Here is a 144,179-nt window from a genome sequence, read left to right on the forward strand (position 1 = left end):
ATTTATCTGAGTCAGAATTATTTCCGCGCAAACGTTTTACGGGTTTATTTGTTTGTTTGTTTTTTTTTTTTTTTTATTTGATGCTGGTAATCAATTTTTTTTTTCTTCAACATTTAACACTATAATGTGTGGGGAAACTCTTGATTCAGAATATTTTTTTATCATCTATAGAACCAGAATTGTTTTCTTTATCCAATTGGGGTTTGGAATATTTCCATCCCCCCTATTCAGAGTCAAATGGTCGTTCCCTTACTGCTAGAAAAGTTGTCCGAAAACTTTTCATTCGATTCTACGTAATGGAACATTTAAATGACATAGAGTTTACAAGTGTGAACGAATCTTATGTACAGGTAATTAAACAAGGTGTATAGATGTGAACAAATTTAATGTGAAACCAATGGCCAGTACGTTAAACTAATTGTAAACAAGTTTACTGTACATGGAGTTTGGTGTGAACACGGCCTTAGATTGTATGTGTTGTTTGTGTGGATATTGTATTATCGTTGTGATTTGTGTTGATTTATATGACCTTTGATTAGGAATAAAGATATTTGAATTTGAATTTGAAATGAAAGCTAGGTTTTAATTTGCTGCATGATATTCCTGATCAACTTCATTTCAAATACTAGCCAAACAAACCATTGCCTCCTCGAAATAAACTTTCTTATCGTCCATGGAAAGTTTATAGGTAATGTTTTTTTTATTAAATGGTATGTGTTACCTACTAGTATGTTCAGACAACTAACACAAAGGTTCCTGGTTCTATCCACACTCCGGGGAGAAAATATCAGGGACTGAATGTTCGTCTCCGTTCAGTAACATATTGGCGGTAAGTAATGTCGAATCCACTATTAAACTTATAACTGATTGTACGGAAAAGACTATCTATCTAAATTCATGTAGAAAAAAATCCAGTGTAAATGCTGGGATCCGATCTCAAGACCTTTAGCCTACCAAGCCACGACACATACCACTACACCAGGACGACTGGATACGAACTATCAGTAATTTAACATACTTAAAGGAAGCAAGATATTTTTATAAGTGCGGCGAGTTGGAAGACCTTTATTCAGTGGGGTTTAAACCCTTTTCGTTAATAAGTGAGTTGTCAGACTGATTGTTAAATTTGATTTTACACTTTTTCAAAAGTTGGGCTAGTCGGTAAACAAGAGTGGGGCGATTTTTTTTAATAAAGTTGCGAAATAGTGTGGGCTGATTGGCCAGTGATCTTACACTGACATACCACGTCCTCATGGGATAACTATTAAATGCATGACACCCCTTAAATCTTTGCCTCAAGGAAAACATGACATTTTGAGTTGATATCTTGATACGGATAACCGACCCCGTTAATCTTGGCCTCCATTAAAACTGATACCCTTTAATCTTGGCCTCCATTAAAACATGACATTTTGAGTTGATATCTTGGTACGCATGACCGACCCCTTTAATTTTGGCCTCCATTAAAACATGACATTCGAAGTTGATATCTTGATATGGATGTCTCCCTTTAATCTTGGCCTCAATTAAAACATGACATTTCCAGTTAATATCTTGATATGGACGACACCCTTTAATCTTTGTCTCAATGAAAACATGACATTTAGAGTTGATATCGTGATATGGATGTCAGTCCTTAATCTTGGTTTCAATTAAAACATGACATTTAGAGTTGATATCTTGATATGGATGTCAGTCCTTAATCTTGGTTTCAATTAAAACTTGACATTTAGAGTTGATATCTTGATATGGATGTCTCCCTTTAATCTTGACCTCCATTAAAACTTGACATTTAGAGTTGATATCTTGATATGGATGTCTCCCTTTAATCTTGGCCTCCATTAAAACATGACATTTAGAGTTGATATCTTGATATGGATGTCACTCCTTAATCTTGGTCTCAATTAAAACATGACATTTTGAGATGATACCCTTTAATCTTGGCCACCGTTAAAACATGACATTTCGAGTTTACATCTTAATATGGGCGACATTCTTCAATATTTGCCTGAATTTAAATGTGACATTTTGAGATGATATATGTGCAAGTAATAAATCGAGTGTAGGTGGATGACTGCTTAATGTCAGATGAAAAATTAAATGCTTATTCAAGACAAGAACATGTCATCTCATTGGCATTGATACCACATCTTCTTATTAATAATGTTATATGCATATTAACCATGTCACTCTACCTTGCCACATTATTCTGACTCCATTCACAATTGTCTTTGCTCTTACTCGTTAATCATGTCACTCTACCTTGCCACATTATTCCGACTCCATTCACAATTGTCTTTGCTCTTACTCGTTAATCATGTCACTCTACCTTCGCCACATTATTCTGACTCCATTCACAATTGTCTTTGCTCTTACTCGTTAACCATGTCACTCTACCTTCGCCACATTATTCTGACTCCATTCACAATTGTCTTTGCTCTTACTCATTAATCATGTCACTCTACCTTCGCCACATTATTCTGACTCCATTCACAATTGTCTTTGCTCTTACTCATTAATCATGTTACTCTACCTTCGCCACATTATTCCGACTCCATTCACAATTGTCTTTGCTCTTACTCATTAATCATGTCACTCTACCTTCGCCACATTATTCTGACTCCATTCACAATTGTCTTTGCTCTTACTCATTAATCATGTTACTCTACCTTCGCCACATTATTCCGACTCCATTCACAATTGTCTTTGCTCTTACTCATTAATCATGTCACTCTACCTTCGCCACATTATTCTGACTCCATTCACAATTGTCTTTGCTCTTACTCATTAATCATGTTACTCTACCTTCGCCACATTATTCCGACTCCATTCACAATTGTCTTTGCTCTTACTCATTAATCATGTCACTCTACCTTCGCCACATTATTCTGACTCCATTCACAATTGTCTTTGCTCTTACTCGTTAATCATGTCACTCTACCTTCGCCACATTATTCTGACTCCATTCACAATTGTCTTTGCTCTTACTCATTAATCATGTCACTCTACCTTCGCCACATTATTCTGACTCCATTCACAATTGTCTTTGCTCTTACTCATTAATCATGTCACTCTACCTTCGCCACATTATTCCGACTCCATTCACAATTGTCTTTGCTCTTACTCGTTAATCATGTCACTCTACCTTCGCCACATTATTCTGACTCCATTCACAATTGTCTTTGCTCTTACTCATTAATCATGTCACTCTACCTTGCCACATTATTCCGACTCCATTCACAATTGTCTTTTCTCTTACTCGTTAATCATGTTACTCTACCTTCGCCACATTATTCTGACTCCATTCACAATTGTCTTTGCTCTTACTCATTAATCATGTTACTCTACCTTCGCCACATTATTCCGACTCCATTCACAATTGTCTTTGCTCTTACTCATTAATCATGTCACTCTACCTTCGCCACATTATTCTGACTCCATTCACAATTGTCTTTGCTCTTACTCATTAATCATGTCACTCTACCTTCGCCACATTATTCTGACTCCATTCACAATTGTCTTTGCTCTTACTCATTAACCTTGTCACTCTACCTTCGCCACATTATTCTGACTCCATTCACAATTGTCTTTGCTCTTACTCATTAATCATGTCACTCTACCTTCGCCACATTATTCCGACTCCATTCACAATTGTCTTTGCTCTTACTCGTTAATCATGTCACTCTACCTTCGCCACATTATTCCGACTCCATTCACAATTGTCTTTGCTCTTACTCGTTAATCATGTCACTCTACCTTGCCACATTATTCTGACTCCATTCACAATTGTCTTTGCTCTTACTCGTTAATCCTGTCACTCTACCTTCGCCACATTATTCCGACTCCATTCACAATTGTCTTTGCTCTTACTCATTAATCATGTTACTCTACCTTGCCACATTATTCCGACTCCATTCACAATTGTCTTTGCTCTTACTCGTTAATCCTGTCACTCTACCTTCGCCACATTATTCCGACTCCATTCACAATTGTCTTTGCTCTTACTCATTAATCATGTTACTCTACCTTCGCCACATTATTCTGACTCCATTCACAATTGTCTTTGCTCTTACTCGTTAATCATGTCACTCTACCTTCGCCACATTATTCCGACTCCATTCACAATTGTCTTTGCTCTTACTCATTAATCATGTTACTCTACCTTCGCCACATTATTCTGACTCCATTCACAATTGTCTTTGCTCTTACTCGTTAATCCTGTCACTCTACCTTCGCCACATTATTCCGACTCCATTCACAATTGTCTTTGCTCTTACTCGTTAATCATGTCACTCTACCTTGCCACATTATTCTGACTCCATTCACAATTGTCTTTGCTCTTACTCGTTAATCATGTCACTCTACCTTGCCACATTATTCCGACTCCATTCACAATTGTCTTTGCTCTTACTCGTTAACCATGTCACTCTACCTTGCCACATTATTCCGACTCCATTCACAATTGTCTTTGCTCTTACTCGTTAATCATGTCACTCTACCTTGCCACATTATTCTGACTCCATTCACAATTGTCTTTTCTCTTACTCGTTAATCATGTCACTCTACCTTGCCACATTATTCTGACTCCATTCACAATTGTCTTTGCTCTTACTCGTTAATCATGTCACTCTACCTTGCCACATTATTCCGACTCCATTCACAATTGTCTTTGCTCTTACTCGTTAATCATGTCACTCTACCTTGCCACATTATTCCGACTCCATTCACAATTGTCTTTGCTCTTACTCGTTAATCATGTCACTCTACCTTGCCACATTATTCCGACTCCATTCACAATTGTCTTTGCTCTTACTCGTTAATCATGTCACTCTACCTTGCCACATTATTCTGACTCCATTCACAATTGTCTTTGCTCTTACTCGTTAATCATGTCACTCTACCTTGCCACATTATTCCGACTCCATTCACAATTGTCTTTGCTCTTACTCGTTAATCATGTCACTCTACCTTGCCACATTATTCCGACTCCATTCACAATTGTCTTTGCTCTTACTCGTTAATCATGTCACTCTACCTTCGCCACATTATTCTGACTCCATTCACAATTGTCTTTGCTCTTACTCGTTAATCATGTCACTCTACCTTCGCCACATTATTCTGACTCCATTCACAATTGTCTTTGCTCTTACTCGTTAATCATGTCACTCTACCTTGCCACATTATTCTGACTCCATTCACAATTGTCTTTGCTCTTACTCGTTAATCATGTCACTCTACCTTCGCCACATTATTCTGACTCCATTCACAATTGTCTTTGCTCTTACTCGTTAATCATGTCACTCTACCTTGCCACATTATTCTGACTCCATTCACAATTGTCTTTGCTCTTACTCGTTAATCATGTTACTCTACCTTCGCCACATTATTCTGACTCCATTCACAATTGTCTTTGCTCTTACTCATTAATCATGTTACTCTACCTTGCCACATTATTCTGACTCCATTCACAATTGTCTTTGCTCTTACTCGTTAATCATGTCACTCTACCCTCGCCACATTATTCTGACTCCATTCACAATTGTCTTTGCTCTTACTCATTAATCATGTCACTCTACCTTCGCCACATTATTCCGACTCCATTCACAATTGTCTTTGCTCTTACTCGTTAATCATGTCACTCTACCTTGCCACATTATTCTGACTCCATTCACAATTGTCTTTGCTCTTACTCATTAATCATGTCACTCTACCTTCGCCACATTATTCTGACTCCATTCACAATTGTCTTTGCTCTTACTCATTAATCATGTTACTCTACCTTGCCACATTATTCCGACTCCATTCACAATTGTCTTTGCTCTTACTCGTTAATCATGTCACTCTACCTTGCCACATTATTCTGACTCCATTCACAATTGTCTTTGCTCTTACTCATTAATCATGTCACTCTACCTTCGCCACATTATTCTGACTCCATTCACAATTGTCTTTGCTCTTACTCATTAATCATGTTACTCTACCTTGCCACATTATTCCGACTCCATTCACAATTGTCTTTGCTCTTACTCGTTAATCATGTCACTCTACCTTGCCACATTATTCTGACTCCATTCACAATTGTCTTTGCTCTTACTCATTAATCATGTCACTCTACCTTCGCCACATTATTCTGACTCCATTCACAATTGTCTTTGCTCTTACTCATTAATCATGTTACTCTACCTTGCCACATTATTCCGACTCCATTCACAATTGTCTTTGCTCTTACTCGTTAATCATGTCACTCTACCTTCGCCACATTATTCTGACTCCATTCACAATTGTCTTTGCTCTTACTCATTAATCATGTTACTCTACCTTGCCACATTATTCTGACTCCATTCACAATTGTCTTTGCTCTTACTCATTAATCATGTTACTCTACCTTGCCACATTATTCCGACTCCATTCACAATTGTCTTTGCTCTTACTCGTTAATCCTGTCACTCTACCTTGCCACATTATTCCGACTCCATTCACAATTGTCTTTGCTCTTACTCGTTAATCATGTCACTCTACCTTGCCACATTATTCTGACTCCATTCACAATTGTCTTTGCTCTTACTCGTTAACCATGTCACTCTACCTTGCCACATTATTCTGACTCCATTCACAATTGTCTTTGCTCTTACTCGTTAATCATGTCACTCTACCTTGCCACATTATTCCGACTCCATTCACAATTGTCTTTGCTCTTACTCATTAATCATGTCACTCTACCGTCGCCACATTATTCTGACTCCATTCACAATTGTCTTTGCTCTTACTCGTTAACCTTGTCACTCTACCTTCGCCACATTATTCCGACTCCATTCACAATTGTCTTTGCTCTTACTCGTTAATCATGTTACTCTACCTTGCCACATTATTCTGACTCCATTCACAATTGTCTTTGCTCTTACTCGTTAATCATGTCACTCTACCTTCGCCACATTATTCCGACTCCATTCACAATTGTCTTTGCTCTTACTCGTTAATCCTGTCACTCTACCTTCGCCACATTATTCCAACTCCATTCACAATTGTCTTTGCTCTTACTCGTTAATCATGTCACTCTACCTTCGCCACATTATTCTGACTCCATTCACAATTGTCTTTGCTCTTACTCGTTAATCATGTCACTCTACCTTCGCCACATTATTCTGACTCCATTCACAATTGTCTTTGCTCTTACTCGTTAATCCTGTCACTCTACCTTCGCCCCATTATTCTGACTCCATCCACAATTGTCTTTGCTCTTACTCGTTAATCATGTCACTCTACCTTCGCCACATTATTCTGACTCCATTCACAATTGTCTTTGCTCTTACTCGTTAATCATGTCACTCCAACTTGCCACATTATTCCAACTCCATTCACAATTGTCTTTGCTCTTACTCATTAATCATGTTACTCTACCTTCGCCACATTATTCTGACTCCATTCACAATTGTCTTTGCTCTTACTCGTTAATCATGTCACTCTACCTTCGCCACATTATTCTGACTCCATTCACAATTGTCTTTGCTCTTACTCGTTAATCATGTCACTCTACCTTCGCCACATTATTCTGACTCCATTCACAATTGTCTTTGCTCTTACTCGTTAATCATGTCACTCTACCGTCGCCACATTATTCTGACTCCATTCACAATTGTCTTTGCTCTTACTCATTAATCATGTTACTCTACCTTGCCACATTATTCTGACTCCATTCACAATTGTCTTTGCTCTTACTCGTTAACCATGTCACTCTACCTTCGCCACATTATTCCGACTCCATTCACAATTGTCTTTGCTCTTACTCGTTAATCATGTCACTCTACCTTGCCACATTATTCCGACTCCATTCACAATTGTCTTTGCTCTTACTCGTTAATCATGTCACTCTACCGTCGCCACATTATTCTGACTCCATTCACAATTGTCTTTGCTCTTACTCATTAATCATGTTACTCTACCTTGCCACATTATTCTGACTCCATTCACAATTGTCTTTGCTCTTACTCGTTAATCATGTCACTCTACCTTGCCACATTATTCCGACTCCATTCACAATTGTCTTTGCTCTTACTCGTTAATCATGTCACTCTACCTTGCCACATTATTCCGACTCCATTCACAATTGTCTTTGCTCTTACTCGTTAATCCTGTCACTCTACCTTCGCCACATTATTCCGACTCCATTCACAATTGTCTTTGCTCTTACTCGTTAATCATGTCACTCTACCTTCGCCACATTATTCTGACTCCATTCACAATTGTCTTTGCTCTTACTCATTAATCATGTCACTCTACCTTGCCACATTATTCCAACTCCATTCACAATTGTCTTTGCTCTTACTCGTTAATACTGAGAGTTTAACAGTGAATCAGCAAATACAAATTTTAAAATCGTTTGCATGATGAAGACCAATTTAAAAATAGCATTGTTAAATGTTTTGATGAAGGCTATTGTGCAAATTTGTTGCAGTCAGTTTTCATTGGTGGCGGAAGTTGGAGTACCCAAAGAAAACCATGACTATTTAGAGTAGAGCACATCTGCCACATGACATTCCAAGTTAATATCTTGATATTGACGACACCCTTTAATCTTTGTCTCAATGAAAACATGTTTTTGGGTTTGTGCTGACATGTTAGTGAACCATTCTGCCACCTAGGCCCCTAAATCAAGTATCATATATTGTTGTGCTATCTCAATTATCTACTGTTAATTCAGAAATTATTGGAAGGTTATATAAGGTCCATTTTCCCAAAATTCACAATACCAAATCCATGAAATAATTTCTGAATTAACAGACCTTGAAACTAATAAATGAGAAAGAATATGTAATGGTATTTTCATTTTATTTTCGACTCTTGTCAGACAGAGCCACTCTAACAGAGCCACTCTAACAGAGCCACTCTAACATATATCAGTGTACAGTTATATAACATCTTAACCAACAAACAGTCACACAAACAGTCAACCTACAATATACTCCTATAACATCTTCACCAACAAACAGTCACACAAACAGTCAACCTACAATATACTCCTATAACATCTTCACCAACAAACAAACATTTATCTCTTTAACGTACAATCATAACAGTTATGCATTATTAAGGGGGTACCTGAGGGGGTACAAAAGAACATTTAACAATGGCGGGGATAGTATTTATTTAACTCCCCCTTGTTGTTATCTGAAGTATTTATGAAGCATAGGACTCCTCCTTGTAACCATTTTGAGGATCATATGAGAATACAAATGTAAAGTCATTCCACAGATCATATTTTTTTTCAAGATATTGTTAAAGAAAAATGAATAATTTTGTGAAAGTTAAAATATTTACATGCCAAAGTAATGTTGGGGTAGGGAACCCGTTTTCTACCCTCTTTAAAAACTATCCATACCTTCAAAATTCCTTTTTTTTTTAATGTAAAAATTCTTAAAATTTTCTTTTCCAAAAATATATGCAAAACAAAATAACTTTAAGTAACATGATTCTGTTTTAAATTAGTTAATCTGTGTTAAAACATGTAATGATTTTACACTACTATCAAAACATTATGTTGATCTACAGAGAGTTATTTCCCCTTCACCGTCAGGTACCCCTTAAATTTAAATCAAATCTTAACAAATATATTTTGAGGTAAAACTGTATATCTTTGCTGAAGTTTATGGTTTTTATAGTTTTGAATGATACAATGCTATAAATAGAACACACATGTACACACAACTTTCTCACACTCATTGTGTATTCCATATTTTAATGAGGTTCTATACAGGGTATTCATTACTACCATCTTAGATTGTTTAGGTCATTATTTTCTATTCTTTATATCTTATCACCCAATGTTTCTCTTTTCTCCATTTTTTTTGGCTTTATTATTGACAAATGTTATGATAAAAATAACTGATTCTGTAATTTGATTGGTTGATTTCCAAGTTGGTGTAAGAGTATCTTTAAAATGTCAAATAGAGCATCACGAACATACAAATTATAAAAATTAGCACTTTTAGAAATTTAACTGCATCAACTGTACCGTAGGATGATTTTACAAAATAGTGAATTCAAAATAAAAACATATTTTTAATATCTCTTCATCGCTATTTTAATTTTGTGGCTACCAAATTTTCTAAATGTTGATTTCATTAGTCTACAACACACACATAGTTGAAAGGAAGGATGCTTAATAAAACAAAATACAAAAATAATTTTTCACCAAAAATTCTAAATAGGATTTCAACCATTAGAAAAAAAGCCATTTTGATGCTTTAATGTAATTGAAGCAAACAAGATCCTAAAACAGTATTGTTATAATGTACCTATAGCATAATAGTGACTTAAATATGTGTAAGAACTTATTTTTCTGCATTGAAATATTAAATTGTGTATGTAAGATCAGACCATAATTATTTCAAACTTTCTATCTTCTTACAAACAACATCAAAATTATATATCTTAAATGAAATTCAATCTACTCATTCACAAATTATTAGGTATCAAATTTCTTGACTAATTATTTTTTTCCAAATAACTGTTATACATGTGTATCAAAACCATAGATTATTCCCCAGCCTAATTCTATTTTAATCATGGGAGTTATTTCCCTTTGACCATTATGTGTATCACAACCTCCTGAATCATCCAAAAATAATAAAAATATTACCCAGAATGCATTAAGATCTAGAACATCATATGAAGGCTGATGCTTTATATGTAAAAAAATGTCTCTTTAACCTGGGAAGTGTAAAAGTTAATTCTTAACAAGTCGTAGACATTAATATCTATGTTGATTAAAGGTTGCCTAATATCCAGTGACAAATATTACATGGCCTATTCAAACTGTCTAAATTCTGATACATTTATTAAATGACATATGTGTGTGTATTATTTACCACTTAGATATACTACATCTTAAATGAATGTTAATATGGTCAAAGGGAGGCGACCCCAAGAAGGAAAGTTTGATTCATTCACTTGTGTACACTCAAATTTAACCTGAAATTTCAAAAAATATTGAATGCATTAGGTCAATGTATATGATATATTATCAAGGTAGTGATGCGGAAATTGATTATACATGTATAAAAGGCTGAAATAACGAAAATCAATGAATGGATTTGCCTCCCTTAGACCATATTAACATCAATGACAAAAATCAACAAAAATGGCACAATATTAAGTATTCAATAGAAACCTGAGTTTACTTCAGTATACAATCTGTTAACACTATATCTTATCTAAAGAAGGCATTACAAAGGGGAATAACTCTGTAACGCTATATCTTATCTAAAGAAGACATTACAAAGGGGAGTAACTCTGCTTTGAAAGTATAAAAATCAACTGTAATATTGTAAAAAAAAAATTGACATTCAAAGTTTGAATACAGCCATACAACAAATAGTGTTTCTCAGTTACTAAAACAGTATAAGCCAGAAAAGTTTGAACTGAAATAAATCAATATAGCGTTGAAGTAAGTTAAATCAATGTAGCACAGAATTACTTCCCTTAGTCTTCAAAAAGAGGTAACTAAACATATTATAAATGCCCTAAGTTTACAAAGATTGTTCCAGAAAAAGTAAGTGTTGCCATGGTAAAATGCCCTTTACAAGTAAAATTATAGAAAACAAATGGTTTACCCAAGGTTAGAAATGAACCAAATGTTTTACTCACAGGATAAATGCAGGATAAACCAAACTTTCTAAATCTATAAAGACTTAGATTATGAAGAACAATAATTCCAAATGAAAGAAACTTAATCATTTTAAGTATTTCTTTACACAACATTTTCTTATTTCATATCAGTAATATAGTTTTACCTATAAACCCTGATTGAACCCCCTAAACAAAGGAAAAAACCCCTAGTGAACCCTCTTATTGAATAAAATAAAACAATCATGTGACAGTATACCCATTTCTATTTACATTTAGAAGGTTAAGTGTAAAGACTAGACAGACAGATAATTTCTCTGGAACTAACTATGTAATTGTCTTAAACCTGGAAGATTCTAAAAATAACTTACACTGTCTTATACAGGCTAAATTATATAACAAAGAATGCAAATCTTTTCTTTTTTAAAATCAACAACAAAAATATTAAGATTTAAATTTAGTAGTCTTTAAAACAAATAAAAAAAAACATAACAAGTAAAATTTAATCATTCAAAAACAACAAGAGTTCCTTCCCTTTGTCCAACATTTCAAATAATCCCAACTCAATAAGAAAGTGTAAGTTATTTTTTTACATTGAATGTTAAAAGTACATGTGACCTCTAGAACTATCACCTATCAATAGTCATTAAAACTTCCAGCCAAGCCGGACATGAAGTTATAAACTGTCTATGGTAGTTAGGACCCCAGCCTTTGGCAAAACTAATCCTGACAGACGCTGGGTCAAAAGGTCCGTCCAGGTATCGTTTGTCTGTTAACTGTTTTAACAGCCGCACACTATCATAGTCAAATATTTTGATTGAATATCCGGGCAATAGTTTTAAAACAGGCAACGTTCTTGAATGAATATTCTCTAGAGTAGGCGAGTTGACAAACACGGGGAATTGTGAGCGGTTATAAAGCCATACTCCATCATCCTCACGACTCAACACAACGCCTATACCTATCTTATCACGAGTTCGTTTTACTGAATCAGTTTCGGCCTCTTTCTGAAGTAATTCCAGGGACAGTCCATCCCCTTGAGGTAGTGATTGAAATATATTAACATTAGGGTCGTACACCATATACAAACGTCCTACACGCTGTCGTAATTCCCAGTACGCTACCGTACACCAATGTGGTCCTCGTACACAACCATTGTTAGACGACATTGAATCATCTGAAAAGATAAAGAAATTGTTACATGGTGTTATATGTTATAAAGAAAGAGTAAGGTTCATGTATATAGAATAATATCCAGGGGTTGAAGTCATAAAACTTCGCTCAGTGCTTGGAGCACAAAAATCATGCTCGAAACACCAAATTTTATATTTTGATTGGTTGATTCTCGAGTCTGAGTACAAAAATGTTGCTCGAAAGTTTTATTGAATTGAATTGAATTATGGCCTTTTCCTTTTTGATACTGACTTTATCAGTAATTAACTGTATGTTATGTATGTTTGTTTGGTGGAAGATATGAAGCCAAATGAAATAGTTAAGTCCACTTTGAAAATGTGGCTCTATATATCAGTTGGTAATTTCATATTCCTTCACTTGGGTTTTATTGGAGATGGGGAGTGGAGATGGGTTTTATTGGAAATGGGGACTGGAGATGGGGAGGGGAGATAATCTAGTTGTGGGACTCTCTACCAGAGGAACATTTCTAGTTAGCATATGATAAATTTTAATCCTATATTGTGATTTAATGAAACACCTCAGACACTGACCAGTAATAATAATAATAGGTCATCATCTACTCATTTTGTTTTTATCTCAACCTGTATCGCTCCAAATTTTTAATATTTCAGGTCTCTTTTTTTTCTGGTGCAATTTTTTATTTTTAATAATTGAAACAATAAAACTTGGCAACAAATATGTAAAGATTATCCCAAACCTCCATTGACCACTGCTCCAGAACAGAGGTGCTCCAGGACAGAGGTGCTACAGAACAGAGGTGCTCCAGAACAGAGGTGCTACACACCAGAGGTGATTCACAGTAATATCAGTTCATGCTATCTCAATCAGATAGAAAAGTAATCATATTTTTGGCTAAAACTAAAGAAATATGACATGGCTTCTTATAACACTGTATAGGTCTAGTGGTGTGCCTACATGCATCAGGTGCAACAGAGAAACATGTGAGGCTCAAGAGATATGAGGCTCAAACAAGTACAAATTATGAAACACTTTTCACATTGAATTTTGAATATATTTAAGAGACAGAGCATCTTTTATCCTATAAAGACAACTTACGAGCCTGTCTTACCAAATAAGTGAGCAATAGAATTATAAACTGAAGACAAATAATAGTTTAATTAAGGGGGAACTACTTATATAATTATAAAGCAAAGACTATTTTATTGCAGAATTAGTTTTAAACTTAAGCCTCATTGAGATATCAGGGGTTGATCCAGAGATTTTAAAAAGGGGGGTTCAAACTATATGTTCCCATTTAAAAGCATTGACTGTTCAAAACAGGGGGGAACCCCCCTTTTGTATCCAGAACAACTATTATATTTATATATATAAATAATAGTAAAGTGTGGAATGTAACTCACACATAGTAATTTCTTTATACATAGTCATTTATGTACACAAAGTCATTTCTTTAATGTTTTAACCATAACAGACTGATTAGTATAATTAATCCTAAACAATTTTTTGAGTCCAGCTAATTTACAAGAAGTCTCCACACAACCTGTAAGTAAACCCTATAAATTGTGTAGTGGGCGCCATACATTCCTTTACAAACAACACTATACTTCATAGCATAAAACTGGCTCCAATGGAACAGTCCATTTACTAATCCAAAAGGGGTGGTCAGGTTACTGACACAGATAATACTATAAATTTTTAAAAGGCAAAATGTGGGTATAAAAAATTGTGGTTGATTTTAAATGATGGCCATTTTTTCTACAATAATGTGAAGAATGTTTTGATTGTCAAAAATAACAGTAATATCACGAAATAATACATAATGCTGTTCTTTAAAACCACCAGATCTATCATCTGTATTTATTTTCTATAGGTATTCATGATATCTGTTTGTATGTTACTATCATTTCTATCATTAAAATCATGTCAGTAGCATGTTATAATATTCATTATCTCACCAGTTATAAAGTAATCATTGATTGATTGGTCATTGTGGGACCACAACAAAAAATCAACAAAGGATAAAAAACTTAATTCAAATAGTTTGGGGGTGGGGTCAAAATTGCTGCAAGTTTTGTTTAATTGACATTGATTTTAAATTTATCCTTATTGGTCAATCAATTTTTCCCAAATCAAGTTAAGAGGGGGGTAGGGGGGGTCAGTGAAAAAACTATCTGAATTATTTTTTTTTATCCTACATCGATGTCGTCAGTTACTATACACAGATTCTTAATCTTAAAATCTGAAGTTGTTTTAATATAAACTACAAACTACACACTTTTAAAGACATGGGAATAAAAATTGAAAAAAGTTGAACATGCTATTTTGATTTTGATTTTTTTGAATTATTAAACAGAAAGGGCTTAGAGTTTTAAAACTTATAAGTTTAGGTTTGAGCTAACTTTTTGCTGCTAATTTTCCTTCTTGTAACCTGTTATTTTGTGTGAGCAAGGTAAATGACTTATTCTGGCCATGCCTTGAGGTGACCTAATCAAGCTTAAAGGTGTGTTGTCTAGCTAACACTGGCTCCAGAGATATATAGTATACTGATTTTTTGCTTGTAAGTCGTGATACACATAGATGTTTGTACAAATGTTATTGAGAGACAGCCAGAATGGTAGGAGTGTGTTGTCTACCTGCGGTTTACTTGTCTGTACATTACAAGATATCAAAACATCAAATGTAAATTATAGTGGTCAATACAATTTCTGGACTAAAGGTTGGAGTGGTGTACAGGGTGCACATCAGAAATCTTGAAGGCTATAAATTTCTGGAATTAAATTTGGTGGAGTAGGGTATAGGGTGCACATCAGTAATCTTGAAGGCTATACAATTTCTGGAAGTAAAGGTTTGTGGAGTGGGGTACAGGGTGCACATCAGTAATCTTGAAGGCTATATAATTTCTGGAATTAAGGTTGGTGGAGTAGGGTACAGGGTGCACATCAGTAATCTTGAAGGCTATACAATTTCTGAAAGTAAAGGTTGGTGTAGTGGGGTACAGGGTGCACATCAGTAATCATGAAGGCTATACAGTTTATGGAAGTAAAGGTTGGTGGAGTGGGCTACAGGGTGCACATCAGTAATCTTGAAGGCTATACAATTTCTGAAAGTAAAGGTTGGTGGAGTGGGGTACAGAGTGCACATCAGTAATCTTGAAGGCTATGAAATTTCCGGAAGTAAAGGTTGTAGGAGTGGGATACAGAGTGCACATCAGTAATCTTGAAGGCTATAGAATTTCTGTACTAAAGGTTGTAGGAGTGGGGTACCAGGTGCATATCAGTAATCTTGAAGGCTATACAATTTCCGGAAGTAAAGGTTGCAGCAGTGGGATACAGAGTGCACATCAGTAATCTTGAAGGCTATACAATTTCTGGACTAAAGGTTGTGGGAGTGGGTTACCAGGTATACATCAGTAACACTGAGAGCAGAGCTGCTGATTTAAGAGGGGACACCCTTACAGTGATACATATATGATATATGCATATATACTTTTTACTAGCATCAGTTCAAACGTTGGGTAACTAGGCCCCCCTTTCAAAATCCTGAATCAACACCTGAGACATTACAATAACTTGTGGATTAAATCACATCTTTGGTCTTCGATGCATGGATAGCAATATGTAACTTTTGTAATCATACCACATCTTCTTATTTCTAAATCTAACAATGTCAAAGATTTCTATGCAGAAAGTTAAAACAATCATAAAATTGTTTGCACGATTTAAATTTACGATATTTTGACTACAAACAAAGACATCGTGTCAATAAAGACAATGATTTATAGGAGTTGACGATTGCACGGTAATCTATAAGAGTTGTAATTATATTTGATTTCTCTGTTGAGAGAAGATCATTACATTGAAATTTATGGATCTTTGTGAAATAAGAAGAATATTGTCAATTGTAAAGAAAGTCAGTGTAAATATCACAACTAACAATGCACTGGGATATCTAGACAAATAAAAGTATAGGAATTTAAACGAAGACTGCACCATTTTCACTGGGCTAAAAGTATAGGAATTTAGACAAAGATTTCACTGGGCTTGATATATAGACTTTTACACAAGTATAGGAATTTAGACCAAGACTTCATTGGGCTTGATATCTAGATTTTACCACAAGTATAGGAATTTAGACGAAGACTTCACTGGGCTTGATATCTAGACTTTAACACAAGTATAGGAATTTAGACAAAGATGTCACTGGGCTTGATATCTAGACTTTTACACAAGTATAGGAATTTAGACCAAGACTTCATTGGGCTTGATATCTAGATTTTACCACAAGTATTGGAATTTAGACAAAGACTTCACTGGGCATGATATCTAGACTTTAACACACTTATATGAATTTAGACCAAGACTTCATTGGGCTTGATATCTAGATTTTACCACAAGTATTGGAATTTAGACAAAGACTTCACTGGGCTTGATATCTAGACTTTAACACACGTATAGGAATTTAGACCAAGACTTCATTGGGCTTGATATCTAAGACTTTAACACAAATATAGGAATTTAGACATAGACTTCACTGGGCTTGATATCTTGACTTTAACACAAGTATAGGAATTTAGACAAATACTTCACTGGGCTTGATATCTAGACTTTAACATAAAGTATAGGAATTTAGACAAATACTCCAAACTAGCATACTGTTGGATTAGAAAATATTGCAAGATTTTTTATTTATGTGAAAAGATGAGTTTGTCAGTATCGCAATGCTAAAATGATTCACTGAGCACCACCCCTGAAGAGTTAAGGCAAATTTGGGCACCCTATGCAATCTTGATACTGTCTGAATTTGGAATTTGATCAAATTTTTGTCATAATATTAGGTTTCTGACACAAAATAAATGTAGTCAAAGATTTAAAAAATATATCTAGAAAATAAACAAATCCCCCCATTTAGAACATTTACCCCCAAACTCAATCCCAGCCTTCCCAATGAAGTATGAAACCAATGTGTCTTTAATGGACAATAATAATACAGAGGATGACAACATCATAAAATTACATGAACCCAATAAAAACTTGCATTAGGGAGCTACCATTTGATTTTTCTGGGGGCTAGGATGAAAAATTCTGTCCTGCTTTTTTTTTTAGTTGTAATCTCTGTCTTGCCTTTTTATTTTTTACTCTATTCGGTCCTGCCTTTTTTTTTTTACTAGTTTATCCTGACTTTTTTTACACAAATTGTCATCCTGCCTTTTTTTTTTTTTTTAACAAGTTTCTCATCCTGCCTCTTTTTTTACTCAAAACTCCTGTCCTGCCTATTTTTTTCAAATTTCATCCTAGCCCCCCCCATAAAAATCAAATGGTAGCTCCCTTATGATATTTGATACTTGTATTTTAATTAATGTAAACAAAAATTGACATATACAGTTACATGTATTTGAAAACTGCATAAAATAAACCAAATTAGGCCTGGTTAAAACAAAGAAGTGATAAAACAAAGAACAGTTCAAACATTTGACTGGTACCCCTGATAATTCATGGAATGATTCCAACACTCTTCCTTAAAACAAATCTATAATCCTGGAAGATCGGAGATTTAAAATGAGAAAAAATAACACTTGATGTATGTTACAGAATCGTTGATATAACAAGTCGTTTTATTTATAACTTAAAGTAGCTTGAAGAATGGGATCTTTTGTTAGGTTATTAGATTTAAAATACATTCAGTCAAATGAATAAATTAATATTTTCTTTCCAATCCCAAGTCAAGTAGCTTTTAATCCTATTAAATAGTCAAGTTCTGTTGTGAAAACAAATTTATTTTATCAAGAGACATAACTCCATTTAACAATTCCACACTAGTGTCCTCATATTTACAATTGAGTAAATTAAATTAAAAGCCTTCACATCAAATTATCATGCAATGTATGTTTTTTTCTTTCTAATTGGTGTAAATGTGATATATATAATAGAAATGCATATTTTAAGTTTAGTAAATGAATAACTTATTTGTACCTATATCTATTTCGGTATAGGGTGAATATTGAACAATATATATATAATATAATATATATAAGTTTTAGATGAGTACCAATTAATGGATGGCTGGTTAGATCAACGTTCTTACCTATCAGAATAACTCGATATACATCAAATATTTGTGACTGAACATTAAGCAATTATAACCCATTAGTAATGATTTCAGCTCTAATAGCTATAAAGTCTGTCTCAATTTTATGTCTATTTAACTTTTGGGTCATATCTTTAATTGGGGTACAAAAAATCATTTAAATGAAGGACATGTAACTCAAACCATATAAAAACTCCCTAACTCTGCCAAATAATGTTATAAGTACATTTCTGAACAATTAAATCATGTTTGCCAAACTGACTAGGCGAGACCAACATCGGTGTTGAAAGTCCTGAAACACCCCCAGTAGTAGTAGTTGTTTGACAAATCCAAAATTTTGTCGATGAAGTGTTTAATAGTTGTGCCTTAACAAAGCACAGTTAATTGTAATCTTTAGTACACCCAGTATTCTAGTATTGTTAAAATTCATTCCATTATAGTTCCCTTGCCAAATATAAGACTTTTTTAGAAGTACATACATTGTATATTAGATGTACTTTAATATTTTTAACCTAATTAGCATAGAAAGAATTAACTGGGACATAAGTTTAATGGTCATCCTAATTAACATAAAAAGAATTAACAGATTTATAATGGAGACATGTCTATGGATTACACCACAGAGATTATTAGTCAAGTAGAGATATCCTATAATGATAGATTTTATCTATATATAGGGAGGATATACTGGTTACATAGTTTACGTGCCAAAAATCATCATCCTCAAACAGAATACACAGTACACCGACATAGTGGCTCCTCGTCTAAAAATAGACCTTTTAACTTGAATTTAGGCTCCATGTGGAAGTGATTTTTCTTTTTATCTTTAAGTGGTGGTTTATCTTTTGTTTTAAGTACAGTTGGTGACGGAGTAGTGAAAATTAATGGAGGATCTCTGAGATAAGATAGTCACTTGTCCATTGTTGTCTTTAACAGTTATTATCCAACCTGTTATATTGATTGATTGTCAGTTGCTTAATGTCCAGTGGCAAATAGTCCAGGCATGTTCAGGACAACCAACCATTTTTGAATATAATAGCACCTTAAAATGAACATCATTTGTTCATTTTTTTTTACATTAATTAAGTCCTTAGTTTTATTGTTTGAATTGTTTTACATTTGTGATTTCAGGACCTTTTATAGCTAACTATGTGGTATGGGCTTTACTCATTGTTGAAGGCCATACAGTGACCTATAGTTGTTAGTTTCTGGGTCATTTGGTCTCTTGTGGAGAGCTGTCTCATTGGCAATCATACACCAACATCCAAGTTTAGAAAAGTACACACAGAAACTAATCTGTATATATATATAATATATAACTAAAATTTGCAAAAGCAAATTTACAGATCGAACATTGTTGGGTTTGTTTAAAGAGGCACTAGCTGTCAAATTCATTGTAACCGATTTGACTCAAATTCTCATATTTGGTTTATAACAATGTAAAACATTTATCCAAACTATCAAAAGTCTAAAATAAACAGTTTACAGAGCATGGGGTAGATAATATATAGGTTCGTTTCGTGTGTATTTTAGTCAAGACGCCATCTAATTAACTATCGATTTGACCTCAGATGACCATATAAGCGATGTAAACAAAAATAAAGATACGAATAGATTAAACCAACACGTGCAATTGCATTTTTATAGGTCTGTTTGATTTTATTTTATAGATTAAAAATAGATGTTTCTCATTGTTTTTAACCATATAAGAATGATTTTATGTGCATCGAATTAGTAATCAAATGATTTACTGTAGTTTCACTTTCATTGTTGACATTCTTTTTCTTTAAATAACCAGTACACGTACAATGCATGCGTTGTCAATCTCTAGCTAGGGGTTAACTTGAAGTTCACATGAATACCGTTGGATGTGATGACGTTTTCACTTGCAAGTGAATCAGTCAAAAATTATGTTTAATCGCTTATTTCAACAAAATTAAAGGAAATTGATTGCTAAAAGCAAATTATTATTTCATTATTCCAATTTGATTAATGATTGATTTAAAAAAAAATCATACTTTATTTTTTTATATATATCGAAGCTAGTGCCCCTTTAAGACGAGTTGTATATATATATATGTATAATTGCATCTTTAAATTGCGTAGCCTCAGGTAACACTGAACACTATGACCTTTCTCAAAACCCTAACCCTAAACTTAATCCCAGTCAAAAAGAACAGAGTACACTAGAAAAAAGTAAGGCCAAAATATCAAAATATCTCATACGGAATGTAACATACTCAAAACCATTTATAATTTCTGTGGGACTGCTTTCCTGGGAGAGAGTAATTAAAATATGCAAAGCAAAAGTTGAATCCCCCACATGAGGCCTCTGTTTAAATAAGCAAAGTAAAAGTTGATTCCCCCATGGAGAGCCCCTAAGGTTTAAATGAAAGAAAATTGAGTGATAATATAATTTAAAGTAAGACCCTAAGACCTTTGACCTTTCAAATCCATTAAAATGTATTTTTCACCAAGGCACTGGTCTATCTACTGTGGTATTTACCTGATGTTAGTCCCAGAGAAGGTAGTTTATCTAGTATGGGAGATAGATTTAAGAAAGTGAAGTGTTTTCTGCTGGAGAAAACTTCAAGGTCAATAAAAGTCAAATCTAACAGGTGAAGATTACTATTTATAATTTACAATAGGGTATTATGACTCACCTGTAAGAATTTCTAAATTTTAAAAAAGTTATAATTTTTTTCCTTTCTTATGTCCCCCTCTTGTTATTTGAGTCAATTTTGCAATATAAAATAAGGTTCATAATCAAACAGTAAGGTAAGTGTGTGTGGTGAAATTTTGTTTGCTTGTTTGTAAGTTTGTTCTTTTATTGCATACCCGTAGCCAGGGGGTTCGGGGGGGGGTTCGGACGAACCCTTCCAGACCCCCCCCTGTCCGAACCCCCCTTGAAATAAAAAAAGCACTGTTAAAGTCAACGTTTTGTTCAAATTGTGACTGTTAAAGTTGAGTTCATGAGTCCAACAAACCCCCCTTGGAAATTCCTGGCTACGAGCCTGTATTGGACCCTCTTTTATGTCATGACCATAGTTATATATAGCAAAACAAATAAGAATTATTTTCCAACTGTTATCAATTGCAATGGGTTATTTAATTAAAGAAATGGGAGGGTGATTTTTTTAGTGAAAATTAATATTACAAAATAAAACAAAATCCTCTAAAATTAAAACTCTTTATTTATTTTGTCTTTAGAAATTAGGACAAATGGAGGAAAGATTTATTGTATAGTTATTTTTTTTAAATATAGAACAAAGAAGAGAAAAGGCTGTTCTACGATTCAATCTCTCCCTTATAATTCTCCATTATGATAGTTATAAATATATTGAACATAAATACAATCAGAGACATATAATACAATTTTTATTATATGTCTCTGATACAATGAAATCTTTCCCTTATTCATCCATTATGATAGTACATGTAATAAGTATATTGTACATTCCTCAATAATTAATATTGTTTTCTCACAGAATCGTAACTGAGACACATTTTTTTAAAACTTAATTTTTTGTCAGAAGACGCCAGCTTACATTTGTACAACACAATGAATAGCATACAGGTAAAATAAAAAGCCGTAAAAGTAATTGTTTACATATATGTATGTATACTATACAAATAAGATAATTAAAATCTGAGGAACGTAGCCATCGTGTCTTCGGATATATATGTAGGAACGAAGGGATCGGTGTTTTAGGACATTTACAAGTATATGGTCATCGTCTGCGTCTATATACAAGATTTTTGGATGGGGTACTCAAGAGGGATTATCATGGGGTATTTAAGCAGGATAATAATTTCTTATCACTTTTAAGACCCTTCTTTTTAAGTCTAAGATTTAAACATGTTTAATATGTGTTGAGAGGTCTTTACAATAACTTATCTGGAAAACTTAATTAAAATCTAAAAAGTCAAATCTTACTTTAAGTTTTCTAGCAGCAGTGATATTGTTTGCCTTAAATTAATGGAGAATAAAGGCTTTTTCCCCTGGAGGAGAATCCCAATTTGAAAAAAAAATGGCTTAAAATTATTCCCAAAAAGAAAACTTTTTTCCCAAACACTGCAGTTTCAGTAGTAATTGTGCATAAATTCGAACTGAAAAACACTAATTTATACTTTTTTCATGCCTACAATTACTATATGTGCAGATTTGAGGGTCTATTTATGTATCATCACTGACAAAAAGAGGTCTTATTTTAAAGCAGGGTTTGACTCTTGAAATGGGGTCTGTAAACTGAAGTTTCAGTCAAATTCATAGTTTATTCTAAAATTCCCAATTTGATGAAAATTACGTATATTTTCCCAATAAAAAGGGGTAGAGGTAGTTTTGAAAAAAGCCAACAATATCACTAAGCAGACATTATTTTAGCGTTTCTATTGAAATAAAAAAAAAATAGAAATGAGAGATTCTTTCAGCTTTGACAACTGGCTAATTTAGTAATACACTAAAAGTTTTTTTTACAATATCAAAATTGTTCATTTGTCTTTAAATTCTAATTTTCTGCATTCCAAATGAACAAAGAAAATATCAACATAAATGAGCCAGGCACCCAACAACATAGAGTTTAAAGAGAGGAAGAGTTTTGTCCCTTAAAATAACCTTTTCAAAATATCAATTATTGTCACTTTACACAGATGAGTTGTGTCCCTTACATTACCCCTTCAAAATATCAATTATTGTCACTTTACACAGATGAGTTGTGTCCCCTTACATTACCCCTTCAAAATATCAATTATTGTCACTTTACACAGATTAGTTGTGCCCCCTTACATTATCCCCTCAAAATATCAATTATTGTCACTTTACACCTATGAGTTCAGCCCCCCTTACATTTCCCCCTCAAAATATCAATTATTGTAACTTTACGCAAACGAGTTGTGCCCCCTGACATTACCCCCTCAAAATATAAATTATTGTCACTTTACACAGATGAGTTGTGTCCCTTACATTACCCCTTCAAAATATCAATTATTGTCACTTTACACAGATAAGTTGTGTCCCCTTACATAATACCCCTTCAAAATATCAATTATTGTCATTTTACACAGATGAGTTGTGTCCCCTTACATTACCCCCTCAAAATATCAATTATTGTCACTTTACACAGATGAGTTGTGTCCCTTACATTACCCCTTCAAAATATCAATTATTGTCACTTTACACAGATGAGTTGTGTCCCCTTACATAATACCCCTTCAAAATATCAATTATTGTCACTTTACACAGATGAGTTGTGTCCCCTTACATTACCCCTTCAAAATATCAATTATTGTCACTTTACACAGATGAGTTGTGTCCCCTTACATAATACACCCTTCAAAATATCAATTATTGTCACTTTAAGCAAACGAGTTGTGCCCCCTGACATTACCACCTCAAAATATCAATTATTGTCACTCTTTTTACACAGATGGGTTGTGCCCCCTTACATTACCCCTCAAAATATAAATTATTGACACTTTCCACAGATGAGTTGAGCCCCCTTACATTACCCCCTCAAAATATCAATTATTGACACTTTACACAGATGGGTTGTGCCCCCTTACATTACCCCCTCAAAATATCAATTATTGTCACTTTACGCAGATGAGTTGTGCCCCCTGACATTTCCCCCTCAAAATATCAATTATTGTCACTTTACACAGATGAGTTGTGCCCCCTGACTTTACCCCCTCAAACTATCAATTATTGTCACTTTACACAGATGGGTTGTGCCCCTTACATTACCCCCTTAAAATATCAATTATTGTCACTTTCCACAGATAGGTTGTGCCCCCTTACATTACCCCCTTAAAATATCAATTATTGTCACTTAAAGTCATACATCAGAGGTACATGACAAATTATCCAGGCGACAAAATACCTTTATATCATGTCGCGCACCACTGAACACAACCAAAATACAACATGTTCTCTTAATCTAATACAAATCTTTAAACTTGTAAAAAGAAAAACTGTCACAAAAAGAAGGAGTGTATTTTTGTAGAGCTATTATCGGTGAAAAGTTTCCGATTTTGTGTCGTAAACCTTGAACAATTCACATTGAATACCATACACCCATTATCATAAGTCAAATTTAAAACTCTTGCTGTACAAAAATCATAGCAAATCAAATTAAAAAGAAGGCTTGCAGATTTAAAATATGTAAATTTATAAAAAGTTTTGTATATATTTTCCATTCATTGAAAGATGTTTATGACCCTAGGGGTTAACAATAGATATTATACTATTTTACTATGTACATTGTAGTAACATCACAAATCATATCACAAGTAATACATGTACGATGATGTACCACTGCTGTCTATGTACCTCAATAGTCAGCACTGTCAGGCCCCTACCCCCTAATGGATATTATACTATTTTACTATGTACATTGTAGTAACATCACAAATCATATCACAAGTAATACATGTACGGTGATGTACCACTGCTGTCTATGTACCTCAATAGTCAGCACTGTCAGCCCCCTACCCCCTAATGGATATTATACTATTTTACTATGTACATTGTAGTAACATCACAAATCATATCACAAGTAATACATGTACGGTGATGTACCACTGCTGTCTATGTACCTCAATAGTCAGCACTGTCAGCCCCCTACCCCCTAATGGATATTATACTATTTTACTAACATCACAAATCATATCACAAGTAATACATGTACGGTGATGTACCACTGCTGTCTATGTACCTCAATAGTCAGCACTGTCAGCCCCCTACCCCCTAATGGATATTATACTATTTTACTATGTACATTGTAGTAACATCACAAATCATATCACAAGTAATACATGTACGGTGATGTACCACTGCTGTCTATGTACCTCAATAGTCAGCACTGTCAGCCCCCTACCCCCTAATGGATATTATACTATTTTACTAACATCACAAATCATATCACAAGTAATACATGTACGATGATGTACCACTGCTGTCTATGTACCTCAATAGTCTGCACTGTCAGCCCCCTACCCCCTAATGGATATTATACTATTTTACTATGTACATTGTAGTAACATCACAAATCATATCACAAGTAATACATGTACGGTGATGTACCACTGCTGTCTATGTACCTCAATAGTCAGCACTGTCAGCCCCCTACCCCCTAATGGATATTATACTATTTTACTATGTACATTGTAGTAACATCACAAATCATATCACAAGTAATACATGTACGGTGATGTACCACTGCTGTCTATGTACCTCAATAGTCAGCACTGTCAGCCCCCTACCCCCTAATGGATATTATACTATTTTACTATGTACATTGTAGTAACATCACAAATCATATCACAAGTAATACATGTACGGTGATGTACCACTGCTGTCTATGTACCTCAATAGTCTGCACTGTCAGGCCCCTACCCCCTAATGGATATTATACTATTTTACTATGTACATTGTAGTAACATCACAAATCATATCACAAGTAATACATGTACGATAATGTACCACTGCTGTCTATGTACCTCAATAGTCAGCACTGTCAGCCCCCTACCCCCTAATGGATATTATACTATTTTACTATGTACATTGTAGTAACATCACAAATCATATCACAAGTAATACATGTACGGTGATGTACCACTGCTGTCTATGTACCTCAATAGTCAGCACTGTCAGCCCCCTACCCCCTAATGGATATTATACTATTTTACTATGTACATTGTAGTAACATCACAAATCATATCACAAGTAATACATGTACGGTGATGTACCACTGCTGTCTATGTACCTCAATAGTCAGCACTGTCAGCCCCCTACCCCCTAATGGATATTATACTATTTTACTATGTACATTGTAGTAACATCACAAATCATATCACAAGTAATACATGTACGGTGATGTACCACTGCTGTCTATGTACCTCAATAGTCAGCACTGTCAGCCCCCTACCCCCTAATGGATATTATACTATTTTACTATGTACATTTTACTAACATCACAAATCATATCACAAGTAATACATGTACGATGATGTACCACTGCTGTCTATGTACCTCAATAGTCTGCACTGTCAGGCCCCTACCCCCTAATGGATATTATACTATTTTACTATGTACATTGTAGTAACATCACAAATCATATCACAAGTAATACATGTACGGTGATGTACCACTGCTGTCTATGTACCTCAATAGTCAGCACTGTCAGCCCCCTACCCCCTAATGGATATAATACTATTTTACTAACATCACAAATCATATCACAAGTAATACATGTACGATGATGTACCACTGCTGTCTATGTACCTCAATAGTCAGCACTGTCAGCCCCCTACCCCCTAATGGATATTATACTATTTTACTATGTACATTTAACTAACATCACAAATCATATTACAAGTAATACATGTACGGTGATGTACCACTGCTGTCTATGTACCTCAATAGTCAGCACTGTCAGCCCCCTACCCCCTAATGGATATTATACTATTTTACTATGTACATTTAACTAACATCACAAATCATATTACAAGTAATACATGTACGATGATGTACCACTGCTGTCTATGTACCTCAATAGTCAGCACTGTCAGCCCCCTACCCCCTAATGGATATAATACTATTTTACTATGTACATTGTAGTAACATCACAAATCATATCACAAGTAATACATGTACGGTGATGTACCACTGCTGTCTATGTACCTCAATAGTCAGCACTGTCAGCCCCCTACCCCCTAATGGATATTATACTATTTTACTATGTACATTTAACTAACATCACAAATCATATTACAAGTAATACATGTACGATGATGTACCACTGCTGTCTATGTACCTCAATAGTCAGCACTGTCAGCCCCCTACCCCCTAATGGATATTATACTATTTTACTATGTACATTGTAGTAATATCACAAATCATATCACAAGTAATACATGTACGATGATGTACCACTGCTGTCTATGTACCTCAATAGTCAGCACTGTCAGCCCCCTACCCCCTAATGGATATTATACTATTTTACTATGTACATTGTAGTAACATCACAAATCATATCACAAGTAATACATGTACGGTGATGTACCACTGCTGTCTATGTACCTCAATAGTCTGCACTGTCAGCCCCCTACCCCCTAATGGATATTATACTATTTTACTAACATCACAAATCATATCACAAGTAATACATGTATGGTGATGTACCACTGCTGTCTATGTACCTCAATAGTCTGCACTGTCAGGCCCCTACCCCCTAATGGATATTATACTATTTTACTAACATCACAAATCATATCACAAGTAATACATGTACGGTGATGTACCACTGCTGTCTATGTACCACAATAGTCAGCAGTGTCAGCCCCCTACCCCCTAATGGATATTATACTATTTTACTAACATCACAAATCATATCACAAGTAATACATGTACGGTGATGTACCACTGCTGTCTATGTACCTCAATAGTCAGCACTGTCAGCCCCCTACCCCCTAATGGATATTATACTATTTTACTAACATCACAAATCATATCACAAGTAATACATGTACGGTGATGTACCACTGCTGTCTATGTACCTCAATAGTCAGCACTGTCAGCCCCCTACCCCCTAATGGATATTATACTATTTTACTATGTACATTGTAGTAACATCACAAATCATATCACAAGTAATACATGTACGGTGATGTACCACTGCTGTCTATGTACCTCAATAGTCAGCACTGTCAGCCCCCTACCCCCTAATGGATATTATACTATTTTACTATGTACATTGTAGTAACATCACAAATCATATCACAAGTAATACATGTACGGTGATGTACCACTGCTGTCTATGTACCTCAATAGTCTGCACTGTCAGGCCCCTACCCCCTAATGGATATTATACTATTTTACTATGTACATTGTAGTAACATCACAAATCATATCACAAGTAATACATGTACGGTGATGTACCACTGCTGTCTATGTACCTCAATAGTCTGCACTGTCAGGCCCCTACCCCCTAATGGATATAATACTATTTTACTATGTACATTGTAGTAACATCACAAATCATATCACAAGTAATACATGTACGGTGATGTACCACTGCTGTCTATGTACCTCAATAGTCAGCACTGTCAGCCCCCTAACCCCTAATGGATATTATACTATTTTACTATGTACATTGTAGTAACATCACAAATCATATCACAAGTAATACATGTACGGTGATGTACCACTGCTGTCTATGTACCTCAATAGTCAGCACTGTCAGCCCCTACCCCCTAATGGATATTATACTATTTTACTATGTACATTGTAGTAACATCACAAATCATATCACAAGTAATACATGTACGGTGATGTACCACTGCTGTCTATGTACCTCAATAGTCAGCACTGTCAGCCCCCTACCCCCTAATGGATATTATACTATTTTACTAACATCACAAATCATATCACAAGTAATACATGTACGATGATGTACCACTGCTGTCTATGTACCTCAATAGTCAGCACTGTCAGCCCCCTACCCCCTAATGGATATTATACTATTTTACTAACATCACAAATCATATCACAAGTAATACATGTACGGTGATGTACCACTGCTGTCTATGTACCTCAATAGTCTGCACTGTCAGGCCCCTACCCCCTAATGGATATTATACTATTTTACTAACATCACAAATCATATCACAAGTAATACATGTACGGTGATGTACCACTGCTGTCTATGTACCTCAATAGTCAGCACTGTCAGCCCCCTACCCCCTAATGGATATTATACTATTTTACTAACATCACAAATCATATCACAAGTAATACATGTACGGTGATGTACCACTGCTGTCTATGTACCTCAATAGTCTGCACTGTCAGGCCCCTACCCCCTAATGGATATTATACTATTTTACTAACATCACAAATCATATCACAAGTAATACATGTACGGTGATGTACCACTGCTGTCTATGTACCTCAATAGTCTGCACTGTCAGGCCCCTACCCCCTAATGGATATTATACTATTTTACTATGTACATTGTAGTAACATCACAAATCATATCACAAGTAATACATGTACGGTGATGTACCACTGCTGTCTATGTACCTCAATAGTCAGCACTGTCAGGCCCCTACCCCCTAATGGATATTATACTATTTTACTATGTACATTGAAGTAACATCACAAATCATATCACAAGTAATACATGTACGGTGATGTACCACTGCTGTCTATGTACCACAATAGTCAGCACTGTCAGCCCCCTACCCCCTAATGGATATTATACTATTTTACTATGTACATTGTAGTAACATCACAAATCATATCACAAGTAATACATGTACGATGATGTACCACTGCTGTCTATGTACCTCAATAGTCTGCACTGTCAGGCCCCTACCCCCTAATGGATATTATACTATTTTACTATGTACATTGTAGTAACATCACAAATCATATCACAAGTAATACATGTACGATGATGTACCACTGCTGTCTATGTACCTCAATAGTCTGCACTGTCAGGCCCCTACCCCCTAATGGATATTATACTATTTTACTATGTACATTGTAGTAACATCACAAATCATATCACAAGTAATACATGTACGATGATGTACCACTGCTGTCTATGTACCTCAATAGTCAGCACTGTCAGCCCCCTACCCCCTAATGGATATTATACTATTTTACTAACATCACAAATCATATCACAAGTAATACATGTACGGTGATGTACCACTGCTGTCTATGTACCTCAATAGTCTGCACTGTCAGGCCCCTACCCCCTAATGGATATTATACTATTTTACTAACATCACAAATCATATCACAAGTAATACATGTACGGTGATGTACCACTGCTGTCTATGTACCTCAATAGTCAGCACTGTCAGCCCCCTACCCCCTAATAGATATTATACTATTTTACTATGTACATTGTAGTAACATCACAAATCATATCACAAGTAATACATGTACGGTGATGTACCACTGCTGTCTATGTACCTCAATAGTCAGCACTGTCAGCCCCCTACCCCCTAATGGATATTATACTATTTTACTAACATCACAAATCATATGACAAGTAATACATGTACGGTGATGTACCACTGCTGTCTATGTACCTCAATAGTCAGCACTGTCAGCCCCCTACCCCCTAATGGATATTATACTATTTTACTAACATCACAAATCATATCACAAGTAATACATGTACGGTGATGTACCACTGCTGTCTATGTACCTCAATAGTCAGCACTGTCAGCCCCCTACCCCCTAATGGATATTATACTATTTTACTAACATCACAAATCATATCACAAGTAATACATGTACGATGATGTACCACTGCTGTCTATGTACCTCAATAGTCTGCACTGTCAGCCCCCTACCCCCTAATGGATATTATACTATTTTACTAACATCACAAATCATATCACAAGTAATACATGTACGATGATGTACCACTGCTGTCTATGTACCTCAATAGTCTGCACCCTTAGCCACTAATCTGAGGCAGAAGACTTATATATTGATATATAAATATTTATTTTGACTAGTAAATTTTTCAAAATTTAACTTGTTTAATAAAGACATATAACATGTATAAAGCGACAAATTTTTATATTTACTTTCATCCAAGAAGTTGAAAAGTTTTTGGTGCAGACTGTCACAATATCAGGGTATAACATCCAGTGTGTGGGGGATGGGGCAAATGAATTGATCATGTTGATCATCCAAGATATAAGTGGGTTCCATCTATATGTTCCCAATTTAAATACATTGATCATCCAAAATATAGTGGGATTCCAACCCCTGGAACCCTCCCCCTGGATCCATCACTTGAGTAGGTGACCATCTCAATAACTGTGGATTTATTTTTATTTGTTGGATACCAATTTTCGTGGGTTTCGTGGATACAGATGAACCACAAATTAAAATGTTGAACGAATAACATATTTTCAATAGGCTTTGTATGTAGAGATTGGCAAAACCATGAAATCAAATATCTAGGAAAAGGTAAGTTTTTAGCAATCCACGAAAATTGATACCCACAAAAATAAATGAATCCACAGTAATAAGAAACTCCCAGGCTTTTTTTTTTCTATGGTCGGGTTGTTGTCTCTTTGGCACATTCCCCATTTCCATTCTCAATTTTATTGTATATCATTCACTTATCTGTATATATATATGGGGATTTTCATGAAATTGCAATATTTAATTGTCTATTTAAGTATGTTCTTCAAAACTGTACTAGCCATAATAAATGCAGGCAATAATTTCTGAATATACTGTCTGAAGTTCTGAGATTTTTTGGGAAAACTTCATCTTAATAACCTGAAACCCAATACAAATTTAACCAAAAAGGCAACAGATAAACTTAAAAAAGAGATGATTTGTTTATAAGAATACATTGTAAAATTAAAATACTGATGCAGTTGGTTTTTTTCTTTAGACACTCAGTATATATATTCATTGTAAATTCAGAAACAGGTGTTGTTTTTCTTTAGACACTCAGTATATATATTCATTGTAAATTCAGAAACAGGTGTTTTTTTTCTTTAGACACTCAGTATATATATTCATTGTAAATTCAGAAACAGGTGTTTTTTTTCTTTAGACACTCAGTATATATATTCATTGTAAATTCAGAAATAGGTGTTGTTTTTTTTTAGACACTCAGTATATATATTCATTGTAAATTCAGAAACAGGTGTTGGTTTTCTTTAGACACTCAGTATATATATTCATTGTAAATTCAGAAACAGGTGTTGGTTTTCTTTAGACACTCAGTATATATATTCATTGTAAATTCAGAAATAGGTGTTGTTTTTCTTTAGACACTCAGTATATATATTCATTGTAAATTCAGAAATAGGTGTTTTTTTTCTTTAGACACTCAGTATATATATTCATTGTAAATTCAGAAATAGGTGTTGTTTTTCTTTAGACACTCAGTATATATATTCATTGTAAATTCAGAAATAGGTGTTGTTTTTCTTTAAACACTCAGTATATATATTCATTGTAAATTCAGAAATAGGTGTTGTTTTTCTTTAAACACTCAGTATATATATTCATTGTAAATTCAGAAACAGGTGTTGGTTTTCTTTAGACACTCAGTATATATATTCATTGTAAATTCAGAAACAGGTGTTGGTTTTCTTTAGACACTCAGTATATATATTCATTGTAAATTCAGAAACAGGTTTTGGTTTTCTTTAGACACTTAGTATATATATTCATTGTAAATTCTGAAACAGGTTTTGGTTTTCTTTAGACACTCAGTATATATATTCATTGTAAATTCAGAAACAGGTGTTGGTTTTCTTTAGACACTCAGTATATATATTCATTGTAAATTCAGAAACAGGTTTTGGTTTTCTTTAGACACTCAGTATATATATTCATTGTAAATTCAGAAACAGGTTTTGGTTTTCTTTAGACACTCAGTATATATATTCATTGTAAATTCAGAAACAGGTTTTGGTTTTCTTTAGACACTCAGTATATATATTCATTGTAAATTCAGAAACAGGTTTTGGTTTTCTTTAGACACTCAGTATATATATTCATTGTAAATTCAGAAACAGGTTTTGGTTTTCTTTAGACACTCAGTATATATATTCATTGTAAATTCAGAAACAGGTTTTGGTTTTCTTTAGACACTCAGTATATATATTCATTGTAAATTCAGAAAAAGGTGTTGTTTTTCTTTAGACACTCAGTATATATATTCATTGTAAATTCAGAAAAAGGTGTTGTTTTTCTTTAGACACTCAGTATATATATTCATTGTAAATTCAGAAACAGGTGTTGTTTTTCTTTAAACACTCAGTATATATATTCATTGTAAATTCAGAAATAGGTGTTGGTTTTCTTTAGACACTCAGTATATATATTCATTGTAAATTCAGAAACAGGTGTTGGTTTTCTTTAGACACTCAGTATATATATTCATTGTAAATTCAGAAACAGGTGTTGTTTTTCTTTAAACACTCAGTATATATATTCATTGTAAATTCAGAAATAGGTGTTGTTTTTCTTTAAACACTCAGTATATATATTCATTGTAAATTCAGAAACAGGTGTTGTTTTTCTTTAAACACTCAGTATATATATTCATTGTAAATTCAGAAATAGGTGTTGGTTTTCTTTAGACACTCAGTATATATATTCATTGTAAATTCAGAAACAGGTGTTGGTTTTCTTTAGACACTCAGTATATATATTCATTGTAAATTCAGAAAAAGGTGTTGTTTTTCTTTAGACACTCAGTATATATATTCATTGTAAATTCAGAAACAGGTGTTGTTTTTCTTTAGACACTCAGTATATATATTCATTGTAAATTCAGAAATAGGTGTTGGTTTTCTTTAGACACTCAGTATATATATTCATTGTAAATTCAGAAACAGGTGTTGGTTTTCTTTAGACACTCAGTATATATATTCATTGTAAATTCAGAAAAAGGTGTTGTTTTTCTTTAGACACTCAGTATATATATTCATTGTAAATTCAGAAATAGGTGTTGGTTTTCTTTACACTCAGTATATATCTTCATTGTAAATTCAGAAACAGGTGTTGTTTTTCTTTAGACACTCAGTATATATATTCATTGTAAATTCAGAAAAAGGTGTTGTTTTTCTTTAGACACTCAGTATATATATTCATTGTAAATTCAGAAACAGGTGTTGGTTTTCTTTAGACACTCAGTATATATATTCATTGTAAATTCAGAAAAAGGTGTTGTTTTTCTTTAGACACTCAGTATATATATTCATTGTAAATTCAGAAACAGGTGTTGTTTTTCTTTAAACACTCAGTATATATATTCATTGTAAATTCAGAAATAGGTGTTGTTTTTCTTTAAACACTCAGTATATATATTCATTGTAAATTCAGAAACAGGTGTTGTTTTTCTTTAAACACTCAGTATATATATTCATTGTAAATTCAGAAACAGGTGTTGGTTTTCTTTAGACACTCAGTATATATATTCATTGTAAATTCAGAAACAGGTGTTGGTTTTCTTTAGACACTCAGTATATATATTCATTGTAAATTCAGAAAAAGGTGTTGTTTTTCTTTAGACACTCAGTATATATATTCATTGTAAATTCAGAAACAGGTGTTGGTTTTCTTTAGACACTCAGTATATATATTCATTGTAAATTCAGAAAAAGGTGTTGTTTTTCTTTAGACACTCAGTATATATATTCATTGTAAATTCAGAAACAGGTGTTGGTTTTCTTTAGACACTCAGTATATATATAATATTCATTGTAAATTCAGAAATAGGTGTTGTTTTTCTTTAGACACTCAGTATATATATTCATTGTAAATTCAGAAACAGGTGTTGGTTTTCTTTAGACACTCAGTATATATATTCATTGTAAATTCAGAAACAGGTGTTGTTTTTCTTTAGACACTCAGTATATATATTCATTGTAAATTCAGAAACAGGTGTTGTTTTTCTTTAAACACTCAGTATATATATTCATTGTAAATTCAGAAATACTGGTGTTGTTTTTCTTTAGACACTTAGTATAATCAAGGTAAAAGACATAGAAATAATTCATCATTCAATAATTAATCACTATACACAGAATAATTACAATAATGAGATAACTGTATCCCTGTCTCCTGTATAGACTACAAGTCACCAGTCTACAACAATAATGAGATAACTGTATCCCTGTCTCCTGTATAGACTACAAGTCACCAGTCTACAACAATAATAAGATAACTGTACCCCTGTCTCCTGTATAGACTACAAGTCACCAGTCTACAACAATAATGAGATAACTGTATCCCTGTCTCCTGTATAGACTACAAGTCACCAGTCTACAACAATAATGAGATAACTGTATCCCTGTCTCCTGTATAGACTACAAGTCACCAGTCTACAACAATAATGAGATAACTGTATCCCTGTCTCCTGTATAGACTACAAGTCACCAGTCTACAACAATAATGAGATAACTGTATCCCTGTCTCCTGTATAGACTACAAGTCACCAGTCTACAACAATAATGAGATAACTCTACCCCTGTCTCCTGTATAGACTACAAGTCACCAGTCTACAACAAATTCCTAAGTCATGATCAGTTTCAAAACATTTAATAATATGCCAATCAGAGAGAACACTTGAGGGGCTGGTGCAAGCTAGGGTACCTGATAATAAATCTACACCGGACTGGGAGAGATGTCGCTAATACAATAAACAAAAGGTAGCGAATTTACGCGGAAGTTGGAGGGAATACTCCCAAATTTCTCCGAGAACCTAGGGAGGGATGTCGGAGTTTCCTGGTGTCACACCTAGAAAAAACTTGGTGTTTGGAAAGCCTTTCTCGAAATGTGTACTGTAGTACCTGTTTTATATAGATTCTACTTCTCAGCTACAGTGGAATGTGCTAGGTTACCATTGTAATTCTGAATAATAGGTACCAGGCCAGGGGTTAAGAAATTTTGTTATAGCTCACTAGCCCAGGGCTAATTGGTTGCAAGATTTTACTAGCCCTGTTGGAAGAACTACTAGATCAACAAAACTGACCTGCTAGCCCTAGTATGCCTTACAAATTCAGAGTTTACTGCAATAACAATGAATTCTATAAACTTAACAATTTTTATCCATTCATGGCATTGTACAGTAGATTTTTGCAAATTGGATATTCAAAGTTTACATTAGCAAAAAATATTCCATTAGCATATATATATTCAATTAATCGATAATTGAATATTCACTGAAAATTCTGATATTATGAGTTGACCAAATCCGGGGATGATACAAGTCTTGATCACTGCTATACGTGGGTATGTAAAAGGATCGGAGGGGGTTTTATCAGATACAATAGCATCATCACGTTTGTGTAAAAGAATTATCAGCACATGTTTCAAATTTATATCTGATAAAAGTCAGGTTTCTGCTGTCAAAAGGGATTCACATTTATATTGAAATAAATTAATCAGAAGAAGGTAAAATCAGGTTGCATAAGCAATGTACAATACCACCCCCTGTACTGACATATCGATATTGAAAGTACAAGATCCACCCAGAGTCATTTGTTCTATTTTAAAACTTGTACAAAATCAGTTCAAATTCTGGGAATCCCGGATGACGTAGTTGAATCTGATTGGATAAGATAGAAAAGTGGATTTTCCCCTTTCAATTTTAGAAACGCCAACAATTTTTTGTTACTAGTCCGTCGGGCATTTTTGGTTACAAGTCTTGGTTGCCCGAGGTCTAAATGTTGTAGTCCCGGGCGTCGGGCTAGTGGATTTCTTAACCCCTGCAGGCTAGTTCTCAGCTAAGATATATGTGTTTGGTACCAGAGGATGAGTTTCTCTGTTCTGTCTTTAGTACCCTCTCAAATACAGATAAAGTGGAGATACTAATTTGGAACTTCAGTGGAATGAGCAAGGTTACCAGTTTAATTATGATAAATAGAAATGGGTATTAGGCTCAACTCATGATACCAGGCCATGTATAGTATGGTATCTGTTTAATACTGATACATAGAAATGGGTACAAGGCTAGTTCTCATCTCACGATACAAGGCCATGAGTTAGGTATCTGTTTAATATAGATGAGTAGAAATAGGTACCAGGTTAGTTCTCATCTCAAGATACCAGGCCATGAGTATTAGGTATCTGTTTAATATAGATGAGTAGAAATAGGTACCAGGTTACTTCTTATTTCAATTTGACTGAATATTCCTATTTTTCTACAACTTACCTGAATAATTTAACTGATGAGGAGTGGGAGTATTTCCTGTTTCTGTGGAAACCACTTCATCTGTTCCCATTTCTGATTGGCCAAAATCTTAAATAAAATTGATTAACTTTGAATATGATTTACAATAAATTTTTCTTCTATATTAAATTAAAATAGAGTAAAATTAGTATGGAAGATTTATTTTAGTTATGATACAGTAAGTCTAATCATAATCATGCTTCAATGAATAAATACTGAAATTTTCAAACTGTTCAGTGGCTGGAACTGCCCCTGCTGTGTAATTAATAAAGAATTATAGTAAATAAGATCAAATTTGAAGAATTGTCTCCCTTTATCATTTTCTACTGTATTCAATAAATTATCTCCCCTTAACAATAAGGAGAGTTGGTGAGGAATATTGTTGTTTCATGTAAAATTTGCTCACTCCCTGCAATGACATGTATGTTTTATTTCTTATAATTAAGTGCATTCTATCCAAATTTATTCAAAATCCCATATTTTACCTCAGATATCAAGTCAATAATTACAAACTTTTCAAATTTGAGCAGAACATCTGTTAAAAATCAAGGGAGATAATATTATAAAACTAAATGGCAAAAAGATCATCTATCTAAAATTCTCTCATTAACTTCTAATGCTATTTTTAAATGTGGTGTAAGCAGATCCATGACTTATTCTACTGACCTGTAATATGTACCCGTTCTAAAGCTGACCTTCCTAGAAATGGTGATTCTGATTCATCTGAAAAAATAAATTTAACATGTTTAATGGTATTAATATACCAAAAATAGCAAAGTCAACTTGAACCTTAAAATATACCAAAAATAGGGGAAAAGTCAATTTACACAATGATCATACCAAAAATAGGGGAAAAGTAAATTTACACAATGATTATACCAAAAATAGGGGGAAAGTCAATTTACACAATGATCATACCAAAAATAGAGGAAAAGTCAATTTTCACAATGATCATACCAAAAATAGGGGAAAAGTCAATTTACACAATGATTATACCAAAAATAGGGGAAAAGTCAATTTACACAATGATTATCATGATTATACCAAAAATAGGGGAAAAGTCAATTTACGCAATGATTATACCAAAAATAGGGAAAAAAGTATTTCAGATATGTACAAATTTCTATAAAAATAAGAAGATGTGGTATAACATGTATGATGCACTATGAATACTTCAAGAAGTGGGGGAATTGCCTCCCCTGACTCACTGCAACAACGTATGATCTATTAACTTATCAGAAAATTATATACTATCATGCATGTTATTCAATCCATCTTGTATGGGAAAGGATTTGTATAGGCACTGCCTTTTGTCCAATCCCTTTGTTTAAATGTACATTTGATATTTGAACAATAAAATATTTTGAATTGAATTGAATGCACTATGAAATCTTAATTTTAATTCATGTCCCAAAAAAATTATATCAAATAATTTCAATTCACAGTGAAAACTGAAATACCAGTGGCACAGTGGCACATCCACTATTTGCCACCACATTCAAGTGTTGAGACCAACAATTTGGTGTCAGTTGGGACCATGACCTTAATTTACACTTATCAACAAAGAATATACATTTGTACATATAGCTGTAATCCTTATGTCATGCATGTGCTGAGTCACATTAAGGGGTGAATACAGTTTTTGTGGTAGAAGTTGGGTAGAAATCCTAAAATGTTATGTCAGGGAACATACATGTACATGACATAGCTACAACAACAATTTTACAGAATCTGATAGCCCCTCCAATTCATTCGGTATTTTACACGTCAATCGTGTTAATTATAACACTTAGCATGCTAAAGGAGCACATTCAATGCATGCAGGAATGTTCTATCAACAATTATAGTACAAAATAATTTGTTTTTATCATTAAACCACAAAGAAAATATTTTGTCATTTAATTGTAACTAAATATAAATATTATTTTAACTTGTAGTGTAAATATAACATTCAACCACAATACATTTCTCACCTTCACATAGAAGAATTCCATTTAAATATTTCTCACCTTCACATAGAAGAATTCCATATAAACATTTTTCACCTTCACATAGAAGAATTCCATATAAATATTTCTAGTCTATGAATACAGTGTCTGTGAGGTACATTGTATCAGTACACAGATACCTTGACCACTGATTCTTTCCTCATGCATTTGAATTATTATTTTATGTTTCTTATCACTCTGTAATGTTTATGTCATGATGTAATTAATATTATGCTCTTTATGGGCCCTTTAATTTGGAAAATAAAAATATTGTATTTTGTATTGTATTTTGTATTGTATATTGTATTGTATTGTATTGTATTGTATGTTTCTTTAATCACTCTGTAATGTTTATGTCATGATGTAATTAATATTATGCTCTTTATCACCCAGGGCCCTTTAATTTGGAAAATAAAAATATTGTATTTTGTATTGTATTTTGTATTGTATTGTATTGTATTGTATTGTATTGTATTGTATTGTATTGTATTGTATTGTATTGTATTGTATTGTATTGTATTGTATTGTATTGTATTGTATTGTATTGTATTGTATTGTATTGTATTGTATTGTATTGTATTGTATTGTATTGTATTGTATTGTATTGTATTGTATTGTATTGTATTGTATTGTATTGTATTGTATTGTAGTACATGATAAAGACACAGAAACAAAACTACAATTGCCTTATTATTCAAATATGTATCTAATGTATTTTCATGGACTGAACTTAGAAATGTTTTTACTAAGCAAGTTGTTCTATAAACATAGACAAATCAAAATGTGCTCCTTTAGCATCGCTAAGTGGTCTTATTAAGAGAGAAATCATTTGCCAGTCACTGCAGTCAGTTTTAAATGAAGAACATCCACTCAGGAGTGGATCCAACTATTTCCAAAAGGGGTCCCACCCCAGAATAAAGGGGGTCTCAATATGTCCTTATTCAACTGCATTGATCTTCCAAAAAAAGGGGGTTTCCAACCCCAGATACCCTCCCCCTGGATCAGCCACTGACCATGATGACCACTACAACCTGAAGAATCTCTTTTTTTATTTTCCTGTAGACTTGGTAGGTTGTGTTCCTGTGGATTGATATAGATATTAAGAAGACATTGTCGCTTTGACATATTCACCATTTCCTTTCTCAATTTTATGTAATGAAGACATCATTATATTGACAGGTAAGTGAAACAGGTGCTAAAGGGTACATCATAGGTGTTAAAGGGTACATCATAGGTGTTAAAGGGTACATCATAGGTGTTAAAGGGTGCATCATAGGTGTTAAAAGGTACAAATTATGCTTAAAACTTATGTTGAGTTTTGTAATTTATAGTCCTGATTTCTTGGGTCACCTTTAGTAAGGTAAACAGTACCAAGGTGATATTTTAACTGATATATTTGTACAATGATGTACACAAAGTAACTAAGGTACAATGGACAATAGACAAACTTATTTTTTACCTGTGTACAATGTGTAATTGGCATTGTGTTATAAATAAATGGAGAATGTGTCCATGGGACACAGATGATGCCCCTGCTTGCATATCATATAAAGTTATAAAGGGACATAACTGAGAACAGACAAGGATAAAACTTAATGTCCTATAAGCGATTGAATGGGACATAAAAAAGTGAAATAAATAAAATATGTTTACCACTAATAAGGTTCAGACCTGGGTCATGTACAACTACAAGTGGCAGAGATAAACAGGTACATGGACTTGTGGTACAGAGAAACCAACCAGTCTTTTTTTTTTTTAGTTCTTGACACCCCTCCCCCCTTTTTTATTTTCATTTAGACCAGTGGAATAACATCAATTCATACATTAAGAGCAATCTCATTGATTGCAGCTTGTGTTAAATGCTACTTTCAGCACCGCCTAATTCATAACAGTCAATTTTATTGTTAAAGAAAACAGAATGTCAAGACACCAAGACCCTTGGCAGAAAAAATGACAATCCTAAAAAATTGAAACTTGAATCAAACACAACCGACACCTACACAACCTTCGGGATGACAGGCGGTGTCGTGACAGGCTAGGGAAACAGTAGATGCATGAACTAGTATTAGACTACTCAGCCAACAAGACACTAAGAACATCTTGGATCTGCCTTTGACTAACCTACAAAACCTATATTCATACTGTACAGCCTTGACCAGTGATTGGACTATATAATACAAGAGCGAACATATTCTGTATGTATGTACCTGTCCCAAGTCAGGAAACCTGTAATTTAGTGGTGGTCGCTTGTTTACGTGCTACATATTTGTTCTCATTAATTTGGCCATTAGTTTTCTGGTTTGATTTGTTTTGTCATTTCAAGGCCTTTTAATAGATGACTATATATATATGCGGTACATGTATTGGGTTTCCTCATTGTTGAAGGCCATAAATAAGATGTATTATATTCAGACCGTACTTTGGCCTATAATGGTTTACTTTTACAAATCGTTACTTTGTAAGTGTCTCATCCTGCCTTTTTTTTTTTTACTCAAAACTCCTGTCCTGCCAATTTTTTTCAAATTTCATCCTAGCCCCCCCCCCCCCCCCCCCCCCCCCATAAAAATCAAATGGTAGCTCCCTAAGTCATGTAAGTTCCTTAAGAAGTTTGATGTTCAGCATTTTCAGTGGTTGTCGTTTGTTGATGTGGTTCATGAGTGTTTCTTTTTTCTTATTTTTATATAGATTAAACCATTTCTCCTGTTTGCATGGCTTTACTCTAGTAATAATTTTTTGGGGTTCTTTTATATTTAGGTTGCTGTTTGGTTTAAACCAAAGCTCTGTTATGGAGGCCATACTCCATGTACTCTGACCTATAATGGTTTTCCAGATTGTGACTTGAATGGAGAGTTGGGCCCAAATTCAAATATTGTTTGTTTCCCCAATCCCAACCCTGCCAAGCCAGGTGTGGGTAGGTAGGTAGGGAAACAATTTTATTTTTCCAAAAAGCTTGATATTATCGGATGATCTGGCAAGCCTGAAAATTTAAAATGAATAAAATAATATTTCACTTAGTTTTGACAATAAAATTTTATGAGTAGCACCAATTTTGCAGGGTCGGTCGGGATTGGGGAAACAAACAATATTTTATTTTAGGCCTTGTCTCATTGCAGTTGGCACACATACCACATCTTCTTATTTCTATTTGCTTAAATCTAAATTTCCAAAATTCACAAGTTAAGCAAGTTTATGGGCTTACTTTTCTTTTTTAACTGAATTTGTTAATAACAAGTAAAGGGACAGACATCAAGATCAAAACTTAGGAAGATATTGAATTATTTATGTACAAATGTAACTGTTTATTATGTTTATCATTAACATTACAGATATACAGGCGCGTAGCTGCCTTTACGCAAAAAATCATTTGCTTGCACATGTTTTTCACAATAAAAAAAAAAAAAAAAAATCCTGAAATTGAATTTCGGATAGTCTTTAGTCTTTCCGGATTATCGTGTCTGGCGGTGTCTGTACTTGCAACTACAATCACGACACAAAGTTTAACCCCGGTAGAAATAAAAATAAAAATGAAGAAGCTAGAGTTCTGAGATCATTTGCCTTGGCAAAAAATAGATATATGGACTTTGGATATTAACTAGTTTATACTTTAGTTTAAGTCTTACATGCAGTATTAACATTTAATTATACAGGCTCAATAAAATCACCTTAAAAACATCTTAGATTTATTTCCCTTACTTATAAGTCAAGACTTAAAAGTAGTCGTTGGATTGCGTATTCCCATTGTCATTTCGTCCAAAAGACTATTGATTCACCTAGGGTATCTGTGTTACAAATGACCTTCTACCGTTGTCGTAGAAACCTCTCATTTGATTTTAAAATGACCCTCGTGAGAAACACCACGGGTGTCTTGCAAGAAGCAGGACCTGCTTACCTTCGGAGCACCGGAGGTCGCCACATTTTTTCGGGGTCCGTGTTTTTCTTCTGTAGTTAGTTTTCAATGTTGAAAGTTTTTGCTTGTCATTTTGTGTCTTATCTGTTCCCGGGTTTCCAAATTACGAAACCCACTAGGATGTTACTATCGTTTCTTGAAATATGGTATAGTAAGAAACAGATAGGGTATTTATCATTTTCATCATAAAATGGTCCAAAAAAATTTGGCGATATATGCTTGCACTTTATTTCAACTCAGCTACGCCCCTGGATATAGGTAGACTTGTCTTAATTTTGAATGGAAAAACTGAGACTATTAAGTAGTTTCAGAGCAAAAACTATAAACAAATGTCATGAATGTAGGACCGAGAGGCAGAGGACAAAAAGTCACAATTAAGTTTAGAGATTATTTTTTTTTAAATCGTAATTTTTCTTCAACTTTTGAATATCATGTCAGGGGCGAATCCAGCCATTTTAAAAGGGGGGTTCCCAACCCAGGACAAAGTTCCAACCCCCGGACCCTCCCCCCCTGGATCCGCCAATGCATGTTCATAGAGATACTTTACAAATAAATAATTGTTATAAAGAAAACAAAATGTCAAGTGGCTTGGTATACTAAGTTATAACCAGCTTGATGGAACAGAGATATAAATCTCCAGTTATCTACATGTAGTTTAACGATAGTACTATTCATGCTATTTACTAAACTGTTTTAGATCTTTCTCTTAAATATTTTAAAACAATTTTTTGTGACTTTTTGTTCTATTATTTGTGACTTTTATCCTTTCAAATAATAATTTACGACTTTTTGTCCTGTGACATTCTTAACATTTACCCTATAAAGTACTACCTATACTGTCCAAATATATTATACTATAGATAAACCGACAACGTATAAATCTACTTGTGAAGTGTCTACAGTACTATCACTATAAAGTACCTGTATCAGTGACGGCTCCAAAAATACTACTCACTTGAAAGGGTCATAACTTTACGACATGAACACCAATCCCCCCTTTTTTCTACAATAAACATTCCCCCTTTGTCTGTTTGTAGCCCATCATAACTTTTACCACACTAACACCATCCCCCCTTTTTTCTACAATAAACATTTCCCCCAGTTACACTGATGTACATGTATGGCTTCAAAGATACAACTCACTTGAAAGGGTCATAACTTTAACGACATGAACACCCCCCCCCCCCCCCCCCAACCCCCTTTTATTCTACAAATAACATTGGGAACCCTTTAATACTCACTTGAAAGAATCATAACTTTTACTACATGGACACCAACACCCCCCTTTTTTCTACAATAAACATTCCCCCTTTGTCTGTGTGTAGCCCATCATAACTTTTACGACATGAACACCAACCCCCCTTTTTTCTACAATAAACCTTCCCCCTTTGTAGGCCCCCTGATTTGGTTTATAAGTTTATGGAATGTCTGTAGAATTACCTGACTTTCGGCTCCAATGATAAGGGTTACAACACACGTAAACATCATCGTCAACAGTCTCACAGAACGGCATTCTCCGAAGTTCTGAACTCTCTGATATGTCCGACCATCTCCAGATCTGAAGGCACAGAATATGAGGTTCAACACACCTCCTCCCGAGCCGTAAATCTCCTTTAGGTAACAACACACACCCTGAGTGTTCCTCGCCTTTACTCTCCACACTTTGTATCAACATTTCTAATTGTTTTTCTTTTAATCTTTTTAGTATTGATTGAGTGACTGATTTTTTCTCTAATTCTTCTGGATTGTTTTCATCCGAACTCTCGGTTTCATGTTGTGCGAGACGACTTTTCCACAAGCGCTTCACGTGGGAAGACCTTTTAGAACGGAACATAAATCGTAAACAAGCCACATTTGACTCTTATTTATTTACTTCTTTAAAAACAATATTATACCGAATACCTTGGCGAGAACGTTGTTGATGAATGGAGAGACAGTAGATGTTCTAACGGTTTAATTAACACTGATTCTAATGAAAATCACATTTTTGTGTCACAATCGTATAGGTTTGTAAACACTGCTCGATCTAATTATCTCAGCAGGTGCCCGTTAGATCAAACTGTTAATTAGCATTAATCCGATAATTACAACAACTGTAATTGATGAAGCTCCCGTCAATTAAATATACAAACACCTTTGATAATTATGGGGGCTCTGTTACACAAAGTTTAACACACCTTCCGTAAAATCCAAAACAGGTAAATAAATAAGAGAATTCCGTCACTGAAAAATCTCCAAATTCAATTTCGTGTATTGATTGAACTGTCGCATATCATGTTCTAATCCATTTTGCTTTAAAATGACCATAATTCATAACAAATATTAGAATTTCGTGTTCAAAACATTGCAATCATAGCTGCTTTGACCTGGGTTAGTCTATTGTTGATCGAGGGGTGCAAGGTCAGAAATCATTTACCTGTACGGCCATTCATTGAAATGCATCTGTTTACACTTCGATTTCTGTGAATATAAGTATAGATTTTACCCTAAAATTATAAACTTTGGAACTTCAGGCTTTTTATACAATTAATTTCGTCTTTTTATTTTGAAAGATTCATTTTCTGCCATAATTAATAAAATTGTGTAAACTACCTACAAATCTTTAACACAGTTAGTTATTTAGATAACGGTCCGGTTGATTGGTCAATTACAAGCACGTGATTCGTCTAGACTTTTTGGCGCGGGTGTATGTCGCCAGTACTCGTTGCTTAAAATGTTTTATCAGATAGTCCGTATAATATTTGAAAAGCACTCTATTTGACAAGATTTCTTCGGGGAAACAATTTAAAATAATTTTAAAAGACAACTTGATGACAGCAATGATATATTTCATAAAGATATTAATCCGACTCCACACTTCATTCATAACGCTATGTTTTACTTCAATGAAGTCTCGTAAAAAAGGATAATACTATATACCTGTAAAAAAAAGTGTGAAAAAGAAGCTTTTAATATTTCACACATATAGGCCCATTAAAAAAACAATTTTACATTTCTAAAAGTTTTATGTTTTATATAACTATTTATATAATTCAGATAATTATTTATTTTATGTGTTTCAGTTTCATAATTTTTTCTCGGTTCAATGACGATGAATATATTGATAGCCGATTTTATTCGGTTTCTGCTCGTTTTTAGACCGAGGAATGTCGCGTTATTCGAAATGAATCACATAAAAGATTTTTGTATATTTGCGGGTAAGGGCACGAATTTCGAATTAAGCCGTAAAATGGGGGGCGGGGGCTTATATATTAAACCGGAGTGCAATGGTATAGAGAATAGGCGGATCCAGGGGGTAGGGGTGGACCGGACCCCCGTTTCGTGGGAAAAAAATGGTTGATTATATAGGGAATCACTGAAGCGTAACTGGATCCCCCACCTTAGGCCAGTCAGCGTCCCCCTTTTACAACAAGTTCTGGATCCGCCACTGTAGAGATATATGTGATAGACTGACGCCAACTTATTGAATGACACTTGTAAGATTAGTTTAAACAATATTTTATTCAAATAAATTGAATTGGATTGGGCAACAGGCATAGCATATGTAAGCCCTCTCAACAAAAAAAGGTACAATATATTACATTCAAACAAAGCAACACATACACAAACATAAAGACAAAACAGAATTAATTTTTCAAAAATACCTCTTAGCTGACTGGAATGATGTTTCAAATAGTTAACTCAGATCAAAAGTATGACTATTTTAAAAATGCTTCAAATGTTAACTCAGAAAATTAATAAAAAATAAATTATGAAAAAAAGTTTTAGTATTCTAGGTAAGTACACTTGTAAGAGGAGGATTCAAACAAAAGCGACTTATTTTATTGATTGGGATTGATACATACGGCGTTTCAAGTTCAGTTGCGGATCCATGATGAGGGGGAGGACAGGGGTAAGGGAGACAAAAGAGAAAGGGGTAGGAGAAAGGAGAGGAAGGCTGGGAGAAAGGAGAAAAAGTTGGAGAAAGGAGAAAAAATAAAATATCTCTCCTTTTAAATTTTTTTCTAATATTTCAAGAAAAAATATCTCAAAAGGAGATGTTTTATTCTAATGGGAGAAAGGAGAACGGGGGTAGGTGAAAGGAGAAGAGGGATGGGAGAAGGGAGAAGGGTACCCCCTGTCCCCCCCTCCATGATCTGTGGTTAGTGTAGTTCGCGAATTAAGAAGGGACACCACCACCGCTTGTTGTGCTTGGGTCACATTTTTACGTTCTACTAAAACTTGTAAAATGTGTTGTTCATGTAAATAGGAGCCCATCGACAAAATTTACATAACAGAAGGACACGAGTCAAAAAATGATAAAAACGTACTAATAAGCACAATTTTCCTTGGATCCAGAAGGGGCCAATAAAGGAATTTTGTCTTTGCTTGTTTGAATAAATAAATTTTCGTCAAAGATTAAAATAAGAAATATTCTAGATCCGCACCTAGTCAGCTTAAAAATATCTTTAAAAAAGTCAGATTTAGGGGGTTTGGGAGGGGAGGGGTATATGGAGCTCCATATTAGGTTAATGCATACAGTGTTAAGTAGTCCAATTTCTAACGTTGGTGGGTTTCTTTTCCAATCAAAGACCCACTTTGCTTAGTGCTCGGAGCACACAATTCACGCTCGAAATATGAAATGTAGCATTTTGATTGGTTGATTTTGGAGTATGAGCACAAAAACAGTCGGTGCATTGTGGTAATTGCTCATAGGTGTCATTAACCAGGCGCGGAACCAGCATTTAAAAAAGGGGTGTTTCAACGATATATTCCCATATAAAGACAAAAGTTGTAAAAAGGGGGGTCCAGGGATTGGAACCCCCTTTTGTGGATCCGCAAATAATTAAATATTTTACTATTTGTATAATGAAAAAACCGAAGGAATAACAAAAAACAGGGGGTTAAAACAGAGCTAACTCCAAGAAGAGGCGCTAGGGGTATATTTGTTAAATAATATTTGTTTGTGCTTTAAAATTCGTTAAAAGAAAATTATACAACATAGAAACAAAGTAATTAGGTAAGTGGGGTCCATGTCCCAAGCACCTGTCGTTGTATTTGGTATCCAATATATTTTTTTTTATGTCTGTTTCATATTTTATTTTAGAAATTCACACTTTTAACTAAAATGAGAATTTAAAAAAAAACCAACACCGTCGCATCTATAATCCTGTTATTATCCTCAAAAAATAATTGCCTGCCGCAGATGCCCGTTTTCTGAAACATAACCTATTGGATTTTAATGGCTTAAATCGGACGCCTAGTTAACATAGATTGTCAGGGTGATAGATAGCCTCGGCTGGACAATACAGGCATGAATTGTCCATTATTTTAATCAAACTGACCAAACAACTCGTTTAGTATCGTTTTTCTATATTTTCTCCGACTTTCAGACGACCATTTAGAAAGTTAGATGGAATTGGCGCCAAATCCGATCGTCTGTAAATTTATGCACGCGCCAACTGCCATGGGATATCAAAGATCAAATAATATAGAAAATTTGTCAATACTTGATAAAATATCTGAATACCACCTAGAATAACAGTTATGATATAAAATTTGATAACTTTTACGAAATGGTTGAGCAAATGAAATGTAAAACAAAACAAGGCGACAAAATTGACAGAAAATTTGATGGTATCAACTTTAGTCTGGTTTATACATAATTAATTGTCTAGCTTATATTGATAGGAAAAATTACACATTTTTAATATGATTTATCAGATCGAAGTCAAAGGGACGCAACTCTACGTTGTTATCGTGTACTGTTAAACAGCTCAACTCTGAGCATAAAGTCGCTAAACTTCAGTTAAATTGTATTGCTATAAACTATATTTCTAACTAGGGTCACAGTACTAATTTTCTGCATCGTGCAGATCTAGAAGTTCACATTTCAACAACTGTCTCGTCAGTGATGCTCGACGACAACATATTTGAAATGCAAAAACTAAAAAAGCTTTTAGAAAAAACTAAAAACTATTAAGTCTAAAGGAATCATCCGAATCAGATCAATACGGGAAAATCTTATACCTAAATACTGGTTCCTGGAATGTTGATACCCCCATCGGACATCTCATGTTCTCATGCCATAAAGTACCGAAGTACTGGCTCCTGGACGGTGATACCCCCGCGGACATCTCATGTTCTCATGCCATAAAGTACCGAAGTACTGGCTCCTGGACGGTGATACCCCCACGGACATCTCATGTTCTCATGCCATAAAGTACCGAAGTACTGGCTCCTGGAATGTTGATACCCCCACGTACATCTCATGTTCTCATGCCATAAAGTACCGAAGTACTGGCTCCTGGAATGTTGATACCCCCACGGACATCTCATGTTCTCATGCCATATAGTACCGAAGTACTGGCTCCTGGACGATGATACCCCCGAGGACATCTCATGTTCTCATGCCATAAAGTACCGAAGTATTGGCTCCTGGAATGTTGATACCCCCACGGACATCTCATGTTCTCATGCCATAAAGTACCGAAGTACTGGCTCCTGGACGGTGATACCCCCGCGGACATCTCATGTTCTCATGCCATAAAGTACCGAAGTACTAGCTCCTGGACGGTGATACCCCCGCGGACATCTCATGTTTTCATGCCATAAAGTACCGAAGTACTGGCTCCTGGACGGTGATACCCCCGCGGACATCTCATGTTCTCATGCCATAAAGTACCGAAGTACTGGCTCCTAGACGGTGATACCCCCGCGGACATCTCATGTTCTCATGCCATAAAGTACCGAATTACTGGCTCCTAGACGGTGATACCCCCGCGGACATCTCATGTTTTCATGCCATAAAGTACCGAAGTACTGGCTCCTGGACGGTGACACCCCCGCGGACATCTCATGTTTTCATGCCATAAAGTACCGAAGTACTGGCTCCTAGACGGTGATACCCCCGCGGACATCTCATGTTCTCATGCCATAAAGTACCGAAGTATTGGCTCCTGGAATGTTGATACCCCCACGGACATCTCATGTTCTCATGCCATAAAGTACCGAAGTACTGGCTCCTAGACGGTGATACCCCCGCGGACATCTCATGTTCTCATGCCATAAAGTACCGAATTACTGGCTCCTAGACGGTGATACCCCCGCGGACATCTCATGTTTTCATGCCATAAAGTACCGAAGTACTGGCTCCTGGACGGTGATACCCCCGCGGACATCTCATGTTTTCATGCCATAAAGTACCGAAGTACTGGCTCCTGGACGGTGATACCCCCGCGGACATCTCATGTTTTCATGCCATAAAGTACCGAAGTACTGGCTCCTAGACGGTGATACCCCCGCGGACATCTCATGTTCTCATGCCATAAAGTACCGAAGTATTGGCTCCTGGAATGTTGATACCCCCACGGACATCTCATGTTCTCATGCCATAAAGTACCGAAGTACTGGCTCCTAGACGGTGATACCCCCGCGGACATCTCATGTTCTCATGCCATAAAGTACCGAATTACTGGCTCCTAGACGGTGATACCCCCGCGGACATCTCATGTTTTCATGCCATAAAGTACCGAAGTACTGGCTCCTGGACGGTGATACCCCCGCGGACATCTCATGTTTTCATGCCATAAAGTACCGAAGTACTGGCTCCTGGACGGTGATACCCCCGCGGACATCTCATGTTTTCATGCCATAAAGTACCGAAGTACTGGCTCCTAGACGGTGATACCCCCGCGGACATCTCATGTTCTCATGCCATAAAGTACCGAAGTATTGGCTCCTGGAATGTTGATACCCCCACGGACATCTCATGTTCTCATGCCATAAAGTACCGAAGTACTGGCTCCTAGACGGTGATACCCCCGCGGACATCTCATGTTCTCATGCCATAAAGTACCGAATTACTGGCTCCTAGACGGTGATACCCCCGCGGACATCTCATGTTTTCATGCCATAAAGTACCGAAGTACTGGCTCCTGGACGGTGATACCCCCGCGGACATCTCATGTTTTCATGCCATAAAGTACCGAAGTACTGGCTCCTAGACGGTGATACCCCCGCGGACATCTCATGTTCTCATGCCATAAAGTACCGAAGTACTGGCTCCTAGACGGTGATACCCCCGCGGACATCTCATGTTTTCATGCCATAAAGTACCGAAGTACTGGCTCCTGGACGGTGATACCCCCGCGGACATCTCATGTTCTCATGCCATAAAGTACCGAAGTACTGGCTCCTGGACGGTGATACCCCCGCGGACATCTCATGTTCTCATGCCATAAAGTACCGAAGTACTGGCTCCTAGACGGTGATACCCCCGCGGACATCTCATGTTCTCATGCCATAAAGTACCGAAGTACTGGATCCTGGACGGTGATACCCCCGCGGACATCTCATGTTCTCATGCCATAAAGTACCGAAGTACTGGCTCCTGGACGATGATACCCCCGAGGACATCTCATGTTCTCATGCCATAAAGTACCGAAGTATTGGCTCCTGGAATGTTGATACCCCCACGGACATCTCATGTTCTCATGCCATAAAGTACCGAAGTACTGGCTCCTGGACGATGATACCCCCGAGGACATCTCATGTTCTCATGCCATAAAGTACCGAAGTATTGGCTCCTGGAATGTTGATACCCCCACGGACATCTCATGTTCTCATGCCATAAAGTACCGAAGTACTGGCTCCTGGACGGTGATACCCCCGCGGACATCTCATGTTCTCATGCCATAAAGTACCGAAGTACTAGCTCCTGGACGGTGATACCCCCGCGGACATCTCATGTTTTCATGCCATAAAGTACCGAAGTACTGGCTCCTGGACGGTGATACCCCCGCGGACATCTCATGTTCTCATGCCATAAAGTACCGAAGTACTGGCTCCTAGACGGTGATACCCCCGCGGACATCTCATGTTCTCATGCCATAAAGTACCGAATTACTGGCTCCTAGACGGTGATACCCCCGCGGACATCTCATGTTTTCATGCCATAAAGTACCGAAGTACTGGCTCCTGGACGGTGATACCCCCGCGGACATCTCATGTTTTCATGCCATAAAGTACCGAAGTACTGGCTCCTAGACGGTGATACCCCCGCGGACATCTCATGTTCTCATGCCATAAAGTACCGAAGTATTGGCTCCTGGAATGTTGATACCCCCACGGACATCTCATGTTCTCATGCCATAAAGTACCGAAGTACTGGCTCCTAGACGGTGATACCCCCGCGGACATCTCATGTTCTCATGCCATAAAGTACCGAATTACTGGCTCCTAGACGGTGATACCCCCGCGGACATCTCATGTTTTCATGCCATAAAGTACCGAAGTACTGGCTCCTGGACGGTGATACCCCCGCGGACATCTCATGTTTTCATGCCATAAAGTACCGAAGTACTGGCTCCTGGACGGTGATACCCCCGCGGACATCTCATGTTTTCATGCCATAAAGTACCGAAGTACTGGCTCCTAGACGGTGATACCCCCGCGGACATCTCATGTTCTCATGCCATAAAGTACCGAAGTATTGGCTCCTGGAATGTTGATACCCCCACGGACATCTCATGTTCTCATGCCATAAAGTACCGAAGTACTGGCTCCTAGACGGTGATACCCCCGCGGACATCTCATGTTCTCATGCCATAAAGTACCGAATTACTGGCTCCTAGACGGTGATACCCCCGCGGACATCTCATGTTTTCATGCCATAAAGTACCGAAGTACTGGCTCCTGGACGGTGATACCCCCGCGGACATCTCATGTTTTCATGCCATAAAGTACCGAAGTACTGGCTCCTAGACGGTGATACCCCCGCGGACATCTCATGTTCTCATGCCATAAAGTACCGAAGTACTGGCTCCTAGACGGTGATACCCCCGCGGACATCTCATGTTTTCATGCCATAAAGTACCGAAGTACTGGCTCCTGGACGGTGATACCCCCGCGGACATCTCATGTTCTCATGCCATAAAGTACCGAAGTACTGGCTCCTGGACGGTGATACCCCCGCGGACATCTCATGTTCTCATGCCATAAAGTACCGAAGTACTGGCTCCTAGACGGTGATACCCCCGCGGACATCTCATGTTCTTATGCCATAAAGTACCGAAGTACTGGATCCTGGACGGTGATACCCCCGCGGACATCTCATGTTCTCATGCCATAAAGTACCGAAGTACTGGCTCCTAGACGGTGATACCCCCGCGGACATCTCATGTTCTCATGCCATAAAGTACCGAAGTACTGGCTCCTGGACGGTGATACCCCGCGGACATCTCATGTTCTCATGCCATAAAGTACCGAAGTACTGGCTCCTAGACGGTGATACCCCCGCGGACATCTCATGTTCTCATGCCATAAAGTACCGAAGTACTGGCTCCTGGACGGTGATACCCCCGCGGACATCTCATGTTCTCATGCCATAAAGTACCGAAGTACTGGCGTCTGGACGGTGATACCCCCGCGGACATCTCATGTTCTCATGCCATAAAGTACCGAAGTACTGGCTCCTGGACGGTGATACCCCCGCGGACATCTCATGTTCTCATGCCATAAAGTACCGAAGTACTGGCTCCTAGACGGTGATACCCCCGCGGACATCTCATGTTCTCATGCCATAAAGTACCGAAGTACTGGCTCCTAGACGGTGATACCCCCGCGGACATCTCATGTTCTCATGCCATAAAGTACCGAAGTACTGGCTCCTAGACGGTGATACCCCCGCGGACATCTCATGTTCTCATGCCATAAAGTACCGAAGTACTGGCTCCTAGACGGTGATACCACCGGGACCATCAATATACTAGCAAACAAATACCAATTGGCATTTCTAATATTTACACAAATTTAACACAGAAAATATTAAAATGATTGATATTTAAGAAAAAGTAACGAAAAAATAATGTCTTGCAGAAAAATGGGGAGTAATTTATTTTTTGGAAAAGGGGGGGGGGGAGGTCACTTTTTTTTTTTGCTTTTCCCCAAGTAAATCTATGATGGTGTGACATTTTGATAACAATCCTGTCATTTGGAATTTGAAACTAATAAGATATTTTGTCATTTCGTATTTATTCAGGAATCGGATAAAAATCCAATCATTAAATATTTAAAAGTTTATAGATGGTAATGCATTGATTGTAGATTTAGGAAGATAGCTTAACGAGTGTCTGTCGCCTGCATCTAACGCGATTAACGCGAGATAACACGAGATTGGCATTGCTTGATGACATCTCCTCAATTCAAATTACTCAAAAACAATTTTATTTGTTGCAGATTTTCTATATGGCGCCATTTATATTGTACAATAGGTTATTGCAATGGTCTCTGTCATAATCACTTGAAATCAACGTAGTTGAAACGAAGACAATATAGATGTATCGGTCTAATTCATTAATATTTTATATATATATTAATACAATATACATTTATCAGTTTAACAATTCTGGGACTATTATACTAACTATACAGTTAAAAGTGTAATTTCACACATTAATACATATAAATTAGAGGAAGTAGTAATTAACCGTTGTTCATTTTTAACATTTTTTTATTCGAGCGTCACTGATGACTCATTTGTGACGAAACGAGCATCTAGCGCAGTGGCGGATCCAGCCATTTTAAAAAGGGGTTTCCCAACACAGAGTAAAAGGGGGGGGGGGGTCCAACTATATGCTCCCATTCAAATGCATTGATCGGCCAAAAAAAAGGGGGGGTTCCAACCCTCGGAACCCCCCCCCCCCCTGGATCCGCCACTGTAGCGCATATATAAAGTTTCAATCATGGGATCTATGATGAGTTTATTCACATGTTATAAATACAACAAGAAGCTATAAATTAATTTAAAAAAGCAACAAAAAAAAAAATTATTAGGAAATCACATAAACAATAAGCGGATCCAGGAGCCCTCCCCTTACGCTCTATGGGAACAGTTTTGCTGATTATATAGGAAATCAGTGAAGCATGACTGTACATAGCGGTCCCCTATAAGGGAAGTTAGTGGGCTCCCCTTATGAACTCTTTTTGGATCCGCCACTGATAACCCTATAAGGAGCTAGACCAGACCTGTTCACAAGGTACTCGTGTCCTTCCTTCCTTTATGTCTTCATTTCCTCAATGAACAACAAAATACAATATTACAATATGGGGCACAACTTTTTTTGATAAATGGCCCTGTAGGGATTCGGATCAATCCGTGGTTTCGGATCATTATACCCGATGTGCTACTGTTGTACCTACATCATCCGTAGATTTAAAATCAAAAGCATTCTGTGTGATATGTGATTTTTTATGATGATGGCGCCCAAGAAACTTGACCAGTGATGTGGCGTTATAGAACTCGACAATTGATGTGGCGTTTGTTATTCAACCAAACCAGTGATGTGGCGTTTGTAATTCAACCAGTTATGTGGCGTTTGTGATTCAACCAGTGATGTGGGCGTTTGTAATTCGACCAGTGATGTGGAGTTTGTAATTCGACCAGTGATGTGGCGCTAGAAATTGACCAGTGATGTGAATTAGAAATTTGACCAATGATGTGGCGTTAGATATTTCACAAGTGATGTGGCGCAAGAACTTTGACCAATGAATCGGAGTAAAAAAAATGACCTGTAATTTGGCGTTTGAAATTTAACCAGTGGTGTGATAATCGAAGTTTTACCAATTATGTGGCGATACAAATATGATCAGTGATGTTGCCTTAGAAATTTCACCAATGATGTAGCGGTAGAAATTAGACCAACGATGTAGTTTAGAAATTTGACCAGTGAGTTAACTATCTCAATATAAAACCAAGAACACAGTCATACCATTCAAGGGGTACAATCAAAATCACGTGATGGGTATACACACACCGGAAGTTACAGTCGAACTCGTCGCTTGAAAGGTTAGTAGTTGCATTTTCTTGTTTATATCAATTAAATTTTGATTAATAAGTTGGCACACCGAATGTCGGATAGTATGTAGTTTTAAAATACACAATTGTTTTTGCTAGAAAGCGTGTAGTTATTGCAAACACTTCGACGGTGAAATTTTGGAACTGTGTCGAAGTGTTCGCATTAACTGCACGCTTTCCAGCAAGGATAATTGTGTATTTCAAAACTAGATAGTATCCTACATTCGGTGCACTACCTTATTTATTAAATTTTATTGATATAAACAAGTAAATACGACTACTTACCTTTCAAGCGGTCTGCTCGACTGTTACTTCCGGTGTGTGTATATCCATCACGTGATTTTGATTGTACCCCTTGCCATTGTGATATTAATAAAGTCATATGAAACGAGTGACCGGTGAAAAATAATGTTATTCCAATTCTTGTACCAATGCATACACACATCATAAACTTAGTCTTCTGTGCACGATTTATCATTTTTTTCGAGTAAGTTTCGTATAATCGTCATTTATTTTCAATCAGTCAGTGTTGCTATGAAAATATGGCAGGTAATTAAAGTTCGTGCTTTGAAGCCGAAGTTTAACGATTGTCACGTGTTTGTTAACAATCAACCAAAAAGCATGGATATTGAGCACGTTTTTAACATGTACAATCAGATACTTATAGTTTATTTTAAGGATATCCATGCGTATTTCGATCACCGGATTTTTACGAGCAGTGGCAGATCCAGAAATGTTCATAAGTGGGGGCCCATTGACTTCCGAAGAGGGGGCCCCGCTCCAGTCCCGCGTCATTGATTCCCTATATAAGCAACCAATTTTTTCCGAAAAAGAGGGGGGGGGGCTAAATTCGCCTGACGAGATGGGTGACACTGAGGTCACTTTGCATACGGAAAATATGTCGGGGAAATTGCTTCCTGGAAGGTAGAAATTAACATAAAGTACACTTCTTCTAAATACGAACAAATTAAATAATTTTCTTCAGAAAAAAAGTATATGTACATAAGTTTTATAATGAAAACTATCCATTGAGTTATAAAAATTCATATGCATTATTTTTTTTAATTTGAGGTTTCTTATGACTTTAAGCATGTTAAGCGTGCAAATTAATAATATAGAAGTAAAAGCAATCATGCATGACCCATTATTTCGGACATCGACGTTATTTTGTCTCATTGGCAAGCATACTACGTTTGTTGTTTTCTTTCTCAATAGAAAGCAGTTTTAAGATCTATATATAGTAGGGTAAACATGGTAAAGCATACCAATATAGTAGGGTAAACATGGTAAAGCATACCAATATAGTAGGGTAAACATGGTAAAGCATACCAATATAGTAGGGTAAACATGGTAAAGCATACCAATATAGTAGGGTAAACATGGTAAAGCATACCAATATATACATGTTCATTCCTTTTTCTTTAAAAAAAATGCCGTCTTTTTAAAATATTCCTTTAAAAAAAATCCACACGTACACCCTAACACATGCAAATTCCTCCTGTTCTTATTTCACAGATATAAGAGTTTGCTTTTCATTTCGGTAGGTAATGATTGGTGATCAGGAATAGGTTTCTCAAAAAAATTACGACTAAGATTGGTGTCAAGTCAAGAACCAATCAGTATACTTACGATCAATCTTAGTCGTAAGTTTTTGTGAAATCGACTTCAGGATATGATACAAGACTGATTGGGTAGAAATAACCCTAATGAAGAGCTTTGGAGAAAATCCAGGCGACACAGTCAACTACATGTGATTAATCATAAAAAGCAACATATATGATATACTGTAAAAAAAAGAAGATGTGGTATAAATGATTGCCCATGAGACAACCATGACAACTCTCCACAAGAGACCAAATGACACAGAAATAAACAACTATAGGTCACCATACATTCTTCAACAATGAACAAAGCCCATACCGCATATGCAGCTGCAAAAGGGACCGAAATGATAAATGACATTAGTACACAGGTATACTGGATATAGTTTTCTCAAAATAGAATGCAGTCAAATATAATTTGAAAATCGACTTTGGCATGTTCGTCTCATTTCATAATTCTTATGTTCATATTAATAATCCAAATAATCAGTACTTCACATTTTAACAGTTTAAATGTTTCTTGAATCCGTGAAAAAGTTTATGATTTTGACGATTTAAATTTTTGTGGATGTAGATAATCCGCACACTTTCAGATTATCAGTCTGTCCGCTATTGTATATAACACAAACAAAATTTCATGAATAGTACATGTAGTATAGCACCATTAGTTTTTTTTACATACATGTATTGTGAGTGAAAAGATTTTAAAACTTTCACACTAAACGGGTGTTAGTTAACGCTGACATTGTAACCTGAACCACAAATTCACAAATTAAATATTTCTACATGGAACATATTCACTATTGAAGACTGTCCAATGTTTGATTCGAAAAGTTGCCAATAACGTTTGTCCGCAATACCACATTAGTAACATGATTAAACTACAAATGAACAATGCATATTGTGAATATAGCACTATTGAAATGTGAGTATTTAGAACTGTCACAGCACGAATACTAGTACAACGTAGTACCACAGCACGAATACTAGTACAATGTAGTACCACAGCACAACTACTAGTACAACGTAGTACCACAGCACGAATACTAGTACAATGTAGTACCACAGCACAACTACTAGTACAATGTAGTACCACAGCACAACTACTAGTACAATGTAGTACCACAGCACGAATACTAGTACAATGTAGTACCACCGCACAACTCAATTCAACTGAAATAATCCTAGTTGATAAGTATAGCTATGAAACTTAATAAGTGTGTTTTCTCAATATTTTAATGCACCATAATCGTGATAATGTACACTTGTCTATTGGAATTTTTTTTCAACGAATTTTTCCGAAGCATCTTTAAAAATATTTTGTAAAGAGATTCCAATTTCCATTAACAATCTTAATTGTTCGGCGGTATACTTGGCTTGTTTCTTCTGAGGTCCGATAGTCTGAGGTCTGATACTGTTATCCTGTGAGCGGCCTATGTTACATATCGTCGGAAGTTTGTTGGTCAATTTGAATTTGACATTTCCTTGAGTATTTTGTGTTTTAGTAGCATTGAGCGCTATTGTTGTTGTGTCAACACATTTTTGTTTGCTCAAGTTTTTGTCATAATGAACAGAGGTCAAGGTCACAATCCTGCGATCAGTATTAGTTTGACTACTACACTCATTTATGTCTACGGTGCATTTAGTCGGTTGTAAGTCGACTGATGTGATGACGTCTACGGTGCATTTAGTCGGTTGTAAGTCGACTGATTTGATGACGTCTACGGCGCTTTTAGTCGGTTGTAAGTCGCGGACTGATTTGATGACACACTCATGTCTCTTTGACGTTCTTAGCAGGGATCGATCATTGGTGTGCGTCTGATCGGCATTCAATCTCGATGCACAAGAACTACTTCCGGGTGTACTGTTTATTTCATTTGGGATGTCGGTTGTTTCATCGCTATCGCTTATTGATATAACCAGTGGAAGATTGGTGGTTATAGCCGCGGAAGGTTGAAAGGATGTAATCACCTTAGGTTTTGACGTCACAGTGGATACACTGGGTCCCGAGGTTGGATTTTTATTCAACGTCTTTTTGGTTTGTTTACAGACAACAGCTCGCTTCTTCATTTTCGGTTTCGTTTTTCCGGATGCGCATGATGCACTATTTCGTGCGTAACTATCCTGTTTTGATGAGCGAGACGGTGACGAGTCGCAACTTTCTGTAAAACTAGATCTAGACATGGATCGATTGTGTGATCTGCTTCTGGATCGAGAATAACTTCGGGAATATGTTGAACAATCATCGGAATACACAGAATATCGATGCATAGTGTAGTAAGGATCGGTATATGGATAGTCTCGAAGTGGAAAATAGTCATAGTCATAGTCAGAGGTAGACGAATATGAAGTAAACGAACGAGATGAAATACTATCCGAGCATGAATGTCTTCTTCTCGATGATCGTGCATATCGGAATCTTGAATCAGAACGTCGGCGTCGACTACGAGATCTTGAATCAGAACGTTCGCGTCGACTACGAGATCTTGAATCTGAACATCGGCGTCGACTGCGAGATCTTGAATCAGAACGTCGGCGTAGACTACGAGATCTTGAATCAGAACGTCGGCGTCGACTACGAGATCTGGAATGCAAGCACTGGCTATCACTAGAACTACTGCTAAAAGTATCTTTTGAAGACGATTGGCGACGTCTTAAATTTGAGCCTGAACGTCGGTGCATATATCGTCCCCTTGAATGTGATCGACGAGATACAAATGTTTCCCTGGAATATGATCGACGATTTCGATATCGTTCCCTGGAATATGATTCACAATAACGGTTCCTTGAATATGATCTGCGATATCGTTCTTTAGAATATGATCTGCTATATCGTTCAGTAGAATATGATTGACTAGATCGATAGATGTTCCTTGAATATGATCGTTCTCTATCTCTGGAATAAGAGTGTTTATAACGTTTTCTTAACGATGAAGACGACGATTCCGAGAAAGACGATTCAAAACTGCTAGATGAGTATGAACTATTCGAATGTGAGCCTCGGTATGAGCTAATGGAACGACTCCGTATTCTCTTACTATGAATGTTTCGTACAGATAAGCATTTCTTATTTTTGTCCAATGCAGTACACGTTGTAATCTGTCTCTGTGTGCCTTTGTCACAGGTAGAATCACTTTGTTTAGCAGGATTATCGGTACTGTTGTCACTTGTTTTTGATGTCTGTTTCAAATTAAGTTTTATCTCGATTTTTTTGCGTTTTATAATCGTCTTTTTCACCTTAACGATGTTCACAGACTTTTTATCAGTTTTCTTTGATTTTTCGTCACCTTTGTTCACGTTGTTGTTTTCGTCCAAAATAATTGTTATCAAGTTTGAATTCGCTGCCGGTTTCTTTCTTATGCCAGACGCATAAGTAACTGGGACTTTCTTACCTTTCTTAACGTCGTCCTTTTTCAAGTTCACTTTGTTTTTATTGGTCTTTGTTAAAACAATGGTCCTTTTCTTTCCCTTTTTCACTCCTGTTACTTTGGTTTTAGGTTGCACCGAACTGTTAACCGTTTTCTCCATGCTGACACTTTCACTACTTGTAGACGTCCTAGTATTTGATCTGTCCAATGTTGTTTTCTTTTTTGCAAGTTTGTCGGTCAAAGCATCATAAATGTCAAAAGTTTGCTCTCTTTTGGAAACCGCCTTTTGCACGTTGAATTTCTTCCTATTATTCGAATCGTCTTCCACACATTTTACACACTCGATGTTGTTATTTTGAGTACACGCTGTGACATCGGTAGCAGACGTATGCACGCGACTTTTCCCATCACACACTGCAGACCGCCTGCCGATACACACTTGGATGGACATTTCATAAGATAACAGTAGCCGAAGTCTAACAGCGAATTAAAGTGTTGAATAATCCTAATTAATCCTATTGGTAAAGGTGACGTGCATTCTCGTGATATAAATGTCATTTTATGACGTTCGTGAACACCATACTCCACAATATTGTGAGGAACAACAAAGGGGAAAATTAACATTCCTCAGTGAACTTTATTTACATACATGTACATGTACATACCTGACCATCTGGTACATACATTGGACCATTTAAATGGCCACACTTATATTTCTCATTATTACTATCGGGTCATAAGAAAAAGAGAGAGAGAGAGAGTGAACAAATAAATAAATATTTATAAAGGACGCAATCAATAATCATATTGTATTTCTCCCTCGTGTAAAATATGCAAAGAAATGCATGATTTGGTTGTACTTGTTTTTGTTTTTTGGTTAATAAACTTTTCATTTTTTTATTAGGCTTTGGATTTTAAAATGTTTGGCATAGACCATCACCGAAATACACACATAGTACAGAAAATTTGGTACCCGGCGTTAATCGTTATTAAAGTCCAAAGATGACAAAATAAAAATTTCAAAAAATAACGAACGAAAACATTGCACGGATAATGAAAAAAAATTGTATAACATCAATATATAAAACTAATAAATAACATAAATAGAGAGCACACATATTAATATAAGAACCTTCTACAAACTACAAGTATTTTATTACTTTAAGAGTCTATATTACTTTTAGAAAATTATAATATCCATGAGACTTTATAATTTATTTAGAAACTTGAACTATTTGTACTAAAATCAAATTATGAGATACATTGCGAAAAATCTCGTTCCTGTAAACTAAAATGTGATGTATAAACTTTGGATGTCACTTATCTTTAGTCATTAAAATGCAAAGCGAGGTGGATTAAGCATTTTTCAAGTTCAAACATTCAGTTGAAAAAAAAAAGTTTTATAAAATAAAACGTTTTATCAATTATGTCTGTTTTGTTTACGCATCGTTGTAAAAAAAAATACGGAATTTGATGCGACTGTCATAAAAGTGAGAGGTTTAGCGCTATAAAACCGCGCTATAAAACCAGGTTCAATCCATCATTTCGTCTGAGATTTTGTACATTTGTAAATGCCTGTACCAAGTCAGGAATATGACAGTTGTTGTCCATTCGTTTGGTGTGTTTTATCCTTTGATTTTGCCAGTTGATTAGGGACTTTCCGTTTTGAATTTTCCTCGGAGTTCAGTATTTTTGTGATTGGGTTAAAAAAATTGAGACCGACCGCTGTATATATTTTAACGAAAATCGTGAATCATTCATTTTCTCTAGTATCACCATCTATGAAGTAAAATACATATGCGATTAATTAATAATTACGACGAAAATTGATATTATCTTCAAATATGCCCCGGTGTGGGTGTTTGCATGGCTCTATTACTTAGGGGGGAGGACACCCCACTGGTATGATCTGCAGGGGCGGATCCAGTCATTTTAAAAAGGGGGGTCCCAACCCAGGACAAAAAGGGGGGTCCAATTATATGTCCCCATTCAAATGCATGGAGCGGCCAAAAAAAAGGGGGGTTCCAACCCCCGGACCCCCCCCCGGATCCGACACTGATCTTCTCATATTTAATTCAAAATTATATTTCACAGATTTCTTATAATTCACAAAAAAAGTGGGTTTTTTTTCATGAACTATTTATGGAAAAAGTGAAATCACAAAAATACTGAACTCGGAGGAAAATTCAAAACAGAAAGTCTCTAATCAAATGGCAAAATCAAAATCTCAAACACATCAAACGAATGGTAACAACTGTCAAATTTCTGACTTGGACAGGCATTTTCGCACGACTTGTAGCTTGAAATATAGCTAGGCGACTTAAACTTTTTATCGTATTTTCAAAAAAAAGGCATGGACAAATTTATAGTCTAGCAAAGTACCAGACCATTTTATCGGGGGAAACATAATATACAAATGATCCACCGGGACTTCAACAGTTTTATATCATGAGTTGCTAAATAAACACTGGGAGTATTATATGAGTTGAATATTACAGACATTATCTACCTATAATAAATAGGAATATATATTACAACATATAAAGTTCAATTTCACTTATTGTTAAAAAAAAAAGATAAAGGTTGTTCAGGGGCAAATCAAGGTTGAATTTTGGAAAAAGGGAGGGGGTCCGGGGTATGGACCCTCCTTTTTAGCGATCAATGTATTTAAATATGGACATATTGTTGGAACTCCCTCTCCCTTTTATCCTGGGTTGGTCCCCCTCCTTTTAAAAATGGCTTGATCCGCCCCGTGGTTGTTACTTTTTTTATTTTCACAAACATTTTCAATGTTGAGCAGTAAAACTATTTTTTTTGTATTCTCCGTAAAATGTAACCGTTGTCTCCATATACTTGACAATGCATTTATTTTTCTTTCCCGACAAATGATTTATTGTCAGGTCTGCCATATTTATGTTCAAACGGAATCACAAGAGAAACGATTGTCTAGTTTCTGAAGCTTAGAGACAATAATCTGTGGTCGGTATCAATAATATATAAGGACGAGCGCCATTTTGCCTAGGTTAATCCTATGATCTTGGAATCTCGACCCCCAGCCATGTTTAATGTTAATTATACTTAATTAACGTTATTGACGGACGACAGTTTGCCTCCACTAGGAGTGATTTCACCGTATAGCTGTCTCCCCGTAAGTGCCCTTGGTAATGTTATGATTGGGATATGTCTATAAAGATTGATTAAAGCGATTAATAATAGTATTGGGGATCCCTTTGGGAGAAATAATGACAGGTTTAAACGCATTTGACTAACAGGTCGAACAACTGATGTTCTTTAACCCTGCTGACTGCCATTGGCGATTGCCAAATAAAATTGATCACAAGATGTAACAAAATGGATCTTAATATAAATTTAATACTAAACAGAAAAGAAATTTAACTTGTGGCCACGATGTTCTGCCACAAACATACGGTGTCAATATTTTTTTAGTACACCAGATCCGGATTTCGACAATAAATGTCTCTTCAGTGATGTTAGGGATCGAAACAGTATTTGGAAGGCCATATGAAAAGTACCCTCATTTTTAGATAAGACTCTTGAATTTTAAGAGTCAAAATAGGATGAACGGATCATATAAACCGGAGGGAAAATATGATACAAGCCCAAACGAAAAAATATAAACGAGTCTAAATTGAAAACTACGTTCAAACCTATGATTGCGTTGGATAAAAACCGCAATTTTTATACGTGTGCAAATTTCGTATATATATACAAGATTGTGAGCTATTTTTGTCTGTGGACACAGTTAAAATGACAATAACTCTCTCTTATAGATGGGACAGTGACCTGACAAAATACAGAACGTACAGTATTGCATTGGTTTCTGTCATCAAAAGTATTGATTAATTGATTGTTGGTTGCTTAACGTCCAGTGGAAAATATTCATCAAAAGTATAGTACGTCACTTAAGCAATCTATCAGTAAACTAAAATCGTAGATAAAGCGGGTAACTGCGTGGACCAAGCACGTCCGTTCATTTATAATGACTGAGACGGGACTGAATGATGAATGGTAAAAATTATTGATAGATTGATTGGACTTGAACGCCACTTTCGGCACTATTGATTCATTTCGTGGCGGTTAGTTTTTTACTGGTGATGAAAGCTGGAGTGCCCGGAAACCAAAATTGACTTTCAGTAGGAAATCTGACAATCCGTGAGGAATATGCTGATTAATTACCGATTACAGAATAAGAATAAGATTAAGAAATGTATTTAGACTAAAATCCAAACAATAGGATTGTTACTAAAATACAAAACAAAAACAAACAAACAGACAGACAGTATTTTTTTTTTAATTTTCAAAGGTTTGTCGTATTTGAATTTCCATAATAAAATTGTACAGTAAAACATGTATTAGCCGAAACTTGCATGATTCGGAAACTTGTTTAAACCAAACATATTCTTCAAGTCCTGTCAAATCAATTTTTATGCATTGTGAACCTAATTAACTCGAACTTCTACCCAAACCGAAATAAATGTGTAAACCCCAAAAGAAGTTGAGTTTAGACAGTTTCACTGTAAAACATACACTCTATAATTATCATCCGGGTACTAGTGTTTTCATGTTTTTATATATAGAAAAGATATAAGATTGTACAAATTAGTTTGTACAGGGTTTTTATATTGTACAGTGGTTTTGTACAAGTTATAAGTTTTCGCTTTCCTAGACTGACTTCACCAATCCGACCGACTTTTCAGAAGAATCTATAACATTTGCATTAATTGTTAATTTGTTCTCTTCCTGCGTGCATTTGCAATTGTAAATGTGTAATTGTCTATGATTGCCGTTTCCCCTTTTGAATGCCTGTTATTCTGTCTGGTTTTCTCCACAAATAAAAACTGCATGTCGTCACAATAAAACTTGAGTTATGAAAACTAGGCCCTGAAAAGAGGCATTAAAGCCCAATAAACAAATCAATAAATACGGAATATACACTTGAAATATTTGCAACTTGACATAAACAAGCCATTCATGTCATGCTCTATGCTCATTTTAACATGGGTAGGTATTATATTTGACCACATTTTATACCTCGCTAACGCTCAGTGTAAAATATCGACAAATATAATGCCTACCCATGTTAAAATGAGCATAGAGCATGACATGAGTCTGGTGAAGAGGAACCTTGAGGGATCCTGTACTGGAAATCAACTATAAGTAACTATGAAGGAATTGTTTCTTAATTTAATCAATTTAGAACTGAAGCGTGGTTTTAGAACCGGTTAACTAAAGTCTAAGACCCTTTTTCTTTTTAGATAATAACCTATTCGAGCTATTCTATCGTATCAAATCAAATCATTTTATTGGTGTAAAATCCAAATATTGGATTGTTACCAAGACAAACATGACAATCATTACAAACATATAATATCTAAATTTAAACAACATTCATATTCTTATAAGACTATATATTTAAATGTTTTGGAGGAGGTGATACCTTTGCAAATTTGAAAATACAAGTACAAACATTCATATTAATGCAATTGTTATAAAATATATCATTACAAATACTATAAGAAAATATAAAATAGTCATAATTTTTTTACATCCACTAGTTTTTCTTATCAGCTAGGCTGTTTCTTAATACATATAAATCATTAACTCCCTTGACAATAATTTTAGTTACGTCATACTCATTAAAAATAAACATAAATACAAATTTTTCCTCATCAGACATTTTGGTGAAATCTGGAAACTATATTTCTATATAACGTATGTTATGTATAAAATGGGAAATAACTCTAGTGGGAAAAAAGAACAAAAGAATTTCAAAAATAATATAGAGTTATTTCCCATTCAATGATTTTTTTGTACTTTGAAAGTTTTTGTTGGTACCTACATCGGTAAATGAAGTGCATTTGTTTATGTTAGACTGAGGTAGCCACTACATGTTGATGCGTCTTTACAAATTTAGTGACCTTTTTATTTCCAGGGTCAAGTTAGTCGACAGAACACTGTACGGGTTTCTTTTAATTTGATGTCTAGATAGGCAAATGGGGAGACGTGTGCGCGATTAAAAGTGGTTTGATCTAATCTTATTTTGTGCGTGTACCTATCGTCGCGTTATATCTGGACCATATTTTGTTTGTTCCGATGGATCTGAATTTTAATCAAATTGTTGAATAATCAAAATACTAAAAGTAGTATTTCCCGTTTCCATCTTTTTGCATTTCAGAACCTGTTTTACCTTCTAGCATAAACAGGCGTCGACTAAACAATGCGCCCTAATTTTCCCAGAGAAATTCACTTTTTCTATTTATTTCTAACTATGAAATATTTTCGGCATCAACGTCCATACATATCAATCGTTAACAGACAACATAAATCCATGAAAGGAGTAGGTTCAGTAAGACCCCTTTTCGGCCCCAAAATATAGCAGTTTTACTAAATAGTTTAAATGTAAACATTGAGTTATTTTTTGGAAGGTATAATGCCTCTGCTACATAAATATGGGCTGTTTTTGGCATTACAATGCACATACAACGGGTACTTGCATCATTAAGTCATGCTAAATTACTGAAATCTTCACAATTTGAGCATTTTAGTTAAATTTTAGCCGGTTTCCGTCTTAAATGATATGGAAATGTAAGTTCTGTTTAATGATAATACATAACATATATAAAGGTCGAGGATGAACACGGATGCGGCCACTTTCATTTTTGACAGAAACCATATGAAAAGTGACAGTTTTTGGCATATTTGATAGATTTTTCATATTTAAGCTTGAATCGGAGCGTTTTTAATGAGTGAATCAGTTGAAATCTTTCACAAAAAATAATTGAAATAGACATTTAAGTGTTTAAAAAGTGTCAAAAATCTTTCGTCAGATGAACTTGAAATTTGAGGCCAAAACCGGCCCTTACCGGACCTACTCCTTTTATGAATATGCGAACCGCAAAGAGACTGAATAAATATTAGGCGACTGAAATTGGATGGTTTTTACACTTGTATTTTGTTCTCGTAAGCCACAACTAAGAGAATATTCGTGGTTGCTTAACGTCCAGTCGCAAATATTACATACGTATTCACTGTGTATCATCGCCACCGGAAATTGGGTACTAACGAAGCGGAGAGAAATAGAAAAAAAATTAAGTAAACAAGTTAAGAATTCATTCAATTTATAGCATTTCCACTCATTTGATGAGGGTGCCGCTTAAGAAATGATTTTCTGATATATAATTCTTTAAATTATTAAGCCGATAAGTACAAAATCAATACAAGTTTTTGTGTAATACTCCAAAACTTGCCACTTAGTACCGGAAAATTTCGAGGTCGATCGTCCTCTGTCGCCCCATTCTCAAGATATTGAACTGTTTTTCATTATTTTTCCAGACACGTTTTTAGATTATTATAGTGTGGCATCATATTTACTGAAATTTGTTGTCAAAAAGATGTATTTTAAAGAATACAGACCATAAAAAATAAAGTCTAGGGTATGGCAACTTCCTCGTGTTGACAAATTTACTGTATGGCAACTTGCTAATTTTAATAGATATTTACCGTCCTTTCAAAGAAAATAAAGTATTAAGTTCAAATATTTAAGGGGGGGGGGGGGGTACATTTTATGTTAAACTGCTTTTGTCCTTGTCAAGGTTTAAATTTGTTTAACACTGTTTTTGACTGATAAATTTTAAAAACTGTTAACTGTTTTCGACCCACTGTCTGTAATCTGTTTGTTAAAATTTTCAATGTTGTTAACTGTTTATTTGAAATTGAGATTCCTGTTATCTGTTACTTAATACTTAAAGTGTTCACTGTTTTTGACATTCTTTTCTCTGTTAACTGATCTTAACTGTTATTTACAAGAATCACATTAAAATTTGCTGTCCATCTCTTTCTTTACGTTGCTTCCGCAAAGGAGTGATATAAACAGCGTATATGTAACTGTACATGTCTTTAAAAAATCTTTGAGTATAGTCAATCCGTGATAAAATTGAGAATGGAAATGAGGAAAATGTCAAAGACACAGAAGCCCGACGGTGACCAAACAGAAGAAACAACCCAACGCACCGAGAAAATTATGCACTAGGGTGGGTGTCAATTCACAGATAGGAAAAAAACTTAGAATTGACACTCATAATTTTTAAACACCCTCTTTTCCTTCCTTCCTAATAAATAAGGCTTAACATTTGAGTTATGCATGTGTATATTTATGGAAAGAGAATCGTCCATAGATTTGATTTCCAATAGTAATAATGGTCAAATATAATCTCTTTTTTTGTGTAACCATGGCAACAATCAGCATTTATTTGATACCAAATATTGCAAAATAGGGAGTTGAACATGTCACAAAGATCTCAAAAATTTGGTCCAAAGGAAAATTTCAATCAATAAGAGTGATACCTTTCCTGAAACCATAGACATAAATCTATCATGAGGTAAAAAAAATCATATGCATTTCTGCTGGGTTTTTTTTTTTCTCTCCATAAAATTGAATTGAAAAGATCGAGCGTCAAATCTTTGTTTGAGACCCAATACAAAAATTCTAAATCTATGGCGGTACGGATAGGAACGTATGGACGGTCAAACTGAAAAATGGCTAATAAAACATGCTAAAATCAATATAAATGTTCATATAAACCCACTAGGAAGGCTATATTATTATTCAACTATCTAAAAAAATCAATTCATTTGTACAAAAACTTTCATATTTAGAAAATTCACCATGGCTTAAATGCGAAACTAAACTTGTAACTGTGTATTAGTATACCTAAATCTGTCTCCTAAGTGAGCAATCATTTAACTACAAAAAGTGGTAGAAGTTCAATGTTTGTTTCTTGAAACCTATAAATGAACCAAAATTTAAAAAATGTAATAAATAGACTATTTAGCAAAGGTTACGGACTCAAGTTGGGTCATGAAGTGCAACAAATGCTGCAGTGTAAAACATGTTTAGGGATATATCATGCCCCTCTTTATACGTCTAACCAATGTAGTTATTTCTTGCTTCTATTTGTAATGACGTATCCAAAACGTTAAAAGGAAAGCCACTTCTTATCCAGCTAAAACACTGGTCAGTCCTATGATGAAAATAATTCAGATGTATACATATATGGAATGTTTGATAAGTTATATTGACCCAGAGTACCTGGACGGAATTGTGAAAAATACAGTACCTTTTCAATTTGCAATTCGTAAAATAACTGAACAGTGTGGCCTAGTAGAAAAGGCCGAAAAAAGAGGACTTGGTTCTCAAATTGATGTCAAATTTGCTAGTCTAAGACTTCAGAAATGTGAAGATGGACATAGGCTTTTTTTTTTATATCATCTCAGAGTTCTTAATTGGAGATGAAAGAGTGCTTTAAATTGTGACACCTTCCATTTATACACTGGTTTTGATGATTTAAAATAAAAATCAGTAACCCTTCATAATTCCTTTTAATAAAATCATGTAATATAAAAAAAAAAAGAAGATGTGGTATGATTGACAATGAGACAACTGTCCACAAGAGACCAACATGACACAGACAAAAACAGCTATAGGTCACCGTACGACCTTTAACAATGTGCAAAGCCCATACCGCATAGTCAGCTATAAAAGGCCCCGATAAGACAATGTAAAAATTACAATTAAAACGAGAGAAAACTAACGGCCTTATTTATATAAAAGATGAACGAAAAACATATATGTAACACATAAACAAACGACAACCACTTAATTACAGGCTCCTGACTTGGGACAGGCACATACATAAATAATGTGGCGGGGTTAAACATGTTAGCGGGATCCCAACCCTCCCCTAACCTGGGAAAGTGGTATAACAGTTCAACATAAGAACGAACTATAAAAATCAGTTGAAAAAGGCTTAATTCATCAGATGGACAAAAATACAAGTGGACGTGGCTGGGTACTTATACATCCCGACAAAAAAAAAAGACACAATGAACAGATCTGAGAGTACTCGCAGTTATCTGACAGCTAGTTCAAAGCCACTAACAACTAATAAAAAATCATGCATCTAAGACTAAGCAATGAGTCGTATGAATACCCTGACTGAGATGTAACCATAATTTATAAGAGCCCCCGCCATAAAAAATAAATAATGTTCGCGCCCTATAGTATCCACTCATTCTATCTGTTTGTTACACTTTCCTACGTCATGACGATAACCCAAGTTTGCTACGACTGATTGACATAAAACATTTACTCAACAATATACATAACCAGAAGAAGCCTCCCTTTTGCTGTTTGAAGCATTTTCGATTATTCATGACATAGTCCTTTTTCTTGGAGTCAATCACTCCATCTGCTTTTCCATCCTTTCAATTGTCTGTCCATGTGTCAATAAAAAAGTATGGTACTTGCGTGTGTATTCTGAAAATTAGTCAGCTTTATAAAAGAATCCTTATGGAGCTTGGCATTTCTGCGACTTTGTACAGTGGTTTTCAAACTTTTGAATACATTGAAGATATGCACTTCCCCTTTTCATTGCTTTTGGGTTCGTTTGGAAAAAAGGGTAAATTAAGGATGCTGTTAACTCTTATCATCATTTAAAATTTGTTGTCAACTGTTTTTGACAAAATCGAGGTGTTGTTAACATGCACCCTCCCCTCCCCCACCCCATCTAATTATGCATTAGATAAAATTCATTAGATAGAGATACCATTTGCTTAACAGCATTTAAGATGTTTACAAATTACATATTTTCAAAAAGAAACTTCGAAATGCAATTCACGATTTGTTTCTCCTTACTTTCGATGAAAACAAAGTATTTTCATAATTATTCTTTTTACAAATGAATCATTTCAGAAATTAAATAATTAAACAATTTTATGTGTCTGTCCGAATTCTCGATCCCATGGTTCAGTGGTTGTCGTTGCTTCATCTCTATCTTATTTGTTGTTTTCATAAATTGTTTTTTATGAGTTAGGCCGTTAGTTTTCTTGTTGAGTCCTTCCACATTTTTCGGTGGGTGCTTTTTATAGTCGACTATAAGGTACGAGTTTTTGTTGTTGAAGGCCGTACGATAGCATATAATTGCTTACATACACTTTATTTGATCCTGATGGATAGTTATCTTATTTGCTATCATACCACATCTCCACTGTTTTTATCTAAAAAAAAAAATTAGCACCAACAAAAGATGAATGGACGGTTTATGTTATTGAACTTACAAAATTTCACCTAACAACAAATAAGACAACAGTCGTTAGTAGTATAACGATATATGAATGTGTTTAGGATAATATGGTTGAAAAAAAACTTTTTGTACAAAATCGAAAAGAGGTACGCAACAAGGCCTTCTGAACTGAATTAACGGCATATATTTAATAATATTTGATAAGTAAGACATTTTGTATATTTGTAAGCCTGTAAAGCTTTGATATCAACTAAATATCGTCACTTGATATTATCTAAACAGTGATTAATTTCCTGTTAAAATTAAGATATATTGCAAGACGCCGTACAGACAAAAGTTGTTTCTTTGCAATTCGCCGTACAACGTCCTGCAATTCGCCGTACAACAAACAAACAATGTTTTTGTCCATATTCTTTAAAAAACATGTTTTTGACAACAAATTTCAGTAAATATGATGCCACACTATAATAATCTAAAAACGTGCCTGGAAAAAAAATTAAAAACAGTTCAATATCTTGAGAATGGGGCGACAGTGGACGATAGACCTCGAAATTTTCCGGTACTAAGTGTCAAGTTTTGGAGTATTACACAAAAACTTGTATTGATTTTGTACTTATCGGCTTAATAATTTAAATAATTATATATCAGAAAATCATTTCTTAAGCGGCACCCTCATCAGATGAGTGGAAATGCTTTAAATTGAATGAATTCTTAACTTGTTTACTTTTTTTTTCTATTTCTCTCCGCTTCCTTTGTACCCAATTTCCGGTGGCGATGATACACAGTGAGAACGGCAATAAAACGACTGTTTTGTTGCTTAATTTTTCCCTGATGTGTCATAAGTATCCAAGGCCGTAGCTAGGGATCTTATTTTAGTGAGGCGAAATTTTTTTTTGGAGGGTATGAAATGAATGGTGCAAAATCCTGCATTCTAGGCATTTTTAGAGAGTTTGATAATGTTTTGAATTTGGACACTTTTTATATAAATTTTTCATATTTTAAGACTTTTACTAACACCAAATTTTTAACAACTTTATTTAAATTTATATGTAGATAATCATCCAAATAACACTGATTTGAGTCTGCTGCAAGAAAATAGAACAAACATCGATTCAGTAGAGTTTGCCAAATTTTTCTATTGCCGGTTCAGTCAAATCGTTTCAGAATCATAATTTGGTCTGCTGATATCCTTATCGCGATGAACATGGAGCATGGCAAGACCGCACAATCTCTCGCCAGGCATGCATGCTCTTTTCCAAGTTTTCAGTCGTTTCAGGGCAGTCTGTGTTTCTAAAGGTAGCACATTATCATCAACACAATGACCAATGTCTTCTTCCAATTCCTTCTCCATCAGCAATTCGTTAGCAGCATCGGTAGTAACAGTTTTGTTTGCAAAAAAGAATTAAGCTTTCCTGTAAGCACCATCTTACAGTCGCAGTTACAAAATATTAAACTCGCTTTTATGCTGACAAACAGTAGACAAACAAGGGATAGAATGAGATAAGATACAGGTATATGATTCTATCTATAGAGTAAGTATATTTGATAAGGGTACACAGGGGCGGATGCAGGAATTTTCGAAAGGGGGGTGCTAACCCAGGTAACCCAGGGCAAAGGGGGGTGTAAAACATATGTCCCGATACAAATGCATTGATCGGCAAAAATAAAGGGGGGTGCGCACCCCCGGAACCCCCCCCCCCCCCTGGATCCGCCACTGGTACAGGGGAAATTGGAATGGAGTTTTTGACGTTTACATGTAGGTCCGTAATTTCCAATTATTTCTGGAAAAAGTTGGTGGTATTTTAGTTCCAGAATTTATAAATTTAGGGGTTAGGGGTTGGGGGTGTCCGATTCCGAAACCCCGAATATAAAGAAACGAAATTCCGTAGTCCCGAATAAGTAAAGACGAAATCCTGTGTTAAAAGTTCTACCATTCCTCAATAATATCAAAGTGGAATATGGGATATTATTTAAATTTTTAAGGTTGAAGAAACATTGATAAAAACTAATCCATGCATGTTTCATATTATTTATATTTTTAATTTATTTATCTGTAAAGAGAAAGGTTAAAGTTCGTGAAATGAATACGCAGACAGGACTGCCCCTTGCGATGCCCAGTACTTGATTTGTCAAAAGTTGGTGAAACGGAGAAATGAATACGCAGACAGGACTGCCCCCTTCCGAAGACCAGTACTTGATTTGTCAGTCTACTTATCGTTTTTGGATTGTAATAATGAAGTTATATGCAATACTCAGACTCTGTTCACAAAAATAGTTTACTAGAATTATTATTCTTTACCTTCAGTGTCGCTTTTCCTTTTCTGCAAGAGCCTGTTTTAAACTAGAGATCCATGATGATGATCGTTACTAGGTTAATGTAATTGAGAAACATCACCCGTTGAGATGCTGAGTTATATACAGGAAGAATAGTTTAAAAGGAATGATGACAAGTTATAGAAATCAAGGTTGAGACAGAACAACAAATGACTATTATATTTATATAATTATATGTATAAAAAAAATAATCAGTGTCGAAATTTTAGTGAGGCAATTGCCTCACCTGCCTCAAGGGTAGCTACGGCCTTAGAAATTCTTAGATTAAACACCTACATTTAACTTTAAAAGTTCATAACAGTTTAAAACAATACAAATCTACACACACAAACAACTGGTTTAATTTCAACTGGTTATCAACCCGAATCGCTATAAGATCATATATAAGCTCACCTGTGTCGAGGGGTCGTGTGAGGTTCATGTATTGTCTTGGCGTCCGCAATTACAAAAAGAATTTTTCTGAAATTACTTTACCAAATGATTTTTCAAGAGTGAATCTAGGAAAAACAATATTCATTAACAAACATGACCACTGTCTGTTAAAATGTATTCCAGTTTTTAGTTACAGCCGATTCCATTGAGTATGTAGGCAAAGGTAATATCTTTGGTTAGCTTGTTTGTTAGCTAAACCGTGAAGTCATTGTTAGGTAAGGTATACTACCCTCCTTTCGAAGTAGCCTGGTCCTACAGACAGAAAGATGTGTCATTTGTCGGACTAGTCTACTCTTATAGTAGGGTAGTTTACATAACCTAACAATGACTTTTCTGTTCAGCAAGCAAGATAACCAAAGATATTCCCTTTGTCTATACACTCATTGAAATCGGCTTTAATATTGCAAAAGTTCAAGCAATTAAGGCAAAACTTACCGAGTAAAAAAAATCAAAAGGCCAATGTCTATCTACCTTGCACATTTCAGAAAATTCAGATCAAATAACGAAACTGGGTTCAGCAACATTTATAAGCAATTTAAGATTTTGACCCTCACAGTTTCCATTCACCACAAATATTCTCGTTACAACGAATCATTTAAAATACAAAATTACCAGTTGCAGCCTTTTGTTTATCTATCAATATATGTATACGGATAAAGTTATGAAAGGCAGCAGGGTCACCAGGGTGAGGAGTCCATGTCATCTGAAATAAATGCTAAGCATAGATCTAGAAAGCGACAGATAATCATGACATTAAAAAAACTCTCTTCTTTTCGACTTTTTTCGAACAAATTGACACATAAAATGAATTATATAGTATTGTGGATTTTTTAACTTGTGTTCAATTCATTGGTTACACCTTTTACTAGGATAACAATCCTGTCAAGTATGAGCTGGGTAAAATATATCAGAAAAGAAGATGGAAATGTGAAAGTTTCTGTGCGTCAGGTGCAACAGCATACGAACAGTTAACATGCCTCGTCAGGGTGGAAGCTAAAAAGTCCACAAAAATTTGATTTAAAACCTTTATTCGTTCCAACAAAGTTATTTAGATTTTGTTGAGGATTTAACCATCTACGACGACAAGATTTTCTTTTAGAATTTACAGCTTTTCTATAAATATATGCAAAGCAAACCATTGATCAAATTGCTTACTATGATTGTTTGGATGTTTGTAAACGACAGGTAAGTAATCTGTTTACTATATACTAGAATTTGTTTGGACAATAAACATTAACTTCAATTCCTGTCAGTTTGTATTTGTCCAATCAAATCCCAGTATGTATTGAAACTCCGCCTACCTACCAAGCAAACTAACAAGCAAGTCAATCAAAAAGTTTTTTTTTCATGCTTTTATAGAAGAGCTGTACTATATATAATGCAAAGAAGCGTTTAAGTCTTTCGCCAAAAAATACTATCAATTTTTTTTTTGTCCTATGTAAACTTCCGTACCATTTCCTTCCATTCATGATCATTAAATTGAATTGTAAAATATTTCTTGGTACCTTCTGAATTCCTTTATAAGTCTTATGAAAACATAATTATGACAATAACTGTTGTGAGCACAAGATTCACTGCACACTTTTAAAGTTCTGCTTCATCAAAAATTAAAATGTGAACTTAAGTTTTGAGACTTTTTTAATCGACACGATTGGGATTTTTGTATATGAGAACATGGTTTATCTATTAGTTGAAAATGCGGCTTTGAACTAGCTTTCAGTACCTGCGAGCGTTCGTTGTTCAATAATGTGTGTCTTTGTGTCATTATTTTATGTGATAAATTGTTGTGTTACACCTATGTAACAATGAAGGAGGAAATGAGGAGTGTTGGTTGGATGGAAGTGGGAAGGGGTGTGCGGAGCGCTAACAAACATGTTTATGCGGCATGGGCTTTGATCATTTTTGAAGCATCAATGTAAGGGGCATTTAATATCTTAATAAAACTATTCTTATTTTAGATACTATATATTGTTATCTGATATTGGACGAAAGATGTTGCCCTTTTATGTAATTATGTAATACAAGTTACGATCATTTGAAAACACATATTAAACAGCCAAATGGATGCACAAGAGCTAAAATAGGAGTCATAGATCCTATTGACAACAATTATCTGCCCAATTTTATTGATTTTGTAACATTTGTTTCAAATATGACCAACTTCTTATCCATAATCACCAGCACCGTATCAGGACCCACCAGCATAGTATCAGGACATGAATAAATTGAGAAAATGCTAAATTTTGATAAATGGCGATGTTTTTTCACAAAATAGTTTTGTCGTGTGGATTGCGGTATAGAAAGCGGACTCTATGAGCATTTTTGTTTTATTTTTTCAGTTCTAGATTTTCTGAAAATGAGCATTTTTGTGTTACGCTTACTGAAACAGTTTAGAGGGTCAACTTTTTAATGGTTTATATATGAACCCATAAGAAACAAAATTGAAAAATCTCAACTGTTTTCTTCCATTTTTTATGAGTGAAAACGTCAAAAATCATCATTTTCGTCTTTGTTTACATTTTTTCATTGATCACCAGCACCCGTCAGGACCGAATCACCTGCACAGAACGTTCTTTCGCAGGACAACCATACCCGGTTGATTTTGAAATTGCGCGTCAAATCTTTTTCCAAATCATAAACACCTATGCACTGCACTGTAACTAAAAATACACCTGAACTTTAATGACCCAGTCTCTGATAACAATCACCTGACATATGCGATTTATCTAATAGCCCGAACTACTCGCGGTAACAGCCCGGTACATCAGAGGGCTATGTCAAGTGGGTGATAAACATGTCGGTTTCTTTACAATTTTATCATTTTTCTCTGATCGAACTGCTATCCTGGGGATGCTAATTTTGTATCAAGCAGTGTTCACTCTCCTTCTAATATAACCTCCTTGGTAATACCAATATACGACACACAAAAAAAAAACAGCAGAATTTCCTTAAAATTAACAATTTAGGGGCAGCAACCAAACATTCATCTGAAAATTTTAGGGGCAGCAACCAAACATTCATCTGAAAATTACAGTGTAGATAGGTTTCCGAGACATAAGCCAAAATCTACATTTTACCCCATGTTCTATTTTTAGCCATGGCGGCCATCTTTGTTGGTTGGCCAGGTCACCGGACACATTTTTCAAACAAGATACCCCAATGATGATTGTGGACAAGTTTGGTTCATTTGGCCCATTAGTTTCAGAGAAGATTTTAGTAAAAGTTAACGACGACGGACGCAAAGTGACGAGAAAAGCTCACTTGGCCCTTCAGGCCAGGTGAGCTAAAAAGGGATTAACTTTGCCCGAGGAAAATGGAGTAAGTTCAGCTTCACAAATAAAAGCGGTATCGAGACTTGATTGATTGATTGATGGATGGTAATTTTCTTAATTTTTTTTTTGTCTTCTTTTTGTCTTCTTTTTTTATTGATGTTAATTTAACGCACGGTCATGTTCGATTTTTCTGTCGTCTTTGTATTGAAAAAGGTTATCATATATAAAAAGTCTTTTGTCAACAATGAGGGCCCTCATGGGGTTTTTGATTATGTGATTACTTGGCCGTTTTTTTAATGATTATTTGATCATTAAGCCAAATATTTCATGATTATTTGATTAGCTAGGACTGTATTTTTAGTTTATGATTATTTGGTTACTAAAGATAAGCAAATATTTAATGATTATGTGATTATATTGGCAAAAAAATGGTGATTATGTGATTACTAGGACCCCCCCCCCCCCCCCATGAGGGGCCTCAACAATGTACTACGATTCCTATTTGTTATCATATAAAAAGTCTTTTGTAAACAATATCCTACGATTCCTATTTCTTATATCACAGGGTCACCGATGCAAGATGTATTTAAACGTATCAAGTTCTAACATTGTTAATATTGTATATGTTGTACTTAACACATTACATTCGTGCAACCAGCATTTAATACATGTTTTCCCGCTCAAATAACATTTAATATACATGTATATATATTTTTCAATTTGATTTGAAATCCAATAATTTATTAAAGGTAGTTGTGTTCCTCACTATGTGTTTGGCACATAATAGCGGTATTTATAAATTAATTGATCGTTTTTTAAATTATACATTAATTCTTATTTGTACCTAACGTCTTACGTAACAAGCTTGCATGTTAGAACATACCCCCGGTGAATTAAGATTTTTGTTCTTTTTAACTGAACAGATGATCTACAAATATAGGCCATGTATGCTAGTTCCAAGTAAAAATAATAATAAATAATGATTTATTTTATTATAGTGTCACATATTTGATCAAACATTATATATATACACAATTTCATAAACAACACAAAATAAAAGACCAAATATCCAGCCTTATGTAGACTTATGAGACACTTATGTACGAACATTTCTAAAATCAAAAAGTTAAAAGACTTCATTGTAGTCTAAATGTTCAAAAATTCAAATTCTAAAAATTTAAAAAAAGATTTAAAAAGATTAACTTATCATCATACTAAAAATAAGAAATAACAATAGAAAAATATTAATTAACACAGATAAACTTACAAAAAAAGTAAAAGTTTTTCCAAAATGACTAAATAATTTGAGTTAAAATCACTGTTTATAAATATAAATAGAAAAACATTGAATATTTTTGCTTGATAAATTCTCATGTGCTAAATAGTTTTCGTCTCTGAAAAGATTTAAGACAGAGCGTGTGATCATTTCGGCAAGATCACTAAAATAAAGCGTCGTATAATTTAAACTAGAGAGACATTATTAGGCATCGTGTAAATTATATTCCTGCAAGGGCGGATCAAGTCATTTTCAAAAGGGGGTTCCAACAAAGGATACATGGGGGTTCAAGCCATGTCCCTATTCAAAAGCATTGGTGGTCATAAAAAGAGGTTCCCAACACTTTACAGAGAAATGACTGACCCGTGATAAGAGAAAGCCGTACGTAAAAGACACCCTTATAGATTTCGAAAAAACCCAGACCAATGCCGCTACAACTTGTACAAGGCAGCACCCACACCCGCAAAGTGGAAAGGATTAATATAAGTTGTAATAATTTGTTTCCCCAATCCACTATAAATAAATATGAAACCAGATGCTCCGCAGGGCGTAGCTTTATACGACCGCAGAGGTTGAACCCTGAACGGTTGGGGCAAGTATGGACACAACATTCAAGCTGGATTCAGCTCTAAATTTGGATTGTGATTAAATAGTTGACACAGCATAGGTTTCTGACACAGAATGAATGTGTTCTAATGAACTTAAAATTTTTGTTTTCTCTTAGAGCAATTCACTATGCTGTTGAATATTAATCCTCTCAAAACAAGAATGTGTCCTCAGTACACGAATGCCCCACTCGCACTATCATTTTCCATGTTCAGTGGACCGTGAAATTGGGGTAAAAACTCTAATTTGGCATTAAAATTAGAAAGATCATATCATAGGGGACATGTGTACTAAGTTTGAAGTCGATTGGACTTAAACTTCATCAAAAACTACCTTGACCAAAAACTTTAACCTGAAGCGTGACAGACGGACTGACGAACGGACGGACGGACGGACGCACAGACCAGAAAACATAATGCCCCTCTACTATCGTAGGTGGGGCATAAAAATGTTTGAAGAAATTTTCTTTTTTATTTATGAAATTTCAAATGAGAAAAATTGAACCCAATTTTTTTAATCACATCCCCCTTTCCCTTATTCCAAAACTAATCTCAATTAAAATTTCTAATGGAGTTTGCAACAATAACTACTCATTTAAATACATCATAAAATATTAAGATGTAAAAACAACTGCTTGTTATCACTGAATGTTATTTATTATAATTTATCAGTTGGTAGTAAAAAGTGAATATACATTGTATATTGTATATAACAAAGATTTAAGTTGATTCTGGACAAAGAAAGATAACTCCAATTAAAAAAAAATCTTGCTATTGCACAATATTTTGCAATTAGATATTTCTTGCTTACTATTCTGGACAAAGAAAGATAACTCTAATTAATTTTTTTTTTTGCTATTTCACAATATTGTGCAATTAGATATTTCTTGCCATTGCGCAATACTGTGCAATTGAAAAGACTTGCTATTGCACAATACTTAATATAATAATTTTAGATCCTGAATTGGACCAACTTGAAAACTGGGCCCATAATAAAAAAATCTAAGTACATTTTTGGATTCAGCATATCAAAGAACCCCAAGATTTCAATTTTTGTTGAAATCAGACTAAGTTTAATTTTGGACCCTTTGGACTTTAGTGTAGACCAATTTGAAAACAGGACCAAAAATGAAGAATCTACATACACAGTTAGATTTGGTATATCAAAGAACCCCATTTATTCAATTTTTGATGAAATCAAACAAAATTTAATTTTGGACCCCGATTTGGACCAACTTGAAAACTGGGCCAATAATCAAGAATCTAAGTACATTTTTAGATTCAGCATATCAAAGAACCTAACTGATTCATTTTTTGTCAAAATCAAACTAAGTTTAATTTTGGACCCTTTGGACCTTAATGTAGACCAATTTGAAAACGGGACCAAAAGTTAAGAATCTACATACACAGTCATGACAGTTAGATTCGGCATATCAAAGAACCCCAATTATTCAATTTTGATGAAATCAAACAAAGAATAATTTTGGACCCTTTGGGCCCCTTATTCTGTTGGGACCAAAACTCCCAAAATCAATACCAACCTTCCTTTTATGGTCATAAACCTTGTGTTTAAATTTCATAGATTTCTATTTACTTATACTAACGTTATGGTGCGAAAACCAAGAAAAATGCTTATTTGGGTCCCTTTTTGGCCCCTAATTCCTAAACTGTTGGGACCTAAACTCCCAAAATCAATACCAACCTTCCTTTTGTAGTCATTAACATTGTGTTTAAATTTCATTGATTTCTATTTACTTAAACTAAAGTTATTGTGCGAAAACCAAGAATAATGCTTATTTGGGCCCTTTTTTGGCCCCTACTTCCTAAACTGTTGAAACCTAAACTCCCAAAATCAATCCCAACCGTTCTTTTGTGGTCATAAACCTTGTGTCAAAATTTCATAGATTTCTATTAACTTAAACTAAAGTTATAGTGCGAAAACCAAGAAAATGCTTATTTGGGCCCTTTTTGGCCCCTAATTCCTAAAATGTTGGGACCAAAACTCCCAAAATCAATACCAACCTTCCTTTTGTGGTCATAAACCTTGTGTTAAAATTTCATAGATTTCCATTCACTTTTACGGTACTAAAGTTAGATTGCGAAAACTAAAAGTATTCGGACGCCGGACAACGACGACGACGACGCCGACGCCAACGTGATAGCAATATACGACGAAAAAAATTTCAAATTTTGCGGTCGTATAAAAATCTAAGTACATTTTTGGATTCAGCATATCAAAGAACCCCAAGATTTCAATTTTTGTTGAAATCAGACTAAGTTTAATTTTGGACCCTTTGGACTTTAGTGAAGACCAATTTGAAAACAGGACCAAAAATGAAGAATCTACATACACAGTTAGATTTGGTATATCAAAGAACCCCATTTATTCAATTTTTGATGAAATCAAACAAAATTTAATTTTGGACCCCGATTTGGACCAACTAGAAAACTGGGCCAATAATCAAGAATCTAAGTACATTTTTAGATTCAGCATATCAAAGAACCTAACTGATTCATTTTTTGTCAAAATCAAACTAAGTTTAATTTTGGACCCTTTGGACCTTAATGTAGACCAATTTGAAAACGGGACCAAAAGTTAAGAATCTACATACACAGTCATGACAGTTAGATTCGGCATATCAATGAACCCCAATTATTCAATTTTGATGAAATCAAACAAAGTTTAATTTTGGACCCTTTGGGCCCCTTATTCTGTTGGGACCAAAACTCCCAAAATCAATACCAACCTTCCTTTTATGGTCATAAACCTTGTGTTTAAATTTCATAGATTTCTATTTACTTATACTAACGTTATGGTGCGAAAACCAAGAAAAATGCTTATTTGGGTCCCTTTTTGGCCCCTAATTCCTAAACTGTTGGGACCTAAACTCCCAAAATCAATACCAACCTTCCTTTTGTAGTCATTAACATTGTGTTTAAATTTCATAGATTTCTATTAACTTAAACTAAAGTTATAGTGCGAAAACCAAGAAAATGCTTATTTGGGCCCTTTTTGGCCCCTAATTCCTAAAATGTTGGGACCAAAACTCCCAAAATCAATACCAACCTTCCTTTTGTGGTCATAAACCTTGTGTTAAAATTTCAAAGATTTCCATTCACTTTTACGGTACTAAAGTTAGAGTGCGAAAACTAAAAGTATTCGGACGCCGGACAACGACGACGACGACGACGCCGACGCCAACGTGATAGCAATATACGACGAAAAATTTTTCAAATTTTGCGGTCGTATAAAAACTAACAAATGCACGGGACAATCCTAACCACTCCCTTAACAGTGACGAAGCTTTGAATCCTGCAAATTGAAAATTTACGGACTTTGCATCGGAAATAAACACATTTATTCTAAATCAAAATAACTGGCAGTAGTCCTTTGTTAATTCATGTTTTATTGTCATTTTGCTCAGTTTCGTTGGATACCTCTTTAATGTGTATAGTACATGGTTGTCGTTAATTGGTGTGGTTCATATAGGTTTTTCATTCCTAGTTTTAAATTCATAATAGACCGTTTCCCCCCTTTTTTTATTTTTATGCACAACCTACGATAGTAGAGGGGCATTATGTTTTCTGGTCTGTGCCTCCGTTCGTCCGTCCGTCCGTTTGTCTGTCCGCTTCAGGTTAAAGTTTTTGGTTAAGGTAGTTTTTGAAGAAGTTGAAGTCCAATCAACTTGAAACTTAGTACACATGTTCCCCATGATATTATCTTTCTAATTTCACTGCCAAATTATAGTTTTGACCCAAATTTCATGGTCCACTGAATATAGAAAATGATAGTGCGAAGTTCAGGTTAAAGTTTTTGGTCAAGGTAGTTTTTGATGAAGTTAAAGTTACATCTACTTGAAACTTAGTACACATGTTCCCTATGATATGATCTTTCTAATTTTAATTCCAAATTTAAGTTTTGACCCAAATTTCACGGTCCACTGAATATAGAAAATGATAGTGCGAGTGGGGCATTCGTGTACTATGGACACATTCTTGTTAACTATGTATTTTGGTGCCCTTGATATCTTGTGCTCTGTGTTGAAAGCCGTACTTGCACTCCTATATTTTTAGTTTTCACACCGATTGTGGCTTGGATGGAGCATCGTCTCATTGGCACTCACACCAAATATTCTTTTTTTTATATATAAAAATGTATTTTCAGTATGTTTGCTCTTCGGTCATTATACGTAGCTACCAACTTTGTTGTATAATTCATTGTGAACAGATATTGAAATTGGATTCTTAGGCGTCACTCATTTTTCGAAATTATACCTACACTTGATAGTTTGAAGCTCCGGAAAATAAACTGATCTGTGTCTGTGTCGTTTTGTCGTTTTCATGAAGATAAGGCAGGCCGGGACGAGTGCAATTTGATGATTATAAACAGATTGCAAAAGTCACGCCCGTCTTAACTTCACGTGCGTTTCGGCAACTTCAGCGTCACGTGGTTTCAGCTAATTGAAAGTAAATTTGATCAAGACATTTAAATGTTCACACAGAAATAAAATCTCAAAAAGTAAATGTCATTCTGAAAAACAAAATGAAATAGATAATTTGTATAGGTATACACGAAATGCTTGATATTATTCAGTAGTTCATCATAGAATGTGGACTCTGCTATTTAAAAGTATTGAATATTACACTTACCGAAGTTGGTGTGATGGAAATACAAACATGCAACTTGGTTAGATATAGCAATACTATTTTCTAAATCGATGAAATAAGTCCCACCATGGGCCCCATTAAATACAAGCTTACTTCAAGCACTTTTTTCTTGAAGTCACCTTCGTTCAGTCCGAGGTGATGTAAAACATGTTCCCGGCCAAGTTCCTCAAAATAACCTGCTCAAATCTGTGTTTCTATCATTTTCTTGTGTCTTTTCTGCTCTGTTGATATTCATTCACGAGGCAGGCCGGGACGAGTGCAATTGGTTCAAATATAGCCAAATATTACACTTGTCCAGACCTTCTCGTAATACAAGTCTCGTCCAGCTGCGATAGTTAGAATGTGTTGTCATGGTAATTCGTCAATATCTGTATATCCAACACATATTGGTGCTCTGCAATTTTCTCGTTCATGTGCAGTTAAGATCGAATTTGAAAACGGCGTTGTAATCCAGATAAATTTAACAAATTCATTTTGTGTTCTTTGCCAGTTGTAAGATCTAAAGTACTACAATGGGAGAGAAAGAGTCCATGATCGCTATATAGATATAGAAAGATGTGGTGTGAGTGCCAATGAGACAACTCTCAATCCAAATAACAATTTATAAAATAGTACCAGTAAAACTATGTCCGTTTTAGGACCACTATTAATAAACCGTAACACTCTGCAGAATCTGCCACTTCCGTTGATAAACACCAGATTCAGCAGGCCGGGACAGGTGCAATTCAATAGAACATGACTGAATTGTTACACCTATCAAGACCTACTCAACCTAGCACAACTCTCTATGAATTCTGTGAATTTTCAACTGATTTACACGAACACAGCAAAACTATAGGAATTCAGTGAACCTACAAGAACTATAAATCTGAATTCCGTGAACCTTGCACAACTATACAGAATTCTATAAACCTACATGTCTAACTGTCCGAGTTCCGTGAACCTTGCACAACTATACAGAATTCTATAAACCTACATGTCTAACTGTCCGAGTTCCGTGAACCTTGCACAACTATACAGAATTCAATAAACCTACATGTCTAACTGTCCGAGTTCCGTGAACCTTGCACAACTACATAGGAATTCATTTTTATGACCTAGCGAAACTATATATCTTAATTCCGTAAATCTGCAACTGAATTCCACGAACCTAACACAACCAGGAATTCTATAACTATATCCTGTGAACATACAAAAATCTGAATATCATGGACCTATCACCACTATCTGAATTCTATGAACCTACCAGAACTATATATATCAATTCCGTAAGTATACAACTATGAATATCCTGAATCTCCCAAAACTATCTGAATTTTGTGAACCTACAAATTAAGATTTAGAATACAGATGGTATAACGTTGTAAACATTAATGTACCTGCTATCATCAAGATCGAGCTCTAAATTAACCCCAAATACAGACAAAGACTAAGTTGTGTCAATAAATGATGGCTAGCTGTCAACACCATTGCACATCCTTAAACGTCCATACCACACCAAGATCGCACCATTCCTGTGGTCACATTCTATAAGCAGGAGAGTACCTATAACACTTATAAAGAACTTACCAAGTTTATAACGAACTAGGTTTGACAGTTTTCCTGCATGCCAATGGTCGGTCGGTGGTTCACTCTAGCTTTCTCCACCAATGGTCAATGGGTGATTGTTTCTGGCTACCTCCCCTGTTACAGGTGGCAGGTAATGGTTGCTCCAGACAAAACGTTCAACGGTTCATACTATTATACTTCATTTTAAGTGTACACTAATTTCCGACTAGAGAAACCTTTTGATTCTTACACATCTAGACTTTAACGGTCATTACTGACCAGTGTGTATTACAGTTTTAAGGGTATTATACGCGTGCATTATTGTTTGAAATATGATTGACATGGGTATATACTGAATTATACGAAGTATTGATCGTTTTTACAAATCTTCCGACCTTGAAAGTCTACACAAGCGAAATAAAAGGCTGATTTAATAACATAATCGTCTTTAATACGGTATAAGTAACCCTACACAATCAATGAGATCTTTACTTCAATAAATCCGCGAACATTTCATCAATTAAAAAGAGGGCAACGAGTTATAAAATTAAAGCGCGGACAAATGAGTTTAGGAACGCAAAGCTATAATCCTTTATCAAAAGGCAGGACAATTTGTATGTTAATAGTTCTGTACATGTATGTGGAGTATGAACTGCCTCACTACACAATCACACAGTTTTTACTCGCGAAAAAAAATAATCAAATAAATTATACCAGAAATAAGAAAGAATAAATAGTTGTGACCCATTTTTTGTATAGAAGAAATAGCTAATAAAATTTGGTAGCATTTAGGCGACACACTCTTTTACAGCAACAATTAATTTACTCGATACCTCGAATTTAAATTTAATAGTATAATAAAATATATCATTCTTGCATAGACTTATTGTTTGCCTTCACAAACAAAATAATTTAAAAGGGGGGAGAAACACATTGAAATGTTTGTACTTATATATATATATATAACACTGTCAAAATGTGAACTTATAAATATAAAAAACATTGTGACACTGTTACGTATTTTAAAAAAAGAAAATAATGCTTTCTTCCCGCCGTTTCCTTCTGTGTATGGAGTGTTAAATTTCCCTTTTTATCAGTTATACGATGAGAGTTATACCTGGCATTTTAATATTGTTATCGATAAGACGTTGTATTTAGTTATAATGTTTGAAGAGGGAAGGTCTTACCGTCAATTATTTGTAAATGAAAGCAAAGCAAACATACCCCCGTATACTTCAAGTGGAGCAGACAAATCTACAGGCTTAAACAAGAGGGCCATATGATACACACAAGACACAGTTATAACAGAAACACACACAGGCTTAAACGAGAGGGCCATATGCTACACACTAGACACAGTTATGACAGAAAAACACAATGTTCCATTATGTTGTTAAACTTTCGTTGTAATGAGGTTACCAAATTAACTAATTCTCCTTAATTCATAGAACACTTGGTCGGGCGATTTCAATTCTTTGAAATGCATATCAAACACGAAAATAATAAATCTGGTCCAGTTTTTTGTGTTTTAAATATGAAGGCCATACATGGTTTCCAGATCCTTTGCGTTATGTGTTTCCAGTGGCAAATATTTCGCATTTCTCTTTAACAAATGAAAGTGTTCACATATTTCAAGTCACAAAGTCCAACAAAGATTCAAATATAGTCAGACATGATACGATTATCAAAGAGACAACGCTCCACAAGAGACACAGGAATTAACAACGTCCATTTTCGCCAATTTTAACAAAGTTGTCTTCATGTGATATACGGAAGATTATTAAACAATTACCATTAGCCGAATACCGATTCCATAAGATGTCAATTTAAATCCGTAACCAGGTGCTTATCGTCTGGTTCCCATAACAGCAGCAAAAATATATAGCATTCCTAGATTTACGAGTCCAAGGTCCGCTGACAATTTTAAACTATAGTGGTATTTTCTACTTGTATAAATAACTCTCTCTAAATTTATAAATAAAGTAAACATATAAAAGGCGGCGTATCGAATATCCGAAGTCAATGAAGTCCAGAAATTCTGTTGAAAGAATAAATATATCAAATGATTTACTATATAACGGCAACATCGCACTTCAGATCATATAACAATGGACTTAAAAACTCAATTGTTCTCATCGAATCACTTGGATAATTCTATGGTATCCTTACGCATCTATAATAATTTCTTACCGGACTGAAATTCCGCCAAAACGTTATGCATAGTAAAAAGTAAACAAAACATGCACTTTTTTAAAAGAGAGTTTTCAACAAAAAGGTTGTGAAAAGAAAGAAGTTAACTGAACGTGCATGTAAAGTTCACAAATCCAATGCTTCGACACCTTAAATGTAAGATCTAATATATATACATATTTTTTTAAATCATTACCTATTGAGATTTAAATACAGGCGTTTAAACTTGTAGAAATTCTTAGCAGTTCAGATCAATATTGATCGAAGTTTTGTAATCATGTATAAATATCACTATTCATATCCCTATAGTCAATACAAAGTCTCAGGATATAAAGATCTAACATACAGTTCACGGACCAAACTGAATAGTATGGTCACCCGAGTGTGACCAAGATGTCCCTATCTCATTATACACGTGAAGCTAGCATTACAATTATAGTTTTTCATCAAGTTTATCTGTTAATCATTTATAATCATTTCTCACAAAGGTAACAATTAACGGTATCTGATAAATAACAACACTGACAAAACGATCATCTCATCGTATATAAAGGGGAGATAATCTTTAATAAAAGAGATTAAAATACGGCATATATCGTTTACATGGTTAAACACCATACTAATTATACACAATTTATACAAGCTTTGTTTTACATGTAACTACTGGATCTTATAGCCTACAAATGCATTGACCAACGTTCTAGAAGCTTGTGACTTCTCTAGTAGGTCGTATAGGCCTACATTGACCATTGTTCTAGAAGCTTGTGACATAGTAGATCGTATAGGCCCACAATGACAAACGTTTTAGAAGTTTTTTACATGCAGTTTAAACATCTTTACTTGTAACAAAAAGGTTGCAATTTTACATGTATTAATTGCCCTCCCCCTTTTTTCTACAAAGAAGGTAGTTTTGGGTGAATGAATAAGGAACAATGTGAAAGTTGCAGCATTTACACCTTTCTACAGTATATGGGTAATGTAGAATGGAAATCGAGAAGACAGGACCTGCTGAATCTAAAGAAGAAATAGCCAAAGCGCCAGAAAGGTTCTTTCTAAACTTGTTTCCAATGACTTCCAAGATAAGTTATAGTCCTTATTAACTAATGGTTATACATATCGTAAATCACACACCGGTAGGTGTACATGCATGTTTAACAAATACAAGTAAAGATCTAGTTCATAGGTGTCGCTTCAAATTCCGATGAACATTTATTACACAAACTTTTGAAACTCATTAACATATTTGACATGGAAGTTAAGAAATAAAAATTAGAACAACAAAGACAAGTTACCTTATAAATCCACGTGCTCTTAACCTAAATTCCGACATTTATACAACGACAGGTAAATATCAGGTAAATATCTTACCTGAACAAACTGGACGAGAAGGTGTACAAACTTTTCTCCGGCATTTTAACAACTGTAGGTTACGTCTTTGTTCCGACTCTCTCGTAGGAATTCTTATAAATCGCAGGGTTAACAACTTCTAATGTCTCGGCGATCGATACAGGTACACACTAATCTCAAATCTAATGAGGCTCTGTAGGGGGGATCAGGGTAATATTTAAAAACCTTTATCTCGCAATGACTGTTGAAATGTGACTGATATACTCGATCGGAACAGATTGAAACAAACGGTAAAATGAAGCATGATCTTTTCGTAATCAAGTCCAAACAAAAAAAAAACACGTGTTATCATTTAAAATAAACATTAAACAATTTTGCTAGACATTTTTAAAACATTTTTTAATAAATTTTTTTGTATATATTATAATGTGTTATATGTCATTTAAAGATATTATTACACAATTTCGCTAGAACTTTTAATTTATTTTTTTTAAACTTTTAGGGAATATATATTACTTTTAAACTTCTTTTTGCTTCAAAAAATCGTTAATATTCCGCCCAATAAGAACTTTTACAAACCCAAAGTTAACTAAATCTAATTTACATAATTCTTTCTATTCCCTGGTCGTTATCATGGCTTTCCCTTCGATGTATACAAACACTTTCTCAATAGACCGTTAGCGTGTATTACACGGGTTAATAAATCCCCCCGTAACTGAAATACCGTTTTTGTTGGGTACTTAGAATCAATAGACCGATCCCCATGTGTACAAACTTAACACACAAATCAATAGAGCGTGAATATAAGGCGTAACTATCTTCTATGGGGCTTTGTTTGTTGGGAAATTATATGAATGACTTTTGTCAACTAACTTTTTCAAAGCGTAAAGAGGCCGTTTAAGGGAACCAGTATATAGAATCTATATCATTGTTATGTACAATTTTTTTTAAGACATCACCATAAATCTGTTCTTGGGGATGTTTAATTTTGAATTTATCGTTTCAGAATGCTTGAAGAAAAAGTTGTTTTAATTTGAAAAGATCGAAGTCCTGAAATTTATACCCATAATTGATAATAATTCGCTAAAATATCAAAAGTTCTCTACAATCTGAATTTATCTAGGTAAAATGAATTTTTGGTAAAAGAGTAATGTATACTAAGCTCCTACTAAAACAGGACGATAATGACTAGGAAATAGGTTTTCCGATAGCCATAACCTGGGACTATTATACCCATTTCTATAATAGTCCCAGCCATAACGTAACACATAATTTATTTCTCAATGCATTGTTTTGCTTAAACATTTGTACAACTTTTCAAATCCTCAAAGTTATCTTTGTAAAAAGAGATACACAGTGAAGAGTCTTCAATAGAAAATCAATACAGACTAGTTACACATTGTAAAATATAATGACACAATGAGCTAAAGGACTATCGAAATTTATGACATCACAGGTGTGAGACCCTTCAATTTCTGGGAGGGAGAGAGTGCGCGTAATATGATTTTTTTAACTGACCGACATGGTTTTAGGCCCAAAAAACGTAGTTCAGAGACGGATTTAGCGTCTGTACTCCTAGTACACATACTAGTATTTTGATGCAAAATTTTGGTTAATAAAAAGTGATTAAATGAGGAATCCCTGAAGCATGACTGGAGCAGGCACCTTATAATGAAAGTTTCTAGATCTGCCACTGCAGCTTCACATTTTTACATGTAAAAATCCTGTATTGTGTTGTGCAAGACAATCATTTATGTCTCTTTTGAGCAAGTTTTTATTTGACATTGTTTCAGTTCCAAGCAGACCTCGTCATGGCTTCCAAAACGGTCATATATTCTGTCTGGGAAAAGCATGAAACAGTCATCTACTTTTTGTTATCAAGACTTAAGTGACCTCGTACCTTCCCCCCCCTTTAAATCTAATGGTTTTCCCTTCTTAATACAGTGTTCATTTGGTCTTGGACTTTTCAATCAATGGGGCTTGTTATTTATAATTTGAGGAGGGAGAGATTCCTGTAACAGCTGTAAAATTTCTTCTTTCTTTTTCGAGTCATAATCATTAAACATTCATGTAACAGGTTGTTGTCTCTTTGACACATTCCCCATTTCCATTCTCAATTTTAAGTAACGGGGCACCTTGCAGTCAAACATGTGTCAACCTAAGAAATGTATCACTTCTCTCACAAACAGACAGGAAAACACTTAACATTTCTATCTATATAGCCGTGGATTGAGCCGTGGATTAGGGTTGGATAGATAGATACACATTGTCAACTATTGTAATTATTTGTTTTATTGATTTCAAACAATATAAATCAGACATATCAAATCCAAAGTAAAACTCAATTATCACGATTCACCAATAAAATTCCTGTTGTGTCGTCCCATATCTTGTACCTGCACATTTTTACCCACAATTCCTAGAATGTTCAACAGATCATCATCAGATTAAGATAGTTTTTTATATTTCGTTCAGTGGCAGATTTAGTTTCAGCTTATGCCAGAAAAGATACCTTGTTTTGGACATAAAATCTGACATCAAAAATTGTCTGCACTGCATTACATGGTTATGCCCCTTTTTTAACACTGCACCATCCACTGAGATAAGTTTGGGGATTAAACACACTCACTCATAATTTTGGCCATTAAAATTAGGCTTCATTAAAACAGACTTCATCAGAAGTAAAGTAAGCTACAAAGGCTCTGTCATTACCCCCAAACAATTCATACACTACCATTATAAAGTATGATCATCACTTTATCACAGTTATTTCCCTTTGCCATCACTTTGAAAAGAGTTATTTCCCTTTGTCATCACTTTATCAGAGTTATTTCCCTTTGTCATAAAATCGACAGAGTTATTTCCCTTTGCCATCACTTTGAAAGAGTTATTTCCCTTTACCATAACTTTGTGTGGCAAAGGGAAATAACTCTTTCTTAGTGATGGCAAAGGGAAATAATTGCAATCACTTGATATCACTGCTGGTGGTGGACATTTCTTCCCCGACGGTATCTCCAGCCCAGTAGTCAACACTTCAGTGTCGACATGAATATCATTAATGTGGTCAATTTTATAAATTTCCTGTTTACAAAACTTTGAATTTTTCGAAAAACTAGGATTTTTTTATCCCAGGCATAGATTACCTTAGCCGTAATTGGCACAACTTTTTGGAATTTTGGATCCTCAATGCTCTTCAATGTTGTACTTGTTTGGCTTTATAAATATTTTGATATGAGCTTCACTGATGAGTCTTATGTAGACAAAACGCACGTCTGGCGTACTAAATTATAATCCTGGTACCTCTGATAACTATTTGAAAGAGTTATTTCTCTTTACCAACACTTTGAAATAGTTATTTCCCTTGGAAACAAGGTTGAAAGGGAATATGACACATTTCGTTATGATACAACTTGTGTACATCTAACTTCTAGGTAACTTTCACCAGACTAGCCTGGACCTCATTAAGAAGTTTTCACATATTGTCGGTTCAATGAAAACCGTGTATCTTTGGTAGTACTGTATCATGGTAAAATGTAAGCAGTACAAAATCAGGAATTTTTACTATACTATACATCTACAGAATACTACTGCATCTATAAACACAATTATTGCACTTCAGGTCGACTAGAGGGTCACACAGTTTAAGGTTAGGGTTACAATTATTGCTCTACACTTGTATTATATTCATCATTGTTTAATGTTGATCCAAAACTTGGCAGCAAAATCCCTCAGGCCTGGATGCAGTTTGCTATATGGACTCACTAGTCGAAAGAGGTCTCACTCGCTATGGATCCGTAAGGGGTTAATTTCAAACCCTATATATGTTACTTTATCTTCCCGTCTCTGCATACCACTTACGGTAGCATCAAGTGTGGATCAAAACCTTTATGGACCCTCCTTGTCTTCCTTGGGTATTGTGTCACATCTCACCATGAACATACATGAAATGTGAACCAAAGTGTATTAATGCACATAGTTAAGTTAACATGCTTTAACCATGGCTGTTCTAAAGCTTCATGTTACCAAGATAAATATCTCATACAATTGAACTATAACATAGGGCTACATAAAAAGTTATTTCTCTGAACAATGAGTAGTAAGACCCTTCAATGACCAATTGTTTTATATGTTTGTTCTGATAATTTGTGAAATATTTGCTTAACAGTACCAAGTAACTATCAAGCAAAAATGCTTTGTACAGTTTTCTACTAAATAACCAACCAACATACATTAGTACATACCAGTTTTATAAAGAATAAGTATGTAATGGTTGCCACTGGATAATAAACAATCTACTCAGTTCATGGCATTAAACATGCTGTTACCAGTGATATTGTTGGCTTTTTTCAAAACTACCTCTATCCTTTTTTATTGGGAAAATATGCGTCATTTTCATCAGATTGGGAAATTTAAAATAAACCATGAATTTGACTGAAACTTCAATTTACAGACCCATTTTCAAGTGTCAAACCCTGCTTTAAAATAAGACCCAATTTTGTCAGTGATCATACATAAATAGACCCTCAAATGTGCACATATAGTCATTTTAAGCAAGAAAATTGTTTAAATGAGTGTTTTTCAGTTTGAATTCATGCACAATTACTACTGAGACCAAGGATCCGGAAATTTTTCCATGTCATTTCGGTCATTTTTTTTTTTTGTGATGTAATATTATCATGATGCACAAAAATGAATGTTTCTGAGGGTGACAAGTCTTGCACAAGGACAAGTAAAGACCTTATCTGTGAAATATTAGTTCAAACAAGTGTGACCGAAATTATTTCTGTAAAAAAAAAAAAAAGACCAAAATCCCAATAAATCATTTCGGTCTTCTGAGTTTCCAAATCGGTCATGACTGGCATATATGACCGTTTCCGGACCCTTGTCTGAGACTGCACTGTTTGGGAAAAAGTTGTCTTTTTGGGAATAATTTTAAGCCATTTTTTTTTCAAATTGGGATACTTCTCCAGGGGAAAAAGTCTGTATTCTCCACTAATTTAAGGCAAACAATATCACTGGTTACAATACCCAAGGCCAAAATAAAAATATGGTTTGTTTCCCCTCGCCCGACCGACTCAGAGAAATCCTGCCGACTCAAAAGTTTTTATTCCGTTTTTTTGCAACATTTTTTTTTTTTTATTTCCGGAAATTTTTCGGGGTTGTTTCCGGTGCCGATGATCCTTTTATGGTGACCGGAAGTTTCTAATTTTTCATCGGATTCTATTAAAAGTCCAGAAACGATACGAATATTTAGGTGGTCTGCTATGAAATGTCGTCTACACGAGGAGACAAAAGAGTTAAGGGTGGCGGAACGTTTACCTTGTGTTCTTCAGTAATTGCAAAATGTGGTAATGAAATAAAAAACTTGTGCAAAAATCACCTGTACGAGTATGAGGATCAAGAAACATGGAACGACGTGCTGCATGACGTTTTGGAAGGAGAAAACTTCCCATTCCACAAAACTGACACTATTACTACATGTGTTTCCGATAAATTAACGGGAACGGCAACTTTTAAGCCAGATATGGAAGAACCCATCAGAATCGTAAAGGAATTTGACAGAACATTGAAATATGTAACCTTTACTATAAACAGAGACAAAGATGTTGGTTTGACCAACCCAGACAGTAGGAAAACCACTTCTACAACACAGTCGGCCTTCACTGTCATGATGAATTCCTGTAATTGTAAAAAGGATCCCAAACATAAGGATATAAAAGCAGCAAATTTCACAGGTAGGTAAATTGAAACATAATCATTTCTCAAAGAGGGGATTGGTTTCTTTAGGATAAGGGAAACCTTCTCCCATCTCCTCTTTTTTGTTGCATCTAACAGTCCTGGGTTAAGGGTTGGGGGTAAAAAGCTTTAAAATGGGGGGAACCCCTGCTCAAATTTTTTTTGGTTACAGCAAATTTGTTCAAAAAAACTAATATACCATACAGATAAAACCATATATCCAATTATTTTTTTTTTTGCATCTTTGACACGTGAATGATAACCTGGCAGTGGTAAGAGGAAGGGCTTGTTACTGAATAGCTGCGGAACCGTAGCTCTTTAGGTCCTTGTGGTATTTTTTTATTTTTTGCAGACTCCGCTAAAAATAAAAAAAATAACATAAGGACCTAAAGAGCTACGGTTCTGCAGCTAGTTACTGAATGGTTATGGGTTCGACTCTGGTCACCGTCAATATTGTGTTGTTACCTTGGGCGAGATATTTTAATTTGAAAACAGAATACGTATGTCATGTATGATAAAGATTTCAAATCATTCAAATGAATACTTTAATGCTATATACATGTAGGATTATTTTAAATTTTGAAATTTGATTTTTTGCAGGTGATGGGAAAGTATTTGTAAGACTTCAATTGTCATGCTCTAGCCACATTGAATTTGCCTTTTGTGCCTCCAATATTGGTAGGGTGGATCTATGTGCTCATTGTGCTTCACCTGAAACGAACAAGGATCAAGAACTGCTAAAAAAATTTAAAGTCGTATTACCTGTTTGTGGAGAGTGTATCCAAAGAAAGAAAGATATCCCCAAAAGAAATCCCAAAAACTGAAATGTTGACATTCATATTTGTATTTTCAAAAGTACTTAATGAAGAGACTCTGACACCCAGAACCGCAACAGTTTTTCTGCTGTTTTATTGATTCATTGTTTGAAGTTCTGTCCGACATTTGTTTTATTTCTATTAATTTGTTTTCAATCTAGTCATTTGTTTAATTCAAAATTCATTAAAGCATTAAAATCTGTCTGATGTATTGATAAATAAGTGTCAAGGCTATTCCAGCAAAGAATCTACCCCCTCATTACTCAGGACTTAAAAATCACTTTGTATCTATTGAGACTATATGCATATTAGTTTAGTTTGTTATCTTTTAGCTCAAATAAAGTTCATTCTAATAATTTTATTAATATTGGTGATTTCCTCAATGTCAGAAGCAAAATCTGAGTCCTGAGCTGTCAGAGGGTAAATTGTTTGATGGAACATTCTTCAGGTTGAACAACTACAGTACATGCATATATATATTTAAAACAGTTTGCTACTTAGTAGTCACTGTCAAAGAGGGGAAAAAATCACAGTCATGAACAATTCTGAGATACAAATCCAAATAAAATCAAATAAAATTAATGTCAAGTTGACACCTGACACAGAGAGCTACAAACATTTAGACAATTTAACACGTACATTTAAGTTGCTACAGATGGCTATATATGCCAGACATACACATAATCGATTTGTTTTGCTCTGTTGGATATTAAAAAAAATATCAAGATATAAAAAAAAAAAAAAAAAACCTACCGACCTACCCACCTACAAAAATGTGGGTAGGGGTTTGGGGAAACATACATTCTTTTAATTGTGGCCCAAATGGTTACCACAGAAGCAGGCTATTTGTGTTGTTTGGGTTCATAGTACATTTATATATATTCCTTTTCTCTATGTAAGTGTAATTTCACGATATTCCAGATAACAAACATGGCACTCCAGTTAGGCATCAGTGAATCCCTATATAATCAACAAAATTTTTCCCATGAAAGCCCCCCCCTTAACTTAATCAACAAATCTAACCTTTTGTGATTCAGCTCGGTTAATCTCAGAAATAACTCATGTCGTCATGAACATTCACTCAACCAATACCTTCCCGACACTTTTTTTTCAGCAATTTGATAAAAAATTTGTAAGGGTTCCACGGAACCCGGTGTCTCGCCTACTTTTTCTGTTAATCGCAGACTCAACAAAAATGAGGAAAAACATCAATAAAAATTTCCCTCACGATACTGTCTTTTGATTGAAAGAAGCTTCCAAGTTTGGTAAAAAAAAATCCAGGATAATTTATGAATCTAATAAATGTTTTATAAACTTTAACTGCAGACTGTATGTAATGTTAACTGGAAGAAAAACTAAGTCCATTTATAAGTAAAATACGGAAAAAGTGATTTTTTTTTTTTACAAAATTTACTTCTGAATAATATCTTATGATCAGAAATAAGCTTTTGTCTAAGTTTGGTAGAAATCCATGATAGTTTAAGAACATTATAAAAATTTTAAAAACTTAAACCACAGAGTGAATGTTTTGTTTCTGGCAAAAAAACTAAGTCCATTTATAAGTAAAATACGGAAAAGTGGAAATTTATTTTTACAAAATTTTCTTCTTGATACTATCTTATGATCATAAACAAGCTTCTGTCCAAGTTTGGTACAAATCCTTGATAGTTTATGAAAGTTATTAAAATTTTAAAAACTTTAACCACAGAGTGAATGTAATGTTTCCTCGCAGAAAAACTAAGTCCATTTATAAGTAAAATACGGAAAAGTGGAAATTTATTTTCACAACATTTTCTTCTTGTTACTATCTTATGATCATAAACAAGCTTCTGTCCTAGTTTGGTACATATCAAGGATAGTTTATGAAAGTTATTAAAATTTTAAAAACTTTAACCACAGAGTGAATGTAATGTTTCCTCGCAGTAAAACTAAGTCCATTTATAAGTAAAATACGGAAAAGTGGAAATTTATTTTCACAACATTTTCTTCTTGTTACTATCTTATGATCATAAACAAGCTTCTGTCCTAGTTTGGTACATATCAAGGATAGTTTATGAAAGTTATTAAAATTTTAAAAACTTTAACCACAGAGTGAATGTAATGTTTCCTCGCAGAAAAACTAAGTCCATTTATAAGTAAAATACAGAATTTGGAATTTTATTTTTACAAAATTTACTTCTGGATACTTTCTTATGATCATAAACAAGCTTCTGTCCAAGTTTGGTAGAAATTCAGTATAGTTTAAGAAAGTTATTAAAATTTCAAAAACTTTAACCACAGAGTGAATATTTGTGGACGCCGCCGCGGCCGCCGACAACGGAATGTAGGATTGCTTAGTCTCGCTTTTTCGACTCAAGTCGAAGGCTTGACAATAAAGGAAAGGACCATCTTTTTTTAAGTTTGGTGAATTTCATTCATGCTAATTGTAAGGATTTGAAGATTAAGGGGAGTCTGACACAGAGGCTGCAGAAGAAGTAATAGTGAAAAGAATAGACAACAATCAATCAGTAATCAGTAATCAAAAAAATATTACAAGAAAGCTTCAAATTTTATTGAAATTATTTTGATAAATTTCATTTTTGTAACCTTCTGTCAGGCTATCCCCTTTTTGTTTCCGTTAACTCGAGTTCTCATCCAAATTTTATGAAATTCATACACAAAGCAAAGAATTAAAACTTGCAGACAAGAGTTTGAAATTATTTTGTTAAAATCTCTAACTGATAGATGAACAAGTTCCAATAATCATAAAATCTCAGGACTCCTGATGCAGACAGCTGACTAAGGAATGTGATCTTAATTAAAAACATTTAAATAATTGAATTAATACAAATCATTCTGCCATTACAGTTTGATGACTTGATTTTTAGATTTTTATCTTCCGAGTTGAATGAACATGAATTCAATCCCTAACTGCACCCAGGCCTAAATTAATATATTGTTTGTTTCCCCAATCCCGACCCTGCCAAGCCAGGTGTGGATCGGAAGGTCGGGAAATAATTTTATTTTTTCCAAAAAGCTTGAACAACATTGGACGATCCTGCAAGCCTGAAAATGGGAAATGAATAAAATAATATTTGACTTAAATTTGACAATAAAATTTTATGAGTAGCACTGTTTTTGCAGGGTCGGTCGGGATTGGGGAAACAAACAATATTTTATTTTAGGCCCCATCAAATATGTTTATTATGATGAATTTGATAGTCAGATAGTTGTCTTTTAAATAAGCAAAATAATTTTTTTTGTAACATCTCCCCCTTTTTTTAAATTTTGGAATTTTGAACTTGATCTGTGTTTGTGGTAATAAGCATTGTTTATAAGTTTTTAAACATTTGTTTGAAACTAAAGTTAGAGAAAAGAAACCAAATTGGGACTTTCAGAAGAAGACTGCTAAGGATAAAAATTAATGCCCCCCCCCCCCCCCCCCCCCCTCTACTACAGCAAGGTTTAACTACGTTTTAACAGGCAGATGGAATGGTCAAGGGTAATAATTAATGACCCCTCTGCCATGCTGGTAATTGCACAAACTGCTTACATCCAAGTAATAGAGGACACCCAACTGACCTTCATACAATGAATTGACCTTCATACTATGTTTGAAGAGGATGAAGGTTTAACAATTTACAAGGTCACCTGTAGGATAACCTTCATACAATTTGAAAAAGTCTCTTTTTTCTGAAACTGTCTTAATACACCGGAATTTACATGAATTTTGTCATAAATTGTTTTTATATTCATATTCTGAAATTCTCTCAAACCATTCCTTATAAAGTCATAAATGTAAAACTTTACCAACAAGAATGTGTCCATCCACACTTTCATTTTTTATGTTCAGTGGACTGTGAATATGGGGTAAAATCTTTAATTAGGCATTAAAATTATAAAGATCATATCATAGGGAACATGTGTACGAAGTTTCAAGTTGATTGGACTTCAACTTTACCAAAAACTAGCTCGACCAAAAACTTTAACCTGAAGCGGGACAGACAGACAGATGAACAAACAGACGCAGACCAGAAAACATAATGCCCTTAAATGGGGCATAAAAAGCAAGACTATTAGTTATGTCTAAAACACGGTTAAAGTTCACATCTGAATAATCAACTAATTAATACAGATTAGTTTAATCCATTAATCCGTTAATCCATGCAGAGATTAAATAAAAGCTGGGTCATTGCCCCATTCAGGGTGTGGATAGGGGGTTATTCATTTCTGCATTCTTTAATTTGTACCCCTCTATAACATGTATTTATATTTTAGCAACTTGTTATTCTCTTTTCTTTATTTTTTTTGCTCATTTCTGTCTTCTTTATATTTTTTGCTCTTTTTCTCTATTCTGTAAACCCCCTATCGGCTATTCTGTTCACCCCCTATCGGCTATTCTGTTAAACCCCTATCGGCATACTCTTAAAACTCCTGTCTTACCCTAGTTTAATTCCTGCAACAAAAAATGTTGAAATTCAAATAGTACAAATGGAAGATAGTCAGCTAAAGTCAGTGTTGTCTATAGATTTATCAGAGTTCGTGAAAAGTGGTGGTCTTCAGAATTTTACCACCAAAATTTGGCATAGGACTAACACAATTTTAGTATTTTTCAATAGAATTAATAGCGAGGACCTGCAGATTTTCTTCAAGGATCACCAGGGAAAAAAAGATTTCACAACCTCTGCAATATTTTTATAAATACAAGTTTTAATTTAGAGTGAAAAGTTTGAAACTGGATATCTTTTGCTTGGCCTATTTAATTCATTAAGGGGTAAGAATATCAAAAGTACACAGGTTAAAAGAACGAAAGTGGGCCTTTAAAGACTTTTTAAAAGGATGAATTATACATCAAATTTCATATTCTTTCACAAATTCTAAATAAATATTCAAATGAAGAATGTTTATACTTTCCAATAACTTTTGCAGTTTTTTCTATTACCTATCATTTTGTAAAGAATTTAAACCTTAGGTTTGCAATACACACAACATTTAATCCTTTTTTTATCGACCATTGCTTATCAAATTAATTCCACGTTACCAATTCTTGTCTTAAAATACAAACGAAGACAAACCTGCCAAGAGTTGTCTAAACTTGTTTAAATTACACATTCAATATTTCATAACTCGTCTCTTGAAAAGTTTTTGGTCATAAGAAAAAAATCAATTTGGATTATAAATACGAACTACCTTATCTATACCTTATTCAAGATTTAAAGTTAAACATGTGTTTGATATTCATGTTAATGACTTTAGCAGACCACTACCCTGGTAGTAGGAAATTTTAATAGTGGAATCAGGGGGTTTCACCATTTCCAAAATCCTGGACCTAAGTACAACATGAATTATAAGGATTCATTGAAAACATTTTTTTTTTTTAGAAAAAAAATAGTCAGAAAATAAAATGTACTTTAGTACTTAAGGAACCTACAGAAAATATCTTCTAACATGGAAATTAACAAGCAATGTTTTACTTAGCATTTATAAACATTTATTAAACAAGAATGTGTCCACAGTACACGGATGCCCCACTCGCACTATCATTTTCTATGTTTAGTGGACCGTGAAATTGGAATAAATTCTCTAATTTGCATTAAAATTACAATGATCTTATCAAAGGGAACATGTATACTAAGTTTCAAGTTGATTGGACTTCAACTTCATCAAAAACTACCTTGACCAAAAACTTTAACCTGAAGCGGGACAAACGGACGGACGAACGAACGGACGGACAGACGGACGAACGGACGCACAGACCAGAAAACATAATGCCCCTCTACTATTGTAGGTGGGGCACAAAAAATGACAATAAATAAAACTTGTAAAAGTTGTGTCACACTTGCTGTAGACACTGTCAAGGGCTAGAGTGGAAATGTAATCATCATAATCAGTCAAATAAGAAATCAATCATCATAATCAGTAAAATAAGAAATTAATCATCATAATCAGTAAAATAAAAAATTAAACAAAAAAAAAGTTTTTTCAATCTTGATTCTGATCTTTTAGTCATACAAAAAAGTTTTATAAAATTCAAATTTATTTATTTCACCTCTATTCAAATTTGGACTATGTATAGGTTCAAATCAGAGATTGATTGTTTCTTGCTTCAAATTGAGTGGCATATATTTCAAATATATATTAATTAATAACAAGATCATTGTTACCTTATAATTTTGTATTGCTTCCCTGCCTCCGATTTCCAAGTTAAATCCATTCTTTAAATATGGTTAATACTCCTATTGGACCTGAAATTTAAAATAATCATTTAATTTCACTTCCTGTGATGTAGAGAAGTGAAGAAAACAAGCTACTACAAGCTACTGCAAGCTACACATGAATCCCGCCTTTATGTTTAATAGTTAATTGACAAATATGCGTTTACAATTGTCAATATCTAATATAGGCATGTTGACATAATCTTATAGACACATATTAAATACAGACAGATTTCTTTAACCTTTACAAATCTCGTTACTCAATGGATGTTATGTATTTAAATACACATTGCTGAGGAGTGATGTTATATGTTTAAATACGCATCTCATTCAGTCAAACACTTTCAATTATCAAACGTGCAACAACAAAAAAACTTTATTTTTTTTCTAATTTTCTATTTATTTCAACACATGTTCAACTTATGAAATTTAAGGTGGTAACCAACACCTTGACTAAAATTGATTCGTCCCATTTAATTTTTTAAAATTTTGACAAAATGTTTACTTTGACACTTTCACAAAAATATATAACTTTCAAAAAATTTCAACCAACCACTTTATCAGAAAAATTTCATTGGTTATATAGCAGTTTGACAAACCCAACAGCGGGCTTATTTTAATCACTAAGAACTGTAATATTTCAAAACAATACAAAGTTATTAAAATGTTTAGTTGATTCTTACAGAGTTTGGCGAAGCCGGACAACAGCTTGGTGCTTTACAGCAAGGGGTCTGGGGCCGCTTCTTTGGAAAGCCTAGCTGGCCTGTCTAAGACCATCATGAAATGATGAGTTTATTTACATACGTTCAGGGATAAACGAAGCCATGATATATTTTGTGAACATATAGTCCAATCTGTATGTTTATATAACAACCCAGACATTGGAAGCCATGATATAACATAGTTTAATCTGTAGGTTTATATAACAAACCAGTCATTTTTTCCTAAAAATTTATTACCTCATTATTAAAGAAAATAAAAAGATCATTTAATATCAGGTACTGTGGATTCATTATTATTCCTTGGATACCAATTTTCGTGGATTTCGTGGGCAGAGTCAAACCACGAAATTAAATGTTCAACGAATGATAATTTTTCTATAGATTTGTATGCAGACTTCAGCAAAACCACGAATTTAAATATCCATGAATATGCAAGTTTTTCTTAATCCACGAAAATTGGTATCCACGAAAATAAATGAATCCACAGTACATATACAATGAGTTTTGTTAACAAGGCTTCACACATTACACACTGTGTATTCATTATTCTAATGCAACATTGTTTGCAACGTTCATTTTGATTGGATAACATGAACATTGGTATAGGAAGATATTCATTTTGATTGGATAACATGTACAACGGTATAGGAAGATATTCATTTTGATTGGATAACATGAACATCAGTATAGGAAGATATTCATTTTGATTGGATAACATGAACATCGGTATAGGAAGATATTCATTTTGATTGGATAACATGTACAATAACCCCATCACTAAAGACAGACCTCTAAACAAGTCCATTCAAAGTCCAATAAACCCATCACTGAAGACAGACCTCTAAACAAGTCCATTCAAAGTCCTATAAACCCATCACTGAAGACAGACCTCTAAACAAGTCAATTCAAAGTCCAATAAACCCATCACTGAAGACAGACCTCTAAACAAGTCCATTCAAAGTCCAATAACCCCATCACTGAAGACAGACCTCTAAACAAGTCCATTCAAAGTCCAATAAACCCATCACTGAAGACAGACCTCTAAACAAGTCCATTCAAAGTCCAATATACCCATCACTGAAGACAGACCTCTAAACAGGTCCATTCAAAGTCCAATAAACCCATCACTGAAGACAGACCTCTAAACAAGTCCATTCAAAGTCCAATAACCCCATCACTGAAGACAGACCTCTAAACAAGTCCATTCAAAGTCCAATAACCCCATCACTGAAGACAGACTTCTAAACAAGTCCATTCAAAGTCCAATAAACCCATCACTGAAGACAGACCTCTAAACAAGTCCATTCAAAGTCCAATAAACCCATCACTGAAGACAGACCTCTAAACAAGTCCATTCAAAGTCCAATAACCCCATCACTGAAGACAGACCTCTAAACAAGTCCATTCAAAGTCCAATAAACCCATCACTGAAGACAGACCTCTAAACAAGTCCATTCAAAGTCAATAACCCCATCACTGAAGACAGACCTCTAAACAAGTCCATTCAAAGTCCAATAAACCCATCACTGAAGACAGACCTCTAAACAAGTCCATTTAAAGTCCAATAACCCCATCACTGAAGACAGACCTCTAAACAAGTCCATTCAAAGTCCAATAAACCCATCACTGAAGACAGACCTCTAAACAAGTCCATTCAAAGTCAATAACCCCATCACTGATGACAGACCTCTAAACAAGTCCATTCAAAGTCCAATAAACCCATCACTGAAGACAGATTGATCATGCACATCATTTATAATCATTTTAGGGCCATTCAAAGTATTTATCAAGATAATATAAAACCAATGAACAAAACCCATCTATATATAATACACTGTGAAAAATCTGATCTCAAAACTATGCACATTTATATGAGTACTATTATTTCTTTGTATTTATTCCCGGTCAATTAACCATGCATCCATATAAAGGACTTTGTTATATCAAGTTTAAATGCCGAATTATTAAACTGATGGTTCTATTGAATAATAATACAACCAAATTTAAATAGAATCCGTCCTATACATCTTTTATTTACTGACGGTAACCCAAGCAGAACAATCATCGCTTCTTCAATGAAGGATAGAACAATGTTATAAACTGCACTGATATCAGGTCAAAGGAAACCACAAGAATTTTCATGGTATAATACATCAAATATAACATAGTCGTTGATGATATTGACATGATAATCTTCAATGTTTGAGAAAACCCTACGAAAATTTACCTAATTTTCTTTATAGTCTTCTGCCTTAACCACAAGTCCTACAGCAATTGCTTGAAAAACTGCTTTCAGGCTTGTAAAATTCTTCTCTTTAAGCCAACAGAAACAATCTTAAATTGAACTTTGGGCTTGAGGACTCGAAAGTTTATCTTGAAGGCTGTCTTTAGGAAGAAATCTTGAGTTTTTAGAAAGTTCTTTGCCCAATTTAGCTTTAGTTTGACTTTAGCAGCTGCTTATATTTACAAGTCAAATCATCCAAAACATAGATAAAAATAAATGGGAAATGATTCCATGGGGACATAGATGATGCCCCTGCAAGCATATAACATTATAACTGGACATCACTCAAGAACTAAAAAAAGTTACGCTACCAAAATAGGTACTTGATCTGAGTTTTGAGGTAATATACATTGTTCCTAAGTTTATCACATTTGGTTCAGACAAACGTAAGTTGGGCCAGGTGAGCTGAAAATAGAGATACCTTACATACAAAAGACAAAATTGAACAGAGGACAAACAGGAACATAAGAGACAAGATAAAAATAGAGAAGATATTTACATGGATTCTGAGGTGGCACTAGCAAAGTATGAAGGCCGGGACAAGTGCAATACAAATATAATTTACTGCATTGCTCAAATCCCAACCATTACACCAGGCTCATCACAGTCAAACCTGAATCACATCAGAGAAATTGTCTAACTGGACACAAAAAACAAAGTACAACAATTGATTGTCAATGAACCTAGTATTCAATTCTAACATCAGAGTAATTGTCTAACTGGACACAAAAAAAAAAAGTACAACAATTGATTGTCAATAAATCAAGTATTCAATTCTAACATCAAAGAATTTGTCTGACTGGACACAAAAAACAAAGTACAACAATTGATTGTCAATGAACCAAGTATTCAATTCTAACATCAGAGAAAGTGTCTAACTGGACACAAAAAACAAAGTACAACAATTGATTGTCAATGAACCAAGTATTCAATTCTCACATCAGAGAAAGTGTCTAACTGGACACAAAAAACAAAGTACAAAAATTGATTGTCAATGAACCAAGTATTCAATTCTCACATCAGAGAATTTGTCTGACTGGACACAAAAAACAAAGTACAACAATTGATTGTCAATGAACCAAGTATTCAATTCTAACATCAGAGAATTTGTCTGACTGGACACAAAAAACAAAGCACAACAATTGATTGTCAATGAACCAAGTATTCAATTCTCACATCAGAGAAAGTGTCTAACTGGACACAAAAAACAAAGTACAACAATTGATTGTCAATGAACCAAGTATTCAATTCTCACATCAGAGAAAGTGTCTAACTGGACACAAAAAACAAAGTACAACAATTGATTGTCAATGAACCAAGTATTCAATTCTCACATCAGAGAAAGTGTCTAACTGGAAACAAAAAACAAAGTAAAACAATTGATTGTCAATGAACCAAGTATTCAATTCTCACATCAGAGAAATTGTCTAACTGGACACAAAAAACAAAGTACAACAATTGATTGTCAATGAACCAAGTATTCAATTCTAACATCAGAGAAAGTGTCTGACTGGACACAAAAAACAAAGTACAACAATTGATTGTCAATGAACCAAGCATTTAATTCTAACATCAGAGAAAGTGTCTGACTGGACACAAAAAACAAAGTACAACAATTGATTGTCAATGAACCAAGTATTCAATTCTAACATCAGTGAGGTCCTGTGAGCACTAAAGGGTGAAGAGAATCGTAATAAAACAATAATATGTATTTTGATCGGTATGTTTGAACTTGGGATTGGAATTATTTCCCTTTGTTCATGATTGCACATTGTAGTTATTTCCCTTTGTTTGTGATTGCACATTGTAGTTATTTCCCTTTGTTTGTGATTGCACATTGTAGTTATTTCCCTTTGTTTGTGATTGCACATTGTAGTTATTTCCCTTTGTTTGTGATTGCACATTGTAGTTATTTCCCTTTGTTTGTGATTGCACATTGTAGTTATTTCCCTTTGTTCATGATTGCACATTGTAGTTACTTCCCTTTGTTTGTGATTGCACGTTGTAGTTATTTCCCTTTGTTCATGATTGCACATTGTAGTGATTTCCCTTTGTTTGTGATTGCACATTGTAGTTATTTCCCTTTGTTTGTGATTGCACATTGGAATTATTTCCCTTTGTTTGTGATTGAACATTGTAGTTATTTCCCTTTGTTCATGATTGAACATTGTAGTTACTTCCCTTTGTTTGTGATTGCACATTGTAGTTATTTCCCTCTGTTTGTGATTGCACATTGTAATTATTTCCCTTTGTTTGTGCACATTGTAGTTATTTCCCTTTGTTTGTGATTGCACATTAAAGTTGAGCCTATTTTTTTTATAACAGATTCAGAGAAAAGGTTTACTTCACAAACATATCATAATTCATGTACACATTATATTGTCAAGTTACTATAAATATAACAGCAACAAACTCATTCATGTCATAAGGCCAAAAAAAATATATGTCTGTTTCCTGTTTCCCCGACTGACCCTGACTCAAACCCCTCGACCCTAGATCTTTTTATTCAAATCCGGAAAAAAATCGTTTCTGGTCCGGAAAAATTCATTTCCGGTCCGATCCAGATCCGTATTTTACTATGCCCAAACAATCAAAATGGCTGCTCCCAGCACAAATGTGCTACAATTAAGGTTAAAAAATGTCAGCACTGGGAGGATTATTCAATTTAAGCTTCTTTAAAGGGATTAAATCATTTTGGGGTACAGGACCCTAACCAAACATGACATGTAACCGACTGCAAATCTGACAGGGAGTGCAAAAATAAAAAAAAATAAAAAATAAAAAATCCCGACCTACTGACCCTGATTTATTTGCCTTGGAAGCAGGAAACGGAAATATATTTTTTTTTGGCCTAATTCAAAACACTTCACACTCTTTGGAATTAATATAAACGGGAAAGCTTTAAATATAGATTACAATGGCCGCACAGCCAGCTTTAACAGATTAGAATGGCCACACAGCCTTTGTGGCAACATGTTATGCACTCAGAAGTCTGGGACAAAAGGTTGATATTCAGGGTTCGACACTAACGGTAGTCCGGTGCCCCCCTAAAATCTAGGAGGACTACCAAAACATGGTTAATCAGTAGTCCTGTGGACCACCTGGAAATTTGTATATGGTCTGGCTATTTCAATGCTAAAAATTGGCATAAAAGTCCTCCCAATTATGTTTACATTTTTCAAAGACAGTGATGGCATTTGGAAGAACGTAAATTTTATATTATCATTATGAAAGCACTTTTAAGATCCAGATTTCTGATCAGAATCTTCACAGTGTTTGTAACACATGGGATTTTCAATGTAAAATGAAAATGTCTGATAACCAAAATGTGAAGAAACTGCAGATTAGACAGCAAAGGTCAGCAATAAAAACGTAGGTGTCAGAGTTAAAAAAAAAAATTACTTCCAAATTTTGGAAAAGAAAATTATTATCCCTAAATAAAGAAACAGGAAGAGGTAGTTTGAAAAAAAAGCCAACAATATTTTTTGGTGGCTTTCTTATTAAAAAAACCCATATATGCATGTCATTCAAAATGGTATTAAAGGCATTTTGTTTTAATAATAATGATAATAATAATAATTCTTTATTTAAAGAGGGTTACACAGTTAACTGTAAAGCTAATCTTCCCTGAGGCCCTCATGAAATACAATGAAATATAACAAACAATTACAAAATATCAAACAGACACACATACATGAACTATTAAATATTCAAAATATTAGGTAAAAGTTACAAATTCATATATGCCATGTATAGTATTGGCATCAACAATATCATAAGTTTGAGTAAATGTGTGAAAATTATTATGCATATAAAAAATGCACAGCTTCTTAATGTTCCATCAAGTAATTTTTTTAAATCTTTTTTTAATGAGCTTGTACTTGAGGTTGATTTTTTCAGGGATATTGGTAAGTTATTCCATAAAATAGATCCTGAATATATAAAAGATTTCTTATAAAGCTCTGTTTTGGCTTTTGGAACTTGTAAATTTTTGCAAGAGGCATTTCTCAAACAATATTGGTTTATTTCTGGCATTTCTTTAAACTTTTCAGGGAGATATACAGGCCTGAGGGGCTTCATTCTTAAGGCATTTATGCATCAAAACTGATTTGTGGTTTGAGATTCTGCTCTCTACTGTCATCCATCCAAGCTGTTTAAACAGTGGAGCTGATGATGAAAGTGGATCAGCATCTAAAATAAGTCTTGCAGCCCTTTTCTGCAATTTTATTATTCTGACTAGCTCATTTTTAGCACAACCAATCCAAATAATACAACAATAATCTATCAGTGGGAGAATATAACCATTATAAAATAATAGCAACATATCCACTGAATTGCTTTCAACAGTGATGATGAAGTTGACCTCTAGTTCACAAACAAAGACATTGTATCGCTACAAGAAAAATCTTATAAACTGTTTGAAGAATTATTGAAAACTTTGACTTATTTTTATCCTTTTTTTCTAAATAATCCTGGAATAAAAGGTCAAATAACTCCACCTAACAAGGCCTTAGAAATTGTCTCAGATTGCAGATTTTGCATTCATTTTTCAAAATTTTCTGACGGTAAAAGTTCAGGAGTAATAAAATTAATTCACTGAATGTCAACTTTAATTTATCTGAACAAAAAACCAAAATATTTTCAAAACTCAAATGAACATTTGTGTGCTTTTCAGGTGCTCAGATGGCAGGAAATTGCATCTTATTTTGAAAAATTTTCTTGGGGGGGCATGCCCCCAAACCCCCCTAGCTAGTTCGGGCCGCGTTGCGACCCTCACCGGTGATAGAGGTGGACTACCAGGACTACCCAAAAATTTTTCTTGGTAGTCCTCTGGACTACATCACCTCTAATGTTAGTGTCAAACCCTGATATTGTTTCTGTAACAAAGTTAATCAAACAAATGGTTACATTTACCACACATGTCAATAGTTAACAAGTCAAATATACAATTAATAAAATTTTACTGAATGAAAATCTATTATAACGTTATTGAATACCAAGGAAGACTATTGTTTGAGTTATTGATAAGAGTCAAGACGTAAGAACAGTATACCTTTGATAACTATTTACACCACTGAGTCGATGCCACTGCTGGTGGACGTAAGAACAGTATACCTTTGATAACTATTTACACCACTGGGTCAATGCCACTGCTGGTGGACGTAAGAACAGTATACCTATGATAACTATTTACACCACTGGGTCCATGCCACTGCTGGTGGATGTTTTGTCCCCGAGGTTATCACCAGCCCAGTAGTCATCACTTTGGTGTTGACATGAATATCAATAACGTGGTCATTTTTATAAATTTCCTGTTAACAAAACTTTGAATTTTTCGAAAAACTTAGGATTTTCTTATCCCAGGCATAGATTACCTTAGCCGTAATTGGCACAACTTTTTGGAATTTTGGATCCTCAATGCTCTTCAACTTTGTACTTGATTGGCTATATAAATATTTTGATATGAGCGACACTGATGAGTCTTATGAAGACGAAACGCACTTCTGGCGTACTAAATTATAATCCTGGTACCTAACTAATTATATTGGTTTCAGTCCTCAAGTTCAACTTTTAAAATCAACATGCTTCAAGCCAGAAGTCTCTAAATAATTTATCCCTGTTTGGTTCTTTTAGAAAATCTGTCGATCATCAGAAAAATATAAAAATACCAAAATTATTATTATTCTGATGCAAATTTTCTGTGGTCAGAATCCTTTGAACCACAAACAGTCCAGGACTCTTCTTGAGCTCAATTCTTAAAAAAAAAACTTTAGAAAGATACTATAAATCATTGATTTATTTATTTAACAAGCCTCTAAGCCAAATCAAAAAAATAATGTGTGTTTCAAATTTCCCTACCTACCCTTTATTTTAAGCTAAGAAATAGCCTCTATGGTCGGGTTGTTGTCGCTTTGACACATTCCCCATTTCCATTCTCAATTTTACCTTAAAAGTTTCTTTTTGTAATTTTTTCAATAAGGAGTATCGAGGTACATGTACATGTATCAAGCAAATAAACCTTGAACTCTAGTATATAATATGATCTATATGGAAATACCCAGTTTGGCAGTTATAAATGTTGGTAACCAATTTATATATAGAATGAGTTCTATACATGACCATGATGATACAAGAAAAACAGAAATTTAAGTAATAGACCTCACTAAATTTTAGGGGCCATTGGTGAGTGGACCCTGCTATAAATTTCAAAACCCTGAAGAAAAAAAATTAAGTTACCAGTTTCAATATTGGTTAAAAAAAAATTAAAAATAACAGTACTTTAAATTTTCAGGTGTTCAAATTTGCTTTAAATAAATATCAAAGGATTTTCAAGTGAAATTTAAAGGTGCAATATAAAACACTAATATAAAGAATGCAAAATGAACACTTGAACAATTTATGAAATGTATGTCAAAATAAAATTTAGGATATCAATTTCTGTTTTTATTACAAGCCATGTCTTCTATTATTCTAGTTTATAAATGTTTAACAAGTCATGGCAGTCCTAGAAATTGGGATTTGATGCTTACAGAAAAGAATTGATGATTCTGCAGATTTTTCTTAGGAATGTTCATCAAAATTAACAAAAATTGAATATATTTTTTACAGGACATGCAGTCTTCACGCTGAGTGGCAGCCCTGGCAACCCAGGCTTGTAAAATTGCTCTTGGGCCTGTAAAAATCATATCTACAGGCCAACAGAATCTAACTAAACATTTTCAAAAATTGAGCTCCGGGCCTGTAAATTTAGCAGTTCATCGTGAAGACTGGACATGTGATGTGGGTCCTGTGTTAACTAATAGGAGTACTATAAGATACGTATTATGAAAGCAGCTGGGATTTTTAAAAGTTTTGTACTTACCATATTATGTGATAATTCCACTGTACACCACTGTACGGCCCGTAACAGGGGAATACCTTGGTTGACCAGTCCTATAACATACAAATGTATCACATAAACCTTATATCAACACACTGTAAAAACTTCCAATACTATCCTGACTTTTTATTTATACCTCTGAGGGGTTCAATCAAGGGCTTCTATTGACAGTTACGCTTTAAATGAGGCACACATAGAGGGAATTCAATAAAAGTTCATGAAGTTTGAAAAGATAAGAAGATTAGAAGGATTTGTTTACCTGTACAACGGTTTAAATGACCTTAAACACTTTTTTTAATGGACACTTTTTAAATTGTCCTTGGTCTTTTAGTCTTGAATGAAGAATTGTCCCATTGGTAGTCATATCACATCTCCTTATATTTAGGCCAGGATTTTTTAATTTGTTGGTTTACGGATCCGCCGACCCGATTTTGCTGATTTCCAGAATAAAAATAAAATTGACTTTTCATGCTTTTTTATTCCCGCCGACCCTAACAAATGCATTATCCCTGAAAAATAATTAAAATGTCCTTTTTTTATGAAAGGAAATGCATAAATCACTTAATACAGAAGTGATGACACTTTCTGTTGTGAAAAAATGAAACTTTCAGTTTACGCTTCTAAAAATAGACAAATCAATTATTAATGACCTTGAAATATTGTTTGCGCAAATAATTTTGCGGAACGAAATCTGTGTTTAAAACTAGTTACACAATAAGTTCGTTTCCTTTATTTGTCACCAGTCCGTAAGATGCCTGTTCTCATAGAAATAGACTTGTCCAAATGTGGACAGGTGGAAGTTCAAGACACCGAGTAAAAGTTCTGAATTTTAACAAATCATTTGAAATTTTCTTGTTTTCATAGATAATAAAAAAATATGTTCCATTTGGATAAAAAAAACGGGAATGCATGACAACTATTATTTAACCCGATATTCTCGTTTTTCCAGTGGACGAGTCTATTACGTTTTTGACACGCGTGTTGAAACTTATTTTCGTACGACGTTTTTACATTTTTATCTTTATCAGTTTTCGTGCTAATTACTATTCACCAAGTTTTAATTAAGAGCTACCGACATGAATCTCTTTTTCTTGTTTGTGAAATGACGATTTAATTTCGTCTATGTCCATGCACCCCTTTTTTATACGTCCTTGAGCTGAGAAATACTATTTCATCGAACTAAAATTTAAGAATGATGACAAAATAGTATGACAAACATATTATTAGAAAGGTGAAATATATATATATTTGTTTTGCATATCAGTTTTATGTCTTGAAAGATCTTTTTTTTTCTTTTTTTTTCCGACCGACCGACCCGACTTTTTCATGGAGAAAATCCGTAAACCAACAAATTAAAAAACTGTGGCCTTATATACATTTAAACAGTATACTCAAAAGTACAAATAAAAAATTTCTTTATACTTTATCTATTATGACAATTCATCATTAATGAAATATTATTTTATCAAATATTGGCTTGGAGGCATTCAAAGATACTGTTAAATACCATACCTATATCAAAGAGAAATGCAATCCTAATAGCAACTTGTGCAAGCTAAAATTACTTTGCAGAAAAGCTTGAATAGACTACCAGTACATGTATTTTATATAACAGACTTTTGACCACTAAGTTCATAATTTTACGACACTCGAACAGGTAACAAACACTTGAGCAAGTAAATAAAAGCTTTTAGTAGGTGCAAATGAGGGGGGTATATGTTGTATGTTTTCTATAAATCATTGGAAAACAAGTTAATTTCTCTAAATTGCACAGTTAGCAACATATATATTCCAGAGTCAAAAGCAGGTAATGTGAAAATAGTCTATTGTATATTTATTGAAGGAATGCCACCAAACAATGTATCAATTGTATGTGACCTGCTGTTTTCATAAGATAAGTATATATAGGTAAATAGAAATGATGTGATTAGAATAAGTAGCTATACTTACTATATATAGGTAAATACAGGTATTAGATAACCCTATAACCCTAATCAAACTAGAATTACAACGTAATCACTACACGTGATAAGAGATATATAAAAACTAACACAAACTGATAGCGTCTGGTTTCCTGGGAGAGTAATCTCCCTTGTATCAATGTGAAAGTTCTGCTTTATCTCTCCGTTGGTGATAAGTAAAATGCTGTTAAATTTTAACTGTTACCTAGAAGCTTGTTCTACAATGAGTGGCCGTGATTGTAGTCGGGATAGACTGGCAGCCAATCGCCAACCAGATAGGCTATGGAAATAAATGGTCAAATAAACCGTGTGGAAATCTATGGTCGTGCGTCAAAATCTCCAACGTTTAGATAGGCTATAGAAACAGGTTGATTTATCTAACAATAATTGCTTCAAGTTTAGACAACTTCTCCGTTTAATTTTAGAACTTCTTGAGTAAGCAATTTAGGCTTCAATACATGTATTTTTTAAACCTTTTTTTTTTTAATGAATCAAAAACTCAAATGGCAGAGTCAGATTACAATTTGATTAGAGCAGTCATTTGAATGGTAGTGACACCTTTACTTAATCAATACTTAAAGGAAAATCTATTTATATAGCTATTTATCGATTCATGGAAGAAAAGGTGATAATCTTTTGATTTTTACCAATATGCAAAAATTATGAATATGATTATCCATAACCCTATTTTTTCATAAGTAGCCATTGCAGTTTGACAAATCTTTTTTCTCCTTTGCAACTGAGGAGGTGGCTTTTGACTTACATTTTGGGTTCTGTAAAATCTAAGGACTTCACAATAACATAATATATTTAAATTAATAAGAAATTAACAGGGTTCAACCGTACCACACCAGACTTAGTGAACAAAGTCACTTTAGAGAAAAAATCCAAGGAGAAGTTTATGTCACACTCTATTTTCAGTAAAAGTTCCCCAAATGTTGCCTCATGATTTGCGAAAAAATCTTGATCCAAACGTAAATGACCCGATAGTTGACCAATACTTTAAATGTTTTCCCAAATTCAGATTTGATTTGTCTGCAACATTTTACTTTAACAGTAACTCAATTTTGCGATATCTGTTTCTACTAATTTATACCGCTATCTTTGTTATTGAAAATTGTAGATGGCGCTCTTTTATCATTCAAAACTTAAATTACTTACTCATTCCATATTGATAAGCAGTTTTAATTCAGATCATCTTATATACTAGGCCAGGGTTTTTTAATTTGTTGGTTTACGGATTTTACCAATGAAAAAGTCGGGTCGGTCGGTCGGCAAAAAAAAAGAAAAAAAAATATGCTATTTTGTCATCATTTCTTAGATTTTAGTTCGATGAAATCAGCTGTCATAAACATCGCATGACATTCTAATAATTTCCCGTAAACAAAAAATGGACGGGGACTGCACGGATATCGTCATTTCACAAACATGAAAAACAGATTCGCATAGCTCTTAATCAATTCCCGATAACTTGGTGGGCTTGGTGAATTACGATCTTCAAGCACGAAAACTGATAAAGAAGAAAAAATGTAAAAACGTCGTACGAAAATAAGTTTCAACACACATGTCAACAAACGTAATGGACACGTCCACTGGAAAAACAAGAATATCTGTTTAATCTGTTGTCATGCATTCCCGTTTTTTGGACGATATTTTTTTATGATCTATGAAGCAAGAAAATTTCAAATGATTTGTTAATATTTAGTACTTTAACTTGACGTCTTCTACCTGTCCACATTTGGACAAGTCTATTTCTATCAGATGATGCATCTTATGGACTGATGACAAATACGGTATAAAACGAATTGATTTTGTAATTGGTTTTAAACACAGGTTTCGTTTCGCAAAATTATTTGCGCAAACCACATTTCAAGGTCAGTTATAATTGATTTGTCTATTTTTAGAAACGTAAACTGGAAGTTTTATTTTTTTCACTACAGAAACATTAGAAAGTGTTATCAATTTTGAAAGTGATTAATGCATTTCATTTCATAAAAAAACGAGTATTTTAATTATTTTTTAGGGATAATGCATTTGTTACGGTCGGCGGGAATAAAAAAAAGCATGAAAAGTGAATTTTATTTTTATTCTGGAAATCGGCAAAATCGGATCGGCGGATCCGTAAACCAACAAATTAAAAAATTCTGGCCCTATACTAATAAATAACAAAATTTTATGCTTCATTCAAGTTTTCATGTTTCTCTTCAAATAATGCATACTATGAAAACTGGACTTCGCTTCTATTTTAACAACATACATAGTTAAGTAGTCAGGCGGGAACCAGCACAACAATTTTTAAACTTATCTTTTTTGTGGAGTCTGCGACTTGACGCAACAGCGAGACAATCCTTCATTCCGTTGTCAGCGTCATCCACAATTATTCTCTCTGTGGCTAAAGTTTTGCAAATTTTATTAAACTCTGCTTTAATTTCTATTCAGGCAAAAAAAAAAAAAAAAAATCTGTTACAGGTTAAATCATCAAAATAAATAGGGTAGGCAGGTCGGTATTTCCATTTTATTTTTTGCACCATGATCTTGAGTTGTGCGGTCTGTCTTGCCATGGTCTGAGTTGTCCATGGGCTGAGTTTACCTGTATTTTAAATGATTGGATTATTTCCCTTGGTTATTATTTGGAAAACAAGAATGTGTCCCCAGTACACGGATGCCCCATCCGCACTATCATTTTCTATGTTCAGTGGACCGTGAAAATGGGGTTAAATCTCTAATTTGGAATTAAAATTAGAAAGATCATATCATACAGAACATATATACTAAGTTTCAAGTTGATTAGACTTCAACTTCATCAAAAACTACCTCGACCAAAAACTTTAACCTGAAGCGGGACAGACGGACGAACGAACAGACGGACGGACAGACCAGAAAACATAATGCCCATAAATGGGGCATAAAAATGGCAGCGAAGTTTTTATTTCATTACACAAGTTGTGAGTTTCCTTAAAAGTTGTCATATTCACAATTGTGAACATTGGGATGTATCAGGCAATTAATTAAATTTATTGGCAACCCTTACTTCGCTTTTGACACAAGTTCTATTAACTTTTATCACTTTACGACAGAAATAAAATGGCTTAGGATTGGTGCTCAAAAAAGGGTCGGTCGGGTAAACGTAAACAGACATAATAATATATATATTTGTTTGGCCTACAACAGTTATGAGAAATTCAAAACATATTTTTGTTCAAAAAAAATCTTTAGTCATATCTTAAAACCTACATGTACATTTAGCTGGACATGGACAACTGTAGTTCTTATTGTCCTTGTGATATTTTATTTTTGAAAATTTGCATACAAAGATACAAATGTAATGATAAATGATCAAAGTGCTTGTAAGCACATATTGTCATATGGGTTTCTATTTTTTTCAGCGAACATTGGATTGTATAAAGCAGTGGTTGTAGTTGATGTTATTGTTAAAATAAAATTAAAATTGGAGTTATCTTCCTTTGTAGTTGTTTAACCCTTTCGCCTCGGTTTACCGGGATTCACGCTCCAGACAGCTGACGATGAGTCCCGTTTTACCGGGATCAGAATACATCTTTTATATTTCCCGCTCAAAACAGTGCAAACATGAGTTATCTTTCTTTGATGAATACCCGGATGAAAGTGTAAACATGCGCTTCTGTTTGTTGAAAACCGTGTCAAAATCAGAGGAAATTTACGAGAATTTGAAATGAGGGAACATTTTTTTTGAAAGAATATGGAAGAATTAAAGCCAAACTAATATACTTTTTTGACATAAAATGTCGTTTTATGTACAAAACACTTGGAATGGACATCGTTCAGTGTGAAAAATTTGTACAGCCTTCTAAAATTTTTCAAAATTTTGCCGTTTTGGGTTAAAAAATTACGATTTGGGGTCAAAGAGCAGAATTTTGAGAATTTCACCAAAATAATGCCGAAAATTTGAAAATTTGAATATTTAATGAAGAAAAAATTATCAAAACATAAACAAAACTGTGAACTCGGTATTAGTGAATGAAATAAATACACAAAATAACTACAAACAAGTTTTTATTGACATTTATTATGAAGATCTCCCAATTGAGTAAAAGTAGCCAGGGAAGCCATCTTCTCAGAGGAGCTTGTCTGGGCAACAATCGGTGAAAGGGTTAAATTAGTTTTTAAAATTGGAGTTATCTTTCTTTGTCCATAATTGTAGTTGATTCAAATACAGATATTGAACTTCAGATTCAACTACAATTATGTACAAAGGAAGTTGATGTACATTGTAACTCCAATTTAAAACAAGAATGTGTCCATAGTATATGGATGCCCCATCTGCACTATCATTTTCTATGTTCAGTGAACCGTGAAAATCTCTTATTTGGCAGATCATATCATAGATAACATGTTTACTAAGATTCAAGAACTTCAACTGTATCAAAAGCTCCCTCAACCAAAAATTTAACCTGAAGCGGAACAAACGGACGGTTGACAGACACATAGAGACCAGAATACATTAATGGGTCATTATAAAATAATTTTAACAATTATACCACATATCTAAGGTTGCATAACTCTAGATCAGTTGAACTACAATGTAGATCTGTATTTTGAGGTAATAAACATTGTGTACAAGTTTTAGCTCTCAATGTAGTCTACTGAAATGGTCGCCTAGGTGACTTCATAAGCTGATTGGCGACTAAAAATTCATATCTGGTCGCCATTTGGGCTATATATGAGAATATTGAAGATCTGGCAGCATGACATTTTCGAAAATTTGCCCTGATCATAGTCAGGTTTAAAAAAATTGTCTTAGCACTTGACAGCAACACAGATTTTAAATGTATTTGAAGCACCTTTTGATTTAAGCTTGATCTTATCAGCGCCTTATGAATCAGACAATTGTAGGTTATTTGTAAGCATTGACTGAAAATGGCACAGATCCATCTATTTTCTTATTTTGCTCTCAGTCACAACTTAGACTATTGCATGCCTTAAAGAGAAACCCATTAGCATTTGCAGATGGGCCAGTTCTGGGATATGGTTTTCAACAAATTTGTCATGTGACTTCCCATGTGACAAAAATGAATGCTTAAATTTCTAACACATGTTGAGTAAACGGGTGAAAAGTTTTATTTTATACTGCACAACATACATGAAATATTTGGAAAATAAAAATCTAAAAGTAAGGTCACCCTCTCTCAGTCATACGGCAATCATGATTATGTACTTGCGGAACATTAATTATTTCTATTCTACCCTACAAAATGACGTTTATGAAAGTGCTGGAAACTTTAAAAAGAGCAGGGATACAGGCATGCCTTCTATCAGGTAAATGACGTCACAAAGACGTGCGAAATTGGCAATCTTTTCCACTGAAAGAAATAATACCAGAAATGACCCATTGTGTTTATTTAAAGCACATGATCGAGCCTCTTTCTCGATTTCATCAGTTAGTGTTTCCTACAGGTGGTTTTGGCGTGTAATGGCGCCCTGCCGCGATTTCTCGACGCCCTGCCCTTTTTGGGAAAAAAATTTGGCGCCCTGCCCTAGTTTTGTCGAAATTCCTGACGCCATGCCTTTACGGTACTGAAAGACATATTTTATAAATACCGCTCGAGTTATTTCCCTTCAAACGTAAACAAAAGTTCACAAGGACGCCATTTTGTAATCGATTTCGTAATCAGCTGATTAGCAAACTGCAATAGATTGAATAGTGAATACAGATACTAATCACGCGTCTGATTGTATCCCCAAAGTCCGAGAAACATCGTTTTGCCTGGAAGATTAATGATATGACATTGTTTTGACAAGAAACTAAACCGGAAAACGATTTCAAAACATCTATTGCTTAGATCAATATTTTTGACAGCTGATAGATTTCTAATTTACATAATATACATTGTTTGCATGGTTGAACAAGCCAATGAACGGCGATCATGAGACATTTGTCAAAGTGAAAAGTAAAAATTCTTTGCAAACTATTTTTAAATACAAATGCTTGACTGTACCTTATATGAAATGAATAAAAATCCAAACTAAATTATTAAAAGCAGAATAATCCAGAAAATAAATGAATTCCTTGATGAAATGTTGTCTTTTGTTTACAAACATGTCACATGATCATTTTAGGCGGGAACGATACTTGGGAAAACACCTAAGTAACAGACAACTATTTCTGGCTATTTATAGACATTTAAAACAAACAGCTGATATGGTAGTGCCATGAAAGTAGTAAAACTTGGTGTATCTATATTAATTTAATTTGGAAAAGGGTGTAGAGGGGAAGGGGTTAATTTGTAAAGTTATTTTTTTTTTGTAATTTACTAAATTTTGGTTACTAAAAATGACCAGACAAATTCTTTAAAGTTAATCATTTTAAATAGTCCATTCATATTTTAAAAAAAACATCCAACCTATCACCCTGATCTTTTTTATGGAAGTCTGGCTTTGGCAAACCAACATTTTTTTTCAATGTGGTCCCACATCAAGAATATGATAGACCCAGAAAGAAGTCTGTTACATGTACAATGATGTATATATTTTGAACAATAACTATTAAGAGGTCATTAAACTAGTATTTTTTAAATGAATCTATTTTATAGAAATTGCCTGTTTATGTTAAGTAAGTGCCCTAAAATTGTTGTCCATCGCGCTTAATGTGCCCTCTGAGCTAACAATTACCCTGCCCTTTTTAAAAGCTGCAGGAAACACTATCAGTAAACAGATGAAACAAGGACGAAAAATATTGTTCTCATAGTGTACGACACAGATTCAATAAAATACCGGCTTCAATCTCGCAAATGATTTCAAATGTTCACTTGACCTATTGGGCAATCACCATTTATAAAGGGGCATAACTCTGAAATGGCTAAAGTGACGCCTGTGTTATGCGGAAATAAGCATTGTGTACAAGTTTCATATAATTTGAATGAAGCAATCTCAAGTAAGGAAACAGAAACCCATTTGGGACATACAGACCGATGTATGCATTACTACAGACAGACAATGGTAAAACTTAATGCCCCCCCCTCCCGATATGGTGGGGGCATCAAAACATAAAGGACCAATGAGCTGTGCCTATGGTTCCCCATGTATCTTTTATTATTATAACTTATCTTGACCAGATGACCCCAGTTCCATTGATGTATTTTCCTTAAAACAGTTTGATAATGATGCATTAAAAGGAAGGTCTAGAACGGTAAAGAAATAAAATGCAAAATGAAACTTTAGGCCTCGCAACTTATTTTACCAACATTTAATTAAATTTTTGGAGAAGCTTAAAGTCCTTTGACTCCACACACTCTATTAAGCCTGTACAACATTTAAAAGTCAACTGATAAAGTTGTTCTAACTTCTTTTGAAATGACCACATGGGTGTCCATTGTTCTCCTTTTTCCTCCGAGGGCAAAACGTATTTACTAGCACAATTACTGTACGTGTCCGCAATATTTTTATATACAGGAGGATTACGTTATAACTTATGTCTGAAATACTTCACACATACTTAACTGTTGTAGCTTTTTTCAATGTGACGGTCATGCCGTTCCCAAAAATGTCGCATGCAACCCAATGTCACCTGTTGAAAAAAATGCAACTTTTTAGTAAAATTACGGTTACAATTAGACGGGGATCATTGTTTAATTATAAGGTCTTGATAACTAACCTCAGTTTGATTGATAACAGTTGCCTAAACTTACTTTTATTTAACTTATTTACTTTCCCGCGAACTTCTTCTGTGGTGATAATGGCGGCCTTGACATGTGCACTTCAATCCCACAATGCAAATTTGTTGTTGTTACCTGGTGAGGACATTGGGGCGGGAAATACAAATTATAAATTTCCCAATGGATAAAAGTAAAACTGAGGGATAAAAAATTAGACGGGATTGGCAAAATTATTTCATTTTTGCTAAGTATAAAAAGAATTCACATCTAAAACATACTCACTAAAACAGTCTTATATCGAAAGAGGGGACAAGACTTTCTGTCAAGATGATTTTTTTGGGCATGTTCACTGTTCAATTAAACTTTTTGTTAAATGTTTTCTTTTTTGAAAATAAATGACTATTATTGTGAAAAAAATGACAGCCCTTGTTGTATATAATACCTCATCATTTGTAATTGTTTTTTTACACGGCATGCCTCATTTTAATTCGCTGTTTTAAGTTTTCTCAAATAAGATTATTTAAATTTATGTATCATATATATCTAAATTATAATATCTGTTTTGAATAATATAAAAAAAAATTATATCCCCTCCTGCCTGTTTTAAAACTTCATTGCAAAATACAAATTGTTGTACAAGTTAGGGTTTTGTTTTTAATATACTGACTCAAGTTGTACATTTATACAGTTGATCATTCATCTAATGAGGGGGGCCCGGGGGGGGGGGGGGTGGCAGTGGCCCCTATTACCTACTACCCTATCCTCAAACTTCTGATTATTTTCTCCTTTACTCTCAATTCCCTCTCTCTTACTCCATGATGAACATCAGACAACAACTAAAAGTGTAGCATATCCGGCCTACTTTTATCCACATTCTATACTAATGAGGGAGAAAGGGGGTATAGTAGTTTCAGTCAATGTATTGGAACTTGTTCTTGATGTATTTAGAATTTGTTCTCTGGTTGGTTTTTTTTTTGCGCCGGAAATAAATCACTTTCACTTTTTACACAAACACACAAACTGTAAACATATCCTTCAATTATTCGGGAAAATCGTAAAGATAATAAGATGTGGTATGATTGCCAATGAGACAACTCTTCACCATAAACCACGCCATGGAACTTAACAACTTTAAATGACAGTTTATACAGCATAAAATTGAGAATGGAAATGGGGAATGTGTCAAAGAGACAACAACTCCACCACAGAGCAGACAACAGCCGAAGGCCACCAATGGGTCTTCGATGCAGCAAGAAACTCCCGCACCCGGAGGCGTCATTCAGCTGTCTCCTAAACAAATATTTACACTAGTTAAGTGATAATGGGCACCATACTAAACTCCGAATTATACACAAGAAACTAAAATAAAAAAAAGACCATACAATGCCAAGAAAGGCCAGAGGCTCCTGACTTGGGACAGGCGCAAAAACGCGGTGCGGTCAAAACATGGTTTTTTTTTTAGATCTAGACCCTCCCCCGCTATACCTGTTCTATTCTAATGTATTCTACCATGCATGTAGTAAAAGAGGAACGAAATATACCAAAGCAGTGGCGGATTCAGAGGGGGGCGTAGAGGGCGTACGCCCCCCCCCTTTTGCTCGGCCTTTTTTTTTCTTTCGTAAACTTCGTGAACTATGCCGTTTCCCGTGTATTTAATTTTCATGCGACAATTATTTCTTTACTTATAAAGATAATTTTCGCTGGTATTTACTGATTATGTCAAAGTCATGTGATTCGCTATGATGGAGTTGACCAGTGCGTCAAAAAAACGTCACTTAGTCATTTTGAAATTCAAATTACAGTATAGCATTGCTTAGGTTGAGGCCTGATGACAACCACGATACCTTCAAAGCGAATTAGGATTGAGAAAGAACGTAGTGACTTCTATTTCACCAAACAGAAACCCCTCATGAAAAAAAAATCCACAGCAATATTATTTACCTACGTAAACATGTTTAACCCCAAACGCCCCAGCCTATTTTGAAATAACTTGATAGCTGAATAATGATCCCAAGTCAGTATAAGCTCTAGATAGATTTAAAGTCTAAGGTACGAACCATTTGATTTGAGGAGGCAGTCTAAGGTATTTCAGAGAAAAAAATACGACTCTGATTTTTGCATTAAATAAAAATTCTGGCCGTATCTGGATTGAAAACAATAATCTTGTCCACTTTTTTGCTATTAGAAACGATAATTTCCAACATAATTATTTAGCATTAAATGAACATGATGAATACAAAACGGGCGTATTTTTTTTAGGCCGGGGTTTGCATGTCTGATGTGGTTGTTTGACTTTTTAACTCGTGTCGGTCGTATTGTACATTTCATCAAATATTATAGCCCGACGTATTTCTTGTTTACAACAAGAAATCTGTGAGGTTATGCTAACTTAACATACATGTAAAACAAACGAGAATTTTCCATGTCTATTATTTACTGACAAGTTTGACATTAAATATATCACTCCATGTCAGTTTATGATAGAATATCAATAGGAAGAAAACAGCATAAAAATGTCCAACACTTACACTTTACAGCAACTATAGAATATACATGCCCCACCCCAGCAGTGGCGGATCCAGGGGGGGGGGGGGTTCCGGGGGTGCGCACCCCCCTTTATTTTTGCCGATCAATGCATTTGTATCGGGACATATGTTTTGCACCCCCCCCCTTTTGCCCTGGGTTAGCCTGGGTTAGCACCCCCTTTCGAAAATTCCTGCATCCGCCCCTGCCCAGGAACCGTTTAAAATGAACATTTTACACTTATTTTATGTTTTTAAGGCCAAAAAAGGGCCCCAAAAAATTTCCCCTCGCTCCGTTCGACTATCTTTGAAAACTTCGCCTCCTTCCAAATTCCTGGATCCGCCCCTGCAAAGAGACAGTCAAACTCGTAAATCTAAAACAAACTGACAACGCCATGGCTAAAAATGAAAAAGACAAACAGACAAACAATAGTACATATGACACAACATAGAAAACTAAAGAATAAACAACAAGTATAACCGCCTTCAACAAATTGAAGATCATGTAACAGGAGGAAACTTACAACAAGACATAGATGGAATATATGATATATACTATTTTTTTTTAAAATACGAAAAATAAATATGTTTTGTATAATTGAGTAATATTTAATAGTTGAGTTAATATTGATGCTTTAAAATTGAAGATTTGAAAGAATCTACTGAAGCGCAGTTTACATTGTTATCCAGTAATTTGTTCCAGAGTCTACTGAAGCGCAGTTTACATTGTTATCCAGTAGTTTGTTCCAGAGTCTACTGAAGCGCAGTTTACATTGTTATCCAGTAGTTTGTTCCAGACGGTTATAGTTCTTGGAAAATAGGATTCGTTTCTGTGATTGTGTTTTGCAGGATGGAATTTGGAAGCTGATCGAATTATAATCTCTTGTTTGTCTTTTTTGTGGGATTGATTTATTATTTTTAGGTATTGCAACCTTTTCGTGTTCAATTTTATAAAGCATTACCAATCTTAAGTCTTTTTCCTCTGTTAGAGAGACTGCGCCATTTAAGATATTACATGTTACCAACGCTTGAGGTGTTTCTGTATTTGTTAGTAACAAAACGCGCAGCCCTCCTTTGAACTTTTTCAATGCTATCTATGTCTTGTTGTAAGTATGGATCACAAACAGAGCAATCATACTCTAGTGATGGTCATACTAGGGACTTATATGCTTGCTCTTTAATGGATGTTAAGCTTATGTTCAGGTTCCTCCTTAGAAAGCCTAGGATGCTATTAGATTTCTTGCATATGTTATTTATGTGCACATCCCATTTAAGGTTGGAATTGATGGTAACCCCTAAGGTTGGAATTGATGGTAACCCCTAAGGTTGGAATTGATGGTAACCCCTAAGGTTGGAATTGATGGTAACCCCTAAGGTTGGAATTGATGGTAACCCCTAAGGTTGGAATTGATGGTAACTCCTAAGGTTGGAATTGATGGTAACCCCTAAGGTTGGAATTGATGGTAACCCCCCTAAGGTTGGAATTGATGGTAACCCCCAAGGTTGGAATTGATGGTAACCCCTAAGGTTGGAATTGATGGTAACCCCTAAGGTTGGAATTGATGGTAACCCCTAAGGTTGGAATTGATGGTAACCCCTAAGGTTGGAATTGATGGTAACCCCTAAGGTTGGAATTGATGGTAACCCCTAAGGTTGGAATTGATGGTAACCCCTAAGGTTGGAATTGATGGTAACTCCTAAGGTTGGAATTGATGGTAACCCCTAAGGTTGGAATTGATGGTAACCCCTAAGGTTGGAATTGATGGTAACCCCTAAGGTTGGAATTGATGGTAACCCCTAAGGTTGGAATTGATGGTAACCCCTAAGGTTGGAATTGATGGTAACCCCTAAGGTTGGAATTGATGGTAACCCCTAAGGTGGGAATTGATGGTAACCCCTAAGGTGGGAATTGATGGTAACCCCTAAGGTTAGAATTGATGGTAACTCCTAAGGTTGGAATTGATGGTAACCCCTAAGGTTGGAGTTGATGGTAAACCCTAAGGTTGGAATTGATGGTAACCCCTAAGGTTGGAGTTGATGGTAAACCCTAAGGTTGGAATTGATGGTAACTCCTAAGGTGGGAATTGATGGTAACCCCTAAGGTTGGAATTGATGGTAACTCCTAAGGTTGGAATTGATGGTAACCCCTAAGGTTGGAATTGATGGTAACTCCTAAGGTTGGAATTGATGGTAACCCCTAAGGTTGGAATTGATGGTAACCCCTGAGGTTGGAATTACTCCTAAAGTTGGAATTGATGGTAACCCCTAAGGTTGGAATTGATGGTAACCCCTAAGGTTGGAATTGATGGTAACCCCTAAGGTTGGAATTGATGGTAACCCCTAAGGTTGGAATTGATGGTAACCCCTAAGGTTGGAATTGATGGTAACCCCTAAGGTTGGAATTGATGGTAACCCCTAAGGTTGGAATTGATGGTAACTCCTAAGGTTGGAATTGGAATTGATGGTAACCCCTAAGGTTGGAATTGATGGTAACCCCTAAGGTTGGAATTGATGGTAACCCCTAAGGTTGGAATTGATGGTAACCCCTAAGGTTGGAATTGGTGGTAACTCCTAAGGTTGGAATTGGAATTGATGGTAACCCCTAAGGTTGGAATTGATGGTAACCCCTAAGGTTGGAATTGATGGTAACCCCTAAGGTTGGAATTGATGGTAACCCCTAAGGTTGGAATTGATGGTAACCCCCTGATATATTGGTGTTGTTACATGTTGTAATTAGTGATTGTGTAAAATGTAGTTAAATGTAATTGATTTTTTTTTTTATTTCTGGTGACTGAAATTAAATTACCCTTATCTGGGTGGAATGCCATTTTCCACATAGTCTCCTAAGATGCTAGTTTGTCAACATCTTTTTGTAATGGGAATCTGATGCATCGGAATTTGACTTTATTGCCAAATATACTATTGTTTCGTCTGCAAATAAACGTATTGACTTTGTAGATGTTAGACCTGTTGGAATGTCGTTAAAATAATACAGGAAGAGACTTGGTCCAAGAACTAACCCCTGTGGAACCCCTGACTCAACTGCAACATACTCATATTCCCCCCTCTAGTCACATTTGATGTTAGCTATAACCGAGTATGGACCAGTCACATCTGATGTTAGCTATAAGTTAGTATGGACCAGACACATATGATGTTAGCTATAAGGTAGTATGGACCAGTCACATCTGATGTTAGCTATAAGTTAGTATGGACCAGTCACATCTGATGTTAGCTATAAGCTAGTATGGACCAGTCACATCTGATGTTAGCTATAAGCTAGTATGGACCAGTCACATCTGATATTAGCTATAAGGGAGTATAGCCTGGTCACATCTGATGTTAGTTATAAGTTAGTATGGACCAGTAACATCTGATGTTAGTCATAAGGTAGTATGGACCAGTCACATATGATGTTAGTTATAAGTTAGTATGGACCAGTAACATCTGATGTTAGTTATAAGGTAGTATGGACCAGTCACATATGATGTTAGTTATAAGGTAGTATGGACCAGTCACGTCTGATGTTAGTTATAAGATAGTATGGACAAGTCACATCTGATGTTAGCTATAAGGTAGTATGGACCAGTCACATCTGACGTAAGCTATACATTAGTATGGAACAGACACATACTATAAGTTAGTATGGACCAGTCACATCTGATGTTAGCTATAAGGTAGTATGGACCAGTCACATCTGATGTTAGCTATAAGTTAGTATGGACCAGTAACATTTGATGTTAGCTATAAGTTAGTATGGACTGGTCACATCTGATGTTAGCTATAAGTTAGTATGGAACAGACATATCTGATGTTAGCTATAAGTTAGTATGGACCAGTCACATCTGATGTTAGTTATAAGTTAGTATGGACCAGTCACATCTGATGTTAGTTATAAGTTAGTATGGACCAGTAACATTTGATGTTAGCTATAAGTTAGTATGGACCAGTAACATTTGATGTTAGCTATAAGTTAGTATGGACCAGTCACATCTGATGTTAGTTATGAGATAGTATGGACCAGTCACACCTGATGTTAGCTATAAGTTAGTATGGACCAGTTACATCTGATGTTAGCTATAAGTTAGTATGGACCAGTCGCATCTGATGTTAGCTATAAGTTAGTATGGACCAGTAACATTTGATGTTAGCTATAAGTTAGTATGGACCAGTCATATCTGATGTTAGTTATGAGATAGTATGGACCAGTCACATATGATGTTAGCTATAAGTTAGTATGGAACAGACACATCTGATGTTAGTTATAAGTTAGTATGGACCAGTCACATCTGATGTTAGCTATAAGTTAGTATGGACCAGTCACATCTGATGTTAGCTATAAGTTAGTATGGACCAGTCACATCTGATGTTAGCTATAAGCTAGTATGGACCAGTCACTTCTGATGTTAGCTATAAGTTAGTATGGCACAGACACATGTGATGTTAGCTATAAGTTAGTATGGAACAGACACATCTGATGTTAGCTATAAGTTAGTATGGACCAGTCACATCTGATGTTAGCTATAAGTTAGTATGGACCAGTCACATCTGATGTTAGCTATAAGTTAGTATGGACCAGTCACATCTGATGTTAGCTATAAGTTAGTATGGACCAGTCACATCTGATGTTAGCTATAAGCTAGTATGGACCAGTCACTTCTGATGTTAGCTATAAGTTAGTATGGCACAGACACATGTGATGTTAGTTATGAGGTAGTATGGAACAGACACATCTGATGTTAGCAATAAGATAGTATGGACCAGACACATATGATGTTAGCTATAAGTTAGTATGGACCAGTCACATCTGATGTTAGCTATAAGTTAGTATGGACCAGTCACATCTGATGTTAGCAATAAGATAGTATGGAACAGACACATATGATGTTAGCAATAAGATAGTATGGAACAGTCAAATATGATGTTAGCTATAAGTTAGTATGGAACAGACACATCTGATGTTAGCTATAAGTTAGTATGGAACAGACACATCTGATGTTAGCTATAAGGTAGTATGGAACAGACACATCTGATGTTAGCTATAAGATAGTATGGACCAGACACATGTGATGTTAGCTATAAGTTAGTATGGAACAGTCACATCTGATGTTAGCTATAAGTTAGTATGGAACAGACACATCTGATGTTAGCTATAAGTTAGTATGGAACAGACACATCTGATGTTAGCTATAAGGTAGTATGGAACAGACACATCTGATGTTAGCTATAAGATAGTATGGACCAGACACATGTGATGTTAGCTATAAGGTAGTATGGACCAGTCACATCTGATGTTAGCTATAAGTTAGTATGGAACAGACACATCTGATGTTAGCTATAAGATAGTATGGACCAGACACATATGATGTTAGCTATAAGGTAGTATGGAACAGACACATCTGATGTTAGCTATAAGTTAGTATGGCCTGGTCACATCTGATGTTAGCTATAAGTTAGTATGGACCAGTCACATCTGATGTTAGCAATAAGATAGTATGGAACAGTCAAATATGATGTTAGCTATAAGTTAGTATGGCACAGACACATCTGATGTTAGCTATAAGATAGTATGGACCAGACACATGTGATGTTAGCTATAAGGTAGTATGGACCAGTCACATCTGATGTTAGCTATAAGTTAGTATGGAACAGACACATCTGATGTTAGCTATAAGTTAGTATGGACCAGTCACATCTGATGTTAGCTATAAGTTAGTATGGACCAGTCACACCTGATGTTAGCTATAAGTTAGTATGGAACAGTCACATCTGATGTTAGCTATAAGTTAGTATGGAACAGACACATCTGATGTTAGCTATAAGTTAGTATGGACAAGTCACATCTGATGTTAGCAATAAGATAGTATGGAACAGACACATCTGATGTTAGCTATAAGTTAGTATGGACCAGTCACATCTGATATTAGCTATAAGTTAGTATGGACCAGTCACATCTGATGTTAGCTATAAGTTAGTATGGACTGGTCACATCTGATGTTAGCAATAAGATAGTATGGAACAGACACATCTGATGTTAGCTATAAGTTAGTATGGACCAGTCACATCTGATGTTAGCTATAAGATAGTATGGAACAGTCAAATATGATGTTAGCTATAAGTTAGTATGGACCAGTCACTTCTGATGTTAGCTATAAGATAGTATGGAACAGTCACATCTGATGTTAGCTATAAGCTAGTATAGACTGGTCACATCTGATGTTAGCTATAAGTTAGTATGGCCTGGTCACATCTGATGTTAGCAATAAGTTAGTATGGACCAGTCACATCTGATGTTAGCTATAAGGTAGTATGGAACAGACACATCTGATGTTAGCTATAAGATAGTATGGACCAGACACATATGATGTTAGCTATAAGGTAGTATGGAACAGACACATCTGATGTTAGCTATAAGTTAGTATGGCCTGGTCACATCTGATGTTAGCTATAAGTAAGTATGGACCAGTCACATCTGATGTTAGCAATAAGATAGTATGGCACAGACACATCTGATGTTAGCAATAAGATAGTATGGAACAGACACATATGATGTTAGCTATAAGGTAGTATGGACTGGTCACATCTGATGTTAGCTATAAGTTAGTATGGACAAGTCACATCTGATGTTAGCTATAAGTAAGTATGGACCAGTCACATCTGATGTTAGCTATAAGTTAGTATGGACCAGTCACATCTGATGTTAGCAATAAGATAGTATGGAACAGACACATGTGATGTTAGCTATAAGTTAGTATGGACCAGTCACATCTGATGTTAGCTATAAGCTAGTATGGACCAGTCACATCTGATGTTAGCTATAAGGTAGTATGGACCAGTCACATCTGATGTTAGCTATAAGGTAGTATGGACCAGTCACATCTGATGTTAGCTATAAGTTAGTATGGACAAGTCACATCTGATGTTAGCTATAAGTTAGTATGGACCAGTCACATCTGATGTTAGCTATAAGTTAGTATGGACAAGTCACATATGATGTTAGCTATAAGTTAGTATGGACAAGTCACATCTGATGTTAGCTATAAGTTAGTATGGACAAGTCACATATGATGTTAGCTATAAGGTAGTATGGAACAGACACATCTGATGTTAGCTATAAGTTAGTATGGCCTGGTCACATCTGATGTTAGCTATAAGTTAGTATGGAACAGACACATCTGATGTTAGCTATAAGTTAGTATGGACAAGTCACATATGATGTTAGCTATAAGTTAGTATGGACAAGTCACATCTGATGTTAGCTATAAGTTAGTATGGACCAGTCACATCTGATGTTAGCTATAAGTTAGTATGGACCAGTCACATCTGATGTTAGCAATAAGATAGTATGGAACAGACACATGTGATGTTAGCTATAAGTTAGTATGGACCAGTCACATCTGATGTTAGCTATAAGCTAGTATGGACCAGTCACATCTGATGTTAGCTATAAGGTAGTATGGACCAGTCACTTCTGATGTTAGCTATAAGATAGTATGGAACAGACACATATGATGTTAGCTATAAGGTAGTATGGACCAGTCACATCTGATGTTAGCTATAAGGTAGTATGGACCAATCACATCTGATGTTAGCAATAAGATAGTATGGAACAGACACATATGATGTTAGCTATAAGGTAGTATGGAACAGTCACATCTGATGTTAGCTATAAGTTAGTATGGACCAGTCACTTCTGATGTTAGCTATAAGATAGTATGGAACAGACACATATGATGTTAGCTATAAGGTAGTATGGACCAGTCACATCTGATGTTAGCTATAAGAAAGTATGGACCAATCACATCTGATGTTAGCTATAAGTTAGTATGGACCAGTCACATCTGATGTTAGCTTTAAGTTAGTATGGAACAGACACATCTGATGTTAGCTATAAGTTAGTATGGACCAGTCATATCTGATGTTAGTTATAAGTTAGTATGGAACAGACACATCTGATGTTAACTATAAGGTAGTATGGACCAGTCACATCTGATGTTAGCTATAAGTTAGTATGGACCAGACACATATGATGTTACCTATAAGGTAGTATGGACTAGTCACATCTGATGTTAGCTATAAGTTAGTATGGACCAGTCACATCTGATGCTAGCTATAATTTAGTATGGCACAGACACATGTGATGTTAGCTATAAGTTAGTATGGAACAGTCACATCTGATGTTAGCTATAAGTTAGTATGGAACAGTCACATCTGATGTTAGCTATAAGTTAGTATGGATCAGTCACATCTGATGTTAGCTATAAGTTAGTATGGACTGGTCACATCTGATGTTAGTTATAAGCTAGTATGGACCAGTCACATCTGATGTTAGCTATAAGTTAGTATGGACCAGTCACATCTGATGTTAGCTATAAGCTAGTATGGACCAGTCACTTCTGATGTTAGCTATAAGTTAGTATGGCACAGACACATGTGATGTTAGCTATAAGTTAGTATGGAACAGACACATCTGATGTTAGCTATAAGTTAGTATGGACCAGTCACATCTGATGTTAGCTATAAGTTAGTATGGACCAGTCACATCTGATGCTAGCTATAAGTTAGTATGGCACAGACACATGTGATGGTAGTTATGAGATAGTATGGACCAGTCACATCTGATGTTAGCAATAAGATAGTATGGACCAGACACATATGATGTTAGCTATAAGTTAGTATGGACCAGTCACATCTGATGTTAGCAATAAGATAGTATGGAACAGACACATATGATGTTAGCTATAAGGTAGTACGGAACAGTCACATCTGATGTTAGCTATAAGTTAGTATGGACCAGTCACTTCTGATGTTAGCTATAAGATAGTATGGAACAGACACATATGATGTTAGCTATAAGGTAGTATGGACCAGTCACATCTGATGTTAGCTATAAGTTAGTATGGACCAGTCACATCTGATGTTAGCTATAAGTTAGTATAGACTGGTCACATCTGATGTTAGCTATAAGCTAGTATAGACTGGTCACATCTGATGTTAGCTATAAGCTAGTATAGACTGGTCACATCTGATGTTAGCTATAAGTTAGTATGGACCAGTCACATATGATGTTAGCTATAAGTTAGTATGGACCAGTCACATCTGATGTTAGCAATAAGTTAGTATGGACCAGTCACATCTGATGTTAGCTATAAGTTAGTATGGACCAGTCACTTCTGATGTTAGCTATACGTTAGTATGGACCAGTCACATCTGATGTTAGCTATAAGGTAGTATGGAACAGTCACATATGATGTTAGCTATAAGGTAGTATGGAACAGTCACATCTGATGTTAGCTATAAGTTAGTATGGAACAGTCACATCTGATGTTAGCTATAAGTTAGTATGGACCAGTCACTTCTGATGTTAGCTATACGTTAGTATGGACCAGTCACATCTGATGTTAGCTATAAGGTAGTATGGAACAGTCACATATGATGTTAGCTATAAGGTAGTATGGAACAGTCAAATATGATGTTAGCTATAAGTTAGTATGGAACAGTCACATCTGATGTTAGCTATAAGTTAGTATTGACCAGTCACATCTGATGATAGCTATAAGTTAGTATGGACCAGTCACATCTGATGTTAGCTATAAGTTAGTATGTACCAGTCACATCTGATGTTAGCTATAAGTTAGTTTGGACCAGTCACATCTGATGTTAGCTATAAGTTAGTATGGACCAGTCACTTCTGATGTTAGCTATAAGCTAGTATGGACCAGTCACATCTGATGTTAGCTATAAGTTAGTATGGACCAGTCATATCTGATGTTATCTATAAGTTAGTATGAACCAGCCACATCTGATGTTTGCTATAAGCTAGTATGGACCAGTCACATCTGATGTTAGCTATAAGCTAGTATGGACTGGTAACATCTGATGTTAGTTATAAGTTAGTATGGACCAGTCACATCTGATGTTAGCTATAAGTTAGTATGGACCAGTAACATCTGATGTTAGCTATAAGGTAGTATGGACCAGTTACATCTGATATTAGTTATAAGTTAGTTTGGACCAGTAACATCTGATGTTAGCTATAAGTTAGTATGGACCAGTCACATCTGATGTTAGCTATAAGTTAGTATGGACCAGTTACTTCTGATGTTAGCTATAAGTTAGTATGGACCAGTCATATCTGATGTAAGCTATAAGGTAGTATGGACCAGTCACATCTGATGTTAGCTATAAGCTAGTATGGACTGGTCACATCTGATGTTAGCTATAAGTTAGTATAGACTGGTCACATCTGATGTTAGCTATAAGTTAGTATGGACCAGTAACATCTGATGTAAGCTATAAGTTAGTATGGACCAGTCACATCTGATGTTAGCTATAAGCTAGTTTGGACCAGTCACATCTGATGTTAGCTATAAGTTAGTATAGACTGGTCACATCTGATGTTAGCTATAAGTTAGTATGGAACAGTCACATATGATGTTAGCTATAAGTTAGTATGGACCAGTCACATCTGATGTTAGCTATAAGTTAGTATAGACTGGTCACATCTGATGTTAGTTATAAGTTAGTATGGACCAGTCACATCTGATGTTAGCTATAAGGTAGTATGGACCAGTCACATCTGATGTTAGCTATAAGTTAGTATAGACTGGTCACATCTGATGTTAGCTATAAATTAGTATGGACCAGTAACATCTGATGTTAGCTATAAGATAGTATGGACTGGTAACATCTGATGTTAGCTATAAGTTAGTATGGAACAGACACATATGATGTTAGCTATAAGGTAGTATGGAACAGTCACATCTGATGTTAGCTATAAGGTAGTATGGACCAGTCACATCTGATGTTAGCTATAAGGTAGTATGGACCAGTCACATCTGATGTTAGCTATAAGTTAGTATGGACAAGTCACATCTGATGTTAGCTATAAGTTAGTATGGACCAGTCACATCTGATGTTAGCTATAAGTTAGTATGGACAAGTCACATATGATGTTAGCTATAAGTTAGTATGGACAAGTCACATCTGATGTTAGCTATAAGTTAGTATGGACAAGTCACATATGATGTTAGCTATAAGGTAGTATGGAACAGACACATCTGATGTTAGCTATAAGTTAGTATGGCCTGGTCACATCTGATGTTAGCTATAAGTTAGTATGGAACAGACACATCTGATGTTAGCTATAAGTTAGTATGGACAAGTCACATATGATGTTAGCTATAAGTTAGTATGGACAAGTCACATCTGATGTTAGCTATAAGTTAGTATGGACCAGTCACATCTGATGTTAGCTATAAGTTAGTATGGACCAGTCACATCTGATGTTAGCAATAAGATAGTATGGAACAGACACATGTGATGTTAGCTATAAGTTAGTATGGACCAGTCACATCTGATGTTAGCTATAAGCTAGTATGGACCAGTCACATCTGATGTTAGCTATAAGGTAGTATGGACCAGTCACTTCTGATGTTAGCTATAAGATAGTATGGAACAGACACATATGATGTTAGCTATAAGGTAGTATGGACCAGTCACATCTGATGTTAGCTATAAGGTAGTATGGACCAATCACATCTGATGTTAGCAATAAGATAGTATGGAACAGACACATATGATGTTAGCTATAAGGTAGTATGGAACAGTCACATCTGATGTTAGCTATAAGTTAGTATGGACCAGTCACTTCTGATGTTAGCTATAAGATAGTATGGAACAGACACATATGATGTTAGCTATAAGGTAGTATGGACCAGTCACATCTGATGTTAGCTATAAGAAAGTATGGACCAATCACATCTGATGTTAGCTATAAGTTAGTATGGACCAGTCACATCTGATGTTAGCTTTAAGTTAGTATGGAACAGACACATCTGATGTTAGCTATAAGTTAGTATGGACCAGTCATATCTGATGTTAGTTATAAGTTAGTATGGAACAGACACATCTGATGTTAACTATAAGGTAGTATGGACCAGTCACATCTGATGTTAGCTATAAGTTAGTATGGACCAGACACATATGATGTTACCTATAAGGTAGTATGGACTAGTCACATCTGATGTTAGCTATAAGTTAGTATGGACCAGTCACATCTGATGCTAGCTATAATTTAGTATGGCACAGACACATGTGATGTTAGCTATAAGTTAGTATGGAACAGTCACATCTGATGTTAGCTATAAGTTAGTATGGAACAGTCACATCTGATGTTAGCTATAAGTTAGTATGGATCAGTCACATCTGATGTTAGCTATAAGTTAGTATGGACTGGTCACATCTGATGTTAGTTATAAGCTAGTATGGACCAGTCACATCTGATGTTAGCTATAAGTTAGTATGGACCAGTCACATCTGATGTTAGCTATAAGCTAGTATGGACCAGTCACTTCTGATGTTAGCTATAAGTTAGTATGGCACAGACACATGTGATGTTAGCTATAAGTTAGTATGGAACAGACACATCTGATGTTAGCTATAAGTTAGTATGGACCAGTCACATCTGATGTTAGCTATAAGTTAGTATGGACCAGTCACATCTGATGCTAGCTATAAGTTAGTATGGCACAGACACATGTGATGGTAGTTATGAGATAGTATGGACCAGTCACATCTGATGTTAGCAATAAGATAGTATGGACCAGACACATATGATGTTAGCTATAAGTTAGTATGGACCAGTCACATCTGATGTTAGCAATAAGATAGTATGGAACAGACACATATGATGTTAGCTATAAGGTAGTACGGAACAGTCACATCTGATGTTAGCTATAAGTTAGTATGGACCAGTCACTTCTGATGTTAGCTATAAGATAGTATGGAACAGACACATATGATGTTAGCTATAAGGTAGTATGGACCAGTCACATCTGATGTTAGCTATAAGTTAGTATGGACCAGTCACATCTGATGTTAGCTATAAGTTAGTATAGACTGGTCACATCTGATGTTAGCTATAAGCTAGTATAGACTGGTCACATCTGATGTTAGCTATAAGCTAGTATAGACTGGTCACATCTGATGTTAGCTATAAGTTAGTATGGACCAGTCACATATGATGTTAGCTATAAGTTAGTATGGACCAGTCACATCTGATGTTAGCAATAAGTTAGTATGGACCAGTCACATCTGATGTTAGCTATAAGTTAGTATGGACCAGTCACTTCTGATGTTAGCTATACGTTAGTATGGACCAGTCACATCTGATGTTAGCTATAAGGTAGTATGGAACAGTCACATATGATGTTAGCTATAAGGTAGTATGGAACAGTCACATCTGATGTTAGCTATAAGTTAGTATGGAACAGTCACATCTGATGTTAGCTATAAGTTAGTATGGACCAGTCACTTCTGATGTTAGCTATACGTTAGTATGGACCAGTCACATCTGATGTTAGCTATAAGGTAGTATGGAACAGTCACATATGATGTTAGCTATAAGGTAGTATGGAACAGTCAAATATGATGTTAGCTATAAGTTAGTATGGAACAGTCACATCTGATGTTAGCTATAAGTTAGTATTGACCAGTCACATCTGATGATAGCTATAAGTTAGTATGGACCAGTCACATCTGATGTTAGCTATAAGTTAGTATGTACCAGTCACATCTGATGTTAGCTATAAGTTAGTTTGGACCAGTCACATCTGATGTTAGCTATAAGTTAGTATGGACCAGTCACTTCTGATGTTAGCTATAAGCTAGTATGGACCAGTCACATCTGATGTTAGCTATAAGTTAGTATGGACCAGTCATATCTGATGTTATCTATAAGTTAGTATGAACCAGCCACATCTGATGTTTGCTATAAGCTAGTATGGACCAGTCACATCTGATGTTAGCTATAAGCTAGTATGGACTGGTAACATCTGATGTTAGTTATAAGTTAGTATGGACCAGTCACATCTGATGTTAGCTATAAGTTAGTATGGACCAGTAACATCTGATGTTAGCTATAAGGTAGTATGGACCAGTTACATCTGATATTAGTTATAAGTTAGTTTGGACCAGTAACATCTGATGTTAGCTATAAGTTAGTATGGACCAGTCACATCTGATGTTAGCTATAAGTTAGTATGGACCAGTTACTTCTGATGTTAGCTATAAGTTAGTATGGACCAGTCATATCTGATGTAAGCTATAAGGTAGTATGGACCAGTCACATCTGATGTTAGCTATAAGCTAGTATGGACTGGTCACATCTGATGTTAGCTATAAGTTAGTATAGACTGGTCACATCTGATGTTAGCTATAAGTTAGTATGGACCAGTAACATCTGATGTAAGCTATAAGTTAGTATGGACCAGTCACATCTGATGTTAGCTATAAGCTAGTTTGGACCAGTCACATCTGATGTTAGCTATAAGTTAGTATAGACTGGTCACATCTGATGTTAGCTATAAGTTAGTATGGAACAGTCACATATGATGTTAGCTATAAGTTAGTATGGACCAGTCACATCTGATGTTAGCTATAAGTTAGTATAGACTGGTCACATCTGATGTTAGTTATAAGTTAGTATGGACCAGTCACATCTGATGTTAGCTATAAGGTAGTATGGACCAGTCACATCTGATGTTAGCTATAAGTTAGTATAGACTGGTCACATCTGATGTTAGCTATAAATTAGTATGGACCAGTAACATCTGATGTTAGCTATAAGATAGTATGGACTGGTAACATCTGATGTTAGCTATAAGTTAGTATGGAACAGACACATATGATGTTAGCTATAAGGTAGTATGGAACAGTCACATATGATGTTATCTATAAGTTAGTATGGAACAGTCACATCTGATGTTAGCTATAAGGTAGTATGGAACAGTCACATCTGATGTTAGCTATAAGTTAGTATAGACTGGTCACATCTGATGTTAGCTATAAGTTAGTATGGAACAGTCACATTTGATGTTAGCTATAAGTTAGTATGGATCAGTCACATCTGATGTTAGCTATAAGTTAGTATGGACCAGTCACATCTGATGTTAGCTATAAGTTAGTATAGACCAGTCACATCTGATGTTAGCTATAAGTTAGTATAGACTGGTCACATCTGATGTTAGCTATAAGTTAGTATGGACCAGTCACATCTGATGTTAGCTATAAGTTAGTAAAGACCAGTCACATCTGATGTTAGCTATAAGGTAGTATGGAACAGACACATATGATGTTAGCTATAAGGTAGTATGGAACAGACACATCTGATGTTAGCTATAAGTTAGTATGGACTGGTAACATCTGATGTTAGCTATAAGTTAGTATGGACCAGTCACATCTGATGTTAGCTATAAGTTAGTATGGACCAGTCACTTCTGATGTTAGCTATAAGTTAGTATGGACCAGTCACACCTGATGTTAGCTATAAGTTAGTATGGACCAGTCACATCTGATGTTAGCTATAAGTTAGTATGGACCAGTTACATCTGATGTTAGCTATAAGTTAGTATGGACCAGTCACATCTGATGTTAGCTATAAGTTAGTATGGACCAGTCACATCTGATGTTAGCTATAAGTTAGTATGGACCAGTCACATCTGATGTTAGCTATAAGTTAGTATAGACTGGTCACATCTGATGTTAGCTATAAGTTAGTATGGACCAGTAACATCTGATGTTAGCTATAAGGTAGTATGGACCAATCACATCTGATGTTAGCTATAAGTTAGTATAGACTGGTCACATCTGATGTTAGCTATAAGTTAGTATGGACCAGTCACATCTGATATTAGCTATAAGTTAGTATGGACTGGTAACATCTGATGTTAGCTATAAGTTAGTATGGAACAGACACATCTGATGTTAGCTATAAGTTAGTATGGAACAGTCACATCTGATGTTAGCTATAAGTTAGTATGAACCAGTTACATCTGATGTTAGTTATGAGATAGTATGGACCAGTCACATCTGATGTTAGCTATAAGTTAGTATGGACCAGTCACATCTGATGTTAGCTATAAGTTAGTATAGACTGGTCACATCTGATGTTAGCTATAAGTTAGTATGGACCAGTAACATCTGATGTTACTATAAAGTAGTATGGACCAATCACATCTGATGTTAGCTATAAGTTAGTATAGACTGGTCACATCTGATGTTAGCTATAAGTTAGTATGGACCAGTCACATCTGATATTAGCTATAAGTTAGTATGGACTGGTAACATCTGATGTTAGCTATAAGTTAGTATGGACCAGTCACATCTGATGTTAGCTATAAGTTAGTATGGACCAGTCACTTCTGATGTTAGCTATAAGTTAGTATGGATCAGTCACATCTGATGTTAGCTATAAGGTAGTATGGACCAGTCACATCTGATGTTAGCTATAAGTTAGTATGGACCAGTCACATCTGATGTTAGCTATAAGTTAGTATGGACTGGTCACATCTGATGTTAGCTATAAGTTAGTATGGCCCAGTCATATCTGATGTTAGCTATAAGTTAGTATAGACTGGTCACATCTGATGTTAGCTATAAGTTAGTATGGAACAGTCACATTTGATGTTAGCTATAAGTTAGTATGGACCAGTCATATCTGATGTAAGCTATGAGTTAGTATGGACCAGTCACATCTGATGTTAGCTATAAGTTAGTATGGACCAGTCACATCTGATGTTAGTTATAAGTTAGTATGGACCAGTCACATCTGATGTTAGCTATAAGCTAGTATGGACCAGTCACATCTCATGTTAGCTATAAGCTAGTATGGACCAGTCACATCGGATGTTAGCTATAAGTTAGTATGGAACAGTCACATCTGATGTTAGCTATAAGTTAGTATGGACCAGTCACATCTGATGTTAGCTATAAGTTAGTATGGACTGGTCACATCTGATGTTAGCTATAAGTTAGTATGGCCCAGTCATATCTGATGTTAGCTATAAGTTAGTATAGACTGGTCACATGTGATGTTAGCTATAAGTTAGTATGGAACAGACACATATGATGTTAGCTATAAGGTAGTATGGAACAGTCACATATGATGTTAGCTATAAGTTAGTATGGAACAGTCACATCTGATGTTAGCTATAAGGTAGTATGGAACAGTCACATCTGATGTTAGCTATAAGTTAGTATAGACTGGTCACATCTGATGTTAGCTATAAGTTAGTATGGAACAGTCACATTTGATGTTAGCTATAAGTTAGTATGGATCAGTCACATCTGATGTTAGCTATAAGTTAGTATGGACCAGTCACATCTGATGTTAGCTATAAGTTAGTATAGACCAGTCACATCTGATGTTAGCTATAAGTTAGTATAGACTGGTCACATCTGATGTTAGCTATAAGTTAGTATGGACCAGTCACATCTGATGTTAGCTATAAGTTAGTATGGACCAGTCACATCTGATGTTAGCTATAAGGTAGTATGGAACAGACACATATGATGTTAGCTATAAGGTAGTATGGAACAGACACATCTGATGTTAGCTATAAGTTAGTATGGACTGGTAACATCTGATGTTAGCTATAAGTTAGTATGGACCAGTCACATCTGATGTTAGCTATAAGTTAGTATGGACCAGTCACATCTGATGTTAGTTATAAGTTAGTATGGACCAGTCACATCTGATGTTAGCTATAAGCTAGTATGGACCAGTCACATCTCATGTTAGCTATAAGCTAGTATGGACCAGTCACATCGGATGTTAGCTATAAGTTAGTATGGAACAGTCACATCTGATGTTAGCTATAAGTTAGTATGGACCAGTCACATCTGATGTTAGCTATAAGTTAGTATGGACTGGTCACATCTGATGTTAGCTATAAGTTAGTATGGCCCAGTCATATCTGATGTTAGCTATAAGTTAGTATAGACTGGTCACATGTGATGTTAGCTATAAGTTAGTATGGAACAGACACATATGATGTTAGCTATAAGGTAGTATGGAACAGTCACATATGATGTTAGCTATAAGTTAGTATGGAACAGTCACATCTGATGTTAGCTATAAGGTAGTATGGAACAGTCACATCTGATGTTAGCTATAAGTTAGTATAGACTGGTCACATCTGATGTTAGCTATAAGTTAGTATGGAACAGTCACATTTGATGTTAGCTATAAGTTAGTATGGATCAGTCACATCTGATGTTAGCTATAAGTTAGTATGGACCAGTCACATCTGATGTTAGCTATAAGTTAGTATAGACCAGTCACATCTGATGTTAGCTATAAGTTAGTATAGACTGGTCACATCTGATGTTAGCTATAAGTTAGTATGGACCAGTCACATCTGATGTTAGCTATAAGTTAGTATGGACCAGTCACATCTGATGTTAGCTATAAGGTAGTATGGAACAGACACATATGATGTTAGCTATAAGGTAGTATGGAACAGACACATCTGATGTTAGCTATAAGTTAGTATGGACTGGTAACATCTGATGTTAGCTATAAGTTAGTATGGACCAGTCACATCTGATGTTAGCTATGAGTTAGTATGGACCAGTCACTTCTGATGTTAGCTATAAGTTAGTATGGACCAGTCACACCTGATGTTAGCTATAAGTTAGTATGGACCAGTCACATCTGATGTTAGCTATAAGTTAGTATGGACCAGTTACATCTGATGTTAGCTATAAGTTAGTATGGACCAGTCACATCTGATGTTAGCTATAAGTTAGTATGGACCAGTCACATCTGATGTTAGCTATAAGGTAGTATGGACCAATCACATCTGATGTTAGCTATAAGTTAGTATAGACTGGTCACATCTGATGTTAGCTATAAGTTAGTATGGACCAGTCACATCTGATATTAGCTATAAGTTAGTATGGACTGGTAACATCTGATGTTAGCTATAAGTTAGTATGGAACAGACACACCTGATGTTAGCTATAAGTTAGTATGGAACAGTCACATCTGATGTTAGCTATAAGTTAGTATGAACCAGTTACATCTGATGTTAGTTATGAGATAGTATGGACCAGTCACATCTGATGTTAGCTATAAGTTAGTATGGACCAGTCACATCTGATGTTAGCTATAAGTTAGTATAGACTGGTCACATCTGATGTTAGCTATAAGTTAGTATGGACCAGTAACATCTGATGTTACTATAAAGTAGTATGGACCAATCACATCTGATGTTAGCTATAAGTTAGTATAGACTGGTCACATCTGATGTTAGCTATAAGTTAGTATGGACCAGTCACATCTGATATTAGCTATAAGTTAGTATGGACTGGTAACATCTGATGTTAGCTATAAGTTAGTATGGACCAGTCACATCTGATGTTAGCTATGAGTTAGTATGGACCAGTCACTTCTGATGTTAGCTATAAGTTAGTATGGACCAGTCACACCTGATGTTAGCTATAAGTTAGTATGGACCAGTCACATCTGATGTTAGCTATAAGTTAGTATGTACCAGTTACATCTGATGTTAGCTATAAGTTA

At 35.0% G+C, this 144,179-nt stretch overlaps 2 protein-coding genes and 2 long non-coding RNA genes across 4 annotated transcripts; 1 reads left to right on the forward strand and 3 right to left on the reverse strand.

The window, feature by feature from the left end:
- Positions 1 to 8,809: 8,809 nt before the first annotated feature.
- On the reverse strand, positions 8,810 to 45,883 carry LOC143052958 (mothers against decapentaplegic homolog 6-like). Its single transcript, XM_076226135.1, has 4 exons — positions 44,931 to 45,883; positions 38,262 to 38,318; positions 37,578 to 37,664; positions 8,810 to 12,799 (listed from the first exon to the last, which is right to left on the reverse strand). The coding sequence occupies exons 1-4, from the start codon at positions 45,322 to 45,324 to the stop codon at positions 12,252 to 12,254; spliced, it is 1,086 nt and encodes a 361-aa protein (XP_076082250.1). The 5' UTR covers positions 45,325 to 45,883; the 3' UTR covers positions 8,810 to 12,251.
- Positions 45,884 to 58,338: 12,455 nt separating this feature from the next.
- On the reverse strand, positions 58,339 to 61,948 carry LOC143052959 (uncharacterized). Its single transcript, XM_076226136.1, has one exon. It carries the CDS (start codon positions 61,743 to 61,745, stop codon positions 59,196 to 59,198), a length of 2,550 nt encoding a protein of 849 aa, XP_076082251.1. The 5' UTR covers positions 61,746 to 61,948; the 3' UTR covers positions 58,339 to 59,195.
- A 33,280-nt stretch (positions 61,949 to 95,228) lies between these two features.
- On the forward strand, positions 95,229 to 96,821 carry LOC143052961 (uncharacterized). Its single transcript, XR_012971311.1, has 2 exons — positions 95,229 to 95,803; positions 96,405 to 96,821. It is a non-coding gene; the product is annotated as an uncharacterized LOC143052961 (long non-coding RNA).
- A 3,903-nt stretch (positions 96,822 to 100,724) lies between these two features.
- LOC143052960 (uncharacterized) lies at positions 100,725 to 122,391 on the reverse strand. Its single transcript, XR_012971310.1, has 4 exons — positions 122,325 to 122,391; positions 112,682 to 112,752; positions 102,763 to 102,843; positions 100,725 to 101,054 (listed from the first exon to the last, which is right to left on the reverse strand). It is a non-coding gene; the product is annotated as an uncharacterized LOC143052960 (long non-coding RNA).
- Between the last annotated feature and the right edge of the window lie 21,788 nt (positions 122,392 to 144,179).

The sequence above is a fragment of the Mytilus galloprovincialis genome, chromosome 11 (assembly GCF_965363235.1).
Source record: "Mytilus galloprovincialis chromosome 11, xbMytGall1.hap1.1, whole genome shotgun sequence".
In the NCBI taxonomy this organism is placed as follows: Eukaryota; Metazoa; Mollusca; class Bivalvia; order Mytilida; family Mytilidae; genus Mytilus; species Mytilus galloprovincialis.

Bases quoted from the DNA above. Each gene is read 5' to 3' on its own strand.
- LOC143052959 (XM_076226136.1), bottom strand. From the start codon at position 61,745: ATGTCCATCCAAGTGTGTATCGGCAGGCGGTCTGCAGTGTGTGATGGG.
- LOC143052958 (XM_076226135.1), bottom strand. From the start codon at position 45,324: ATGTTCCGTTCTAAAAGGTCTTCCCACGTGAAGCGCTTGTGGAAAAGT. The intron at 38,319-44,930 runs GTAATTCTACAG...TTATTTTTTCAG, and splicing joins TCATTGGAGCCGAAAGTCAG to ATGAATCAGAATCACCATTT. The intron at 12,800-37,577 runs GTAAGTTGTAGA...TTATCTTTTCAG, and splicing joins TCATCAGTTAAATTATTCAG to ATGATTCAATGTCGTCTAAC.